The 144,179-nt window shown below is 37.6% G+C and overlaps 2 protein-coding genes across 2 annotated transcripts; one reads left to right on the forward strand and one right to left on the reverse strand.

Moving 5' to 3' along the window:
- Positions 1–35,619: 35,619 nt before the first annotated feature.
- On the reverse strand, positions 35,620–47,821 carry Cpox (coproporphyrinogen oxidase). The gene is made up of 7 exons (XM_026402420.2): positions 47,169–47,821; positions 44,982–45,125; positions 44,602–44,712; positions 43,345–43,486; positions 41,434–41,652; positions 37,507–37,611; positions 35,620–36,893 (listed from the first exon to the last, which is right to left on the reverse strand). Exons 1-7 carry the CDS (start codon positions 47,683–47,685, stop codon positions 36,806–36,808), a joined length of 1,326 nt encoding a protein of 441 aa, XP_026258205.2. The 5' UTR covers positions 47,686–47,821; the 3' UTR covers positions 35,620–36,805.
- A 17,988-nt stretch (positions 47,822–65,809) lies between these two features.
- LOC113192324 (uncharacterized) lies at positions 65,810–105,768 on the forward strand. Its single transcript, XM_077795515.1, has 7 exons — positions 65,810–65,911; positions 66,485–66,628; positions 67,855–67,980; positions 102,663–102,794; positions 103,382–103,525; positions 104,374–104,499; positions 105,555–105,768. The coding sequence occupies exons 1-7, from the start codon at positions 65,810–65,812 to the stop codon at positions 105,750–105,752; spliced, it is 972 nt and encodes a 323-aa protein (XP_077651641.1). The 3' UTR covers positions 105,753–105,768.
- Positions 105,769–144,179: the final 38,411 nt, after the last annotated feature.

A 144,179-nucleotide genomic window follows, 5' to 3' on the forward strand; every position in this document is an offset into this window, starting at 1 on the left:
CCGTTAAAAGTCTCACACGTGAAACTGAATGCAAAGTATCTCTTGTGCACAATACATTATGACAGCTGTAAGTTTGTTAAATCTCCTTATTGTAACTGGTAAATTTAAATTTCAGTCACCTCATTCAAAATGGCTTCCTTTCTCTTATATACATATACACACAAATACACACGCATACCATGTACAAGCATAACCAATAAGCTTACATTGGATTTTGTTACTAATATTCAGACTAAAGTAAGTAGTTCAGCTAAATATGGCTATTTTATATCCAGCTGACAGAATATATAATTCAAGGAGAATACAAAACAAAGAAAAAATAGCAAATAGAAAACACAAAACATAATAACATGTATAAACATGTCAATATTTACAAAAAGAATAAATCGATTAAAATTTCCTACTCAAAGTTTAAAGAAATACCCTGCAACACAATCAGTTTTAACTACCTGTAATCTATTATTCATCCAACATTTTATTGGATTTTAATATTTAAAGACGTAGAAGTTGTTTCTTCCTGGAGTTTACAATTCACATACTTACTTGTCTGTTTAATTAAAGAATGAAGTACTGACTCTCAAGAAGAGCCTAATATATAAAAAGAAAATTAAAGTCAAGTAACTTTCTTTAGTCTTTTCCAATGCTTAGGGGAAAGCCCATACTTTGTCCATATAGAAGTCATTTCATGTAACTGCCATTTCAGTAGGGTTATTTTCTAAATGTTGCATTTCCTTAAAGAAGTGTTCACATTGACATCCCCAACTGAAAATACTATCACTGTTCTTAAAGTTTTTAGACTCAATAGATTATTTAAACACAAGTACACATCTTAAACAGCATTTGGTTTATATTTATTTTGAAACGACAAACTTAAAAAAAATATGCAAAGTAGATAACTTTACAAGAACCTTGCCCCCAGATACAGTGATTTAATGAGATGCCCTCTCCTTTACCCTCAGTTTAGAGCAAAACCAAAACTGACAACTCAGGTAGAGAAGTAGTAAATGAGAAATGAAACTTAGCCTGTGGTTTCATTTTTTAAATAAAAATACAAATTCAAAGGACTTCAAGGTCGATGGAAACTGCTACTTCATTTCTAATGGAAAAGGCACTCATGAAATGCAGACCTGACTCTTGTGCATTAATGAAAACAGTATAAAATCAGAAAAATTAGTAAGGAATTGAAAAAAAGTCAATGCAGAACTCCACAATTTATGCAGTCCTTAGGATTTCAAATCATACTGATTTCATTTCTATAACTAAAACATCAAAAATATGGTAAATAAACTTATGAAAATATTCATATGATAAATAATCAAAGATGGCCAAATTAAAATAACAAAATGCAATTTCTACCTATAAAATTGGAAAAAGAAATTGGACATTAAATACTAAGTCCAACCAATATTGGCACCATAGAGTATGAGAAGGGATTATTTAATGTCATTTAATTAATCTTTCTAAAGAAATTTTTTTAAATCTCTATCAAAAGCAATTCCACTTCTAGAATTTTATACTAGACAATAAGTATGACAATGTGCAAAGATATTTGTATACACATTTTTATTGCAGCGTTGTTTGTAAAAGTAGAAAAGTGAACTTTTCAACAACCTGAACATCCAGAATTGACTAAATAAGATCTGCATATATTCTTACAACTGAATAACTATGCAGCCATTAAAAACACTATAAACTGAAATGGAAAAAATCTTCCTAAAAATTTAAATAAGATTAAGTTTTAAAAGTAGTCTAAAACAGGTGCAGTGCCACACGCCTGTAATTCCAGTGACTCCAGAGACTGAGGCAGGAGGATCGATCTCGAGTTCAAAGCCAGTCTCAGCAGCAGTGAGGCGTTAAGCAACTCAGTGAGACCCAATCTCTAAATAAAATACAAAATAGGGCTGGGATATGGCTTAGTAATTGAGTGCCCCTGAGTTCATCCCTGGTAACTCCCCCCAAAAAAAGAGTATCTACAAGATGATCACATTTATGACTACTTCATTTATATAAGAATGTAAAAATAACTGGAACCCAAAAACATCCTTCATCACTATTTGAAGATAGAGGTGATTTTCATTTTTTCTTTCATTATTTCTTGTATTTTCCAAAAATAACACATTATTTTTATAATAAGAAAAAGAAGCCAAAATTTAGTTCATTTTTTAAAATGCAGTACATAAGATAAAAGTAGTAGCTAAAGTAAATTTGTTGCAAAACAAATTCTGAACAGGTCCTGCTGTTCTTCCTTGTACTATGCTTTTTGTCTGTGAGTATAACCTCAGCATAAGCTTGAGACCTGCCGTAATGATCTTTGGATTCTTTCTAGGAAGGACCTCTTTCACCCTTACAAGTATCTAAATTGCTTAAAAGCAAGCAACAGTTTGAGAACTGCTACGCATTTAAAGTTTTAAAATGGTGATGACCATTCTAGCATTCAAATAGATCTTCATTTCCCCATGCTGTCCCTTAACACATTGCATCCTAAGTATCAAGTCACCTGGTGCCATGTCTATCTACCAGTTAGGAGAACACTGCCCTAACTCTGGAGTAGTGGGAAGGGAGGGGAGCCCTGTCTTCACATTTGAATATCCATATTCTTGTTTGTTCCATATCAGGCACTCTTGATTGTTGAGCTAAACTGAACATACTAGAAACATCACACCATTGGCTAAAATTAAAGTGAAGAATTCTCAACCAGTAAATATTAAAAGTTTATATTTCTATTTCATTGTGTTGAATTTCTTTGGCTTCTGGTAATGTTGTAACTATGAGGGATGGAGAGTGTATTCCAATCCCACATCTTTTAGAACCAATCTTACCACTGTCCTTTAACTTTTTAGATCATTTTAGCCACATTATGATTTTAAAAAGAAATAAATGATGCAGTAACTTTCACTTGATTCCCATTCAGATCCTTCTCTATGTTATATTGATTTTTTTAATTAAATGAAAGATTTTTTCTGAATTTATATCCAAAAAATAGATATAATCACCATGCAGAAGTCAAGGGTGCCTCTGGCTATTACTAGAGTATCAGACATCTTTCTACAAACGCCAGGCCTATATTCCATACTAGGTAATATGTAACTTACATGACTGTGAACTTTTGAGAGGAATATTATGGAGTCAAATAATCTATTGGAAGAAATTGGAAGATGAGCTCCATAATGGCTATGAAAACATTGCAATCAGTATATTGCCTTACTGGAATTTCCTGAAAAGAGCAGAGAAAATTTTATGAATTATATTTGAGAACTATTTTGGTTGAAAGCAATATAACTACATTTTTTAGCTCTATCTCTAGTGCTAAAGCAGAAAATGTTTTAAAAAGGTGATCAGGGCATATCCCTGTGACTCTGTCTTTCTTATAAGTTTCTGTAAGTTTTTCAGCAATTATTAACACAGATGTGTATTACATACAACTAAGTCAGAAATTATATATAATTATACATAAAGAGAGGGAGGGAAAGCATCTACTGAGACACGGTTTTGCTCAGAACATAGGAGAAAATGCTAGCTACAGGCAAGAATTTCTTTCTTCAAAGGTCAACAGCTTTTCTTGGCTTCAACATTTTTGATGACAAAGTACATAAAAATCCACAAATATAGATCTGCAAATGTTTAAAATGCTCTATCAGACCCAAAATTCCAAATATCACAAATATACTATGCAACTTTTTTGGTAGAATCAACAATTTTCTTCTCTTGAACCTATAATCGTGCTGCTCACAACACTGCCCTCTGGAATAGTTAGCAGATTTGAGCCTGGTGGGCAGGGGAGGACAAAGAAAAGGTGGGAAGTAGGAAATAGCATCATCATTGCTGCTAATTTCCTGTTTATTTTAGGGGGGGAAATCTTACCCTGTGTTTTTCACATCTAAAGTTATCTAAATATTTTTAAGGTTTTTTTCTTGTTTGTTTTGTTTTGTTGTTTTGTTTTGTTTTTGAACATTGCTGAGAATCAAATTTAAGGCCCCATACATGCTAGGCAATCACTCTGCCTGATTTATAAGTCTGGTCCTGATTTTTGCATCTAAGAAGACTAGCAAAACCAAGAGGCTTCTTAGGGAGTATTAGAGCAGGCAGGTGGAACCCCAAAGAAAAACGCCTGCGTCTGAGGACATCCAACCCAATGGGGAATTGAGTAAATGTACCTGCTGCACACCCCGTCCCATTCCCTCCACTAAGGGTGATCCTGCCAAGAGTAGCAGCTATGAATGGATCACTACAGCCACTACCTGTCTTCAAGTAAATGAATAACCTCCATATAACTCTAATTTTCTTTTATCTATTTCTGTCATGCCTCTCTGCTTTCCTTTAGGGTCAAAACAGCATTAGCGGTTTTTAACAATTAAATGGCTGTATACGCAAAACACAGAAAACAAGAAACAACAAGAAACCCCTCCTACTGGTAGAAACAACATATTTGAAAATTTCCAATGTTGAGATCCAATTAAATTCAGACATGAATTCAATTAAATTTAATGTGCCAACCTTCAAATGGAAATTTGGTTCTCTGCATTTTAAAATGTGTAGGGCTGGGGATGTGGCTTAAGTGGTAACGCCTGGCATGCGCAGGGCACTGGGTTGGATCCTCAGCACAACATAAAAATAAAAGATGTTGTGTCCACCAAAAACTGAAAAATAAATATTTAAAAAATTCTCTCTCTCTCTCTCTCTCTCTCTCTCTCTCTCTCTCTCTGGAAAAAAAAAAACGTGTAGCAACTGTTTATTCTAAGGCAGGCATGTCACAGTGTGCATGCTAAACAGAATTAAAGGTTCATTTATGTAATTGTTACAGAATACAACACAAACGTTCTCAGAGGAATCATTAAAATGATCTGATCCAACCCACTATTTTTTAAATGGATAAAAAATGAATAATTTATAAGTCAAATCTTGTTGTGTTTTAAAAAAATGAACTAGCATACATATGATGACAAACGTTGTTAGAATGTTGATATGTGATGTTCACACTGGTAAATAGCTACTGCCCTAAGTCCTCAGAGTGCCCCTTCCAGTCATGGTCCTCTACTTTCCTAGGAGCCCTTGGACCTTCAACATTAAGCAGCTAAACAATCACCACATTATAAACAAGAGCCCTTTGGGATTCAGGGTCCTGCACTGAGAGCTATGTCCTTCAGGATTGGTTGGTGCCTACAAGTGCACACAAATTATATAATTTTCTGGGGTCACCCCTGCATGCAGTCAATGACAGAAATTTAGATTTCTAGCTTTAGTGGATACTTGTTTGATCTGGCTCCCTTTCTCACACATTCTTTTTTCTAACAATATTAAAGGATTGTCCAACCCTCCACCAGGAAATCTGTCTCCTTTCTCTCACCTAGCTCATTTATTTTGATAAAAGTTGAACCCACTCTCTGCCCCAAGACAAAGACTTAAATAATTTCAATACCCCCATGCCCAGGGTGAGCATGTGCTAGACCAATCAGGATGTTAGGAATACAAAGCGAAACTTGTAGCCTCCTCTTTAACAACAGGAGATACAGTCTTACAGTTTACATTATTGACTGTAAAGACAACAGCCAAGAAAACGAATCAACAGAAAACATAGAAACCTGGGTGTCTGTTGGCACAGCTGAGCCTGTAAATCAATCAATCCTGGAGTCTTTCTTACACCTATGCCTTCTGCGAACCTTAACTTAAATTTTTTATTTTGTTATTTAGGCCCACTTAATTGAATTTTCTTTTACTTAAACCTCAGGGAGCTAACTCATACACTATTCCTCAGGAAAGTTTTTATGAAGATTGTTTGGTACAATCTCTGTTATGCCACAAAGTTAGAGACCAAAGTAAAATTTATCAAAATATATGGTGAAGAGCACAAATTCAAAGAGAAATTAATAGTTATGGTCCCAGAAAAGAACCACTCAATAAACAAAGTTAAATAGATAGACCTGGATCACTTAACAAGAGGATTTGTGGAGGAATTGTTAAAATGATCTGATTCAACCCACTATTTTCATGTTTTATTCTTATTTACTTCTTTTAAAATTTATTTTAAAATGTATTCAGTGGGTCAATCTTTCTCTGCCCTTGCCCAGAGAACTTGGAAGGTCCATTAGCTTAGTCTTTGGAAAGAGTTTTGAAGTCATAAACCACAATGTCAATTCAGAAAATAAAGATCAACTTCTGTTCTTTCCTTCCCCTCATCATTCACCTACTCACCAGCTGCTTAGGGAAAGGTGGAGTGTGGATAAGGCTGCCAGATTTGGTAAACAGAAATATAGGATGCTTAGATAAATTTGAATTTCAGATGAATAGAAAGTTACTTTTTTTAGCATGAGTATGTCCTAAAGATTGCTTTAGACATACTTATAAGAAAAAAAACATACATTATTTGTCTAAAGTTCAAATGCAACTGAGAATTTTTTATTTCATCTGACAACCCAAGTGAGGGCAGGAAGAAAAGATAAGTGGATTTATAGTCCTTACTTTGTTGAGTGACTTCATGTTCTTTGGGCACAGCAGATGGTAAAGGTGACTCATGTGGGACTCTCGTAAGGATTCTTTGAAAATTCATTGCATCACAGGAGAAGCTTCAACTCTCAAGACTGAGTGATACCTTACAAGCATCACCAGGAGGTCCACCCTTCTTTAGGCTCTTGTCAACCTGTAGGAAGGCTCTACAACCAGTTACCACCTCCTACAATCCACCCATTTTCCATGGGAAACAATAAGCCATCTTTGCTCCCATGTAGCAGTGAGCTGCTGCCTTGATGACCAGGATGCTAAAGAGCCAATTTTTCCATCAATATTTCCCAGTTGGAAATATTTCCCAGTATGTCAAGGACATACTGGAACCACACACTAAAATCTCCAGGTAGTGCCACTGAAGCCCCTATTTGATGGGCTTGGTGTAGGGGATACTAACTCTTCCAAGTGGAAAAGGTTAGGGCCCCGTAGCATAGCTACTAGTCACTCCTGAGGAAATCTCACAAAACCCTTCTCTTTATTTTCTGGAGGAATACAAGAAATATGAAGTGTGTTCTCAGAAATTATGCTGTTTCCATCTACATATTGTAATTTAGCAACCTACTTGGGAGCTTTGCATTTATTTTATCTTGATGCCTAGTTGAAATTTCAGTTTTAACATTCTGTTATATATGTTTCTTTTCTGGGAAACTTCTCACAACTTTTAATATAGCTTGACTAAAGCAAAGCTGGAGGAGGCACTGAACTGCTTTCCTAGGCTGACTGTCTCATGCATGACCTCTCCCCTTGACTATTGACTTAAAATATCTTCTCCATTTTAAAAAAACTGGAAGGAATTTTAGGGGACTAGATTGTTGTATGATTCCTGGGGAAACTACTGTCCTAAAAAAATTCCTGCAGATGATAAAAACATCTTCCCTTTTTTGTATTCTTCTATTTCATTCTACTAAATGTCTCTCACAGAAGAGTTTGGTCTTTGGGCTTCCAAATAGTGTCAAGTCCAAGGTCTTGGGACAGCAATATTGGACCAAGGAAATCAGGGCTGTGGGTTTTATGAGATTTGGCATACACAATAACCACTAGCTATGAGTTTTGGTGAGGAACCTGTAGGAGACCCATTTTCTTGTGTGCGATGGGAGAATTTTGGATTACATAGTTTCAAATGACCCACCTTGAAAATCCTGTGACTTTGATTCTAAGTTTACAAAGGAGTAGGATATGCATGCTGCAATGATCTTAGACATTAGATTAATTTAAGAATTAAAAGAACCCCTATAGAAATGATAGTGACATTAACAAAGGAAAATAAAAATTTTTTGGTAGATTCCTAAGGAAAGTGTTACAGTATTAAATGATCCCCCTTGGAAATAGAGGAGAAAGACCTCTAACTATAGCAAGCCAAGGCATTCCCAGGCAAAGCATAACACAGGGCAATCAGACTTGGTGTTATCTCCGTATAGCTAATCCACTTTCTATATTCCACTTTCTACTAAATTTGAGATCAAAGACCTGTTACAAGTTGGGTGATCCATTAATGGAATCTCAATCAATCCCTTTTTCTCTCTTTCTAAAATTCTTACTTCACACTGAAAATGTCTTTCATGATATTAGGAGATGTATCAAGAGTCCAGGAGGAAAGAACTGGCTTGCCAAAGTTTTGATAATTCAATGGGGACTTTCTAACAGGTAATTATAAGAGAAAGTGCAATGACCTGGGATTGGTAACAATGGAGGTTTTAGCTATATCAAAAGAGAATGAGAACTGGGAGTGGTGGCTCATGCCTGTAACCCCAGCAGATCCGGAGGCTGAGGCAGGAGGATCACTAGTTCAGAGCCAGCCTCAGCAAAAGTGAGAAGCTAAGCAACTCAGTGAGACCTTGTCTCTAAATAAAATACAAAATAGGGCTTGGGTTGTGACTCAGTGGTCAAATGCCCCTGAGTTCAATCCCTGGCACCACCACCCCCGCCCCCCCCCCCAAAAAAAAAGAATGGGAGACAGAGTGAGAGAGAACAATTTCCAGTCCCTTAAAGAAGAGTGTTTACAGTTCCCTGTACATCTCTAGAGAGGGCTGACAGCTTGAAACAACCTCTTAGGGCATCAGGGGAATACCCTTGAAGCCATTACAAGGCATTTTGCAAACCTCTCAGCCCTTGCTAGTTAAGTACTTCCTGAAGCATTTCTCTTCATGTCTCCAGTCTGGTGAAAAGAAAAACCAGAGGTAGAAAATTCTTCTGCCAATGCACATTTCAAATAATGTCGACTTTTTGATGTGGGATAGGTGTGAGTGTAACACTAGTCCAAAATGTTTCCTTAAATATATCCTTCTACCAGAGATGAAGATATAGGGGGGAAAGTGCTAAGAATTTGCTAGTTCTTTTTCTTGTAATTAAATACATGAGAGACTGATTTTTTTTTCCTTTGGATATACTTAGTGTGAATATACTTAACCCATGACCAAACTCCTATATTTAAATCTGAAAGAAATATAGCTCTAAAGCCCTCTCTTACATGCCCAGCATTGTTTCAGAAGGCCATTGGGTCCAAATTGCCACACTCTCACCATAGAGATACTGCAATCTGAAAACCTTAATGGAGTCCTACTCTACCTAGTATTCATTTAAAACTTTCAATTGGATCTATTCTCTTAATTACATTCATCCCCCCAAAATAAGCCAAATGTTTGACAAAGTCTAACCTGGATTAGCAAATACATGGCAAAGTACTTCCACTTATCATTCCTATACTCAACAAATGTGACTAATCAATTTTTCTAATTCCTGAAAATTGTAGAATATGATTGTGAGTCTCTCTATCACCAGATTCTCTGTTGGCAGAAGGAAATTGGCTTCTGTTTCCTCCCTCATTTAGTCCCTTCAGGTTTTCAAACATGTTATTAATATACACTATAAACATTTTGTTAGGCTCTATTACAGTAAATCCTAGCCACATAGTAATACCCCATTCTCCTGTAATTAGCTTTCTACAAACATTACTAATAAACCATGTTTCTCTTTCTTATCTGCTCCTATTAATCTTGTAACATCCCTGTGTTAATTAGTCTTAACTAATTAGCATTTATCCTTTAGTTAAGCCATGCTTCTTACTATAAATGCTTTGAAAAGCAATTTGTCTTCTCATAGGTTTATTGTTTACAGCCTAAGCCAGAGTTCTTTACTTCCTAGTGAGACTGGTATTCAGCTGGGATAGGGAATATATCAAATGGCAGGTATATTCTACTTCCTTGTCTTATGCTTTAAGACTAAGCAAATTAAGCCTGTAAGACCAACATTAGGAAAAAATTGTCTATGCTTAAGAGAGGCATTTTTAATTAATTTAAGATATTCAAAGCAAAACAAAACAAAACTTGCCATATACAATATGTAACATGAGATGAGCTTCAAAGATATTTAGATAATGACATGATGGGAGGGTATCTCAGTCATACTAACACTCCCAAGCCAAACACTACCAGGCACAGTTCTATGCGTCATACAGGTGCTTCCTAAACTTTAGCAATTATCTGGTGGGCAATCAGTCATATCAACCCTGGGTCAATCTGAAACAGGTAGGATTAGGATTGATAGAACATAGCTTGGGTCCAGTTTGACATTTCTTTAATCTTGCAATTTTTTTGCTGAGTATATTGACTTACTCTAATGTATAAACATCATGGTACCTAATCTAAACTCTTTGATTTGAGTGATTTTAAGGAATTGGTATAGACAAAAAATAAACAAATTGGCATAGACAAAAAATAAAAAAAAATAGGAACAGATTCCTATCTGTTCACTTGATTAAAATTCTATTTCTCTAAAAGACAAATGCTTCACTGGAGGGCAGCCAGACCCGCAGCCAGACCCACAGCCAAGGGAAACAGAATCAGAGGAGAAAGAGAAGGGAAGGCCCCATTCTGCTTCTAAAAAGGCATCACACTCCGGGCCTGGTGCACAACACCTGTAATCCCAGTGGCTCAGGAGGCTGAGAAAGGAGGATTGCAAATTTTAGGTCAGCCTCAGCAATTTAGCAAGGCCCTAAGTAACTTAGTGAGAACCTGTCCCCAAATGAAAAATAAAAGGACTGATGATGTGGCTCTTTGGTAAAGTGCCCCAGGGGGTTCAATCCCTGGTAACAAAAATAAATAAAACAAATGCTTCAGCCACAGTTGACTTTTTCTTATCTGTGTACTGAACTAAACCAGTTTCTCTGATATCAAAGTTTCCTGTGCCACTACCTTGATCCACCCTTGTCATGTCCAGAGTTCCTATCTTCAGTCCTTCACTTTATCCAAATTTAGACACTAAATTCTAAAGAATTAGAAGAAGTGCTCAAAGAACATGGTTAGCAGTCAAACTACTCCAAAATGTTATTGGTTTTCTTTCTTTCTAGAGGGTATACATACATGAACAATAACAAAAGTTCAAAAGAACCAAAATTCTTCTCTCTACTCTTATCACGTGACTAACCACCTCCTTTGTAAGTCAGTGCTTATTCACAAAGCTGGTTTAAAAAGTAGCTTAGGTTAGGATGGCATTTATTGATTCCATATTTTGCTTTACTCCTACAAATTAAGAATTATTTTATTGTATACACATCCAAGTATTTAAAAAAACTGTTGTTTAAAATGTAGAAAAACAACAGAGGAAAAAACATTGCAGAGGTTATGAAAACAGTCATTGAAGCAAAGCTTATCTCAGGAAGAAGAGGAAATCACAGTGCAGCCTAAGCAAAAAGATCTTTCTAAAATTGAACTTGTTGACTAAAAGGTGACAGATAAGCAAGACAGTGAACACACCTGCCCTCTTCTACTATTCAAAATACCTGTCCTCACATATAAGTATAGGGAAACTTAAAGGAGAAAAATCACAGTTACTGTATCAGTCTGTTTTTTTTTTCCTTTTTTTTTTTTTTTTTTTGTACCAGGGATTAAACCCAGGGGCACTTAACCATTGAACCACATCCCCAACACTTTTTTAATTTTATTTAGAGACAGGGACTCACCGAGTTGCTTAGGGCATCGATAAGTTGCTGAGGCTAGCTTTGAACTCTCCATTCTCCTGCCTCAGCCTCCAAGGCGCTAGGATTACAGGCCTGCACCACCACACCCGGCTGTATCAGTTTTTTATTCATACCAAAAACGATACACATTGGTGTTTCAAAAGGTTAAATGAAATCTAGAAAGCCAAATAAGAGACCAAGAGAGAAAAGAGAAGGAAGCCAGATGCACTCCTATATTTCTGGAAGAAGGGTTTCAGAAGGGTTTTTTGTTGTTGTTTTTGGAACCTCTTCACAGAGAGGGTTGAGGTTAGCTTGAGCATTGCGTGCCATTCTTGAAGGGTCCTGAGGGATGAGTCATTTGTTTTATCATTTCTCATGAAAGCAAGAGGTGGCAGCCATAACTGGAGAGCAAAGTGTTATTTGCTGACTGATCTCAGTACTGAACTGAGGAAAGCAATCACACGCAAGGTTCAAAACCTCTGTGCTCCCCTGAGAAACCCAGAAGCTTCATAGAAAATAAGTTATTTCCACCCAAAAGGGTAGGTGGCAAATGAAAACACACACAAGAAGAAAAGAAAAAAAAAAAACACCTTTTCTCAAAACTATAAAAACGATAACGAATGGTCAGGGTTTTTCTAGTTCCCACCTTGCTTTAACTGCACATTGCAAGTTACAACAGAATTGCTCCCTGTCCTGTATTTTTAAAAATTCTCTCTTTTTCTAAATGTATCACTCCACTTTGAACTGTCCAAAGAACATTTTATAATTTACTTCTTCTCAAACAGATGCAATTTTATTAGAGTGGCGAAGGCAAATGTCACCTGCCCACCCAAGGGAAACCATATTCCAAAGTGTGGCACTCTGGTGTGCCTTGTACTCAGATCTGGAGAAGGATTAGAAGACCTAGAAGAAACCTCAGAACCAAGTTCTCTGACCTGCTTCTGCTCTCTTGTCTCTTACCCCTTCGTTTCCCTCAAGGTATAGGAAGGGGCTTCTCCTGAAGTTCCCTCATCTGTCTAAACATAAATCATCTAAAAAGGAACTCATTTGTCATGACTCCCCTCTCCAGGAATTTCATCAATGGGAGGCACTGACAGCATCACAAGAGTTGAGGCTGAAGGCACACTGTACTCAGACACTGTCAAACTGTCACCCGTTCTGAAGGTTCTGAGATGGTTTTTATTACCTGAGAGACTTTTTCTCCGTATGAAAAGAAAATCTTTATTCACCATACATTTCCTCCCTTGCATAACTTGTCCCCACCTCCCTGCAGAAGCCCCAATTTCTTACTCCTTTCTTTAGTTCAGGACACTGTTAAAACTTCAACCAGCAGCATTTCTTTCAGTCTCAAGTTTTGTGAGGCTTTCATCAATATGCACATAATTAAAGTGTTTTTTCTCTGTTACTCTGTCCATGTTTGGTTTATTTCACAGACTCAACTGTTGGGCCTTCAGGGATAGAGAGTAATTTTTCACCTTTTTTTTTTCTGAGAATTGAAGAATGAGTGGTGGAAATAATGAGCCCAGGGAGGTAGCAAGTGATAAATTCCCTAAGAGAAATAAAGCATTTATCACTTCTTTCCTGGGGCAGTGGGTAATCATTTTTGAACTAAACTTCAGAGACAGACATTAATGCTGTACCCTGTGGATTTTAGAAGGAAAGAGCAATAGCTTTACTTGAGCATTCACTGAGGTGGGTACAGAGAGATAGATACATTTCCAAATAATATATCTATTTCATCCTTAAAACAACCAGATGGAAATATTGTTATCCCAGTTTTAAAAATGAGATGTTATTCCAGTTTTTGAGACACCAAGACAATGGGAAAGCAGAGCAAAATTGATGGAATCCAGGCAAACTGACCCCTTTCCAGTCTGGAGTCTGGAGGCTTCTAAAGTACATCTAATAACCAAAATGTGTGCATTCCTCCAGTTAATGAAGCATGTTCTCCTATGTCATTTCAACTTATGCCCATTAAAGCACCCAAAGGATGTTGTATCTTCGGCTTATTACTCAGGTGAGAAAGAAAAGGAGTTTTCAAGATCACTCAGCCAGGAAGTGATGGAGCCACAACCAGAACCCATACCCTTGGCTCTTTCTGTTTTCCCCCTACTCTCATGTCTGCTCCCCTTCTTTCCTTATGATCTACGGGAAAGCTGCAAGTACCATAAATTCTCACACCTACCTGCAACCAGAACTGGAACTTTAGCCCATCAACTTTACAGATTTCTTCCCTGTTAAAAGACAAAGGCCCTTAGGAGAGGTAGCTGTTTGACTCTTTAATCAGTCATTTGCACTTCTGTAAAAAAAAAAAAAAAAAAAAAAAAAGGGATCTGAGATGAGAGTTTCTTTGTTGTTTATTACAATAGACTTTAATTTTTAGAGCAGTTTTAGGTTCACAACAAAACTGAGCAAAATCTATGGAGATTTCCTATAGCCCCCTTTCTCCTGCACATGCATGACCTTTGCATCATTATCCCCACCAGAGTGGGGTTGCAATTGATGTGCCTATGTTGACACTTCAATATCACCCAGATTCCATGGTTCATCTTAGGGTTAATTCTGTGCTGTATATTCTATGAGTTTGGACAAATGTATAATGATATGTATCCACCAATATAGTAGCATACAGAGCAGTTTTACTGTCCTAAAAATCCTTTGCACTCTACCTATTCATTGCCCTCACTCTAAAACAACTGATGTTTTTACTGTGAGAAGAGTTATTAATGGGAGATGAAAATGAAAAAATAGAACAACACACACATGCAGACCATGAGAGCATTTAGTACCTAAAGTCTATGGGAAGATGTAGGTGGGGAACCTGAAGACCTAAAGAGAAACTCTAGCAATGTTATGAGTTAAGGGACACACCATTCTCCACCCCACCCATTCCCACATCTTGCTGAAGACTTGTCTCAGAGATTTCAAGGTTTTTATTTTTTTTAACAGCAAAAATCTATGTTGAAGGAAGAGCTTGCATTTATATACATATTAAGTAAGAATATAATGGAAATAAATTTATGTTAAAATAAAGATTCACCTATTTTAATGAGAGTCTCACATGCACTTCAGCATCTGATACAGCTGGTTAGAAAAAAAAAGGAAAAAGAAAAGGTTAAGGAGAAAAAGGAGGAAGGAAGAAGAAGAAAGGAGTAGAAAGAGGAGAAAGAGAAGAAGAAACACATGGAGCTCCCTTATCCCTTATGTTAAAATATATGTCTTGTGCAGTGGTGCACTAGAGTTGGCAGTTACAAGCCAGCAAAAGCCAATTATACACCTTTCTTCCTAATTCTGTGTTCAGTGAAGCCTCACTGCTAGATTGAAATTAGACATTCCAGTCATCATTGTTAGCAGGAAAAAAAAAACATGTAAGATACAAATCAGAAGATAATATGGAAATTTTTCCCTTAATAGTTTTAGATGTGGTATAAATCTTTTAATAAGTTGAAAATATTTTTAAAAGAAAAAATATCTATTACTATGGAAAGCCAAAATCCTCTACCTAAAAAAAAATCATAAATGATGTTACAATAAAAATCTCACAATCGTGAAAAAACATACACATATTAAAAGGACTAATTTTCTTACACTAACAGCTTTAACTAACAAGAAAAAAAATGAGCAATCCAACTATAATGATGATTAAATTACATCAATTGGCAGTTAACAGAAATTAGTGGCCAAAACTATGTGGGGGGAAATGCTCAACTTCATGCAAAACAAATAAATTCAAATTGTTTTTAAAAATCTTTTTAAACTTATAAAATGACAAAATTTTAAAGCAAGCTGCAATTTTGAGGGTTTGTGTGGGGAAGCCCACTCATTTACTGTGGGACATTGTTAAATTAAATTGGACATTCTGTTCAATTCTACTTCTAAAAATTTGTCTTATAAACTCATACTCTGACAAAAACAAGTAGATGTAGATGATCACTGTGGCATTGTTTGTCTATAGTAAGGTATTGCCACATTAAAAATTTACCCAAAACTTAAAAGCATAAAGCCATAAAAAGCCTTATTATCCCATAGAGTTCCCACATCTCAGTAGTTGAACTACATAGTTGTAGTCTATGTCCAGGAAGAGGATGCAGTCATCTGGGGATCCGACTGGAACTAGAAGATCCCCCTCCATTGCCACTCACTAATGGTGCTGCCAAGTTGCAGGAGACCTCAGCTCCTCACCCCACAGACCTCTCGGTATGACTATGAGAGAATCCCCGTGATATGCTAAATGATTTCCATTAAGACAAAGCAAGGAAGAAGCCACCATATTTTTGATGGCCTAGTCCTAGAAGCCATATATTGCCATTTCCACAATTTCTTCTTGTTACAATTCAAGAAGGAAAAGGAATACACAGGGGCCTGGATTCCAGGAGATAAGGCTCATTGGAGGCCTTCTTCTTTTCACTGCCACCACAGTATGGAAGAAAGAAAGGATGAAAAAAGAAAAGGAAGGATGGGGGAAGGAGAAAGCATTGCAATATTCTTTAATAAGTTACAGATTAAATAAATTTTTATACTTCATGTACTGTTATGGGGTCATTAAAAAGGAAAAAAAATATGGATTATGCCTTTATAAAATATGTAAAGCATGTATTTACATATTTATAATAGGTTTTCCTCAGTATTTTTTTGTAAAAATGGACATTTATATGTAGTTACATGTATAAGAGTGAGAAATTTCTGCAAGAATTTAAGATCTGTCAGTGGATAGCAGAACCAGAAGTGAGAGTGGTTAGTGATATATGGCTTTATTTTTTACCTCATACTTTTATATTAGCAATATTTGAAAGAAATGTTACTTTCAAATATACTTGCTATGATTTAAATGTGTTTTCCAAATTTCATGTGTTAGAAACTTGATCCCCAAAGTCACAAGTTGATGATATTTGATAGGTGATCTGGTCATGAGGATTCTGGCCCTGTGAACAGATTGATGGATTAATGAATTCATAGACTAAAATGTTAATAAAGGAATGGCTTTGTTATAAATGTAAGTTCCCTCTGGCACACTTGTTCTGTCTTGTCATGTGATGTTCTGTGCTGCTTCAGAACTCTGTCAGACACCCCCACCAGTAAGAAACCCCTCACTAGATGTAGCCCTTTGGCCTTGGACTTACTCAGCTTTGAGGACTACAATAAAGGTATTTCTTTTCTCTGTTAATTATCTAGTTGCATGAATTCTGTTACAGCAATATAAAATGGACTAAAACAATTCCCTTCCAAAGTTAAAATTTGCTGACCCTGTGAAAACAGAGACTTCACTTTGTTACCCTTCAGGATGAACCGAATTGAAGCTTTGCATTGCAGTAGGCTGAACTGAACTGAGTATATTTCCTGAAATTGTGCAATTGTAATATGAATGGTAAACCCTTATCCTGTGCTTGGCACTGTTCCAAGTTCTTTCCATATATTAATACAGAAATCCTTCATGCCACTTTGGGCTTTGGGACATTGTTAAATTAAATTGGACATTCTGTTCAATTCTACTTCTAAAAAATAACCTTAAGGTCTGGTTGCCAAGTCCATACTCTTCAGTGATCTGCAATATATATGCTCCATGTAGTGACACAGTTGTAAGTACATGATCCTACAAGTGGAGAAGAGCGTAGCTCAAACGCTGCAAGTAGATGAATAAACAGATTCAGGAAGTGGTTTATTGCATAATGCTGAGTGTCTATCCTTATTTCTCTAGTTGTATCATCAAATCAGAGATTGACACTGAAAAAAAAATCAGTGCCACAAAAACCTCCATATTATTAGTATCTCTTAATTCTGAACTCAGTAAAAAAAATCAGATTTAAACTAAACCTTTATAATTTAATAAGCAAAAGGATGAGAACATTAAAAAAATAATAGTCATAAAATATAAGTTCTCTAATCTTTTTTACTTTGTTTCCATAACTATAGGATTTATTTTCACAGAGCAACAGCAATAGATATTTCCAGGTCCTTCATTGAGTGCACAACATGGTTGAGGCTATGGTAGCTGAGCTTGGGGTAAGGGCCTGATTATGATTGAGCCTTGGTAATTCCATGCCTCAGAGTTGAAACCTTGGAGCCAGAGTTCTTCTGGCCAACACTTGGCTCTGTATCATTGAGAACACCTCATTCCTTCACATCCCAGGTTTTTCCATACATGCAATGTGCACAACTCCCTCAAGATTACTTCATATATTGAATATGTTAACTTATAATTTTAGAACACAGCTGGCACAAGGTCGCCCCTCACTTAGTGTTACTATTAGTATTTACTGATGTGAGGGGAAACAGAGTATTTAAATGCAAATTTAAATTTAGAAAGAGATAAATAATGTTGCTAAGTGTCATGGGAGAGTCAGATGAGAGGCACAGATATGAAAAATGCCTGGGTTCAAGGTGGAGTGAGGTCGAGGTCGTTATGGGTGGGAGTGTTTGGGGCCCCTGGGGTAGACTTTCAGGGTGAGAATACTGAGCAGGGCCAGGTTCAAGGTGGAGTGAGGTCGAGGTCGTTATGGGTGGGAGTGTTTGGGGCTCCTGGGGTAGACTTTCAGGGTGAGAATACTGAGCAGGGCCAGGAAATAGGTTATTTTGTCCGCTTTTGATGTGGCTTAGGTTCACATGCTGTCACGAGTATGATGTTTTTGGCTAAGCTAAGGTGGTCTATAATGGGCACCCACCACAAAGAAAAAGAACAACAAGAATGAAAAAGTTGAACAATGGGTGGGATGTTCATACTAACACACAAAGGGTAACTGTTAAAACACACAAAGGGTAACTGTTATTTTCTTCCCAAATAAAACATATATACATATAAAAATGGATATATTAATATTTTGATATATGTCTAACTACCTGTCTCTGAATTGTTATTTTCCAGCCAAATTCCTTCATCAGATGACTCAATTACTTAACAGTATTTTTATGGTGATCAGAGAACATGAAAAGCAACATTCTGATGCATCTGTCTGAACGATGTAAACATACATGCCCATGTGTTTCCCACCGGGAGGGGAGAGATCTAGGTATGAACTTCATTAACTTTCCTTTCACCAGTCTCCACATTCTTTCTACCTTTAAGGTAGTTACAAATCATATGTCCAGTTTTCTACGTATACATATCTCATCACCTGTTTTAATGCCTTGAGTACAGCTTCAACTGATTTCTCTCAGTACCTAATGTCCACACAGCACTTAATAAGTTACAGAATCCTTCTCCATACTCTCAGCAGTTTTTGAGGTACACATTAGACACTCTGTTTTACAGCTGAATTATGAGTAGATGTCCTCAAGATCATACAGCTGTGACTGGCTTGAGACCTGGACTTAGATCATATAATACTATAAGAGCTTTTAGAAATGACCATTTTGCATTTAAAGACTCTAGTTAAGTAGGAACGGGGCACAATATGGATATTTGAATTTCTGCCATTGAAGGGCTTTTTTAATTGTTATTTTATGACTTGCTTCATTTTTATATCATTTTTGTTTTTGTTTTCCTTCTGGGAGAAAAAAGAAAAGTTATATTTTTCCTCACAAGTTTCAGAAGCCTGCCAGGGAGGACAAGTGATTCCCACAATCCTGACTGTGGTCTTGGCTTCCTAGTCTTCAGGGCAGTATGAAATGCAGTGGTAAGTCAAGCTCCTCCAAACGTAGCAAAGACAGACTGGTCCACTGCACCCCAAGTAACTCTTTCCAGGGTTTGTTCTTATCTCTCCCTTATCATAAAAGGGAATTGCTAAAGGGAATTGCTAAAGCCATGATCCCGAGATCCTGTAAAAAGAGAACCCTGTACAGGCTTCATTAGCTCCCAGAAAATGTGGTCTAGGGTAGGAAAGGTAATTCATACTGTAAAACCTTTCAGCAGAAATGGTTCATGATGGGCCTGTAAATAATGTAAGGAACTTTTATAAAGAGCTGGGGGTATGGAGGAAGGGGAGACAGGGCCACTGGACACTGGAGAAGAGCTCAGCTGGAAAAACAAGAGAGCCCAGAAGCTTATTTATAAGCATTCACTGGCCACCAAAAGAGAGAAGAAATCACACAGTCTAGGAAATAGGAGCTCATGGTCTGACAGTCCCTCTAGAATCCTGAGTATCTCCCATATAATGTGTGAGAAAAAAAAAGGAGTAAAGTGAAGTTTAATTGAAGCTTTGTGGGTTAGGGAAAATGGAAAGGGGCATGGAAGGAGGAAAAGAAAGGCAGACGGAGGGTGAAGGCAAACGACTGTCTCTAGTGTTGTGACGATGAATGTTACGTGTCAGCCTGGCTGGGCATGGTGCCCAGATATGTGACCAAACATTCGTTATTCTGGATGTTTCTGTGAGAGTATTTTTGGAAGAGGTTTATATTTAAATCCTAAGGAAGGCTGTTTGGCTTCCATCATGGGGGCAGGCCTCATCTACACAGTGGAAGTTCTAAACATAACAGAAGTCTGACCTCCCCCAAGCAAGAGGAACTTCTGCCAGCGCACTAGAACTGCAGATTTTGGACTCATCAGCCTCCATATTCACATGAGCCAATTCCTTAAAATGCAGGCCTTTCTATGCCTGTGCATACACATCCTGTACACTCAGTTTCACTGGAGAATTGACTACAAAGAGGAGGGACTTGAACCTCATGACCAAATGAACAGGGGCATAGCACCAAGCCAAACTGCAAAAAAAAAAACCTTGAGCATTTGGGTACTGATCTCACTCTGGGCCTCATCTGAATTTTCCACTATTAGCTTTCCTTTGCTAGTTTTTCTTATTTTTAATTGAGTCCATTCTACTATATTTCATGCACTATTCTATGTCACCTTAATTCCTTTTTCTGGGCAATTTAGGAATTTAAGTAAATAAATAGATGCTTATCTAATGAAAACATTACAAAAACCTAGATTTAGACTTTCTGACTAAATAGAAGGACATATGAATTATGCAAATCTAAGAAGAAAATGATGATAAGATGTAGAAGTCCAAGTGTGTTTGAGAGGAAAAATATTTAGAAATAAGGAAGTATTAAGATTAATTTAAGGGATTAAAAAAATTAAACCACAGATTTGTAACCAAGAACCAAACATTCTTCATTAAAAAAAAAAAAAGGAAAATGAGTTTTGTGTAAGTATGCACACCAAAATTTCATGAGCATTATGACCATTCATAAAATATTTTCTGTAGGCATAAAATTAAAGTGTTCATAATGAAGGCAAAATAATGAAGGCTTGGTGCTATGTTGACTTTGTGCATTACTACACTCCTAACTCTAAAATATTTTCCTGAACTAATAAAAACTTAGGTGAAGTTTTGTGCTTGTCCACAAGAGAAGTTTATGGCATTTCTTACTATCTAAAATTATAGCAAAGCACTAAAAATTGAGGAACAAATGGCAGTGAGCTCAGAAAGTCACACCGCAAAAGCCAAGAAAGACCAAGAGGACTCCGCCTACCTGCCCACATAAGATCCTGGCCAGGGCCAAAACCAAACCTTGTGACAACGTTTGGAGGAAAGCCTAAAGATTTCAAGAGGAGGCATTCATCTTGTGACCCGTATTTCTAGAACAGAGTGTCCTTCAATCTTTTTTGCTCACCTGTGTTTGTATGTCACATAAATTGGACTATGAAGCCACAGCACATAATTTGTGAGTGGTAGCCCCAAAAGACGTCCAGACACTTTCTCTAAACCCCAGGTTAAGCTCATTCCTTCTGTTGAACTTCCTCTAATTTGATGGGGACCAAGGCAGGTAGGGAGGGGCTGTGGGTTTTTTACTTTAATTAGATTACTTTTCTTCTTTCATTTCCCTGTTCTGTTGATTGACAAGAAAACTATGTTGAGGTTTTATTATTTTTTTACTATTGATGGCATCTCCTTCAAATTGTCACTAAAATATGATTTGAAGAAAATATAAAGTAGAGCCATTAAAACTTGAAAATGCTTTCAAACTTTCTTTCTGTATGAACACGAATGGGCTCACGTTCCTTTAGGACTTATGAGATGTTGTCAGATTTGAGTCAAAGGACTCTGTGTTTACAAAACATAACCCTAGACACAGTGGTCAAAGTGTTCATGGGTCATTGATTTAAATGCAACCCAAAACTCTCAGGCAAAACCTTCCAAGAGGTCATATATCTCTGACATCATTTAGCACCCTCCTCTGAAATTCCTCCCCCATATACTTCCAAGTAGGCAAAATCTGTGATTCAATAATTTGCATTTTACTTACTCGTATATGTAGAAAAATACTTGGTATAACACATAAATTTCTATAAATCTTTAAGAACTATTAGAACCTGTCAAATAATTCTTTTCTCTGAGCAAATCTGATTTCTTAAAGTTCAAGCTAGTTGGAAAATAATGGGTAATTAATCTTAACAGTGAGTTCAAAAACAGGAAGAGGTCTTTAAAAACACTGATAAAATAATGGCAACTCATGATAAAAACTTGTTCATCCTGATTTAAAAAAAAAAACAACTGATTGAAACATACTTGATTAAAACATGATTAAGATGATGTCTTGAAGACTTAAAAAATTCCATTTCATCTAGTTTTAAATACCTTTATTAACCTAATAAATGCAATTATTTAGAAAAATCAAATAGTAGTAAAGGCTTATAATGAAAAACATTAATTCCTTTCCCATTTCACCCCTCCCTAATCCTGCTCCAAAAGCAACCACTTTTAAATCTTGCTAGACTCTCTTCAATTTACCTCCACATTTTATAAACGTTTAATTTCATATCTGACTGAGGTTATTCATTAGAGGTCTATCTGTCTGTGTCCCTTTACTTGTTTTTCTTTCCCTCATATCTGAAGATTTTCCACAAATATCTGATGGTTCTTTGCCACGCATTGGTACAAAAAGCCCTAAGAAGTTGATTGGAAGCTCTTAGAAAAAGTTAGGTAAGCAAAAGAAAAGCTAGTCATTTTGTGGTAAAAACACCAAAGCCTCCAGAGGTAAATTACTTTCTCTCTGGAGCTATTCATTTTCTGCAGAAAAGAGCCCTTGACTCTCCTGCCCAGGTGGAGGTCAAGTTCCCTTGGAGGAAGAAGGTGGGCCCTGAGTTAGAGGACCCAGTCCATACTTACTTTCAGGAAAACCAGTCTTTTGAGCCCCAGTCTGTTCTCTGAAGTTTTTAGATTACAGAGGGAAGTGTTTATGATATAAAGTTAAGGGGAATGAATCAAGGTACAAAATGATGTATGATTTAACTATATTAAAATATGTGTAATAGAGCTAGAAAGAAATGCACCAAAATGTTGACTGGTCATGTTTATTTCTCAGTAAAGGAATAAAATGCAATTCTCTTTTTTTCTTGACATTTTCATTTTCCAAAATTTTCACAAAGTTATACATGGTAATTTAAATATCAGAGAAAAATACCCAATTTTTTTTTTATTGGTTGTTCAAAACATTACAAAGCTCATGACATATCATCTTCCATACATTTGATTCGAGTGGGTTATGAACTCCCATTTTTTACCCCAAATACAAGTTGCAGAATCACATCGGTTACACATCCACATTTTTACATAATACCATGTTAATGACTATTGTATTCTGCTACCTTTCCTATCCCCTACTATCCCCCCTCCCCTTCCCTCTCATCTTCCCTCTCTACCCCATCTGCTGTTGTTTAATTCTCTCCCTTGTTTTTTTTTCCCTTTCCCCTCACAATCTCTTATATGTAATTTTGTGTAACAATGAGGGTTTCCTTCCATTTCCATACAGTTTCCCTTCTCTCTCCCTTTCTCTCCCCTCACTCATCTCTGTTTAATGTTAATCTTTTCCTCATGCTCTTCTTCCCTGTTCTGATCTTAGTTGCTCTCTTTATATCAAAGAAGACATTTGGCATTTGTTTTTTAAGGATTGGCTAGCTTCACTTAGCATAATCTGCTCTAATGCCATCCATTTCCCTGCAAAATCCATGATTTTGTCGTTTTTTAGTGCTGCATAATACTCCATTGTGTATAAATGCCACAGTTTTTTAATCCATTCATCTGTTGAAGGGCATCTAGGTTGATTCCAAAGTCTACCTATTGTGAATTGTGCTGCTATGATCATTGATGTGGCAGTATCCCTATAGTATGCTCTTTTAAGGTCCTCAGGGAATAGACCGAGAAGGGCAATAGCTGGGTCAAATGGTGGTTCCATTCCCAGCTTTCCTAGGAATCTCCATACTGCTTTCCATATGGCCGCACCAATTTGAAGTCCCACCAGCAATGTACAAGTGTACCCTTTTCCCCACATCCTCGCCAACACTTATTGTTGCTTGACTTCATAATGGCTGCCAATCTTACTGGAGTGAGATGATATCTTAGGGTGGTTTTGCTTTGCATTTCTCTGACTGCTAGAGATGGTGAGCATTTTTTCATGTACTTATTGATTGATTGTATGTCCTCCTCTGAGAAGTGTCTGGTCAGGTCCTTGGCCCATTTGTTGATAGGGTTGTTTGTTATCTTATTGTTTAATTTTTTGAGTTCTTTGTATATTCTGGATATTAGGGCTCTATCTGAAGTGTGAGGAGTAAAAATTTGTTCCCAGGATGTAGGTTCCCTATTTACCTCCCTTATTGTTTCTCTTGCTGAGAAAAAACTTTTTAGTTTAAGTAAGTCCCATTTGTTTATTCTTGTTATTAACTCTTGTGCAATGGGCGTCCTGTTAAGGAATTTGGAGCCCGACCCCACAATATGCAGATCGGAGCCAACTTTTTCTTCTATCAGGTGCAGAGTCTCTGATTTGATATCTAGCTCCTTGATCCATTTTGAATTAACTTTTGTGCATGGCGAGAGAAAGGGGTTCAGCTTCATTTTGTTGCATATAGATTTCCAGTTTTCCCAGCACCATTTGTTGAAGATGCTATCCTTTCTCCATTGCATGCTTTTAGCGCCTTTATTGAATATAAGAAAGTTGTAATTTTGTGGATTGGTCTCTGTGTCCTCTTTTCTGTACCATTGGTCCACCTGCCTGTTTTGGTACCAGTACCATGCTGTTTTTGTTACTATTGCTCTGTAGTACAGTTTGAAATCTGGTATCGCTATACCTCCTGATTCACACTTCCTGCTTAGAATTGCTTTTGCTATTCTGGGTCTTTTGTTTTTCCATATGAATTTCATGATAGCTTTATCTATTTCTACAAGAAAAATACCCAATTTTCAAAAAAAAGAAAAAGAAAAACATGTCAGGATGCCAACAAGAAAATCCACCCAAGTGGATATTATTAGTATCAGAATGAAAAGAGGTTTTTCTATTCTAGCTTAAAAGATTTTAAAGTATTTGATATATATTAATATTTACAAGATATAAGCAGGATGTTTATCATATATAAGCAGAAATAGTTATTGACACATTGGAATGGCCACTTGTTTACCTGAATCCAGCTCAAGAAATAGAATACTGCTAAGAACTTTGAAGTCTTTGGTGAATCCAGCATCTATCCTGCTGCTCATTCACCTGAATTTGGTGTTTGTCGTTGACTTTTCATTAGAATTTTACTACTGTGTGTATCACTGAACAACCTATGGTCTAGTTTTGCATATTTTGAACTATATAAAAATAGAATCAAAGTGTATGCAATATTCTACAGGTTGCTTTATTTTCCCTCAATATTTTGTTTGTGAGACTCAGCCATATTAATTTTCACTCTTCTATACCTTATCATATAGTCTATACAATTCCATTTTGTTAATACACCAGAATTTTGTTTATTCTCTTATGTAGCTAATTTGTATTGTTTTCAAGTTTGCACCATTAAAATGATTTACTTCTTCTTTTCTGGTCTTTATACTTCTAATTCTTTCTCTTGTGTAAATGTCTTGTCTTGGCATCTCAATACAGTGTTAAGTAATAGCAATGATACTGAGTGTGCGTGGCTTGATCCTGACCACTAATTTTTTCTTTTTCCTTTTATTTACTTACTTTGTTGAATGATTTTTTACAAGTTTTTGGTTGAAAATTAGTATTTTCATTCTTTCTTATTTAGCAGTATAAATATTTAAATCTTTAAGAAAAAGCTGCATTAGTTTTGTCCAATAGGTTCAAGTAAGTATTGTTTATATCATCAATATTTAATAGATATTGAAAAATTGGGGCTTCTATTTCCTGTTAGAACCAAAGCTGGACTAATAAAAATAATTGTTTTAATTTACCTGATGCAGGCACTTTTAGCTTTTCCAGTTGCTTATTGATTTTTTGATTTATGAAATTATGACATAAAATAATAAATGTTGTTAGTATACTGAATTTTTTATTGTAGATATTGTTTCATAATTTATAATGCAGTAGATTTTAAGAATGTTTCATAAATAATTGTAAAGGGTATCTCTATTTTCAAGGTGCAAAGTTCAAAATGTATGTAAGTTAGAAATATCTTGTTAATCATATAATTTAAATCCTCTACATCTTCACACATTTTACCCACCTTCTCTGTTAGGGACTTAGAGGTAAAATAATTCATCTTTCACAAGTGTGCTTCAGTATGAAGTGTGTCTTCTTGGTCAGTTTTTAAATTTTTTCCTTGTTAATATTATTATGTCATTTGGTCCATTGATGTTCATAACTTTTTATAATCACACTTTAAATACCCTTACTTTTCTACTTTTATGCTTTTAGAAGTGAATTCCATGAGAGCTGCTAAATCATAACTTCTCCATTTTTAAAATTTGTACTGGCCTGGGACAGCTAGCATTCTTTACTTTCTGAAATATTTTCTTAAGTGTATCTCTTTATTTATTTGAGTTTTGCTTTAGATTTTCATTTAAAATATTTTACTTTAACGGGAGATGATATTTTTATTGATGAGATGATAGTATAATGTTTGCTATAGTTTTATCATGTTTAATGTATTTTCCAAATTTATGATTTAAAGTAGCTCACTTTTGGTTTGATTTATAACTTTATTTCCTTATGTAACATCTTAGTTCTTCATTTTTTTTAGATATTACCTATCTGTTGCTTCTAAATCAATCAGAAAATCACATATTTGCATTTCCTTTCCTGGACTCCAGCCAGAGGGGAAAAGCCAAGTTTTATTGTGATTTGGCTTTCTTTCTTGGTTTATTAAGATATTCTGATTTTGTGCTTCTCCATTTTCATTTCTGGCCTCTAAAATTGTGAAAATCTATAAACTATTTGGACCTACAGTTTTTGAAATTTTTGATCATGCTCTGCCAACTCCATGCCACCCAAACATGCTCACTTATTAGTGTGAGCACTAATAAGTGTACTCAATGCATGTAGTATTGTCCTGATTTATTGTGTATAAAATTAAATTACATGCAAAAAGTAGAACTTTTGAAATGATCAAAATATTTCTTGACCTTTCCTCACTGAAGTATCACATACAGCTTCTGGGGTTCAGACACCCTACACTGGATACTCCATTTGGGATGAATAATTCTTGATTTTTTTTCAGGATCACATATCTGTGAGAGTCAAATTACCATTATTCATTCTCTCAAAATGTATGCAATTTCTAATGATTTCAGGAAAGTCTCAGTTCAGAGACTCCCTAGGAACTCAGACAATAACTCTGCCTTGGATGCTCAATATTATCATTATTTTGTAGACATTGGCAGCTTTAGGATTTCCAGGGAGAAATGAAACAGTGGATCCATTGGAAAGATATAAGCAACATAGTCAAATTAATCATGCTTGATGGAATATGTAATAACTCCTTTAGGTAAGCTCTCCAGAAGTAGCATCGTTCAAGGAAGCACAGATTTCTGATAGTTCTCACATCTTCTCTTCTTTCCTGCTTCCTGCTTTTCTGCCTATTTCTGCTCCTCTCTTTCCTCCTCCTCCTTCTCCCTGTCCTTCTCTTCCTCTTTCCTCTTCTTCCTCATTTCGCTTTCTCCTCCCCTCCACCCCATCAAACACACACAAAAATCAAAGATCATATTTTTTTGAGCAAACCTGCTCCACCTACTGGTTCTTTCAGGAATGTTGTATTTTAAGCACAGTTTAAAAAAAGGAGACACTATCTATACGTTAATGGAAATAATTTTAATACTTAATTTTATTAAGACCTTGATAATTAAGATTCTAGGGGCTGGAATTGTGGCTAAGTTGGTAGAGCATTTGCTAGCATGTCTGAGGCAGGTTCGATCCTCAGCACCACATAAAAACAAATAAATAAAATAAAGGTATTATGTCTGTCCACAATTAAAAATAATAATATTTTTTAAAGAGTCTAAGGTCATTTTTTTTTAAATTTGGAACTTTAGAAATTTGTTTCTGAAGTTATCAAACATATTGGCATAGAAAATACACTATTTTTTAGGTATGTTTTATAATTTTTTTAATTTTATTCTTATTTGGGTGTATTTTATAAAATATATAACATTAATATGACAGTTCAATACAATGTTAATATCTCTTACATTTGCAAATATCCATTGTAATGATTTAACCCGTTTTGCAATCGCACCCAACTCATCCCTTTCTATTTCCTTCTTCTCTGTTCCATTTGTTTGACCAGCTTTCAGACTCCTTCCTGGACTCCTCGCCCTGTCCTTATTTCTCTGCCTCCGTTCAGCCTGTGTCTTCCTTTATTATTACACTGTAGGCCTTCCTCAGGTTACTCACCTTCAACTTTTTAAATTACAACATTTACACAAATGATAAATAAATTTCTTTCTAAACTCTTGAGAGGCTCGCATCTCTGAAGACTGGTAGAGCTGCCTTGCAGGCATTTCAATTTCCTTTCATTTTTGTTGATAGCATCCGACTTGTTCCAGTTACCTATTGCTGTTTTAAAAACCACCATTTAGTGACATAAAACAACAACCATTTTATCATGCTCAAAGACTCTGTGATGCAGGAATTCTGATAGAGCATAACAGGGATGGCTTGTCTCTGCTCCACACACCAGGGCGTCAGCTGAGCAGGCTGTCTGTGCTGTCCCTATCTCCCTCGCCTTACTGAAGTGGGGGGTGGGGGGTGGGCAGCAAGGCAGGGTGTAAAGATGTAAGTCCTTGCTCCTTGATTCCCAGAAGTGCATTACTTTTAAGTACCACCTTTCTGTTGGAGAACATACGAGAACAAGTACACTTCAAAGAATAAATACTTCCAGTAAAAGAAAGTTTGTTTGCATAGTAGACATTAATTTAAATATTCTTTGAAAATATCTACAGAAATGGTTATTTTTAATAGTCAAACTATCTTGTGAACTATAAGAAACTGATACATTGGACTGAATTAGAATACTCTACTCAAGGTTAGGAGAATGTGAATGAAGCTGAAGGCATGGAACAGAGTTAAAAAGGCCTATCTGCCTCACTGAATTGGAAAATGAAAGCAATACCAATCAGAACTGAGCAGAGGTCAATCACCATGAAATCTTTAGATTATGAACTTATTATTCACTTGCTATTAAATAAAAGAGTTACTCAACCTGCATGACTTTGTGAACTTCAGTTTGATACCTCCCCAAGCGTGTTATATGCAAAGGCATCCATTGGGATGGTACTGCAACTCTAAATAACTATAAAGGCCCTGAGTTGCTTTGTGTCAATTTGTTGAAACCCTGATGGCTTAGATTATGCCAAATATTTTGTTCAAACACATTTAGAAATGTGAAATGAGATTAGTAGATGAAAGATACTTGAAAATATTTGTTGAATGACTTTAACATCTAGAACAGAACCAGGTACATTGATGAGAAGATGGAATGCAATTTAATTATCTTGTTCTGCTGGAACATGCTAGTGCATTCCTGGTTTAAAAATCACCCGTAGAAACAGGTCTGTGAGGTTATGCTATACAACCCATGACTTGGTTACCTGAAACCAATGGAATTAATCAAGTCATTTGGAAATATCTAAGCTACACTAATTTAATGTGCTAATTAAAGTTTATTATCAATTTAGAATTTAACATGTGTATCTTTGGGAAGAACTAAAATATTTAAATGTGGGATTTCAAACATGTAATTAACACTTGTGGTAAGAAAATACATCCTTGAAAACAATGTCTAAATGGGCTTTTTAAAATTTTAACTTTTAAAAAAAGTTTATCCTGTTTGATAACTGGGGGCACTTAAACCCTGAGCCACATTGCTAGATCTTTTTGTATTTTATTTAGAGACAGGGTCTCACTGAGTTGCTTAGAGCCTTACTAAATTGCTGAGGTTGGCTTTGAACTCTCGATCCTCCTGCCTCAGCCTTCCCAGCTGCTGGGATTATGGTCATGGGCCACAGCATCTGGCCTAACCCAGCTTTTAAGAGTTGTATACTGGAAACATCTTCCTTCACAGATTAGGAATAAGACAAGCAGCTGAATGGTACTAAGCTGGAGACTATAATGTATTGCAAAAACAGTATTGGAAAACAAAGGGTAACAGATCATTCATAAGGAAAACCGCAACGTTAAGTCTTTTGTAGAGTGTACGTTGAATGCCCATGAATTCAGCCTGTGGTGAGAGCAATCCTGAAGGTAAAATGTGCTGAAGAGGAAGAAGAGACTGTTTTCAAGGAAAGTTTCTAGGAGGAGATTTGAACTGGCCATGGAAGGATAGATAGGGACATGAGATTTCAAGCAGAGATAGCAGTTCACTGAGGAAAGGCCAGAGGGTCATAAATTCAGAGGATGTTCAGAAAAATAGTTCAAGGCCAAAATACTTGGAAGAAATGTTAAAGAAAAGGCTGAAAAAAGGCAAGGGCCAAATGTATTGTTCTAGATATCAGACTGAGTTTGCAACCATTTCTGTAGGAGTGCTTCGGAATATTTCTAGAGGATAGTGATAAGGAGATTTGGAGACATAATTCTGAAGGGAAGGAATGGAGGTCAGAGTGACTAGAGGCAGGTAGGGTACTGCAAAAGCTCAGGTGAGGTAGAATATGAGATCATAGTGGTGGCAATGGGCAAAGGAAATCAAGAGACATTTCAAAGGTGGACTCCACAGGAAATGATTAGAGCAGTGAGGGAGAGGTGTCAAATCTATTTTGTGGTTTCAAGTCTGACATCTAGGTACAGGTGTTGAAGAGGACCACAAATTCCTTGACTCCCTCCCATGGGGAGTTGAGATTAATTCCCTCTGCTTGAATCTGGAACTGACCTTAATAACTCACTCAGTAACTGGAATGTGGAGGAAGTAACAGGATATAACCTGAGGCTAGATTAAAAAAATAAAATCAACTATGCCGCTTTCACCTTGCTCCAGGGAATATGTATCCTGAGCATTCTAGGCACTGTGACCTACAAGTCCAAGGTGGGCCTATTCTGTGAGTCATTCTTCCTAGACACAGACATGAGTTAAAAACCTGGAGATGATTACTGCCTTGATGAATTCTAAGAACACACATGGAAGGATGAAGTCTCAAAGAAGAACCACATTATTTAGCATTCAGATCTGGTTTTCTTTAGCAAACAAAATTTACCTCCAACATTCAGTCGAATAGGTGGTTGATATTGGCTGGATCCCAAAGGTTAATGTTTTAGAGATTTGGTCCTCAATGTGGTGATGCTAAGGTAGTGGAACCTTTAAGATATAGGGTGTGGTGCAAGGTAATCAGGACAGTGGGGGTGTAGCCCTTCGTTCTCACCCGCATCCCACTGGGGCGATAGAATTTGGGTCCCTCTGCATGAAATGGCCTGGCTGTGAAATAACAGTTAAAAGAAGAAAATGGTGGTGGGGGGAAACAGTACACAGGAAGTAATTTTGAAAAGAGAGGACAGGATGGCTCTTTGATCTAAGGGATTGAGCTTCCACACTGGAACTAGGGGGATATCAAAGGTTTTCCATGGAATGTTCTTTGCCAGATAAGGTAGGTTATCCAGTTACCAGTGGGTTACACCAACTCCGGAGCTGAGAGCTGTCACACTAGAAGAGCGGGGTCAGAGATCTCACGCTTTGGGCAGTCTGATACACATGGGAAAGCCAGGATCATTCCCAAGGGGAGACCTAAGTCCCTCATGGCTTAGGTAAAGTAGCTTTACAGGTGGTATCCCACACTTTGTAGGCATTAATGCTGGTCTTGTAGAAGTCAGTTCTCACAAGAGTGGGTTGTTATAAAGCAAGGCTACCACACCCACTTGGCCTCTTCTATAGGTGACCATTTCCTTTCCTACTTCTTTGCTTTATTGTGCCACAGCCAAGAAGTCCTTTACCAGAGGCCCAACTGACGGGCTGGTCAATCTTGGATTTTTAGCCTCCTAAACTGTGAGCTAAACAAATATCTTTTCTTTATAAAATATTCAGCCTCCGATATTTTCTATAGGAACAGAAATAAGACTAATACAATGGGTAAGAAAAGCATAGAGGTGGATAGATAGTAGTGGTTAGATACTTGCTCCAGGGCATTTACATCTCTCCCCAGCCAACCCTTATGACCACTCATAGGAATGTGTTATCTGAGAGTCAGGTGTTCAGGCCATTTAGAAGATAGTGAAGGCATAGATAAATTCCTTAAGTCTTACGATCTGCCCAGATTGAACCAGGAGGATATAGACAACCTAAACAGACCAATAACAATAGAAGAAATAGAAGAAACCATCAAAAGACTACCAACTAAGAAAAGCCCAGGACCGGATGGGTATACAGCAGAGTTTTACAAAACCTTTAAAGAGGAACTAACACCAATACTTTTCAAGCTATTTCAGGAAATAGAAAAAGAGGGAGAACTTCCAAATTCATTCTACGAGGCCAACATCACCCTGATTCCGAAACCAGACAAAGACACTTCAAAGAAAGAAAACTACAGACCAATATCTCTAATGAACCTTGACGCAAAAATCCTCAATAAAATTCTGGCGAACCGGATTCAAATACATATCAAAAAAATTATACACCATGATCAAGTAGGATTCATCCATGGGATGCAAGGCTGGTTCAATATACGGAAATCAATAAATGTTATCCACCACATCAATAGACTAAAAAATAAGAACCATATGATAGTCTCGATAGACGCAGAAAAAGCATTCGACAAAGTACAGCATCCCTTTATGTTCAAAACTCTAGAAAAATTAGGGATAACAGGATCATACCTCAACATTGTAAAAGCAATATATGATAAGCCACAGGCCAGCATCATTCTGAATGGAGAAAAATTGAAGGCATTCCCTCTAAGATCTGGTACAAGACAGGGATGCCCTCTCTCACCACTTCTGTTCAACATAGTCCTCGAAACACTAGCCAGAGCAATTAGACAGACGAAAGAAATTAAAGGGATAAAAATTGGAAAAGAAGAACTTAAATTATCACTATTTGCAGATGATATGATTCTATACCTAGCAGACCCAAAAGGGTCTACAGAGAAGCTATTAGAGCTAATAAATGAATTCAGCAAAGTGGCAGGATATAAGATCAACACGCATAAATCAAAGGCATTCCTGTATATCAGCGACAAATCCTCTGAAACGGAAATGAGGACAACTACTCCATTCACAATATCCCCCAAAAAAATAAAATACTTGGGAATCAACCTAACAAAAGAGGTGAAAGATTTATACAATGAAAATTACAAAACCCTAAAGAAAGACATAGAAGAAGACCTTAGAAGATGGAAAAATATACCCTGCTCATGGATAGGCAGATCCAACATCATCAAAATGGCGATATTACCAAAAGTTCTCTATAAGTTCAATGCAATGCCAATCAAAATCCCAGCTGCATTTCTTGTGGAAATAGATAAAAGAATCATGAAATTCATATGGAATAATAAAAGACCCAGAATAGCAAAAACAATACTAAGCAGGAAGTGTGAATCAGGCGGTATAGCGATACCAGACTTCAAACTATACTACAGAGCAATAGTAACGAAAACAGCATGGTACTGGTACCAAAACAGGCGGGTGGACCAATGGTACAGAATAGAGGACACAGTAACCAATCCACAAAACTACAACTATCTTATATTTGATAAAGGGGCTAAAAGCATGCAATGGAGGAAGGATAGCATCTTCAACAAATGGTGCTGGGAAAACTGGAAATCCATTTGCATCAAAATGAATCTGAATCCCTATCTCTCACCTTGCACAAAAGTTAACTCAAAATGGATCAAGGAGCTTGATATTAAATCAGAGACACAGCATCTGATAGAAGAAAAAGTTGGTTATGATCTACATACTGTGGGAGCAGGCTCCAAATTCCTCAATAGGACACCCATAGCGCAAGAGTTAACAACTAGAATCAACAAATGGGACTTACTCAAACTAAAAAGTTTTTTCTCAGCAAAAGAAACAATAAGAGAGATAAACAGGGAGCCTACATCCTGGGAACAAATCTTCACTCCACACACTTCAGATAGAGCCCTAATAACCAGAATATATAAAGAACTCAAAAAATTAGACAATAAGACAACAAGTAACCCAATCAATAAATGGGCAAAGGACCTGAACAGACACTTCTCAGAAGAGGACATACAATCAATCAATAAGTACATGAAAAAATGCTCACCATCGCTAGCAGTCAGAGAAATGCAAATCAAAACTACCCTAAGATACCATCTCACTCCAGTAAGATTGGCAGCCATTAGGAAGTCAAACAACAATAAGTGCTGGAGAGGATGTGGGGAAAAGGGCACTCTTGTTCATTGCTGGTGGGACTGCAAATTGGTGCAGCCAATTTGGAAAGCAGTATGGAGATTTCTCGGAAAGCTGGGAATGGAACCACCATTTGACCCAGCTATTCCCCTTCTCGGTCTATTCCCTAAAGACCTAATAAGAGCATGCTACAGGGACACTGCTACATCGATGTTCATAGCAGCACAATTCACGATAGCAAGATTGTGGAATCAGCCTAGATGCCCTTCAATAGATGAATGGATTAAAAAATGTGGCATTTATACACAATGGAGTATTACTCTGCATTTAAAAATGACAAAATCATAGAATTTGGAGGGAAATGGATGGCATTAGAGCAGATTATGCTAAGTGAAGCTAGTCAATCTTTAAAAAACAAATACCAAATGACTCCTCTGATATAAGGGGAGGAAACAAGGACAGGGTAGGGACGAAGAGCTTGAGACGAAGATTTTCATTAACAGGGTTGAGAGGTGGGAGGGAAAGGAAACGAGAAGGGGAATCGCATGGAAATGGAAGGCGATCCTCAGGGTTATACAAAATGACATATAAGAGGAAAGGAGGGGTAAGACAAGATAATTCAAATGGAAGAAGTGATTTACAGTAGAAGGGGTAGAGAGAGAAAAGGGGAGGGGAGGGGAGGGGAGGGGGGATAGTAGAGAATAGGACAGACAGCAGAATACATCAGACACTAGAAAGGCAATATGTCAATCAATGGAAGGGTAACTGATGTGATACAGCAATCTGTATACGGGATAAAATTGGGAGTTCATAACTCATTTGAATCAAACTGTGAAATATGATGTATGAGGAACTATGTAATGTTTTGAACGACCAACAATAAAAAAAAATAAAACAAATTAAAAAAAATAAATAAACTAAAAAAAAAAAAAAAAAAAAAGACCCTGTCTCAAAACAAAACAAAAAGGGCTGGGGTTGTGGCTCAGTGTTTAATCGTCTCTGGATTCAATCCCTGGTACCCGCCCTCCCCCAAATAAAATGATATGGAATAAAATAAAATAAATGACTTTCATTTTTTAAAAGGCAAACTGAGGTTTATTTGAACATTTGTGCCTATATGCTTATATGATGTTGTTTTCCCCTGATTACTTTCTTGAAATATTATTCCCATATACAATAAAGTTCCATGATGTTAAGTATAAGTTCAATGAATTTTGATAAATGCATACAGCCTAGAAATCACCATCACCACTAAAACAGGGAACGTTTCTGTCACCTCAACATACTCTTGCACTCCCTTCACAGTCGATTCCCTGTCTCCAGCCTTTGTCAATATGGATCTGCTTTCTGTCATTAACATTATCACTTTCCTAAGTATTCATGTGACGTTATCATACAGTAAGTGCCCTTGTGCCTGTCTTCTTTCTTGTGGCACACTGCTTTTGATGTTCATACAGATTGCTGCATTTAATGATAGCTACTCCTGTCATCACTGAGCAGTGTTTAATGTTTGTACAGGTCACAAATTATCCATTCACCTGCTGATGACCATTTGAGTTGTCTCTAATTTTGGCTCTGATGAAAAGGACTGTTATGAAAATTGAATACAAAATTTATATTTCTCTTGGATAAACACCAAGGAAGAGGACTATGGTTTTAAAACCAAGAAATATTTGTTTTCCTATATCAACTATTCCAACAAAATAAAGAACACAAATATTTCAAAATTAATCTTATGTCACAATAAAATTTATTAGTGAGTCCACTGTAAGACAACTGAAGAGTCTGTACATTTTCTAGTCCTAAAAGAGCCACACACAATCACATACATTCAACATTCCAGGATAATGCTTAATAGTATGTATGAGACACTGTTCCTTACAAACTTCAATATATTATTAATCAAATAATACATTCATTATTACTATAGTTTGTGATTTTTTTTTCTTAAGAGCAAAAATAAGAGTTGTAGAATCTCCAATTTGAAAAACAGGACAATTTCAATCAGACCATTTTATAAAGAAATACATGTACAAAATACCTACATGTCAACATCAGTTATATTTGCTTTACAGAAGGAAAATATTCTTCATTTCATTTTCCAAATGAAAAACATTTTCTAAATTCACATGCTTGGATTGATCTGTAACACATAGAAATGTCTGGAATAGAAAAATTTTAAGTATCAGAATCCAGGGATATCATGTTTGCATTAAAAAATGCAGAGAAGCCTAACATTAACAAATTATGATTCCACAAAAGTCAAAGTTATGACTTAGATGCCCCTTACTTAAATAATAGTAATATCACTATGAGTTAAAAACTATTGATAACCACTGAATTGTAATACATGCAGACACTGAGAAAATTTCAAGTGCTTTTAAATACCTGTCATTATAAAAATGAATATTGTGCAATATTGTGGTCTCTAGAAAAAGATGCATGACAAAGTAAAACTTTAACCTTCAAAGTTTCACTCCAAAGTTACCAAGAAGTCTCAACTTCACTGAATTAATAAAGGTAAAACACATCCCATGACTGACTTCTGTGGTAGAACCTAAAACTTTAATGAAATATATGTAACAAAAATAAAATGAGGAGTTTCCTGGTATGTTATTATACTATTTGTATTCCCTTATCTTAATACTTAGAAACTCCATTTAAATTTTTTAAACTAGACACATAAAATTATTCTAAAAGTATAAATGAGTATTATGTGCATCAACTGACCAACCATCTGCCATGACCTGACAGCATCAAAAATATTTCACCACCTGACAAGATCAGGCCCAGACTGGAGAAGACTGGGGCCAAAGGCACAGGGAGCTCAGGACCACACAGTGGTTAACAGTGCCAGCTGGTGGAGGGGGCACACAGCTGTGTCCTCCGAACCCCAGCACATTTCCGCTTGCATCAATGCACCCAGTCCCTCGGATGGCGCAGAACTTCCAGAATTTCAGCTTCTTTGGAATTCTCCGAAGGTGAATGCATGTACTCCCATCTAAACATGATCAAAGCAGAAGCAAAAAAATTTTGAAAGTAATAATAAGTAACATACAACTCTTAAAATAAGTAAAAAAAAGAAAAAATAATAAAGAATAAAAACTAACAAAAAAAGTGTTGCTTCTCTTCTTTACTGTGCTTAATAATGCCTTGCCACCCACTAACTTTTTAAAAATATCTACAGCTAAAGAAATAGTTTTTTTTTTTTCATTCTTGAGCATATTTGGGCTAATATTAATATCCCAGAGCCTACATGCACTTTCATGTAAACCAAGGTTTCATAAATTGTAGCACCTCAGATGATCTGTGGGCAGATGTTAGCTTAATTCTTACCCAAAACTCTTCCCAGAGGGGGTGGGAAATCAAACAGGAAGGGATAGTCAAACTTATCCCCTCAAATACCTCTTACTTCTCTTTCACCTTTGTCCACAAAGCTCTGTCGTTCATTCTATAAAATCCAATATGATTTACCTTAACTATCTAACCATGATTTTCTTATAACATCAGCAAAGTCAAAACCAGTGAAGTCTTAGGTAAGATACTGTCAGCATTGACTTTCATATTTTAGGAGGGTTAGTCGGTTGGGGAAGACATATGAGTTATCTGCTTACCGGGCAGTTAGAGGTAAAGACATCAAGATGCTTTCAATCCTGGATCCTGGAGTGAAGAGGCCAAACTTTGTGCCCCGATCATACAGCAGATTAAATTCTACATACCTGAGATGAACACATCAAACAACATTAAGTGCCTGCTGAATGATATCTTTCTATTAAGCCTGTAACAAATACTTCAAGTGTGTGCGTGTGTGTGTGTGTGTGTGTGTGTGTGTGTGTGTGTGTGTGTCGGGGCGGGGGCGGGGGGGGGGATTCTCTCTCTGTCAGCTGGAACTGGCACAGAGAATACCAGCTTACAGCCCAAAGAGCTGTCCCCATCTGGCCAGCATAAATAAAAGGGCATTCTACCCCATGAACAATCGGATACACATTCTGCCCCAACACAGAGCAGTTACAAAAAAAGAAGGTTATGTTTCCCATAAATAAATAGAATGAATACAAAGCTGGGAACTTTAAGGCACAACAATTAAGGAAAAAAATGGCATCCCTTCTTAGGATAACACAGCTCCTTATAGTCCTCCCCATGGGCTGATGATTTCATTTCACTGCCTAGAACTCATAAGCACTACTAAGACAGTGTAGAACTTATGTAACTGAAGACCAAGTACAGCTACAGGTAATATTATTAATGATTATAATATTCTAGATGTTCCTCTTTCTTTTTTATTTTATTTTTAAGATATATTTTTAAATTTATAAACAGCAAATGCATAACAATTCTTATATGACATATATAGAGCACAATTGTTTGTATTGGGATAATTAATTATGGTTGAATGTGATAATCATTATTATCCAAAGTACATGTATGAAGACATGAATTGGTGTGAATATACTATGTATACAACCAGAGATATTCCTCTTTCTTAAAAACTAGACACATAAAATTATTCTAAAAGTATAACCACTGAATTGTTATATATTTTCTTAAAGTGGGTAATAACATTTTTAAGTACTGGTATAATTCATTCTTCTGGCAGATTAACAACAACCATAATATAGTGTTTTGAGTCTTAGTGCTGTGTTTTTTTTGTTGTTGTTGTTGTTTTTCAAGAAAAATATCATGGGCATCAACTAAAACTTGGTTCAGTATATTAACTTGTCCAAGGATTCCATTAACTGTCATAGACACAGATATGGATTCCAACTAACTTAAAAATATTTATCCGCCTTTAACATCATGGGATGTCAAAAAGTTTCTTCTCCCCAATTTCAAAAGGATAATTTTTACAACCCAAGGAAGTCAGAATGATCCATAAATGTGAAAATTTAAATAAATAGTCCCTCTTTCAGATCATTTTTCAACTACTTCAGAAACTACTCTGCTGGTCTTAAATTTCCTTAGATATTCTCATTTATCCTACTGGTTATTATCTTTAAGCCCATTCATAGCAAAATATTCTTTAGAACCCACAGTAATTCATTTTTAAAATGATATCATTTTGTGTGAAAACTTGTAAAATTTAAATTATTTTATCCATGCATCCTTTTCTAGTTCTCTCCACTTATCACTGATTGACCTTTACATACTAATGACTATTTTATACCCCCTTATTTCTATTTCAAAGATAATTTAAGTAAATCTTCTTTTTTCTTAAGATCATGGAAAAGAGGGCTGGGGATATGGCTCAAGCGGTAACTTGCTTGCCTGGCATGCGTGGGGTGCTGAGTTTGATCCTCAACACCACATAAAAATAAAATAAAGATGATGTGTCTACCGAAAACTAAAAAATAAATATTTAAAAAAATTGTCTCTCTCTCTCTCTCTTTAAAAAAAAAATAGATCATGGAAAAGAATTTAATCTCTCAGCTACCTTTTTACTCAACGTTCATTCTAAAAACATGATCCCTAATGGAACGCTGATTCCCTAGCGTATATTGATGTACTTGAAGAACTATGTCAAAGGTCCTTATAAGGGGTACCCCAAATGTATTCTCTATGTGATACACATATTCCTTTCTTTGAGTGAATAACACCCCTTCTTCACATCAGCCTCCCTGACTTCCAAAAGATTTCACTTAGATCTGACCTTGATCCTTTCCGTGTATTTATCCTCTCTGAGGTGCCTATAAATTATGAGATTTAATCAACCTTTTTTGATTTAACTAATGCCTATGTTTTACCCTGCTTCCCTTTACCAAAACAAAAATAAGGTGAAAGTCTTTAGTGAGAAAAAAGTGACTATGAGACAAAAGTTCAAAGTCAGAGGAAATAATAGCAGCAACTAAGGACACGAGACTAGAAGAGGGGGCCAAGGGAGAGACTCAAGTCAAAAAGAAACCAGAATGACCACTGAAAAGGAAACTCATATTTGAACAAATGGGGCGGAGGAGGAGTAATCTGTAAAGGAGACAGTGCATTATGAAATATGAGAGACTGAAGACAGCACAAGCATCTATAAGTCTCTCCTATGAGGAAAGAGCTATTCTCTTGCCATCTTAGGGCCCAGAGATAAGGGTGGTAGAAGGAGACTGTCTTGAAGAACACTCACACCACACACTGTAGAAAAGAATCTATTAGTGCTATCCTAATATCCACACTTCTAACACAAAAAACACCAGACATGCAATGATACACATACAATGGAATTTTCAGAATGACCTGCCATCATTCAATGTAAAAAAGAAAAATAAAAAGAACAAAAACCTATTCCTATTTTAAAACTATTCCTCTAAGCAGTTTTAAAAGCTTCATCTGATTACTCCTCACAAAATCTGCCAGCTCTGCAAATGAAATCTTGTACAAAACTAAGATACTTTAGTTTCCACAAAGTTTTAAATTATCCTCTTAGATATGTCTTCCCCATTAAATGACCCTCTATTCAGCAGGTCCATGTTATGTCCCTCTGTGGTCATTATAGTGCCTGACCATAGGAAGCCCACTTCTTTCAAGTGAAAGAAGGAAAGAGTGTCAAAGGTATATTTGAGAAATTTGGCAGGGTGGGGGTGGGGTGTCTGTGATGTCCCCAAACAGATGCATGGTTTAAGAAATTTCTAAAAGGAAAAGTTTAATAAACTTTCATTTTTCCAAGTTGATAAAGCTTTACCTCCTTAGTTATCAAAGCTTCGTGTGCCTGAGACAATTAACATAAATTAGAAAATCTATGTCATGAACTAGTGGTATAGATACATTTAAGAGGATAATGAGAAACTGATGTGGGCTGGCAGGATGGATATTTGGAACTGACCCATTTGGCCACCTAATCAAGCTTTTCAAGCTCAATGCACTCAGCAGGATGAATAAAGTGACTATCATGGCTTACCATTATAAACCTGCTTCAACTTTCTCTCTTTCTTGTACTAGAAAGACGAGTTTTAGAGTCAAGATGATTCAGTGCCACATCTGGTATCTTATATGTACCAGCTGTGTCATCTTGGGCAAAGACAAGAAACTTTCCTTTCTATATTCTGTAAAATATTACACCTATTACACAGATCTGTTGAGAAAACTGGATGAAAAATACCTAAGATAGGTGTTGCCCACATTAGTGTGCAAGGCTCCAAAATTACTAAGTTCTCATTAAGTGTAAGTAATTTCTACAATTATTTATATTAAAATAACTTTTAAGATGAATGAAAAGTATGATTGCAAATTTAAAAATCAGCAAAGAAATGCCCACATCTTGAAATAAGACTGGAGGACATTGCCAGAAGTCTAATAGAAATTAGCTAAATTTTCTTTAGCAAATACTGCATACCTACTGTACGTCTCTAATGGATAGATGAATCAAATAAACTTTATTTATTTTTAGAATACTATTTTACAGTATTTTCAGTTTCATTTGTAACATTTATCTGGTTATAAAATAAAATCAGACTGCATATTAACATCTGCCAAAGACAACCCGACACCCTATCCACTGTAATTAAGGCTTCACCATTTCTTCCAGCTGTACAGAGACAATTTATTCTGCTGTTACTTACCGTCCTCTTCTAAGTTGCTGCCACAGCTTCTCCTGGGGGGTGAATGAGTCATCACAGTGCTTTTTCACAAGGGGGATATAAGAAGGAACCACAGCCTGGGCACAGCTCTGCACAAAGCGAAACACCTCCTCCTTGGATGGAGAGTCAAGATCATCAAAAAAGATACCACCAATGCCCCTGCGCTCTCCACGGTGTGCTATAAAAAAATAATCATCACACCTGAAAAACACAGCAGGATCAAATCAGGGATCAAAGGAGAAAAAAGACAGACATGAAAATCCATGTGAGCCTCTTATTTCAGAGCCCTATCTTCAATTAAGGCCAGCACAGTGTCCTTATTTTCTAACCATGAAAATGAAACTAGGACTTTAGAAAGATACTCTTATCTGTAATCAGGCAACTGAATCATGTCTGAAGAATACAGAACTTCAAGGACTTTAGTAAAAAGAGCAGCAGAGTTCAACATGAATCCTGTCTTGAAATAAGTGCTGCTTTAAAGGAAGCAGGAGGATGGATGTCTTCCAACAATGATGCCAACCAGCGTGTAACCCTGAACTCTAGAGTCAAAGGAAGGAACTGTAAAAAAATCTCAATGATCTCTTTCAGCCATAAGATCTGATGACTTTATAGCATGCACAACTGAGAGGGATTGGCCTTCTATATCTGCCCAAACAAGCTTCCTAAGTCATCTCCTAAATGCTAATAGTTTGCAGAATAGTTTACAACTTGCAATAGTTCTGATGATCTGTGTATAATAATGGTCCCTCAACAGAATAAGCTGTTTCAACAAACAAAAGCTGTTTAAAAGATCACTTTTTATAGCCTCAAAAGATCAAACTCAAAAGAAAACAAAAACAGCAAAAACTGGAACTGATGCACTGGTATAACCAACTCAGTACCTCAGCGGTGTGTTTTCCTTTATATGAATAACATAGTTCTTTTCAAAAGTATATCCTGAGCAAGGGTGTTAAGTCAGCTTTTAACCCAAGTCACCTCAAAATTTCTCTTTATAAGATTACAAAACAAAGAGGTTTACTAAACACTTACACTAAAAATTTCTTGTTAACTAGCCTGGATCCTAGGTTTTTTTTTTTTTTTTTTTTTTTTTTTTTTGGTGGTGCTGGGGATTAAACCCAGGGCCTTGGGCATGGAAGGGAAACTCTCTAGCAACTGAGCTAGATCCCCAGCCCCTGGATATCTTACTAACTAATACTACCTAAAAGTCATCTCAGTAGAAGAAATAAAAAATCATGACAGTACCCCACCAATACTCCTGGAAGGATGCCGAGTTGTGGGAAAGAGTAAAAACAAAATGAAAACCTGTATCTTTTCATTTACATGCATCCATAGCTTATAGTTTTCACCGGCAATGTTAAATCAAGAAGAGAATATTCCAAAGCTTTATCTTTTGTTAAAAAATATTTTAAAGCTAAATGTCAGACTTCTGAATAAGTGATAATTTTCCACAATTACTAGCTATAAAAACAAAACAAAAAGACAAAATCCCCTCTTGGTTTTCTTTTTAAGAATGGCAATTAGCTCTAAACAGAATTGGGTTCTTTATTCTTATTCTAAACAATTTATGCTAAGATTCTATTTGATTATGTAACAAATATTCTGAGTCTCTTCATATCTGTAAGGGTTATATTCTATCTTTCTAAATCATTTGAGATCAAAAAGAGATGCTGCTACACAATATGTATTATAGACATTCAAATATAAATTGCTAAGTAAATAATTTATTTAAAACACTTAAAATTGGGATTCCACTTATTTTAGTAAGCAAAATATGAAAATAGTTAAATCTTCATAACTGAAGAAGGTTTTTAGTGATATAACAGCTGCCTTCAGGACTCACCAAAGGAATGAGACATACTTTTAGGGTCATAAAAGTGCAATATCTGTACCTACCATTTTTTAAATTTGGGGTAGAGATCTGGACCATGCTGGTCACAAGCCTCCTTTAGAGTTCTGTGAAAATGAACAGCATCCTCTTGGTTCAAGTATGTTGGAGTGAGGTCACATCCACCACCAAACCACCACTGCTTGGTACCTACCAGATCAAGACACTGGGTTCAATGTGGACTCTGAGATTCCACACACTACTGACTGCATTAGCAAACTCAATTCATCAGCTTAATTTATTAAGCATAATATAGTGAAAATCAAAAACCATTTTACAGCCGGGCGCTGTGGTGCACATTGGTAATCCTAGGGGCTCGGGAGCCTGAGGCAGGAGAATTGTGAGTTCAAAACCAGCCTCAGCAAAAGCAAGGTGCTTTTGTAAAAGCTCCCCAGGAGATTCTGAAGCTCTCCCTATTAAAAACCACTGTCACCCCTTCCCTTCACCCAGAAATGGACAAAATACTTGCTAAGGTGGCAACTTACCATTTGAGTATAATTGTTTGATGAACTTACTTTGATCTATTGATTATCAATACAAGTTACCAATTGTTTTTTTGTTTCTTTGGTGCTGGAGATTGAATAGGGTCTTGGTGTATTCTAAGCACACTCTATACCACTGAGCTATACTCCCAGTCAGTAAATAAGTTTTAAACATTAAAAGACTGAACCAAATTGAATAGCTTCAAAATGAAAAATTAAGGCAGTAACTTTAAATGCCATCACCTGTAGACACATGAGCAGGAGTGGGCATGGCATTGCACAGATGCTCCAACAAGTTTTAACAGATGGCTCTGCTGATAGTTATAGGCTGGAATTACATGCACCTGAGGCCTGATCAAATGTATCCTATTTTAAACCAACTGATAATGTCATGGTGACGAGCAAAGCTATGCATGGAGAAATATTTTCTCCAAAAGCAAATTCTCAATTTCAACTTAACTTCATATATGAAGTTTTCCTTCAGATATAATGAACTTATATTTGTAAAGAATCCTGTGTACACTTCAAAGTTTGAGTTTGTTAAATCATTTTTTTCTGTGCTGGAGGAAATATGGGGAGGTCAGAATCAATCAATACCATTTTCACTTTCCATATCTAGTGCATAATCCACTGTATCTGCTGAGGAATACGCTTTCATATACTTCCTGGAAACCTAGTTAAGGTTGTACTTATCCTTCCTTGCTTTAGATGTGATGCTTTATTATCTGGTTTAAAATATATATTTTGTGCAATAATACTTTTCACAGTTCCTGATTCACTTACCATCAGCTTCTTCTACTTCAAAGTATCTGTAGTTGAAATGGATAGTGGGAGCATGAGGATTCTTAGGGTGAATAACAGAGCTCACGCCCATAGCAGAAAATGGCAATTTACCTGGAAAATAAAATATGCATTGAGCTGCATTCAATCATCTGGCCTGATACAAATGAACTCTAATGTGATTTCTAAATCAATTTTCAAATGCTGCTTTTCAATTTTTTTTCTAAAATATAATTTTCACAAAGTAACTATGAACATGCTTATCAAGCATATGCCCCCACAGAGCTTTTTCCAAAAACACTATTTATTTTATAAATAAAACTTATGTGGTGGTGGGGGGGTGTTGCAAAACTATGAAACACTGTTAAGATGATCTGATTTACCATCTTTAGTCTTCAAAACTTTTCCTCTGCTTCTCATTTGCTTTGCTGCTTCCTCGGAAAGATTCCCATGAACGACAGAAATGCTCACCCCAGCCTTCTCAAAAACCCGCCCATCTTGAAGTACACAGCTGATGCCGCCACCGCCTGTTTAGAGAAATGGAAAATAGGGAGAGTATAGAAGTCTGCAAATCTGAGACCTTGCATGTAGGTGGTGAGATGAGTAGTTATTTTCCTCCTCTATTTTCCAAATATTCTATAATGGTATATCTATAATTTTTTATCTACAATAAAATTAAATAACTAATTTAGCTTTATGGCATGAGCTGTTGATAATGGTCAAATACTGAATCTCACTCATATCTTTAAAGTAAATATTTCCTCTACATTCTTATGACATCACCTAAAATAAATCACTAGAATATTCTCCCTTCAAATACTGCCCTTCAAAATGGAACTCTTATGATATATGAGGGAAAGCTAAAGTTAAAAAATAATAATGGGTACTTGAATGATGTTCTATTATTACTGAATCTAAAAGCTTTATATTGTTTCAATGTTTTTTTTTTCTCAGTTTACCATGAGTCTTTTGTGTTTACAGATGATTAAAAAACAGTAGATAACAGTAGACTTAAGGAATTCAGAACCTCAAATTGAGCAAGACACACATTAATATTCAGGCATAAGATCCTTACTATTAGTTTTGTATTTTGTTTTTGTTTTCTCAAGACACTGAGGTCACCATAAGGGCACTGTTTCATGAAGGTTCATGTTTGGCTTGTTTTAATTTTAAGAACTTTAGGGCTGGGTCAAAAGATGACCTATACAACCCCTGTACATTCTAAATGAGAAAACTAAAATCTAGAGAGGCAAAAAAGTGTGTTGAAGGTGACACTAGGCATGGTGGCATAGGCCTGTAATCCCAGCAACTTGGGAGGCTGAGGCACAAGGATCACAAGCTCAAGGCCAGTTTCAGCAAATTAGTAGGCCCTAAGCAACTTAGTGAGACCCTGTCTCAAAAATTTAAAAAATCAAAAGAACTGGGGATGTGGCTCAGTGGTAAAGACCATCTGGGTTCAATCCCCATTATGAAAAAATAAACAAAAGCAAGATCACACAGCTGGCCATAGACCAAAACCATTTGTCCAAGTCTTGTTCCTGTTTCAGGCAACATTCTAAACATTTGACATATTTCAACACTTGACATCACTTCACTTAAATTTCATAATATGCATACATAGATTAGGGAAACATACATAATATATATACCTAAGGAAACAGGTACAAAAGAGTTAAATAACTAACCAAAGGTCACATAACTAGTCTAATACTTGAGGCTGTGACCTGGTTCAGTGGCCTTCACTTGAAAACATTACAAGATGGAAAACACTAAGTAACCTGACAGAACCTCACTTAATGTGGCTGTAGCAGTATCACAGCTCAAAATCTAGTGGTAAATAGTTGCTGTTGTATTCCCCCATTTATGAGCAAGATGTGGGGTTTCACTGTATAGGCAACAGCAATGGTCGCCATTATATGACTCCATAAGAACTGGGTTTGATACTTAAGCATGTTGGCATTAAATAGAAATATTTTTCTAGCAGGAAATCCGATAGGTGCATTTGGCAGAGCCACTGACAAACCAAATATTCCTGGTGGAAAAGAAAAAAGAAGCCTGGGGTTGTGGCTCAGTGGTAGAGGGCTCACCAAGCATGCCCGAGGCACTGAGTTCGATCCTCAGCACTACATAAATGTAAAATAAAGATATTGTGTCCACATTTTGGACAAATGAGACCCTCAGATGAAGGAGTTTGACAAGCATTTTGCATGACGGAGTCAAGTTCCTCTATCTCTAAATGACGAAGGACAAAAGTACCTGGAGAAACCGATGAAATTCAGGGAAAACCGATCTTCAGTAACTTTGGACATCCAAACTTGTTGTATGTAAATATCCCTTAAGATTTCCTTAAAAAATGTCATTATGGAATTGAGAACATTTTGAAATACCCAGTACTAAACTGACAATAGATCCGGGTCCACACCGCAAGCAGAGGGTTGATGGCTCTCTCAAGTGGCCCCTCTGGGGCACCCCCTATACCACCATCCCAATCCTGAGGCAGGGTCTTTCAGCAACCTGGAGTCCCGCCTTTTTTCCAAGCCCCGCCTCCCTCTAGGGTCCGAACACCTCACCTTCCTTCCTCTCCCATCGGTCCACAGAGAAGCTAGCGACCCCATCTACCTGTGCCAGTGCCTGGCACACCTGGGCCTGCGTCTCCAGGATCAGCAGCTCCATTTTGGTCTTCATGTCGCCTGGCCTCTTCCGCAACTCGTCCAAGTCAGTCACAGGCGAGGCCATAAAGCAGCTGCAGCGTCGGGCCAGGTCATCCTCCTGTGGCCTCTCCGGCGAGGGACTCCGCGCCCCGGAGCTCTTGGGCACCATCTCGGCCCGGTGCACATGCCCGAAGGCGGCGGTGGCCAGCCCTGCCAACCCTGCTAGCGCTGCGGCCAGACCGGTCCCAGGCCAAGGGCCATCTCTAGCCGAGGGGCCATGCGCAAGTCCACGGCTGTGCACCGTGCCAGCCGTGCCAGGGGGCTGGCAGATGCGTCCGGTTGCGCAGCGCTGGGACCAAGCACGCAGCTCTCCGCAGCCGCCTCGCGCCGCGCGCCAGCAGGGGCCAGCGCTCAGCCTGCCCAGGTACCAGGCCATGCTCCGCGCTGTCGCACTAGGCAGTGCCCACGTCCTGGAGACTGGCCTCTTAGCTGGACGGGTTTCTGAACCGGCGACCAGCACTAATGGTCAGAACCTCTAGCCGAGAAGCTCTACTGCCGGTTTGGGCCCCGGGTGGTGGACGCGGAGCAGGGAATGCTGGGAGCTGTAGTTCGGCTCATATCGCCCCTGCAGTGAGCGCCAGTGCTCGCTGGGGACCCGGAGATAAAGATCCTCCGCGCCTTGAAAGGCTGGTTGGACCAGAAAAGATTTCAGCATGGGGAGGTGCAAGAGAGCTGTGGAAGCAAACAGACAGATAAGAGAGGCTTTCTTGTCACGTACAACCCTGGGTGTGCTGTCAGCCACAGCGAGAAGGCAAAATAGAGATAGGAGACTGAGAACCAACAGGGAAGGAAATATGGCAGAAACACACCCTCACCTCCACCCTGACCGTCCTGCCTTACATATTCCAAAAGAAAAAAGTTTTGAAGAATATAGATCCTACCTCCAGATCTATGGAATGTTTGCAAAAGTGCCCGGGTCCCAGTCCTCCAGCTCCCCTAGAACGTGTGGGGGCGGTGAGGGCGGGGCCTGAGGAACTCCTTGCTTAAGGAGTGGGAAGTTAAAAATATAGTTGAAAGCCCTGGGGCCTAGGGAACTCCTTGCTTAAGGAGTGGGAAGTCAAAAAAGTAGTTGGAAGCCCTTAAGAGAATCCCAGGGAAAGATTTTTCTGTACTCAAGTCCATATCACAGATCTGTACATAAAATCTTGCTTGGCCTTGCTTCTCCAATGTCCACTTAATAATTTTAGAAATAGGAAAAAACAACGTGGATGTTTAACTTAACCAGCATGCAACTCCTGACCTGGGAAGTGTGCCTGATTAAGAAATACCAGGCCTGGCCTGTAATACAGTGGGTCCGAAGGCCAAGACAGCAAGACTGCAAGTTCAAGGCCAGCTGCATCAATTTAGTGAGATCTTGTCCCCAAAAAAGAATTAAAATTTTAAAAGTGCAGGGGAGGCACTGGAGATGTAACTTAGTGGTAAAGCGCCTCTGAGTTGGATCCCCAGTACCAAAGAAAAAGAAAGTCACACCAGGACTGTCACTCTAGTGACTCAGGAGGCTGAAGCAGAAGGATCAGAGCTTTCAGTCAGCTGGGACAACTTAATGATACCATCTCAGAATTGAGAAAGAAGGGGGGGTGGGGGGATGGGGGGTGTAGCTCAGTGATAGAGCACCCTTGGGTTAAATTCCCAGTAACCATAATGAATAAATGAATAATTTTAAAATAATTATCCAACCATTATAGGGTGCTGACTATATTTTTAACATTCAATACTTCCAACAACTCCTATAAACTAGGCAGAGCAAACATCCACACTTTAATCCATACCCCCCTGTTTCCTTTCTCCTTGCCTCACACACTAGTAAAAAATGAAGCTTACATATTGAAATGCAGGAGTTTTGTCCCATAACTATAACCCACTACTGTGAAGTCTAGACACAAAGGTATAAGAAAAATTGTCAACATTTTCAACACTTGTTTTAAGAACGAATTGGTCCCTTAAGTATCCATAATTATTTTAATTTCTAGTAGCAGATAATAGTTTAAGCCAATGGTGGTTATTCTCACTAAATTTTCACTGATGGAAGTTCAGCGGCTTGCACTGGGCTCCTTGTGCACACCAGTGTGTCTTAGCCACAGCAACCTCAGGCAACTTTTGCCCTGAACATAATGCTGCCTGGATTAGCATGCGTCTCCAAGACTAAACAGCTAAGAGTCCATGGAAGGAAATGGCCTGGATTGAGAAGTGCATAAACTTCACCTAAGGATGAAAAAACAGCAGTTTTTAGCCACATGGTAATTTGTCAGGAAGCCATGTTAGAAGGAAAGGAAGCATAAGAACTATCACTTCAGGAGAGGCATTTGCCTTTTCTGGACTCCTATGATGAGTTTGGCAGGGCCTACAGAAGATAAATGCACCTCATTGATGAAAAGAAACCTCTCAGCCATTTGTCTGTCAGAAGCCACTTTGTTATTATTCCGATTCTGCAACTACCCATTAAGTTAGCAAAAGATAAGCAGGAACAGACCATTTCAAACATTTGCTAACTCTCAAATGCTGGTTCTGAACAAGCTGTATATTGCTAAGTCATATTTGTCAATGTGGAATAAAAGGCAGGCGTCCCCTCTCTGAGCAATTTCATGCATCACAGAGCTACTGGGGACGAAAAAAAAGTTCATAGTAATTTGTAAGACATACGGTATAAGGTAGGAGTGTTCATCTGTCAGGTTTTTTTTCCCCAGTGAATGGATACACTGATGGAAACACTCCTTTATAATTTGTTTTCTTCATGACCCAATAGGCAAAACATTCTGACTAATCTTATACAAACTTGGGAGGTATAGGAAATGCACGTCAATTTTAAAACACACAATTCTCAGAATGCTCCTTCCTCTGTCCCCCAAAGTACTATAGGACATAACTGATTTTAAGTCAGATAGCAGAATATAAGTCTTCCTTATAGAGAGAACTGGAGGCCTCCATTCCATCCCTCAGGTAGCTTTACTGCTTTCTAACACAAACATGCCCATACCCACACACATACCCATAATTCCCATTATCTTTACTAAATTGTATTATTTTCACCAATTCCCAAATTTTGAAAGACAGTCTCAAGAAATTTACTACCAAAATGACTCAGTTCTGTTGTTTTCAGATAGTCACAGAAACTCAAGCTAATCAGTAACAAAGTATTGCTAAACATGTGTTTGCCTTGGTATGCTTCTGCCCAACTTAGAAATTCTGTTGGGAGTCATGGGGTTAGTAAGATTAAGAAAGAAGGGGAATGTTTGAGATTTTAATTTTAATTTTTGTCCTAGAATTTATATTTTTTAAACTTTTAGAGTGTCAGAGGCAACTGCTTACATAGGTCACTAAAAGAGCTCTTAAAGCTATAAATAAACTAAATATTCAATATAATTTAATGTGGTTGACTTACTTTTCTTTAATTTTCTAATTAGAGTCTTGCCAAGATATAAATACCACTCAAATATTCCAAGAGAGTTTTATAAAAGGGACAGAATCTTAGTGCCTGCCACTATTGTCCTTTACTTTTTCACTTTAGCTTCTCTCTAACTCTTTTCTTTATAGTAATATGGATGTGATGTCTGGTGTTCTAGCAACCATTTTGTGACCAGGATTATTAAGATCCCATAAAATATATTGTAGATCATTAGAAGCAGTCTGGGCTATGGGGAGGCGGTCAGTGCCTCTCTATGGGTCCTTCTTCCTGCCCAGAAGGGTATAAGCCACCGGAGAAGAAAAGTCAGAAATAATTAGTGAAGAAATAAGAAGCAGAGACAGAATTATAGTTTTGAAGCAGAACACCTGATACGTCCAGCCCACACAGAAGCTGGAGCTAAACAATTAGGAAATGGCTACTGTGGCTTAGTTAAGGGGCTGTATCAAGGCAGGGATAGAATATCAGGGGTGGAGCTTTGCTTCATGGTGTCTTGCAGTCAGCAGGTTGATAGGCATCTTGGCAAGTCACACCCATCTCTGAGAGGCTATGTGGCTGCAGAAAGTCACCCCATCTCCTGTACTATGGGGGACCAGACAGAGCTGAACAGCAATTCACATGTATTTGGGTGATTTTACCCTGTATGATTGTCACAAGAAGTTCCCAAATATCAGATGTTCCTGCTCAAAGTCTACAATGGCAGTGTAGTCCACACATAGCCCACAGATAGCTCTTGACACTGGGCACTGATGATATCCTTGAGAAGATTACTTTTGGATTGTTTATTACAAGAGAAAAAATAGGGTACAGGTATGCTGCTATAGTCCTTCTAATATAGACTGTGTGCTATTTTGATTCAGGCCCAGAGCAATGGAATCTGCTGACCATGTACTGAACCTCTGAAACTGTGAGCCAAAGTAAACACCTCCTCTTCTAGGTTGTTATTGCTATGTACTTGCTAGTTCTTCTTTCTGAATCCCCTATTTGTGTTAACGCTGGATACATAGGCTCAATTCCAGGAATCATGTTTAAAAATTTCTCCCTATAGTGGGCATCTATACTATCATCAGTTCATCACAATTCTCTTTCTCTAGAAATTTCCCTAAAAATCCCCCATTCTCCCTGTCCTCCTCCTCTTCAAGTCCCCAACTGTAAGTAATGTGGGAGAGCTCCATGTTCTTACATTAGCCATATTCCTTCCTCTGAACATTATATATTGGTTCCAGGGTGGGCATCTGAACCAAAAGGTCTAAAAGGAAAAGTTCATCAAGTTTTAGACCAAGAAATAAAGTCCATCTTCTCTTGTCTGTCCACAGTTACCTAAGCAATTATATGAATCAGTTGTTGAATTAAAAAACACCTTTTCTGTCAGAGGGGGAAAAATAATTGCATTAACTTTTCTGTCAACTTTCTGGTTGAACATTCAATTACTTAAAACCTACATCTTTTTCACATGAACTACTGCTTAATAATATTTCCACTTTCCTGGTTATGGGCCAGTGATTTATTTTTAATTATATTTTAATCATATTAGCTTCAGGTAATTTCAGCAGCTAAATTGACACTCAGTTCTGTCATTCAGCATGCTAATTATTCCTGCCAGATTTAGACATTTGCAAATTTGATTAAAATGTAAAACTCTATTCATCCAACTGGTTGTCTTGGAAAAGAGGATATGGTTGAGTACAATGCCTTAGATTACAAGGAATTTGTTGAGTTGTTTCCAATTCAATTAAAAAAAAAAAAAAGCCAAGCCTCCTGTTGCACATTTGTAATCCCAGTGACTGTGGAAGCTGAGAGAGGAGGTTCATAAGCATAAGACCAGCTTCAGAAATTTAGCAAGGCCCTAGGCAATTTAGTGAGATCCTGTCTCAAAATAAAAAATAAAAAGCTGAGGATTGTAGCTCAGTGGTAAATTGCCTCTGGGTTAAATCCCTAATACCCAAAATAACAAAAAAATAAATAAAAAGAAGATTATAATCCAATAAATGGCCTTCTTTGATTCTCAAAATGCAAATTCCCTAACTATATTACTTTGCCACCAAAATACAATAAAATTCTTCAATTGCATTTTGTCATTTCTTTTTTATATTCTTTAAGCATTATTAACAGAGTTTCCTATATCACTTCTAGAAGTCAGTATTTTAACTAAAGAATGATGCTTACATAGACTGGAAGGTGTATCCTGATTCAAATCATGGAGGTACTCTTTTATTCAGTACTATTCTACGTACACCTCCATACTAAATTCTCCCTCCCTACCTCTCTATCTATGTTTCTCTATTAATATTTGAGCTTTGTTTTGTTTGTTTACACTTCTCTTTATAACTTCAGTTGTTTTGCTTTCTGTTCTTGGTTAACATTGCACTATTTGTCCTATAAGTTTATTTCTCTTTCTCTCTCTACTTTTTCATTGGTCAAAAACTCGTCTGGCACAAACCATCCATGGGCTGTGTGTGCATTGTGTTACACACAGTAGCCTCTTGAGGGTCTAAGCCTGGCTCTGCCAACTCCCTGTCAGGGATTGATCACATGATGCGGGTGCGCCTCCTCCTCTAGCTCTGCCTAGGATCCCACACATAACTTGAGGTGGGTGTGACTCACCAAGATGTCCATCAATCTGCTGACCATAAGACATCAAGAAGTAAGACTGCACCCTTAAAACCTGATTCCCCTCTGATGGCTCCACTATAAAATAATGGAAACAGTGGACTTGTGCTCTCTTTTCCAGCTTTTTCCACTGTGGAAGCTGACCCTTAAGGTCGCCTAGCACCCCTCCCTTGATTTGAAAACTACTCTGTGTATTGTGCGGTTTTTCACTGCTTTCTAGCCTAATGTTGCAGCCAGCTCTTTTAAACCCAGTTCATCTCATCTGCACGAGTTGTAGGTGAGACTCATTCCTCTTCTAAACCTCAAAATTCGTTTTGTTCAAATTAGATTTTTAAATATATACTCCGAAATAAGACCAAGATGGCTGAGTGTATGTACCTGCATCTTCCTTCCACAAAACAGGAACAGAAACAAATTTAAAAAGTAACTGCAATTCCACTAGAGTGTTTGAGGGAGAATGCCAAAACGAAGAAGGGGTGCTCCAGAGATGAGTGGAGCAGAGACTCAGGATGACCTCATAAAGGGGGGATAGATCCACAGGTCATCTACTGTCACGTCTTCCCAACTCAGATCAAGCCTGAAGCAAGAGGAAATCTTGGAGCTCTGAATGAGAAGCAGGAAGCCCTCAGCAATACACTCTAATGACAAATAAACCTGAATCATTTGTTGCTGGAGAGGATCGCAACTCTCACAGACCCTGAGCCTAGGTTGAGTAGCTGCTCGGAATTTCACACGATCACATATCCCTGAAGAGTTTGGCCCACCTTGTGCACTCCCTACCCACGCTGCCTGCACAACACCACCATTGGGTCCTGTCGACCCGCTTACCTACAAAGCAGCTCTTTGGATGTACTCACCCACCTTTGACCCTGGGAATGAGTCAGGAAGCCCACTCTGAGTGATTTATCTCACCAAAGCTCTACAAAAGCACCCACAACCTTCACATTCTGAGAGACAACCCTACCTAAGCCACCATTGTGGCCCAGCTTCCATGTGGTACTTAAATAATAACAATTGCCCCTCCTTAGTTGCCAGGATTACCACACAAATTTCTCTCAGGCCTTCCAGGGGACCCAGCCTGCACATGGCCCTGAACACTGATGGATGCCCTACCCCAGCCTTGTACATGGTGCATTGTGCCCAGCGAGGACCACCAGTGGAGAACTGATACCATCTAACCCACAGAAAATGATAAATACCACCGCCATGCACACACAGCACTAGGAGCACCATGTCTAGTATTGCTGGCAAACTTATGCACCTAAGAGATCTGCATAGCATCTAGCAGAGCAATTACATGAATTCCACAATCCTAGGCCCCTGAGATACCCTCTGTCATTGACTACATTGACATTACCTTACTCAATCCACCTGGTACCAAAGCCAATGTAGTCCACCCAATGGACACTCTTGGACTCATTGTGAAGAGAATTTTTTTTTTCTTTTACAAAAGCTACTGTATAATTGGTGAAGACAACAGATTCAACAGATTTGCAAATATCAATAAAAAATATAATGCCCAGCAAAGCTCTCCTTCAGACCAGAAAGGACATTCCAACATTCAAAATTCTGAGACAATTCATTACCACCAAATAGGATTCCAAGAATTACTTTAGGGACACCTATCTACACCAAGGAGCAAAATAGTGGTAACTACCACCATGAAAACAAGTCAAATTATAAAACTCAGTAGCAGAGCATATAGATAAAGGAAAGGGAAATGAAGAAGCAAATCATATCACTATGGAAAATCACCAAACCACAAAAATGAATAATTAGAGGAATAAAGAGACAATAGATAAAACAACAGATAGAAATTAACAAAGTGACAGGACTGAGTTCTTATAGACCAATAATAACCTTGAATGTGAATCCCCCAGTTAAAAGATGTAGACTGGATGAATGGATTAAAAAAAGACCCAACTCTATATGCCTATAGAAAGTCACTTCACTAGTAAAGACCTATATATAGAAACTGAAAGTGAAGGGATGGAAAAGAAGTTCCATCACAAAAGTAAACCAAAGACAAGTGTAAATAGCTATATTATAAAATAGACATTAAGTCAAAAACTATAAAAAGAGTTGAAGAAGTCCACTATAAAATGATAAATGAGTCAATTCAACAGTAAGAGATAACAATTGTGATTAGAAATGGTAAGAATTGAAGAAATTCAAACAACATGCTCTTGAATGATCAAGGCGTCTATGAGAAAATCAGAAGAGAAATTAAAATTTTTTTTGAAACAAGTGAAAATGTAAACACAACGTACAAAAATCTGTGAGACATAGAAAAAGCTGTATTAAGAAGAAAGTCTATAGCAATAAGTTTCTACTTTAAAAAAGAAAAAAAAAGGTACCAAAAGAGAAGACACAGAGACAAAACCACATAAATAAAGTTATCTCATACTAGACAAAGGTGCCAAAAACATTCCCTGGAGAAAAGATAGCCTATTCAATAAATACTTCTGGGAATTTGGGAATCCATGTGTAACAAAATGAAATTAAACCCCTATTTCTCATCCTGCATTTTGAGTTGAGTTTGAAACTCAACTCAAAGTGGATCGAAGACTTAGGCACTAGACCAGAGACCCCCGTGCCTAACAGAAAAGAAAAGAAAAGAAAAGTAGGCCCAAATCTTCACCATGTTGGCTGAGGACCTGGTTCCCTTAACAATACTCCTAAAGCGCAACAAGTAAAATCAAGAATCAATAAATTGGATGGATTCAAACTAAAAAGCTCCTCAGCAAAGGAAACAATCAAGAGAGAGCCTACAGAATGGGAGAAAATCTTTACCATTTGCACTTCAGATACAGCATTCATCTTAAGGATATATAAAGAACTTAAAAAACTTAGCACCAAAAAACCCCACAAAAACCAAATAACTCAATCAATAAATGGACAAAGGAACTGAACAGACATTTCACAGAAGAAGAAATACAAATGATCAAGAAGTATTTGATAAAAATGTTCAACATCTTTAGAAATTACAGAAATGCAAATCAAAGCTACTCTAAGATATCAGCTCATTCCAGCCAGCATGGCAATTATTAAGAATACAAACAACAATAAATGTTGGCAAGGATGTGGGTAAAAAGTTACATTCATACATTGCTGGGGGGACTGAAAATGGGTGCAAACATTATGGAAAGTAGTATGGAGATTCCTCAGAGAACTTGGAATGGAACAACCATTTGACCCAGCTATCCCACTTCTTGGTTTATACCCAAAGGACTTAAAATTAGCATATTACAATGATGCAGCCACATCAATGTTTATAGTAGCTCAATTCACAATAGCTGAACTGTGGAACTAACCTAGGTGCCCTTCAACAGATGAATAGATTAAAAAAATGTGGCATATGTATACAATGGAATATTACTCAGCCTTAAAGAAGAATGAAATTATGGCATTTGCCAATAAATGGATGGAGCTGGGGACTATCACGCTAAGCAAAATAAGCAAGTACCAAAAAAGCAAATGAGAATGTTTTCTCTGATATGCAGATGCTAATTCACAACAGTGAGGGGGCAGGTACTAGGAAAGAATAGAGTTACTCTAGATTAGGTAGAGGGGAGTGAAGGGGTTTGGGGATAGGAAAGATAGTAGAATAAATCAGACATCATTATCCTATGTACATATGTAACTATATGACCTGGGGGGATTCTACATCATGTATAAACAGAAGAATGATAAATTATACTTCATTATATATGATGTATCAAAGTGCGTTCTACTGTCATGTGTTCTCACCAGCGACCCACACTGTCAAGATGAGCTGGGTTCAAAAGAACTGGCTGCAACATTAAGCTAAGAAAACAGTGAGAAAGCACAGGACACAGAAGTAATTTTCATATTGAGGGTAGGATGGCATGCTGGAAGGCATTGGAAAAGAGAGCATGCACCTGGAATCTATTTTTATGGGGGGAGGGGCACACAAAGAAATTTCCATAGAATATTCCATAGAATATTCTTCACCAAATAAGGCAGGGGATAAGGTTTCAAAGGCAGGTTGTCCAATCCCATTGGGTAATGCCCAAGTCCAGAGCTGAAGCAAACTTCTTAGCCCAGGGAAGGTGAAGGCCGCTTGCTTTGCACAGCGTGTGGTGTGCAATGCCAGACAGATACCCCCTTTATTCAAGGCTGAGAGGGGATGCTTAGCTGATGGGCAGACAGCTTCCCACAATGTATAATTAATTAAAACATATTTTTAAAAAGGTATCAAATAAACAGCCTAAAAATACTACTCAAATCAGAAAAAAAAACAAGCAGGAAATTAGTAGAAGAAAACAAATAACAAAAATCAGAGCAGAATAAATAAATAGAGACAAAAATATATATAAACAAATGAAACAGTTGTTTAAAAAGAAAAGAAACAAAATCAACAAAACTTTAGCTGCACGAATAGAGTTGGACCACATAAATAAAATCAGACATGAAAAAGGAGACATTATAATTGATATCACAGAAATAAAAAAGATCATCAGAGACTATTACTAACAACTATATGCCAACAAAATGGAAAATCTAGAACATTTCTGGACACATGTAAAGTACCCAAATTGAACTATAATAACTAAAAAATCTGAGCAGACCATTAATGAATAAGAAGATTGAATCACTAGCTCTCTCTCAATAAAAATAAATTTCAGGCCCGGATGGCTTCACTGCTTAATGTTATCAGAATGTCAAGAACTAACACAAATTTTTCTCAAACTATTCTAAAAAACTGAAAAGGAGTGACCTCTTTTAAACTCATTGTATCAGGTCAGCATTTCCCTGACACCAAAACCAACCAAGGATAAAACAGAAAGAGAAAACTACAGTCCAAAATCCTGATGAAAGTAGATGCAAAAACTGACAACAAAATACTACCAAATCAAATAGGATAGCATGTAATAAAATTAGAAGTATTGGTTAAAAGTAATTTATAGCAGGGATATTTTTGCTTAAGATTGTAACAAACACCAAAATCAGTATCAGCTACTTCACCGAAATAGACAAATATAAACCTAAAATTCACATGGACCCACCAAAGATCTCAAGTAGCCAAAAAAAAAAAAAAAAAAAAAGGTGAACAATTTAAAATTTACAAAACTGAGTGAGAATTATAGGAATCTACAGAAACCAAAACAACATGCCATTTGCATGAAAACCAATCCAGAGATCAATGTCTCAGAACAGAGAAATGAGAAGTGTATCTAGACATTTATAGTTGTACTAGTTCATCTTATACTACCTTAACAAAATACCTGAGGCTGGGTTAGTTACTTTTAAAAAAGAGGTTCATTTAGCTCACAGTTTTAGAGGCTACAAGTCCAAATAGCGTTATGCTAATTCTATTGAAATCCTCCAAGGACTCTTAACATCAGGGGAAAATATAGCCTCATGTCAGAGCACATGCCAGAGAGAAAGTTCACAATGTTAGATAGGAAACTAAAGAGTAATTCTGAGGTTAGGCTGTCTCTCTTATAACAACTTTTATTCATGAGAACTAACCCAGGGTCCCATAAGAACCCCCTTAATTAATTCTGAGGGTACTGTTCCCACCAATAACCCCAAATCAACTTTCACTGGACCCAATCTCTGAAAAGTTCCACCGTTTCTCAGTAGTCACAATGGCAACTGAGTTTCCAATACATAGCTTTGAAAGCCAAAATCATATCCAAACCATCGCAACAGTCAATGGATCTTTAACAAAGGTGAATAAAGTATATATTGGAAAAAAGACTGTTATTCTTTTCAGTAAATGGTACTGAGAAAAGTAGACACACATATGAAGAAGAATGAAACTAAACACTTATCTCCCATCATATATGGAAATCCACTCAAGAGAAATCTAGAGTCACAAATATGAGACCCAAAATAATGAAACCACCAGAGAAAAAGGCAGGGAAAAGACTTTAAGGCTTTGATATAGAACAATATATCGATAAGACCTCAAAATCACAGGCAACGAAACCAGAAGAGACAAATGAGATTATATCAAAGTACAAAGCTTCCTCATGGCAAAGGAAACAGTCAACAGAGTACAGAGACTACCACAGAATGGGAGAATGCAAATTATTCATCTGACAGGGGATTAAAATTCAGAATACAAAAGGAATTCAAAAAACTCGATAGCCAAAAAAAAAAAAAAATCTGATTAAAGCCAAATGATCTGCATAGACATTTCTATAATTAATGTACACAAATGGCCAACGAGTATATGGGAAAAAAGACTCCACATCCCTCATCATGAGAGACTACAAAGAAAAGCCACAAGGAGATAGTGTCTAACCCAAGTTAGAAAGGCTATGATCAAATGGCACAAAATAAAAAGACAAAAAGAAAAAAAAATGTTGGCACAGAAGACAACCCTGTTGGTTGGAATGTAAATTAATAGAGTAATTTTGGAAAACAATATGGAGATTCCCCCAAGAAACTAAAAAATAGGACTACCATATTATCCTACTGTCTCACTACTGATAGATACCCAAAAGAAACTAAATCAGTATATCAAAGAGATATTTCCACTTCTATGGTTATTGCAGCACCATTTAATACAACCAAGATATAGAGTCAACCAAGGTGTTCATTGACAAGTGAATGGATATAGAAAATGTGGCAGATATATACAGTTCAATATTATTCTGTCAGAAAAAAAAGAATTAAATTCTGTCATTTAAAGCAATGTGGATAAAATTGGAGGATATTAAGTAAATAAGGCAGTACAAAAAGATAAATACTACATGCTCTGTTCATATGTGGAAACTAAAAAAGTTGATTTCATAGAAGTAGAACATAAAATACTAACCACTAGAAATCAAGGAATATAGGAAGGGAGAAAAAAAAAAAAGAAAGAGGTCAGGTGACTGGTACAAAATTTCAATCAGAGAGAAGGAATAAGTTCTGGAGTTCTACAGTATGGTAGGGTGAATATAGTTTATAACAATTTATTATATATCATATAAAGAACTACAACACAGGAGTTCAAAGCTTCCCAGAACAAAGAAATGATGTAAGTTTAAGGAGTTGGAAGCTCAGCAATAAAAGAGGAATAAAATCATGGCATTTGCAGGTAAATGGATGGCGTTGGAGAAGATAATGCTAAGTGAAGTTAGCCAATCCCAAAAAACAAATGCTGAATGTTTTCTCTGATATAAGGAGGCTGACTCATAGTGGGGTAGGGAGGGGGAGCATGGGACAAGTAGGTGAATTCTAGATAGGGAAGAAGGGAGGGAGGGAGAGGGAGGGGGCAGGGATTACCAAGGATGGTGGAATGTGATAGACATCATTATCCAAAGTACATGTATAAAGACACGAACTGGGTGTCAACCTTCTTTATATACAACAAAAACATATGAAAAATTGTGCTGTATACGTGTAATAAGAATTGTAATGCAAAAAGAAACAAGTACATGTATAAAGACATGAATTGGCATGAACATACTTTATACAAAGATATGAAAAACTTAGCTCTATATGTGTAATGAGAATTGTAATACATTCCACTGTCGTGTATTTATAAAAATAAACTCAATTTAAAAAAAGAAATGCTAATTACAATGATTTGACCATTACACATTACATACATGGATCCAAATATCACATCACAACAAATGCATAGATAAAATTGTTGTGTCAGTTAAAAATAAAAAATACTTATGAATAGTTAAAAATGCTTAAACAAAGCTGAAAAAGTCTATATTCATAAACTCCAACACACATGAAAGTTTATATTTTTAGGTATTATTTCATATTTTTATGCCTGCATCAGTTTATGTTCTAGATTTTCTTTTGTTCTTTAGATGCTTAGCCATTTACTAATTCACTCACCATGAATGCACATTCATTGCCTGTGTAGTCCTGTTCTATGCCATCTGCTACATGCTGGTGATACTAAGTCATGACACAGTAACTGTCTTCAAGGAGCAATGAACTAGTGAAGACTTTCAGGTCAGCAGGTGGTTAAAAGGTATGGAAAAGCAGGGCATGGTGGTGCACACCTGTAACTCCAGCTTCTTGGGAGGTTGAGGCAGGAGGATCAAGGCCAGCATGGGCAGCTTAATGAAACCTCTCTCAAAATAAAATGTAGCTCAGTGGTTCAATCTCCAGTAACACAAATTAGTTACCTAATTAAGTAGTTTAAAAAATAAAGTATTGAGAAAATTATAACCAAGACCATATAAGTCAGAATATATGTCCAAGATCCCTTCTTAATAAGCAATATACCTCCTACTTCTACTATAAATCTTCCTGATAATGCATTAGAATTTTTTTTGTAGTTTAGAGAATGTACATACCAGTTTTATATTACTTTATTCGAAGTTAACAAGTGCTTTCTTTAATTTTCTAGTAGTAGGTGTAAAAATCATGTGCTGCAGCTTGACAGTTGTAAAATATTTTGGATACTCTTCAACTATGCATCTTCTTAACATCACTGTCTTGCCAGGTTACCAGCACTGACAGGTGACTGATACTGACCCTGTTTAGCTCATGCTCACAACACACACAAAACTTCCTGTCGTGGCTTTGCCTGATGATGTTCCTTTGGGTCTGTGAGGTTCTGTAAACGGTGTTAGTGCTAACAATGTTCTGTATGACTTAACTCACTGGCAAGATCACATTGTTGGACCTCTCAACCACTAGAACAAAATCTTTCAAACTGATAGCTGCAGAATTATAGAGTGTTTTCACACTGATCTTTTGCTAATGCAATTAGCATTGTGTTTTGCATCTGTGAGTTAATAAATTCTTGAATCATAAAAAAAGAATAATATGTTCTGAGGATGTGATGGCCCTTCTACATCTGAAAGCAGAGGTCCATCTGGGAATAGTAGGGGTTGCTAGTGGAGGGCTGAAAGTATAAGCCTGTGGATTTCTGCGGATACTATCTGCCTGTGTCATCAGAATCACTGCTGACATTTCTAGCTTTTAAGACTCACCATTCTGTGGGAAGCCACCTGTGAAACTACTTGAGGGGCCTTTACTAGGCACAAGCCAAGGTTCTTCCTTGGGAACAATCCTAGCTTTCCAGTGTGCATCAAACTGCCCAAGGTATGAGATCTCTGCACTGCCCCTTCCCCCCCACCACCACATGACTCTAGTAGCAGGATAGCTCTCAGAGCTCCAGAGTTGGGCATAACCCGCTGGGAACTGGACAGCCCATCTGATAGGATACCTTATTTGGCAAAGAACATCCCACAGAAAACCTTTGATGTTCCCCCATATAAATAAAGCAAGCGCGGGCTTCAGCTCTCTCTCTTTCCACTGTGGAAGCTCAGTCCCAAAGATCAAAGAGCCTCCTACCCTTGCTTTTCATAATTATTTCCTGTGCACTGTGGGTTTTTTTTTTTTTCACTGTTTTCTCTTTATTAGCTTTTATTCCGCAGCCAGCCAATTCTATCACCTGCACGAGACGTGGGTGGAACCGTTACTTTGAGCTCTCTTTATAAATGTCTTTATTCATTCACTCCTTCATTCATGAACATTTATTAAAGACTCATTCAGTGCCTGGTACCATGTTAAATGTGCCTTCTGTTTTAAAGCCATTTATGTGATTTTCATACTTTCTCCCACAATTTTCAGGAATTTTGAAGTCTGCTTTCTCAAAGTCAAAAGGTGTCTGCCTCTTCCTTTTGCTTCTTCTTTTGTGATAAACAAGCTTACACTTTTAGAGTCCTTTTTTTTCCTTCAAATTGCTCAAGTGAACATTATTTACTGAATTACTTCTATGGGCTGGGCAGCATGTAAGATGCCCTGGGGAATATGAAAATAACTAAGATTTGACCAACCCTTTTCTCAGGAAGTTTATAAAGAAATAAGGAAAATGTGTGGGGGAAAAAAGCCACAATAAAAATAACAAGGATGGCTACACTCAAGATATTTTATTTTTAGAGATAAGAATTTCTTGGTTAAAAAAATAATAAGATCAGAGGAAAGCCTCTGGTTTCTTCCTTAATTGTTAGACATTAAAAGGTGAAGTAACACTGTAAATGCAGTTTTGATAAAGCAAAAACAAATAATAATAATAATAATAAGACTGATAATTTTTAAAATGTCTTTGTATTTCCAAGTAATTTCAGGGGAGAAAGTACATGGATGATAGATAACCAGTCTTATCATATCCCATTTTACCAAGATCAGCTCATTGCATTACCAAAATAATGATATTGTGGATCAAATGGTATTTTAGAAAATATACTTGCGTAATGTTTTCATAGGCTTTTCCTTTATATCTTTTTGAAATGCTGGTATATTTTATAAAGATTATGCATTTACACTTGTAATCAGAAAACAGAATATATTATAAATTTGTATGTGGAGAATCTATAAGGGGATGGCATTGTACTAATTCTCTAGAGAAGGATCTATTAGGTTTCTTTTTCAAAGTAATAAAATGTATATGATTATAAATTTTGAAAAATATGAAAAATAGAAAAAGGAAAAAAAAACACTTGTAAATCTACCACAGTAGCACAACTGCAAATTGAGGGTGATGTGTTCCTTTCCATTCTTTTTCTACATTGGTAAGGTTGTTTCTAAATGGCTAGAGAGAAATATTTCCTAATATCTAACCACAAGAACAAGAACATTTTCTTTGCATGTATTCAGCTTTGCCTTTTGGTCCAGATGGAATGGTAGAATAATGGGGCGATTACATGGAAGGATCTTATGAGTCATTCAGAATTCTAATATCTCCCAGTAAGTAAAATCTGTTCTTCTAGACTCACTATCTTGTAGATTGGTCATATTAACTAATTATCCAGATTTTATTGGCATTTACCACTATTGCTTATGTAGAATTTTAATCTCCTAAAATTTGGAGGAAGGGAACACTGGGTAATGTTTTAGAGGTACTGGAGCAAATCCAGTTAGCCATCTGATCAGTTACCAACTGCTTTCCTCTTCACCTACTCTGCTCTAACCTCCAGAGTTAGACACTGCAGACTGCCCCAGCTCTGGCCTCACCAGGAGGCTGCCAGGGGTCCTGAAGGAGCACAAGGCAGGGCAGGAGATGCTGAAGGACAGGAGATGCCCATTGTTACCTCCCTTACTAAAGGCTCCCCAGCAGTGCCACTTGGGTCCTACAGGATTTTTACTGAATTTGCTTTTTAGGAATGTACTTAAACCTTCCTACTCCAGGTGTGTCCACTAATAGGCAGCATTTGGAAGCATTTTAGAAAGGCAACAGGCCAGGCCCCACCAGATTCTGCAGTTTAACAAAAGCCTCAGGTGATTTATATGCAAACTATGGTTTCAGAAGAACTTCCTTGAAGCCCCCCTCTCTTCCTGAGACTATGACATAAATACACTTGGGGATAAGGGCAGCTTTGGGTCAGGAAATAAAAGTGACACACAGGCTATTTTTATGATCATGGGATCATCCCTTCCCTAGGATGGCTTCATCTTTGTGGCTGAGTCAAACTTGAAACTCTTGGCACCTCCCTTAGGATGCACTCTCCCTCAGGAGGCGCCCTCCTCACCACCTCAGCTGGGGAGACTTTTGGAGATGGCCATTCCTTTATCAGTTCAAGCAGACGTGGTTTAGTTCACACTAGAAATCCACCAGACTTGGGGGGAAATCTTGTGCTTTACTCATAGGTAAAATATGCTTTAATCAACATTAATTCAGCATGTATTACCTACAAGCACCACATTATAGGCTATGAGAATTCAAAAGAAAAAAAAAAGGTAAACAATCCTTGCTCTCAAGGTAGGCAAATGAAAAAGGCTTGTTTGGGGACACTTTGGGGAGATAGTTGGAGGAAGAAGCTAAAAGGTTCCAGTTGGGACCATCTTACCATAATTTAGAAAAACCACTAACTCATCTCATATCTATAGCCTGTGGTGCTTTTTTTTTTTTTTCCTCCAGGTGGAACACCTTTCTTCCCTTTCCATTTCCTTATATTCCTGTCAGTCTTGCAAGGCCAAATTAAAATGCCCGTTTCTCAATGAAATTTGCCCTCATCCCCTCAGCTAACATGATTTTGATTCTCCAGAATGCCATTGCAACCTACCTTCAGAGCAATTAGGTAGAGTGAGTTCTTATGGGGGAGAAGAGGGGCTATAAGTTCCCTTCTAAATAGAGATTTTATTTAAGCACTCTTCTTAGATACACCATGGGATAGACACTGTTGTGCCATGATAGTTTTTGAGGAACGAGAAAAAAAAAATTAAAGCTAATGTATCCATTCTGTTAGTACTTTACTTCAGGAAATATACCATCCTTTTGAAATCATAATCAAAGGGGAGATGGTAAAGAACATTGACTGGGATAGTTAGGAAGATTTAAGTACCACCCTCCCCCTTAAGCATCCTTTTCTCTGAGCAGATTGGTTCTTCCATCCAGAAACCATGTCCTCATTGATGGATTAGTAGCTGTTAATCCCAGCTGGATGAAGTTTCATCTTGATGTAAGATGGGAGCTGGCTACCTTCCGGTCAGTATTTAAGAAATCCTCTACCACAGTGGGTAGCACATCTTCCAGCTGAATTTCCCTAAGGCTGAGATGGAACGCATGAGACTGGCCCCTGTTCCTGAGGAATGTAGATATCTAATTAACCACGTGGCTTCTTACCTGATGCACATCAGCGATATCTATTTATCCATGGTTAGTATTGGATCTTGGGCAACAGTAAGGGAGGTTTTAGTTCTGATCTGAGAGACAATGTATTTACTATCTCCTTCGTAGTGGTCATGGCCTTATTTGTGGTCTGATACTAGGCGAAACAGGAACTTGGTGGCTAGGACGTTGCTGTTGTGTGGGCCAATGATTTGGAACTGTGATTGCAAACTATGGATAAAGAGAATCATAGCTCTTCCATTGGGTTCCCAACAGTATATAGACAGAATAAACAATTCTGCACCTATAAGCTATTTCATAATTAATGTGAATCTGTTAGGATTAATGCAGTAGATGGGCTTTAAAGTTTCATTTATTTATATCAAACTTCAGTCAAGGATCTATGAAGATAACAGAAAAAAGTGCAAGTATGTAGGTTAAGAAATCTGACCTTTTCAAAGGCCATAATGTCAAATATTAGGCCCTAGCACATTAGATACTGGACAGCTGCACTTTGAGATAGCCTGGGTTCAGTGAGGCAGTGACTCACTTGAATGAGTCCCAACTTAGAAATGAGCATCTCTCACCCAGGGTCTCTGCCCCTTCTCTCCTCTCTCCCAGGCCTGCTACTATGTTGACCAGAAGGGAATGCCTCCTTTTGTCATGTTCTTCGAGGAAGAGGCTGAGTTAAAGAGGCAGCAAGCAAAGCATTTCCTAAGATTTTTAAGAAAACGTAACGGCGCTATCTGCCTTCCAGTTATAGAGGTGAAGATAATTTTGCTATTTTATGTTCTATGTAGGCCTTTGCCAAGTCCAGAAAACTAGCTGCTGCCTAACTTGCAAGGTTACTCATGTTCTTTCAGGGCTCCTTAGTAACTGAGCTTGAGGACATGCAGTGCTAACACCTTTGGGGATAAATTTTAGCTACTAAATTTTTCTTTGGCTTTTCTCAATGAATTATACAAAATGTGCTCCCTGGATCTGCTGCACCAGCACTGCCTGAAAATCCTGGGAAGTAGAAATTTCAAGAGGCCCCCTCCAGGGCCAGGGAATAGATTCCCTGTGGGTGGGGTCCAAAGAGCTAAGTCTTAACACCTCTCCAGATGATTCTTTTTTTTTTTTTTTTTATTCATTTTAGTTATTGATGGACCTTTATTTTTTTTTTTATTTATATGTGGTGCTGAGAATCGAACCCAGTGCCTCACACATTTGAGGCAAGCGCTCTACCACTGAGCCACAACTCCAGCCCACTTTTTTTTTTTTTTTTTTAATATTTATTTTTCAGTTCTCGGAGGACACAACATCTTTGTTGGTATGTGGTGCTGAGGATCGAACCTGGGTCGCACGCATGCCAGGCGAGCGCGCTACCGCTGAGCCACATCCCCAGCCCCTCTCCAGATGATTCTAATACTCTCTGGAGTTGGAAAAGCATTACTTTTGTGACTTCTTCCCGGAGCTATTTGCATCCCATATCATGTCAGGAATGTCATTTAGGTACAGGTTCAAGTATTAGATATGACTGTTTCTCCCACATTGTAAAACACTGCCCTTCCCAACCCCTGTTCCTGGAGCAGAGACTGAACTTCTGTTGAGTGTTCTTTTCTTTTTATTCTAAGCCTTTTTGTTGTTGTTATAGTTTTAACTCCAGCTTTATAAAGAAAAGTAAACCACTGCCAGAGAATTCCAAAATTAATGAACTAATGGCATATCTCTGTGTGATGTACCCTTGATACCCTTGCTTTTGTGCCACATGAAAATCACCCCAAGAATCTTGTGAAAATCCTCATACCGGTACTGCACCCCATATCTGTTAAGTCGGTGTCTGCAATTCAGCCAGGCATCAGTATTTAAGATTCTTGGTTGATTCCTTTGTGCTACAAAGTTTGGGAACCATTGGGCTGTGCAACTTCATCATCAACCTCATCATGGAAGTAGATAGAATATCACTGTGCCTGAGGTAGGACATTGACACCCCTGTTCCTTTTTGATAGAGGTCAGATATAAATAACTGGGGAAGTGCCACGCAAGCACTCACATCTGCTGTGCAGAAGGAGAAAATGCTACAAGAGATCCTGGAAGACCTGAAAAAAGTAGTTACTCAGACCCGTGAAACTGAGGTAAGTAGTTAATTGAGCTGATAAACACCATTGCTCTTGTTTGGTTTTGTTGTTGTTTCCATTCTGGACTTTTATGTGCTTCTGGGAAATGGGCCCAGGACAGTGGATCACACAGTGTAGATGTGCTTCTCTCTGAGGAAGTATAGGAATGATTTTGAAGGGTGCTTTGGGGATGGGGGTTATGGATCCTTGAAAGGAAGAAAGAATGTAACTCTAAAGGAGAGGAAAGTCTCAGCAGGAATATTTCCTCTGGGTGATTCAACAGAATTGTGATTCTGTTGCTGATTTGTAAGTCTCCTTGAGTAGAAATACTGAAGCTTACTGAGCACCAGAATCACTTGGAGAGCTTAGTACAACCAAGTGCTGGGTACATCCACAGAGCTTTTGATTTAGTTTGCCTTTGTATGGGTCTATGGTTTGCATTTTTTAACAAGTTCCTAGTAATGATGCTGCTGGCTGGGCCCACAGGTTGAGACTGATTGTCCATGATTGTGACAACAGATGTCAATGGCTGGCTGTTGTGCTACAAACCTCTGTGAAGTTCTGGTTACTGGTGAACTTCCTCTTCACCAACACCCTACCTTCTCAGAAGGTCAAAATGAAGAAAATATTCCCAGCCCTAGTGAGACACTGGGCTTCCCCCAAGGAGTTCTGAAGGACTCTGAATGCCTGGGACTTCTGCTAGACCGTTTCAGTTTAAGGGTCTTTAAAAGTGAGCTCAGGGCAGCTACCCAGTCTGCAAATGATTCAAAGAAATGGGATTGAAAATCATTGCAGTCAGTTTGTTCTTCAAGTGAGCTGTACTTTTGGTATACCCTAACACTCACTGAAAGCTAATGCTTATATGAACCTAGAGGTTTTGAATAGGTCCTTTGATCTGTGCTCTGGGAATTTCAACATGCATATGAACCAAATAGTTCCTTTTAGAAATGTTGATTTAGGTGGTCTGGAGTAGACCTTAAGATTCTGTATTTCTGACATGCTTCCAGGACCCCCTGGTTTATGACCTATAATTTAGGTAGTTTTTCTCATTGCAGACATGGTCCTTAATGTGGTCCTTTCCTGTTTTGTTTCTGTAGCTCAGACCCTTCATAATAGAATTCCTAGAAAAGCAGAAAAGGAACGTGGAATACCTGGAAAGCCAAATATCTTATCAGAAGTTGCTAGAAGAGAAGAAGAAGATAGAAAGCGATTTTGAAGCGTCTGCCGAGACATCAGCATCAGGTAGAAAGACTTAACTTCTTAGGGCAGCACAGCAAGTCTTCCCATTGGAATTTCCATTTGCCCTGAAGATGGCTTTCCACTTTCCTAATTCTCATTGATGTGCGTAAAAATAAACCTATTTTGCATTGTAATAGTGTGTAAGCCATTTAGAGGATTAGTTCCAATTTGGATTGATAAGAACTTTCTGACAAATATTGGGCATATTAGACTTTAAAAAAAAAAGAAAGAAAAAACCCTCCTATTCCCCTCAATGGCCCCCAAACACCCAGATGACAATGTCAAGATTTGGTAAATTCAACCAGTGCAAAATCTCAGTACTGTTCTTCCTCCTTGGAACATAGTTTAAGCTCACCAAGTAGCGGATTTCTTCAAACTAAATGCAAGGTAAAGTTTGAAATCAAGAGTTCTTGGTATAGAAAGGATGAACCTCACTGGAAAGGAGGTACAATGGATGGGCAGCTTCAACCCAGCTCCATTTTTTCATAGCCCAAGGTAGATGTAGGCAACAGCATTGTACACAGGCTATTGACACACTGCAGCTGAGGGTATGTTTCCCACCCCCTACTGTGAGCTAACTAGGCCCTACTTGGGTAATTACTTTCAGGAGCAAAAGATGAGTAGGCAAGCTTGGGTCAGACCTCTCAGGGCCTCATGTGACTAGTACCACCTGGGAAGGAACGGGTGCTCTAGAACATTGTGTCCTGCCTCCAAAACCTTCTGTTCTCATGGCCATGAGTGAGGTTTTTACATCTTTATTGCATCAGTGTAACAATCCATGAATGAGATTAATGGTAATTCATAAAGAAGATTAAGTAAATAGATATAATATCTAGAACAGCCCCTGCCCAGATTACACAGTGTTAGTTTATGTAATAGTGATGCCTCTTCAACTTGAAGAAAGATATACATAAATACTTCCAGGTCAGTTTGCAGTGGTGCATGCCTGTAATCCCAACTACTCAGCAAGCTGAGGCAGGAGGATCACAGGTTTGAGGCCAGCCTCAGCAACTTAGTGAGAGGCTGTCTCAAAGACTAAAAAGGGGCTGTAGCTCAGTGGTAGAACACCCTGGGGTTCAACCCCCAGTATATTAAAAAAAACAAGTAAAAATAGTTTTCTAAATATTCTTTGATTATTTTTCATGTTTTCATTATTGGATTAGCTGTACGTAACAGTGGGGTTCATTCTGACACAATTATACCTGCATGGAATATGATTGGCTCTATTTCTGTCCCCACAGTTTCCTCTTTCCCTCTCTTCCTCCTTCCCCATTTTCTCCTTCCTCTACTCTATTGGTCTTCCTCCTATTTATTTTTAATTGGCATTTTATATGTAATGATGGAATTCCCTGTGGTATTCATGTAGGTATATAGCATAATTCTATCAATTTTATTCGGTATTTCTCCCTCCTCTATCCAACCCCCCCCCACACACACACACACACAATCTCCTTTCTCTACTCCACTGATCTGCACTCTTTTCATGGGGTCTGCCCTTCCACCCCTGATTTTTCCCTCCCTTGCTTGGCTCTAGATCCACTTATGAGAGAAGACACTTGACCCTTGATTTTTTGATTCCAGTTTATTTCACTTAGCATGATGTTCTGCAGTTCCATCCATTTACCAGCAAATGCCATAATTTCATTCTTTATGGCTGAAAACCCCACTGGGTACATACACCACATTGTTTTTATTCATGCTTCTGTTGACAGGCATCTGGTGTCATAACGTGGCTATTGTGAATTGTGCTGCTATAAACATGGATATGCATCTATCATTATAGTATGATGATGTTAGTTCTTTTGGATAAATACCATGGAGTGGGATAACTGGGACATATAGTGGTTCTTACAGTCATTTTAAGGGGGTAGTTTGTCCCTTAAGTATCCAGGATAATTTTAATTAGTAGTAGCAGATAATTTAAGCCACTGGTGGTGGGTCTTACAAGTTTTATTCCTCCAGGCTAGATGCTTTGAAGAAGTTCAAAGCATACCTCTCTTCTTTCCTCTTCTGGTTTCCACCATGGTCTCTGCCTTCCATCTATTATGCAATGCCTGAGAAAGGCACTAATTAGTGTCAGCTGAATTCATCTCCCCAGTGCTTCTCACTGTCCCCAAATAGGTCACTTGTACTGGAGTCAGTACTGGTCAGTAGAGAATAAAAAACATCCCTTGACTAAGCAGTTTCATAAATCACAAAGCCACTAGGAACAAATAAAAAGTTCACGGTAATTTGTAAGACATAAGGCATAAGTTAGGGGTCCTCCTCGTTCAAGTTTTTCCCGAGAGACTGGATACATGATGGAAGCACACTCCTTTATAATTTGTTTTCTGTTTGACCCAACAGCCAAAACATTCTGACTAATCTTATAAAGAAACTTACTAGGTTTAAGAATATTAGTGTCAATTTTCAAACTTCACATGCTCTTCAGAAAGCTTATGAATCCTATCCTTCCTCTGTCCCCCAAAGCCCTCTAGGACATAACAGATTTTAGGTCAGCTGGTGGAATATTAGTCTTCCCTTTAGAGAGAATTAGAGGCCTCCACTTCATCCCTTGGATAGCTTTACTGCTTCCTAACAACACAAACATACCCGAACACATACCCATAATTCTCACTGTCTTTACTAAATTATATTATTTTCACCAATTTACAAAGTTTGAAAAATAGTCTTAAGAAATCTACTACCAAAATGTCTCAGTTCTGTTGTTTTCAGATAGACACAGAAACTCAAGCTAATTAGTAACAAAGTATTGCTAAACATGTGTTTGCCTTGGCATGCTTCTGCCCAACTTAGAAATTCTGTTGAGATCACCGGGGGTAGTAAGATTAGGAAAAAAGGGGAATGCTTGAGATTTTGACTTTATCTTTTGTCCTAAAATTTGTATTTTTAAACTTGTAGAGAGTCAGAGGCAAGTGCTTACATAGATCATTAAAGGAGCTATCTTAAAGCTATATTTAGAGGGCTGGAGATGTGGCTCAGCGGTAGCGTGCTCGCCTGGCATGCGTGCGGCCCGGGTTCGATCCTCAGCACCACATACCAACAAAGATGTTGTGTCCGCCGAGAACTAAAAAATAAATATTAAAAAAATTCTCTCTCTCTCTCTCTCCTCTCACTCTCTCTTTAAAAAAAAAAAGCTATATTTAGAGACTAAATACCCAATGCAATTTAATGTGGTTGACTTGCTTTTCTTTAAGTGAAGTAATTTTCTAATTAGATTCTTGCTGAGATACAGATACCTTTCAAATATTCCAAGAGATACCTTTCAAATATTCCAAGAGATACCTTTCAAATATTCCAAGAGATACCTTTCAAATATTCCAAGAGATACCTTTCAAATATTCCAAGAGATACCTTTCAAATATTCCAAGAGTTTTATAAAAGGTACAAACTTCTAGGGTCTGCAACTATTGTCTATTATCTTTTTTCTTTAGCTTCTAACCCTTCTCTGTAGTAATATGGATGTGATGTCTGGTGTTCCAGCAATCATTTTGTTACCAGAATTATTAAGGTGCCATGAAATATCTTGCAGATCAGTTAGAAGCATCCTGGGCACTGATGATATCCTTAAAGATACAACATCCCTGTGCAACTTACTTTTGGATTGTTTGATACATGAGAAAAAAATAACAAGGTCCAGTTTTGCTGCTAGAATCTTTCTAATACAAACTGTTAGCTATTTTGGTTCAGATGCCCACCCTGGGACCAATATATTATGTCCAGAGGGTGAGGCAATGGATAATGTAAAAACCCAGAGATCTCCCATATTACTTAGAGCTTAGGGTTGGGGACTTAAAGAGGGGAGGATGGGAAGAATGGGGGATTTCTAGAGAAAGGGAATTGTGATGAGGTGATGATAGCAGAGATGCCCACTATAGGGAGAAATTTTTGAACATGATTGCTGGAATTGAGCCTATGTATCCAGAGTTAACACAAATAGGGAATTCAGAAAGAACTAACAAGTACAGAGCAGAAGTTAATGGGGGTTGGGCAGAAGGTAATCAGTTTGATGTACTCAGCTATTGTTGGACAGGTTAAACACATCAGCTGTTCCACTTGCCCAGGTACAGGGCTTCCTAGCCACCCCACCCTTTAGTATAAAGTGTTCTCACCAATCTTCTGATGCCATGTGCCAACTGATAGGGCAGATCACTTGAAGATATTGGGGGCACTTGCATGTGTTCCTTCTCTTAAGCAATCAAGAAACAATAGCTGGTGGGCATCTGTTGAGTAACCCTCATCATACACAATAAGAAACATTCAACCTTGTTCTTGGGCACTGCCTTCATAATCTCTCACGGCACTGGCCACCAATGTCACCCAGAAGGCAAAGCTGCGTATTGAAGACACCAAGTGCTCATTACATCATTACTCTCCTGGAAAATACACGTTTAAGACCTTTTATTTTAGAACCATACCAACATCCTTCTTAACTCTAAATTCAAGACTTGGTTCTCTTTGTTCTTTAACTGTCTACAGTGACCTCTCCCACCATGTCTGTTTAGCTAGGACCCTGCTTCTATAGAAGTGACGATGCTGAATGGATGTAGAAGGAGGAAAAGCACCTTTGATATGCTCTCTTACTGCAGACATGTTGAACTTGAGATGCTAGTTGATTATGTAAATGGAATCGTGGGCCCAGAGAGGGATGTGGGTGGGAAGGACAGGTTTCTGTGTAATACCTACAATGCTAAAGTGATAAGCTCACTGTTAGCATTTTCGCTACTGTGACTTAAAGACCTGACAAAGAAAAATTTTAGGGGAGAAAAAGTTTATTTAGGCATTCATGGTTTCAGAAGTCTCGGTCCATAGATAGTTGGCTTGATTCCTCAGAACCCAAGGAGAGCAGGACATCATGGTGAAAGAGTGGCAGAGGGAAGCAGTTCATATGATGATTAGAAAGCAGAGAAACTCCACTCACTAGATACAAAATATATTCCCTAAAGGAACGCCCCTGTCTCTTCTAACCACACTCTACCTGCCTACAGTCACCACTCATTTAATCCCCACGAGGGGATTAATTAATGAATTGGGTTAAGGCTCTCATAATCCAATCATTTGTCCTCTAAACCTTCTTGCATGGTCTCACATAGGAGCTTTTGGGTGATACCTCACATCCAAACCATAATACTCTCCCAGAATAATTTTTAGAACAAAAGGATGAAAGACTCCAAGTTAGAACATATGGTAATAGTCACACTTAGGGACAAAGGAAACAAGGAGTTTTAGGGTCTGTGGTGCAATGTCACAGATGCTGCGGGGGAATGTAGCATCAAAGAGCATAGTGAGCATTATTCTCTTATCAACAGAGGATCCAAGTGCCAAGTAGAGGATAATCCTGGAAAGTATGAAGTCCCTCGATGGCTTTAAGACAAGAACTTCAGAAAACCTGGTAGGGCAGAAGCCAGACTGAAAGAACACAGGAACACTAGAAGCTCAGGAGGGACGTTACAAGGTTGCTCTCTTACCTGGAATGGTAAGACTTGAGCATGGTTTTGTTGGGTTTTGCTGAAGGGAGTGAGGTAACAGAGGAACTGAAAACCCAAGTATAGACAAGTGCTAGGAGACCTCGTGGCCAGACCTAAGATTTGTTTTTTAATTCTTTCTGTTATCTGATTTCCCCAGTACACTTCATTCAGGGAGCATAAAGTTAAGGTCAAGGGGATTCATGAATATATGTACCTTTAAGGGACCTTGCTCTCTTGCTCCAAATATTTACTCCCACCCTCAACCTTCTCCTCACTAGCACTCGGACAGCTTTGATATCCTATCCCTAGCCATAATTGAAGGGTTAAGAGGACTTTTTAGAGTAACTAACTGTGGTCAAACTGAACCATTCATTTTTCTCTCTACACATTTATTTAGCACCTTGTATAAGATATGTTTACAGTAATCTCATAAAGTAGACAAGACCAGTATTATGGTTTAGATATGAGGTGACCCTAAGAGCTCAAGTGTGGAACAATACAAGAAGGTTCAGAGATGAAATGATTAGGTGATGAGGTATGGCCTATTAATCCACTGATATGGATTAACCGGGTGGTAACTGTAGGAAGGTAGGGTGTGGCTGGAGGAAGTACTTCCATGGGGGGTGTGCCTTTTGGGTTAATATTTTGTCCCTGATAAGTGCAGCTCTCTCTGCTTCCTGGTTGCCATGTTCTGAACTGCTTTCTCCTGCCATGACATCCTGCCGTGATGTTCTGCCTCACCTTGGGCCGAGAGCTTTGGATTTGGCCAACCATGGACTGAACCTATGAAACTATAAGCCATAATAAATGTTTTTCCTCCTTTCGGTTGTTCTTGTCAGGTCTTTTGTCATAGTGATGAAAAAGCTTACTTAATCAGTACGGTTACCATCATGGACAGATTAAGACCCCAAAATTTGGATAGATTTAGGTGTCTTCTGAGTCCAGACCTTGTCTGTAATGCTCTTAACGTTTATACACAACTCTTCATCCAACGCAGAGTTGTAGTGCACTAATCCCATGTTAATAATATTTACCAAATACATGTACCTTACCAGGAACTTCAGAATACACAGAGGAGTCACCAGCCTTTCCCCTACCCTCAGACTCCATTTGAGTCACCAGCTCATCTCTTCAAATAAATTTTTACATAGGCAGTCCTCACTGTGTTTGGTGCTGTCAGACTATAAAATGACCATGCTAGCAAAAGCCTGACAGCATTCTTAGTAATCCAAGCGCAGGGTACAGTGGCCCACACTACTGTAATCCCAGTGGCTCAGGAGGCTGAGGCAGGAGGATTGTGAGTTCAAAGCCAGTCTCAGCAACTCAGAGAGGCACTTAACAAAGACCCTGAGCTTTCATGAGGTGTGGTTTTCCTTTCCAAGTCTGGATCGGCTTCTAAACATTTTATGCTGTTAATGTAGCAAAATATTAAAATAGTTCCTTTAATGTAATTTTTAATCTTTTTTTTTCTTATTCTTTGCATTTCTTTTTTAACCAGCATCACTCTCTGTGGGACATCTTCATCTAGCACAACCAGATTCTTCTCACTGATCAATTGATTTGCCTTCTGTGAGTTTCTATGAAGGTTCATTTTATGCATTACCTGTTTTTGTAATGCATAAAATGAACCATATGATATTTGGTCAAGCATCAGCCCATATATTTCTGTGAGGGTGATTTTTTTTTATTAGTTCATTTTTTGGGTACTAGGGATTAAACCCAGGAGTGCTTTATCACTGAGCTATATCCCCAGCCCTTTTTATTATTTTTATTTTTAAATACACTAGGTTAGGTCCTCACTAAATTGCTGAGGCTGGCCTCAAACTGAGGATCTTCCTGTTTCAGCCTCCTGAATCACTGGGATGACAGGTATTAGCCATGGTGCCTGGCTGTGAGGATGGTTTTTGGATGAAATTACTTAAACCACAACAGTGTCTCCTCTTTGGGTATCCAGCCTTTTCCCCTACCCTACAGACTTTGAACAATCCAGCTTCCAAAATCCTTAAAATAAACCTTTCTCTCATGTGCTCTGTGTGTGTACATGCATACATATATGTATACTATACACACACATGCACACACATGTTACTCTCTGGAAAACGCTGACTGATACAGTTCCAATGGCTGAACTAAATGTCTCCAGAGGTGACAATGTCAACATTCTCCTGGTTGGCTCCTTCTATAATCCCATTTATCTTTGACTAGAATTTTACTTCCATTGTAATCACTGTCCCTTTCTTTGCTTCACTTTCATCTTTGTTGACTGATTCCCTCTTCCATTTTTCTCATTTTCATAAAACATCACATGGGTTTATCACAGGGAGACAATAAACCAACATAGATACACGTGCTGCTCTCTGCATAAAGTGGAGGACAGATGAGCAGGGACCATCATTGGGACTTTGGGGAAAAAAACATGATTAGCCAATGTATATTATGTACAACTGTTATTTATGCAGTGATTTGTCTCCTGAAAAGCCAGCACACTTTGTACTTTACACAATTAACCATAGCTACATAATGGGGTAACTGAAATTTGAACTCTTGTTCAGGAACTGGTGATTTTTTAACTAAACCATGGTAACTAAACTGAAATTTGTACATTTTGAAACCACACAATACAAAGGCTGCCTGCATTTACTTTTTAACTCACTGGCTACATTCATAATTTAATATGTCCCTAACCCAAAAGACTACAAAGCAAAGAAAACAAGGTTCTCAACAGAATTGACAGGATTTCTATGAAAATTCTTTCATTCATTGTAATTCTTGAAATACCTGCCACATCTTTTCTTTCCTTCTTTTCTGTGAATAATTGGCAGTTAGAAAAAATGTCCAAATATAGGAAGTAGTTTGTGGCAGAGACAGCTAGTTTTCCAACTAAATCCATCTTTCCCTTCTTCCCTTCACAACAACACCCTAGGTTGTAATGGGGCATGTATGTTCCTCACTTCTTCTCTTGAAGCTTCCAACCAAATTCTGGCTATAGGGATGTGAACATAACTATCATGTGCCACTTCCACGTGTGGCCTTAAATGATGTGCTCCCAACTGTCTGGGATCCAGATGGTCAGAGTAGGAAGAAGATCAGCTGCTCTGAACCCAGAAAATGGAATCTGTGTTGAGTGCAGATGGCACAGCCGCATGATGTACCCTGGTGGACTGTCTCTGGACACCTTTATCAAAATGAATAAACTTCCACCTTGTTTTATCCACTGTACTTTGGAGACTTTTTGTTATCGACACTTAGCATGAAGGCTGGCTTCAAGTTTGGTGATAAACAATAGCCTAGCGTAGTAACACAGGGGAGTTATACATATTACATTAATAGTTAATGGATTCTCTCACTTTGAATTTTATTTTTAAGAGAATAAGAGGAAAAAAAAATGAGGGCCCCAAGTCTAAAAGAATTCCCTGTTGCAGGAATAAACCGAGTAGGATTTACTGAAGGCAGTAGAAAAATGAAGCCACCATAATTGTGATAAATAAATCCACCTCTTGTAATGTGCAGTTATTGTGCGGTGAGGCTATGAACTTCCTAATAATCAGATGTGGCATGAGTTGTGCTGGGAGGCTGGCTTCTGACATTAAATGAAATCTCCAAGACCAGCTGAGGTCTAACGACAGAGACGATTATCTGGCAATATATATGTAATTTTTTGTGCCAAAATAAATTTAAGGTAGTAGTCACCATTTCAGTCATTGACGTAAAACCAACATCCTGCCTGCTATAACTATTGAAATGTGTGTCATGAAATTTAGGTCTTTTGTAAGGAACAAATGAAAAAAGTTCTAATCCCTTAACCATGACAATTGTGTAACACTCATGTGTTACACTAGAGGGCACTCGCCTACAAATTCTCAAACCACTGTGTGGCACACACACCTTGGGATCTTATTTTTAAAAGTCTATCTCCAGTGCATAAATCTGCATTTTAATGAGAGGATAGGTAAGAACTTTGTTAAGAGGATGGTGCCAGGGTTTGGAATTTGGCAATAATTTAACTTTCCTCAATCTTGAAAAAAAAGTTGAAAATAATTATGTGTTTTAGGGTAGTTGGGGTGAACAAGTTAGCTGAAAATACAATGTAGTATCTGTTAATATTATTTTAAATATTATTTTTAATAAAGATGTTCACTGATTTAGTTGCAGGGAACCTAAGAAATATTCTTGAGAAACGGAATTATTTGAAGAATAAAATAGAAGATTGTTCTAATACTGTCTGGCTAGATCTCTCCTTCTGACCCTGAGCTAGAATGATTATGGAATGGCAGAAACCGAAAGTGCAGAATGGAGAGTGGAGCAAGATGGAGCTGGTCCTTCTGTGCTCTGCCAAAGGGTGTGTACTTGATTTGGAAGCCTGTGGCTCTCTATCAAAAGGTATTGAGGCAGCAGATGGTATCATCAGATTTATATTCAAGATCACTCTGCAAGCAAAGTGGGGGATGCAATGTAAGAGGTAAGGCTGAAGACAATGACTAGGGAAGCTTGGGTAGATGTAATATAGCTTCTTTTCCAACCAAAAAAAAAAAAAAAGGAATCCAGAAAAAATATTATTCACATCAGTGACTCTAACAATAACAACTGTTAGATTAACTAATCCTTTTTTTTGGGGGGGAAGTCAAAAAGAATAGAGCTTGTCATAAAACATCCTGCTTCATGCCTACTCCATTTATTACTGAGTGATACCCAGCAGGCATCCTACTAGGAGGCTTTGAGGCAGGAGTTCCTGTGAGAGAACTTCTGTGAACTATGCAGTCACCAAGGGAACAAGGGACTGCTCTTCACAGCAACAAAGACTGAGATGCATTCTGTTTTTTGCCTGAGGGACCTGTGGATATTGGGATAGATTTCTAGGAACTGTGGCAGCTTTGAAGTGTCTGACTTAAGAGATATTGAAGTAAACTCTAGTTCTGCTTATGACCAGGGCCAGAATGGGTGGGGCAGCCAAAGGGGTGGGAAAGGGCCAGAATTGGAGAGGAAAGCTAGGTTTACCTCTCCTTGGCTCTTCCTAGAAGTCAACTACACTGTTCTGCTACCGCCAGATCAGCAGTACCAGGGAAAGCAACTATCTGAGTCTTATCTGTAAGATCTGAGAAATAACTGATTCCACAAGAAAGGAATTTGTTCCTTGCCGCAGTCTGGCTGGGCACGATTCAGGAGCCACTTGTCAAAAGAAACGAACTTTATTTTTAGAACCACACAGGCCAAACAAAACAGCTCCTCAGGAAAAACCCTCAGAGGCCAACTGCCACCACCAGCTTCCCACAAGCCTCTCCCCCAAAACCACAAGCCTCTCCACCTCCCACAATCCTCCTGCTCTTGAGGTCAATTGGCTGGGTCACGTGGGTGGAGCCAAAAAAGTCCCCCAATGAGCAGCTCCGTGGTCTGAAAGGGCAGGGAAACAGCCCAAGGAGCATCACCGCAGAGGAGCCAATCAGCTAGATGTTGCTGGGGCCACTGTGAGCCAATCATCAGCTGGCAGTCTGAAAGTTTGCTGGGGCCCCTTTGGCTGTGGCTCTCAACAGTTCCTAGGGGCTCTTTCACCAGAAGCAGTTCCCACTTGTATACTCATACAAAATTTAAATAGATAAAATAGCTCTTCCCTCTGTTCTTAAAATTGAAGACTGATAGAATATTATTTTAGACTATCTCAAGCCAAAAAGCCAAGGCAAGTTCAAATGTGAGGGGTGAAAGGTTTGACTTGGATCTGGAAAGGGCTGTCAATATGAAGGAATACAGACTATGCAACTTTGAAGTCTTTGACCTGTAATCTGTCCAATGTAGCAAGGTTGCTTATCTGTCAAAGATAGATTTTAATTACAAACCTACTTTGAAGTAGAAACCATCAGCCCTACCAGCCATTAGTCATCTTAATCCTTGGAATTATTATCCAACATCTAATAAAGGTCTACACAAGTTAAACACAAAGTCACTTTTTCCTCTGAACACTCTGTATATTAATGACCCCCACAGACTGTTTAGCCTTGACTGAATACAACATTAGGATTGTGGAAAAAGGGAATGATGTAGATTAGGAGCCAAAGTTATCTTGAGCTATCTTTAGATCCTTTTCATAGCCAATTACTATCAACCTCTGTTATCTAACCTAACATCCTCATGATCTCTAGATGAAAAATTTGGAATGTATGCTAAACTTGACACACCTCTAGTCTCCACCAACTCAAAGACTAAGAATTCAATAAAGATAACATCTGAATCCTATTAGAAGGGATTTCCTCTCTTTGCTCTAGTTTACCTACCTGATGATTTTACCTATGTACTTTGTAAACACATTGATTCATGACTTTATTTTGTTCTGTGACTATAAATGTTTATGTGAATTGGGTGCAGATGCATGTCTATAATCCCAGTGTCTTGGCCAGCCTCAGCAACTTAGTGAGACCCTATCTCAAAATACACAATTGAAAAAGGGCTGGGGATATAGATCAGAACCGAAGTACTTACTCCTGGGTTCAATCCCCAGTATTAAAAAAAAAAAATCCATGTAACCTCTTCCATGGTCCAACATGTCATTCAGGGTAACTGGAATCTGTGTTCCCAGACCATGATCACTCATTTGGCTTAGAATAAAATATTTTCTTTTAAAGCAGAGATACTATTTTACATCAATAATATCATTTTGCAGATAAATAATTAGACAACAACATGGCAATTTCTTAATGATTCATAAGAGGAACAGTGCCCAATTCCAACCTTTCTCACTTTCCTTCTGCTTAAAAGTAAATTCAAAATTTATCTGCTCCAGGAGACAGATGTCCATGGAACAACTCTATTCATCACTGTAGCAATTTCTGTTCTTAATTTCTCTCACTGAACCTCTCTGTTCCTCACCTGTAAGATAGAAATAAAGAGAAACACCTCTCAGTATTTTCTTACGAATAAATAAAACATGGTAACTCTTCAGCACAATGCCTGGAACATAACAATTCTTTCAAAGTCAGTTTCTTCTCTGGCATAAAACAAGTTCAAATTAATAAGAATTTTAAAGAGCTCAGAGTTTCTCTCTCTCTCTCTCTCTCTCTCTCTCTCTCTCTCTCTCTCACACACACTCTCTCTCTCTCTCTCTCTCTCTCTCTCAAAATATGCTCTAATTTCTAGACCCTAATGTTACTTTATTTATTCATTTCCCCATTTTCTTCATTCTGGAATAACTATGGCCAACTGTCATCAATTGGATGTTAATTTATTATATTCAGAATTAAAGTGGGAGAGGCAAGATAGCAGAGGACAGGCATCCTGCACTCACCCGCTTCTCCACAAGATGGAATCAAAACAACTGGAGATCAGCTATTCATAGAGGTGTTTGTGGGAAAATGCTGGATTTCAAACGTGAACAGAAAAACATAAGGGGGAAATCAATACACAGAGACATAGAATAGTGAAACAGATGGTGCCCTAGGGCTGATCATGTGGTGGTGTGGCAGAGAGTGTGGGTATGGGTGAAAGAAAGAGGCAGAGGCCAAAGAGCACAGTCAGAACAGGACTCAACAAGATGCAAAAGTACAGTCTGAGCAGAGAGGGGACTTAGGTCTGCAGGGCATACCAGCAACAGGGAAGTTCCTCCCCAGGTCAAATCACAGCATGTGCCACAGTGCAGTAATGGGGAGCCATCCTGAGAAAGTCTTGTCTGAGCCTTCTGCTCTGAGAGTCAAAGTTCCCTGCATTTATCTGTCTCTGAGAATCTACAACAAATAAGGATACACTGAACCAGTGGGCCTCCAACTTGAGAGCTAGTTTGGCTCTGGGGGAGAGGTCTAAAAACCACTGACAACTCTATAAAGTGGGAAAACAGACTGTTTTACCTGAGGGAATGAAAGTCACTTTCTCTTAACCAGCAAACTGGTAAACCAGTTGCAAAAGGGGAACAAGTTGAGGGCAACTGGGGGTGGGAGCTAAGTCTTGGAACACCAGAGTCATGGAGGATAAAGTGCACTTGGGACCCACACTGTGGGCACTTCAGTGCAGATATTTGTGATCCCATAGCACTTCCCTGCCCCTCCAGCAGGCATCACAAGAGGCACACAGAACCTGATACACTGCAGTGACCTGTGTCAGCTCTGTCCTAAGAATGCACAGAGCAAGGAACACTGGAGTAAATTTCTGCTGGGGGAAACTACACAGCTCATATACTGGCAAGCAGGGCAGCTGATAGGTATCACAACTGGCCCCAGTCACAAACTACTCCCACTGGTCAACTGGGCAGCAACACAAAGGAAAGAAGAAAAGGGTGGAAAACCCTGTCTCTCTCCATAGGGCACATAGCCTAAGCGATCAAAGAAAGATCTGTTGAGAATAGTTTGCAAACATCCCCTCTTGCCCACACAATTTATCTGTTTTGGCAGAGAGAAAAATTTTTTAAAAAAATTAAGGCATTTGGGGTTGTGCCTGTTTGGTGTGACCATGTGTGTATGTTTGTGTGTGTGTACTTTTTCTTTCCTCTCTTCTTGTGTTTTTTTTTCTTTTAACATTTAATTTTCAATTTTCTTCCATTTTTTTCTTTTCTTTCCCCTTTTTAAAATCTTTAATTGGATCTTCTCATTTTTCCTTTCTTTATTTTGATTTTTTAAAATTTTTACTTATTAATTTTTTACTTTATATTTTAACTCCTTGCTTTTCCATTGATACTGGTGTTATGGTTGTTGTTTATATCTGATTATTACAATATTTTCATAAAGATTTTTATGTTGTGGTTGTTACTGATGTTTATTTTCTTATTTGTGCTGGTTACTGAGCCCAGTACTATAAGCACATTGGTAGGTACTTTGCTGCTGAGCTACACACAGACCCACCAAAGAGAAATTACACCTCGATTAGGCCATAACCTAGTCCCAATTAAACCTTAAAGAATAGGGGCGATAAAATGCCCTAGCCAATGAACTGGCCTCAAGTAGACTTGACTAGGGGTACATGAAGTACCACTTCTGATCATTCATCTCCCTAAGAACAACAAAGAGAAAAAACACAATCGTGGACACCACATCTATAGGAAACCTCAGCATAGATTATTCTCATATTTTTACACACTTAATGTTGCTGACAGGACCAGAAGAGTGACCGCAGAGAGTGCACCTCATATTCTTTACTGTCTACAACAGTAATTCTGAAATTCCAGAGGGTTCCACTCTTGAGAGACTTGCAGAGAAAGTGGGTCACTTAATCTCTGACACACCGGTGTACTCTGTCAAAACCCACTAATCACAGCCAGATAAGCCCCAGAGAAACCATACTAAAGAATCCATCTGGAATTAAACTCAATAAGCCACACAGTAAGCCAATTCTACATAGTAAGCCAATTTACGAGGGCATATAATTGTGAGAAGGCTGCTGCCTAAAAAGATCCTCACATAAAAGTAGAAGAAATTCCCAACCCAATAGATGTGTAAATCTCAATATAGACAAATAAGAAGCATGAAAAACAAGGCAACAAAAATTAACAACATCTAGAATCTGATTCCAAAGATATAGAAGTAGAATAAAAGTCAAAGAATTGACAAGAATAATTTTAAAAGTGGTCAGTTAATTCAAAGAGATTATAACAAATAATCAGCTGAATGAGTTAAAGGATAAATGAGCAATTTAAGAAAGAAGTAGATATTCTGAAAAAGAACCAAACAGAGTTCTTGGAAGTAAAAAGCTCAATAAGTCAAATAAAAACACTTCATGGAAACCCTCACTAGTAGACTGGATCAGGCAGAAGAAAGAAAATCAGGGTGTGAAGACAAGACTAATAAATTATCACATTCAGATAATAATAAAAAATAATTTAAAAAGCATATGACATATGGGGCACTGTTAAAAGACCAAACATATATAATTGTAAAGATGAGGAACTTGAGCTAAAGAAAACCTATTCAGTGGTGTAACAGAAAACATTTCCTAAGTTGTGAAACTATGATTATGCAGATACATAGGCATTTAGAACTCCAAAGAAAAATGGCAAGAAGAGAACCTCTCATGATTTAGACATGAAATGTCTCCCACAAGCTCATGTAAGAGACAATATAAAAAAAATTAGAGGTGAAATGATTGGGATTAAACTCAATAAGTCACAAATAAGCCAATTTCTGAGAGCATATCATCCCTTAACCTAATGTATTAATCCACTTTAATGGATTAATTGGATGGAAACTATAATCTGGTAAGCTGTGGCTAGAGGAGATAGGTCACTGGGGGCATGCTTTGGGGGTATATATTTTGTCCCTGGTGAGCCAAGCTTAGTCTCTCTCTGCTTTCTGATTGTCATATCCTGATCTGCTTTCTTTCATTATACCCTTCACTTTGATGTTCTGCCTCATCTTGAGCACAGAGCAATGGAGTTGGCCCTTGATGGACTGAGACCTCTCAAACTGTGAGCACCAAATAAACATTTCCTCCTCTCGTCAGAACTGCTCTTGTCAGGTCTTTTGGTCATAGCACTGAAAAAGCTGACTAAAATGCTCTCCGTGTCACATTAACAAGAACCTCTCCAAGCCATCAAATCTCTAAGATGAGTACATGAGAAAGAAACCTAGAGATCAGCCCAAACAATTAGAAGAACAACAAAAGTGACAGGAACTAGTAAGTAAAAGTAAGTAAGTAGATAAAAATACAATGAAGTACAGCTAAAAAGAGAAATTAAAATGAAATAGAAATTAAAATGAAATATTTAGAAAATGATTCATTCAAAAGAAGGAACAAAGGGCCCAAGACAGGTGGTAGAAACAGAAAAAAATAGCAAACTGCCTTTCCTAATCATCTCAGATAGAAGGGAGTTGATCCTTTTTGTGAGCACTCCAATTCTTAGTTATTTTGTGTTATACCTTGCATGATAGTTATTTATTCATTATTTTTTTCTTTCTGTTAGATCAATGTTCACTGAAGATGAAGACCATTGGAAGAAGAGATGAGAACTATACAAACCTTCAAGTTCACTAGAGATTCAGTTTTTGTCATCTGGACATAATCTTTGTTTACCTTTAAACCTTAGAAAATGAGCCTACTCTTGTCTGAGAGTAGGTTTGGACAATTTTACAACTTCTTGTCACATTTCAAATTAACATATTGTTCCCATGGCCAATTGTTCTAATCATTTCCACATAGTGCCAACTGATGGAGAGGTCACCACAAAGTACATCTAAAGAGATGACAAAGAAGTTTCATGTCAACAAGTGAAACTTCAATAATCCTCAGCATTGAAAGGTGCCACACTTGCCTTGATATCAACCAGGGGTACAGTGGGGAAGTCCCAATGCCCCTGGTGTGTGTGATGTTCCCAATTTGGAGTTTAATGATATCAATGTTTATGTTAACCACAATTCCCTAGACTTTCCAGAAAAAAAATCTAATAGACACATTTTTAGTTATTAGATATATGCTCAAATTTGGGGTTCGGAACATGATCATCATATTTATGATAATACTAATATCAAAATTCCTAAAAACACCCTTATTCAAGCCTCTTCAGTTATTATTGTTCCCATAATCATCTTGAAAATAATGAGATAATACAAAGGAACTTGTGATCCTCTTGACTCAGCTTCCCAAACCACTGGGATTACAGGTATGTGTCACCACACACACCTGTAATTAAGATAGCCCAGATGCGACTTTAATCTTAAGGTTTGGTTAGTAGTGAAGATCCATTTTCTATGGCTGCTTCAGTCTGGCAAGGAACGATTACTCTGCCAAGTCAGGGGTCAAAAGTCTTATCCTGACTGATCTAAGAGATAGACACTGATAGTTGTGGAGATGGGTTGGAATTCTTGTGTTGCCATCATTTTATCAGGGAGTTGTTTTACTCTGGAAGATACAAAGTTGATGATTCTGAAGTTCCCCATGGCTACCAGGATAGTCACAGGAGAAGACATGTCTCCAAAGAAGGTTCTGAGAAATTACCAGAAAGAAGTGGGGATTTGACCCAGGACGAACAGGGTTCTTTTGGTACCAGGGATTGAACCCACGGGCACTTAACCACTGAGCCACCTCCCCAGCCCTTGTTAATGTTTTATTTTGAAAAAAGATCTCGCTAAGTTGCTTAGGGTCTCACTAAGTTGCTGAGGCTGGCGGTGAACTTGCATTCCTTCTGCCTCAGCCTCCCAAGCCACTGGGATTTACAGGTATACACCACCTTGCCCAGCTCCAGCAGGATTCTGAGCATACATGATACACAGAAAACAATTTCAGCACTTGCCAGTCAAAGATAAATAGAGGTTTAGTTAAGAAAAAAGTAAATACATTTTAAGGGAGAATGGGGGCAATCTCACAAGAGATGACTTTGGAATAAAGCAAGGAACATACACACTCAAGAGAGAATGCTATCCATATCCAGAGGGAGAGAGTCCACATTCAGATACTTTAATCAGTGTCTAGTCCCATTACACTTTTAAAAAGTTTCTCATGGAAACAGTAACTCTGTTAATGTTTATCAGACAATTTCTGGTCAAAGAAGTACCAAGGAGCTATTTGGAAAAAATTTCATTGGAATATTTAAAGCAAGTACTTTTCCGTGAGGTTTAATTTTCTCTTGGGAGTTTGATCAAGGGCATTTTCAAAAAATTTTAAGTCCTTAGCAACATGTAACTGAATATTAAAATCTGAAATCATCTGAATTTTGTACTTATCTCCAAAATCATGGAAAGTATATATGCAAGTATGAAAAATAGAAAAATGTCACCAACAGAAGAGAGATTATAGAAAACAACATCAATATTAGATTTTTTTTCTTTTAAACTATAGGTCTCATACTTTTTGAACTCCTTTTTTACTTAGAGTCAATAATACAGTTTGAAAATCTTTTTTATGTATATATAAGTTTAATTGAGATATAATTCACATGCTATACCATTCATTTAAAATATAAAAAGTTACATGACTCTTATTATTTTCACAATTGTGCAACTATCATTACTATTAATTTAGATAGAACATTTTTATTATCCTCAATTACAATTGCTCTTCACATCTTTCAATCCCCTCACATATCAGCAACCACCATTCTATTTTCTGTAGATTTGATCATGCTACACATTTAACATAAGTGGAATTACATAAATGATCTTTTCTAATGGGCTTCTTTCAATTAGCAAAATATTCTGAATGTTCACTCAGTTATACCATGTATTTGTATTACATTCTTTTTTTGTTTCTGAATAATATTACATTGTATGGATATACCACATTTTTAATTCATTCCTTACTTGTTAGATATTGCATAGTTCACATTTTTCACTATTATGACTAATGCTATTATGAATGTTCATGTTTAATTTTCATTTCTCTTGGGTGCATATATTAAGATAGAATTGCTAATTATATGGTAACTCTATATTTAATCTTTGAGGAACTACTAGCACATTTTCCAAAGAGCTACACCACTCTACATTTATATCAGAAGAGTCTGAGCATGCCAATGTTTCCACAACTTGACAACACTCATTACTGTCTTTTTTATTATGGGCATCTTAGTGAGTGCAAACTGATGTCTCATGTACAGAACTTAGTTTTTCATTGTTTCTTAGTTTCATACTTATTCAATTTCCAATAAACCTACTCCAGAGATGAAGAGGAAATTAAGCTGATTTTTAACAGCATTTTCTATAAGGAGGTCAAAAGTTGGGTTGCAAGGGTACAAAAGCATGAAGAAGTGACTATGGCAAATATCCTAATGCTGTGGGGTCTATAAAGAGCTAATATGAAATCTTACAAACTTTTATGTCAATTAATTTGAACATGTATATGAAATTGACAATATCCCAAATCAGAACCTTCCAAATCTGATCAAAAAAGTAGAAAATACAAATAATTTAATAACTAGCCAGTAATTTAAACACTTCACAATATTCTCCAAGTCTAGTAGGCTTTGGAAATTAATGTTACCAAATATTTAAGAAATAACTCCAGTCTCATACAAACTCATTCTTGTGGTATAGAAAGGAGAAAATACATCCCAATTCATTTTGTGAGATGACTTAACATAGAGACTAAAACCTTAAAAGGACATGATTAGAGAAGAAAATTTCAAGAGACTTGCTCTAATCAACCCAGGCAAAAATTCTAGGCAAAACAGTGCATCTATATGTGTAAAGCATGGCCCAGTCTGAAGAAGTTGTGTTTTGTTGAAAATGCAAGTTTCCTTTAAATTCAAAAGTCAATCAATGTAAATTAGCACAGTATCAGAATGAAGGAGAAAAACATAACAGAAACCAAACAGGTGAAAGAAGGGGCTTTTGATCAACTTCAACATTCATTCATGAAGAAAATAAATTCTTTGGTACAGACACACTGAGAAATAGTTTAGCTGTTCTTTCATGTGACCCAGCAATTGCATGGGGGAACACTTATACCAGGGAAATGAAAGTTTATTTTTACATAAAAACCTATACATGAATATCCATAGCCTTTTTACTCATATTAACTAAAAACAGAGAACCACCCATATGTCCTTGAATAAACGGTTAAAACGATGTGTGGTATAGTCATACTATCAAATACTACTCAGCAATAAAAAGCAATGCACTATACATGAAACCAATTGAATGGCCTCAAGAGAATTATGCTGAACAATAAAAATCCAATCTCCAAAGGTTACACTTTGTGTGATTGCATGCATATAAAATTGTAGAAATGTAGAAAAGGTTAATGTGACTAGGGGTTAGGAACAATGGTGGGGTAGCAAAGGGAGGATAGAAGGAAAGAAGCTGTGCTTATGAAAAGGCAACATGAAGGATCCTTGCAGTGATGGAACTGTTCTGTATCTTAATTACATTTGTGGGTACAGGAACCTACACATGAGATAAAATTTTGTAGAATTACACACACCTACACACAAATGGACACAAGTAAAACTAAATAAATCTGAATAAGATTGGTGGGTTATAATGTCAAGGCTTTGGTTATGACATTGTACTATCATTTTGTAACATGTTACCATTGTAGAGAACTAAATAAAGGAATTACAGAATCACTGTGTACTATTTCTTACAATTACATAAAATTAAAAGTGTGATTAAATAAATCTAGCATATCAGGAATTGATGAGAACTGCCAAACTTGATTTAAAAATTGTTCTAAAATCACAATATCTTATTTCGTGGGAAAATAGTAAATATTTTTCTTCAATATCAAGAAAAAGACAATCTTGCTTTCTCCAATTTTAAGCAAAACTCTTAATAGAGGTTCTAGTTCATCCAATAAGTCAAGAACATAAATTAATAAGAATAGGAAAAGAAGAATTAAAACTTTTATTATTCATAACCTTAAGATTGTATATGTAAAAATTCCAAAATATCTGCAAAATTTTAAAGTTGATAAGTGTATTAGCAATTACACTGGATTCAAAGTCAATATACAAAAATCAATTATATGCCAGTATTAAAAAAAAACAGGCAAAATGTAAATTATGCCATTCAAAATGCACTCAAATACAAGTCAACATTTAGGGATATCTAATAAGATGTGTAAGTCCTCTACATAGAAAAAAAACATGATTAAGAAAAATTAACAATATTGGGTAAATAAAAGAATACAACATGAATGAATTTTCAAAAAATAAGTATTGTAAAGATGTCAACTTCCAGATTTGATCTATGGAGCCAATGCAATCCCAATTAAAACCTTACAAAGTTATTTTTGTTGTTGTTATTGAAATAGACAAGAAGCTTACATACTTTATATTTGGGCAAGGATACAGATCACTGTTTAAAGAAAACAGGAGAATTTGCTCTACTGAGCATTAAGACTTATTACAAAGCTACACAATGTAAAAATACCACAAAACATAGACATACAGATTACTGAAACAGACAAGAAAATGCAGAGATAGACGCTGCAGAGGTGTCACAGAATTATGACACGAGTGGAGCTGCAGAGCAATGAGTAAAACATGATCTTTTCAGTAAGCAATGCTGGTCAACCTATCAGTTTTCTGAAAAGGGGGTCCTATATTTAATAGCCAATCTTTATTAACTGCTTTGTATGTGAAAGTTTGTTTCTAAGCATTTGTCTGTGTAACTGTTGTTAACAAATAACCACAAAATCAATGGCTTAAAATAACACAAATTTGTTGCCTTAAAGTTAGGTCAGAAGGACAATACAGGTCTCATGGGGCTGAAATTAAAGCATTAGGAGAGCTGTATTCCTTTCTGGAGATTTTTGGAGAGAATGCATTTGGTTGCCATTTCCAACTTCTTGAGGCCATGCCCATTTCCACCAGTGTTCCACGTTTGCTCATGACCCCACTCTGCATCTGCAAAGCCAGAACTTATTGCATCTCTCTATTACTGTCTACTCATGTCTCTCTCTTAAGGCAGCATGGAATGGTCCTCAAATTTGAGGACAGATTTGATTAAATTAGATCCACTCAGATAATCTAACATCCTCATCTTGAGGTCTCATCTCCATGCCATGGAAGGTAGCATGCTCATGGTAGGATATACACATCTTTGAGGGGCCATCATTCTGCCCACCATCAACAATTATAGATTCTTAGGCAAAAAATAAAGAACAGTTTCTACCTCTCACTGTACACAAAAATCAATTCTAGATAGATCGTGACTCTAAATGTGGGAATAAAAATAGAGGTTTTGTTTTGTTTTGTTTTGGTATCAGGGATTGAACCCAGGGGTGCTTAACCACTGAGCTGCATCCCCAGCCCTTTTTATTTTTTATTTTGAGACAGGATCTCACTAAGTTGCTTAGAGTGTTGCTAAATTACTGAGGCTGTCCTTGAACTAGAGATCCTTCTGCCTCAGGCTCCCACACTGCTAGAAGAAAGTAAAGTTTTAAAAGAAATATAAAAGAATGTCTTCACAATATTTGCAAAGTAAAATTCTTCATACCCAGAACACAGAATAATTAAACATTGAGAAATGTTATAAAATATTTCAGATTTTTTTTAATCTAGTAGCTCTAGATTAAAACTTGGAACTTCTTTTCATCAAAGAATCCTATTAAAAAGTGGAATGCAAGCCACAGAGGGACAATAGGTATAAGGAGCTTATATCATATAATGAAGAACTATGTACAAGTCCAGGTTGCCCTAAAAGCAAAACTCGAGAAAAGGTAGTAGCTACAGGAGCCTCTGGGATTCCAGAACATGTTACCCTTCACAGTAAAACAAGTTAACAGCAACCAAAATAGGAAAAGGGGGTCCTATATTTAATAGCCAATCTTTATTAACTGCTTTGTATGTGAAAGTTTGTTTCTAAGCATTTGTCTGTGTATCAACTCAGTTAACACTTAAAGTGGGCCCCCAAAATAAGAATACTTGTGATCCTATGGAAGAGGAAGAAGAGTTAAAAAATAATTAATCTCCTAATTAGATATGGTTGACGAACACAGGGATTTCCATCTGTTTTCTTTACTGCTAATGTTCCCAGGGTCTAGAAAAGTGCCTTGAATTGTACAAATTGGCAAAGACAGGATTAAAACACAGACTGCCACTGCTGAAGCCTGTGTTCTTCACCATGGCACTACACATGGCTCACATCACTCAGGCATTTAAAATCTACTATTCAGGTCCAATCTACAAAAGTGAAGATAATAAAATGTATAAGAAAATAAAAACTAATCATAAAATTTCATCCACTAATCTAGATTTCCTAGAGGAAAGGGGAAAGGGAGAAAACAAGAACAAAAATACTCCTTTTCCCCACTTGGTTTATTTAAGATCATATTTCTGTGTGACACCTTGCCAATGAAACTCACGTGTATCACCCTCCTCCCAACACCCAGACTTAGTTCCTTTCTGACCTTCTCCCAACTGAAGGACATGCTGGTGTTGGTTGTTAGTTCAGTAGCTCTGTTTCCAGCCACTGGATCAAATTAAGTTGAAATCAGAACCAAACATATATTCCTCCAAGAAGCAGACAGGTGGGGCTTTCCACACTAAATACTAGGCATGTTTTCTCCAGCAGTGCCAATGTTCCAAAAATTCAGAGATACTGACCAAGAAATGGACTGTCCAGACTATGAATAATTATAGAAGTTCTTTGTTGCTGATGTTGTTTGTTGCTGGTAGTTGTGGTGATGATGATGCATGTGCGCACATGTGTGCATATTTGTTTGTGTGTGTGTGTGTGTGTGTGTGTGTGTAGACATTAAATGCACTTGTGAGAGCTCACAGTGTTCCTTTTCTTGGGAGATGGCTGAATTGCTTCGTGGTGGGCAAGGAAATTTTTTAAAAATATTTTTTATTGCAAACTGCATTTAAGTGGACCACTAAATTAACATTTATCATTTGTCACTAATATATAAGTCACTATAATGGTTGCTTTACATACAAGTGTTTGAGACTTTTGACTATATCTCCAGGAAAACACTGCAGTCTAAATATGAATACACTCCTATAACTGGTTCATCTTATTTGCTATGAAACATATTTATGATTATATATATCTATCTAGTGTAATATAAAATTATATGCCTGCCACTTTACTAAGTCTATTTAAAGTGGATGGTTTATATTTTCCAAAGAATGCAATAATGATATATTCAGTGATCTTTAATTCAGTCACAAAACTGTATTCATTTTGAAAGCTCTAATTTTATATACTCTTATGAGGATTATATGTAGTAAAGTTCCAACAAGTAGTTAACAATTTAGAAAAAATAGTTATATCTGGAATACTGAAATGAAAAAAATTCAAATTTCTAATACTGTATATAGAACTATTTGCAATTTATCAAATTTTATATTTTATTATATATATATGTATTTAGTATAGAAGAATCTACAAGTTTTTGTTGTTGTTGTTGTTAGTTTTGCAGTTCTGGGAATCAAAACTAGGACCTCATGCATGGTAGGTGAACATTCTGCCTAAGCTATCTATCACCAGATCTAATTGTGTTTTTAATGTTTGTATCTTTATAGGTCTTTTCATGTTCTTCCATTAAATAAATCAAGGAAAGAAAATATTTCCTGGAATGGGGCAAATGACACATTACAAAGAACCTGGGCTTTTTGAGTCAAATTCAGATGAGTTCAAATACTGATAGTACCTCTAATTAGTTGGGTGATCGTGGGAAAGTGATTTGACCTCTCATAATTTTTTCACTTTCATTTAAAAAAGAATAATAACATCTGCCTTACAAGGTTATTGGGAAGGATTTTTATGTATTGATTTCTTCAATTTTAAGCATTTCTGAACTCTAGAACACAAATATTGAAATAAATAAAACTTTCCACCCAATTATGATATAGATTATCAATATCTTGAAAATGTGACGCCAGAAATGATACATAAATATGACAAAATATTAGACAAAAAGGTCCTCAAGTGCTTGTTCATCTCTATTACCATTTAGTATATATCACCTACTTCAGGGAAGCCCTAGCCAAGTGTATGTTGGGTGGCTGAACCTGACAATCTGAGTCATTGCATGGCTACAACAGTACTGGTATGTCCTAGGATATAGTTCTAAATAGTTGATTGAAAGCTGAATTCAGACATGAAGCTTCAGAAGAGCTCACCATGACACCATGATGTCCTCTGCCATGACAAAAGGGAACTCTGCTTAGATGTGAAGAGACCAAAGAAATTGCTGATGCCATCACCCACCAGCTGTCAAGAAACTGATAAAAAAATGGAGTGAAATCAGCAAGCCTATGACCATCTATTCCAGGGTGTGGGGCACAGGTGTGTGAAAGGGTACTGCAGATGCATAAATGCCCAAGGAGGCAACCTGTTTACAGATGAGAATTCTGTTCTGGCTGTTTAGATGCTACTAATCTAAAACTAACCAACATGTGTTTCACAGCCTACACTTAAAGGTAAAAGGGGAATTTTTCAAAAACAGGCATTTCTCATTGATCACATCAGCAGGCTAAAGGCTGACAAGGGCCACAAGAAGCTCCTGACTGACCAGGCTGAAGTCCACAAGTGAGAGATAAAGGAAGCACAGAGAGCCATGAAGAGTGGCCCAAGGTCTAGAAGGAAAAGATCATCAAGTTTTAGATCAAAAAAATAAAGTACCCCTCTCTCGTCTGCACATAGTTGCCTAAGAAATTATATGAATCATTCGATTTAAAAACACCTTTTGTTAGAGGGGAAAAAATAATTGCATTTGCTTTTCTGTCAACTTGCTGGGTTGGATGTTCAAATAATTTAAAATCTACATATTTTTCACATGAACTACTGCTTAATAAGATCTCCACCTTCCTGGTTATGGGCTAGTGATTTACTAAATTGAAATATAGGATTCTATATTCACTTGTAATTGCACTTAATCATATTAACTTCAGTTGATTTAGCCAGCTGTTTTCTGTTGATAACTGATTCTGTCATTCATCATGCAAATTAGTCCCTCCAGATTTATGAAATTAGCAAATTTAATTAAAATGTAAAACTCTATTTATCCAAATCATTGTCTTAGAAAAGAGGATATGGTTGAGTACAATGCCTTTTAATCTGTTGCCAGGAATTTTGCTGACTTGTTTTCAATCCAATAAATGACCTTCTTTGATTCTTAAATGATACACCAGATAAAACTAGAAAATATTTACACATTTCATTAAACAGCTAAAAATCACACATTCTTTTCATCAACACTTGGATCTATCTCCATGATAGATCATATGATAAGAAGTCTCAACAAATTAGAAAAAAAGAAATCATATCATGGATCTTCTCCAAACACCATGGAGTGAAATTAGAAATCAACAAGAGAAACTTTAGAGATGCATGAAAATTAAACAAGCTTTTGAATTTTCAATGGATCAATGATCACATTAAAATGAATGTTAAAATCTTTCTTGAAACAAATGAAAATGGAAATACAACATAACAAAAGTTTTTGGATACAATTTTTAAAAAGTCTTATAGGGAAAGTTTATAGCAGTAAGCACCTACTCGAACAAATAGAAAGATAAATAAATAATTTACTAACTTAAAGATACAACTCAAGGAACCAGAAAAGAAAGAGAAAATTAAACTCAAAGTGTGTAGGAGACAAATAACAAAACTTAGAGTAGGAATGAATGAACAAATAGAGAACAACAACATCAAAAAATGCAAAAGATCAATGAAACAAAGACAGGGTTGTTTGAAAAGAGAAGCAAAAAGAACAAACCTTTAGTCACACTCACCAATAAATTAAAAGATGAGCAGAATAAATAAAATCAGGCATGAGAAAGGAGACATTATACCTGACTACAGAAGTCCAAAAGTATCATCAGGGACTATCATTAACATTTATATGCAAAAAATAAAATAAAATTTTAATTTTAATTTTAAAAAAATGTGTAAATTTCTGAACACATAAAATCTACTTCACTTAAACATGAAGACAAAGAAATGCTTCAATATTATGAGGCAGCCAGCGTTTCTCCGGGGTAATTCTTCCTGTATAGGAGGGGATAAACCACCTGAGAAAATCGAGTCTGAAATAATTAGTGAAGAAATAAAAAATAGAGTTAAAGAATGGGTTTTAAAAGCAGAATGCTTTATAGGATCTTCCAGTCCTGGTAGGAGCTGGAAGAGAACAACTAGAAAATGGCTCTGGTGGTTTTATTTAAGGGAGTACATCAAAAGCAGGGATAAGGTTTCAGGGTGGAGTCTTGCTTCATGGTGTCTTGCAGTCAACAGGTTGACTGGCATCTTTGCAGGCTACACCCGTCACTGAGAGGCTATGTGGCTGTAGCAGGTCACCCCATCTCCCATGCTGTGTGGGACCTGGCAGAGCTGAATAGTATTCTCATGTATCTGGGTGATCTTACCAGCAGGATTGCTGCTGGAAGTTCCCAAATAACAGATTTTTCTATTCATCGGGCTTCCATGGCGATTTGGTCCACATATAGTCCATGGATGGCTCTCAGCACTTAAAGGATTTGATACAAGACACAGGTATTTTGGATAAGCCTTCAAAGTCACTGCTCTCTGCTTCCAGGCTGTCATGAACTAAGCAGCTTATCTCTACCCCTGTCCTTCCACCACAATGTTCTGCCTGCTTTGGGCCCAGAGGAAAGGAGCTGGCTGTCCATGAACTGAGACCACTGAAACTGACTAGAAAGAGAGAGAACATTCTACCCATGACTCCAGGGCAGTTAGATAATCACACATGTTTTTCTGCAAAGAGCTGAGGAAATCAAACTCTAATAAATGCCTGCTATAGAAGTTTGCAGACATTGGTAAAAAGGAAGAATAACTGGTGTGCTGAAGTTAAAAATATCTACTGTGGGTTTATACTTTAAGAAAGTGCAACAACAGAAATATTTATGGTAGCTTGACAGGAAGAATAAAAATATTAGTGATTTTTCTTATTGCAAAACAAAAAAAAAAGACTTCAAAGTCACAAGCAACAAAACCAAAACCAACAATGAGATTATATTAAAGTAAAAAGCTCTGCAAGGCAAAGAAATGGTCACCAAAGCGAAGAGACAATGGCAGATAAGAAGAAAAATTTACAAACTATTCATTTGACAAGGGATAACACCCAGATTATAAAAAGAAACTCAAAAATCTAAACAGCAAAAACAAAAATCAGATTTAAAAATGAGCATAGGTTCTTATTAGATATTTTTATAAAGAAGATATACAAATGACCAACAAGTATAAAAAAGCAATTTCAACATCACTAACCTTCAGAGAAATGAAAATCAAAGCCAAAATGAGACAATACCCCACTCCAGTTAGAATGGCTATAATCAAAAAGACATAAAACAGAGAGACAAATATCAAAAAGATGAACATGTTGATGAGAAATGGAAAAAGAGAAACTCCTATACACTGTTGGTGAGAATATGAATTAATTGAAAACATTTCGCAAAACATTATGGATGACCCTTCAAGAAGTGAAATGAGAACTACCATTTTATCTAGCTATCCCAGTGTTGTGTGAAGCCAAAGGAAATAAAAGCAGTCTATCAGAGTCATACTTCTGTTCCTATTAAAAATGGGATATTAGAGACATATTTCTATTCCTATAATTATTCTAGCACTATTCAATATAACCAAAATATGGAGTTTATCAAGGTATTCATCAATAGATGAATGGATATAGAAAATGTGGTACATTATAAAATATAAATCACCAATAAAAAATTCTGTAATTTGCTATAATATAACTAGATGACATGATGTTAAATAAATGAGGTAGTAAAGAAGGACAAATCCACATGCTTTAATTCATATGTGGAAATAAAATAGTTTATTTCATAGGAGTATAGAATACTAATCACTAGAGACTGGGGAGTGTAGGAAGGAAGGAGATAGAAAAGGTCAGATAACTAGTACCAAAATACAGTTAGATAGAAAGGATAAGTTCTAGTGTTCTACAATATAGAGAAGTGAGTATAGTTTATAACAATTGATCATATATTTTGTAAAGAATTAGAAGATAGGAGTTCAAAGCTTCCCAGGGTAAAGAGATGATTAATGTTTAAGGTGATGAAAATGCTGACTATAATGATTTGATCATTGCACATTATACACATATGTTGTATTATTGGACTATAACCCTGTTGCAGGGCCTGACTCTGGACCTACATGGAGGAATGCTTATCTTGCTCATTGTGCAGCAGGGAAGTCCTAACATAGAACGCCATGTTTTGGGAGAAAGTGCTGTCAGAACATTGGCAAGCGCAATTTCCTTGCTCTTTTGACAAGAAGTTATTCCCTGCAAGGTCGAGCTATGTGGCAATTCTTGAACTCTTGGTGTCCGGACTCCTGTAAGATGATACGTTGTGTATCATCTCTGGCCTATATCATATATCATGACTATTATGTGTAAATTGGCACGTACTCACTATAAAAGCTATTTCTGCTGTGCAATAAAGCAGACACCGTTCTCTGAAACCATCTCTGGAGCAGTTTCCCCACGCCCTCAAACTCCCCAATCTATGCTGGAAGGGCAAGTCCCTCTGCAGAACCCATAAATAGGTACAAGTTTCTGTGTCAATTCAAAATTTAAAAATAATACTTTTTTTACCATTCATAAAAATGTTTAAACATAACTTAAAAAAAGTCTATATTTAAGCCCTAACACACAAGAAAGTCTTTGCTTTCTAATATTCATTTGTATTTTCATGTCCCCATTTCTGGATTCTTATGCTTCTCTGCCACATCCCGTGTGGGCTATGAAATTTGGGTTTCCCTTTCATGGAGTGGGCTGGCTAAGAAATACAGCAAAAAAAATCACATGACACAGAAAATTGTTTTAAAGAGTGGGGCCAGAGGATGGATCTTAGACCTTAAGGGTCAATCTCCCACAATGGAAAGAGAGCAAGAGCCCATTTTTTTTTTTTTAATATGGAGGAACTTCAAAGGCTTTCACAGAATGTTCTTATCCAAGGTAGGAGGTGAGCTATCCAGTTCCCAGTGAATCACACCCAACTCTGGAGCTAAAACATCAGTCTTCCTTCCCAAAGGAAGACTGAGGTCACATGCATTGCACATTCCATTAAGTGGGAGGAGCCACAAAATAGCCTGTGATGCCAAATCAAAATCTCCAAGGCCCAGAGAAGATGCTCAAATAGCTCAGGGGTGGCTCCCCGCACGCATTAATTTATCAACTTTACTCGTTTGTTCTTTAAATGTACAATCATAGTGAATGTACATTCATTGCCAACCTATGTTGTCCTGCTCTTTGTCACCTGCAACACACTGGTGATACTAAGTCATGACACAGCAACCAACGTCTTCAAGGGGCAATGAACTAGTGGAGAGGACCTATGGAAAAGCAGGCAGTTAAAGGGTGTGGAAAGAATTACTATAACCAAGACTATAAAAGTCAGAAAATATGTTCTGAGGGAGTGAGGGCCCTGCTAGTCTGGAAGCAGAGGTCAGTCTGGGGAGAGTGGTAGCTGCTAGTGGAGGGATAAGTATGTCATGACACATGGATTTCTTCAGATACTGTTTCTGTCATCAGAATCACTGCTGACATTTCTACTTTTAAGGCTTACCATTCCATTCAGTTCTCTTAATAACTGTCTTCACCGATTAGCTCTTTCATTCATGAACATTTATTAAAAATTCACTCAATGCCCAGTACTGTGTTAAATGTGGTTCCCATTTGGAAGACATTTAACATGCAAATGCTTGCTTTCTCCCATAATTTTCAGGAATTTTTGAAATCTGCTTTCCTAAGAATCACAAGGTATCTTGCTCTTCCCATTGCTTCCACTTCTATGATCAAAAGCTCTGAACTGTTAGGATTCTGTTTACTTTCAAATTTTATAGATCAATATAACTTACTGAAAGACTTCTATGAGCAGGACAGCATATAAAATGCTCTGGGAGACACAAAGATGACTAAGATTTGACCATTTTCCTCATCAAGATTATAAAGGAGTAAGGAAAATGTGTGCACAAAGAAAATAATAATGAAAAAGTAATGCTGTACTAAGGAGATTTTATTTTGAAAGATAAGAATTTCCAGGTAAAATAAGGTGCAGAAGAGAGCCATTTGTTTCTTCCTCGTTAGAGAGGTGAGAGGGTAAAGTAACACTGTAAAGACAGAAAGTTTGGATTAAGAACAATAAACAAAAAAATTATGAGGAGTCACATAACTTTTTGAAAAGTTTGTATTTCCAGCACATTCCAGAGGAGAGATTGTAAGAATTTTAAAAAACCAGTCTGATCATATTCTATATTTCAAAGGCCAAGTCATCAGGTTTCCACAATGTAATCATATTCTGGATCCTAGTACATTTTTAAATATGTACATATTAGAACCAAAGTGTTTGCCATCAGCTTTCACTTTCTAATTATGTATTTCTGTAATACTATAATGTTTTATAATGCTTATGCCTTACATTTATAATTACAAAAAGTAATACAAAACAAATTTGTATGTAGAGCTTCTATTATGGATTGGCATTGAGCTACTTTTCTAGATAGGGACCTGCTAGGTTCCTTTTTGAAAGTGATAAAATTTATATGGTTATTAAAATGTATTATGATTATTAAAAAGTTCAAAATATATGAAAAATTTTAAAAAGGGAAAAACCACGAATATGTCTCTCATCCTACCACAACTGCTGTTGATGGTGATATGTTCCTTTCCACTCATTTTCTGCATATTGGTGAGGTAGTTTTTAAATAGGTAGAGAGAAATGTTTCCTAATATCTAATCACAAGAACAGAAATATTTTGTCTGCATGTATTCAGCCCTGCGTTTTGGTCCAGATGGAATGGTAGAATAATGGGGTGATTACATTTCCATGGATCCTATGGATCTTATGGATCATTCAGAAATAATCAAACTCTCCTAATATCTCCCAGTAAGTAAAATCTACATCTTCTAGACTCACTATCTTATAAATTGGTCATATTAACTAATTATCCAGACTTTATTGGCACTTACCCCTATTGCTTGTATAGAAGTTTAATCTCCTGAAATGTACCTCAAATTTGGAGGAAGGGAAGATTGGGTAATGCTTTAGAAGCAAATCCAGTTAGCCATCTGATCAGTTACCAACTGCTTTCCTCTTCACCTGCTCTGCTCTAACCTCCAGAGTTAGACACTGCAGACTGCCCCAGCTCTGGCCTCACCAGGAGGCTGCCAGGGGTCCTGAAGCTTGGGAGCACAAGGCAGGGCAGGAGATGCTGAAGGACAGGAGATGTCCATTGTTACCTCCCTTACTAAAGGCTCCCCAGCAGTGCCACTTGGGTCCTACAGGATTTTTACTGAATTTGCTTTTTAGGAATGTACTTAAACCTTCCTACTCCAGGTGTGTCCACTAATAGGCAGCATTTGGAAGCATTTTAGAAAGGCAACAGGCCAGGCCCCACCAGATTCTGCAGTTTAACAAAAGCCTCAGGTGATTTATATGCAAACTATGGTTTCAGAAGAACTTCCTTGAAGCCCCCCTCTCTTCCTGAGACTATGACATAAATACACTTGGGGATAAGGGCAGCTTTGGGTCAGGAAATAAAAGTGACACACAGGCTATTTTTATGATCACGGGATCATCCCTTCCCTAGGATGGCCTCATCTTTGTGGCTGAGTCAAACTTGAAATTCTTGGCACCTCCCTTAGGATGCACTCTCCCTCGGGAGGTGCCCTCCTCACCACCTCAGCTGGGGAGACTTTTGGAGATGGCCATTCCTTTATCAGTTCAAGCAGTTTAGTTCACACTAGAAATCCACCAGACTTGGGGGAAATCTTGTGCTTTACTCATAGGTAAAATATGCTTTTATTTAATCAGCACGGATTCAGCACTTTTTACCTACAAAGCACCCCATTACTAGCTATGGGAATCTGTGCCCCTGCTTGCCCCCCACCCCCCGAAGGATGGTGGGGTGGGGGGTTGGGGGTTGGTGGAACAATCCCTGCTCTCAAGGCAAGCAAATGAAGAAGACATGTTTTGGGACACATTTGGGAGACAGTTAAAGGAAGAAGCCAAACGGTTCCAAGTGCGGCATAATTTAGAGAAACCACTAACTCATCTCGTTTCTATAGCTTGCCTGTGCCTGTTCTTCAGGTGGAACACCTTTCTTCCCTTTCCATTTCTCTATATTCTTGTCAGCCTTGCAAGGCCAAATTAAAATGCCAGTTTCTCGATGAAATTTGCTGTCATCCCCTCAGTTAATGATTTTGATTCTTCAGAGTGGCATCTTATCTTTAGAGCAATGTGTATAGAGCACTTATGAAGGAAAAGGGTGGTCCCTTATAATTAAGCCAGTCTTCTTAGTTTTACCACTGGATTTGCCATGCTATGCCATGATAGTTTTTGAGAAAGGAAAAAAAAATTAAAGCTACTGAAATCATTCTATTAAGACTTCACTACCCAGTTTATCATGCTTCTCAAGTCTTACGGAGAAGATGAGAAAGACCTCTGAATACTGACTGGGTTACAAAGGTTTAAGTTACTCCCCCTCCCCCATCAACTGTATTTTTAACTTTTCCCTAGTTAGATTGGTTCTTTCATCCAAAAACAATGTCCCCATTTTGGTAGATTAGTAGCTGTTAATCTCAGCTGAATGGAATTTCATCTTGTTGTTAGAAGGGGGCTGGCTACATCCCTGTCAGTATTTAAGAAGTCCTCTCCCTTAGCTGGTAACGCAATTTATGGCTGAGCAGCAACAAGAGGAGGAGAACGAGGGACCGATCTCTGAAGAATGCGTAGCTCCTATCAACCAACTAGCAGCTCGCCAGCTCCAAATGGGTGATGCATATTTATTCATGGTTAGTATGGGCTCTTGATAAACTGTGTTTTAATTCTGATCTGGTGATACTTTATTTGCTATCTCTTTAGTAGTGCTTATGGCCAAGTTTATACTAGATAAAACAGCAACTCAGTGGCTAGGATACTGATGCTCTGTGGCCCAATGATGTAGACATTGTGATTGCAAATCATGGACTATGATTAGGAAAACTGTAGCTCATCCTATGAGCAGGGTGAACAACTTTATACCTATGTGCAATTTTATAATGTAAAATGTAACGAAATAGATTGGCTTTAGAGTTTCACTTTATGTAGGACTTCTTGTCATGGGGTGTACACAATTAATGGATAAACATACTAGCATATATAACCTGACCTTAAAAAAGCCATAACATCCAAAGACCAGACACAAGTATATTGGAATCTGCATGGATTCTCTGAGATGGCTCTGGCTGTCTCCCTGAACCCAGGCTTTCTGTAAGTCAAAGGACAAAAATAGCTCTCAAGAATGACTAACAGAAGTCTCTTTCTAGACAACTATTGAAACAACAAAGTGAGTTTGTGTGATTCCTATTTTAAAGATCAGCTTCTCTCACCCCCCCCCCAGGCCACCTGTTACAGAGAAGAGATGGAAATGCCTGGTTTTGTCATATTCTTTGAGGATCAGGCTGAGGTGAAGAGGTTCCAAGCAAAGCGGTTCATAAGGTATCTAAGAAAACGTCAGGGTACCATCTGCCTTCCAAAAATTGAGGTGAATATAATTTTCTATAATCTAAATTGGACCTCTGCCAAATCTAGAAAAAAAACTAATTGCTACTTATTAGATTGCTCATGTTCTTCCATGAGCTCCTTAGCAACTGACCTGAGGGCAAGCATGTGCCAACATCTTAGCCACTAAATGCTTATTTGGCTTTTCTCAATGATTTACACAAAGTGTGCTCCCTGGATCTGCGGAACCAGGAATACCTGGAAATTCTTAGAAGTGAAAATTCATGAGCTCCACCTCAGGGCTAAAGAATAGATTCCCTGTGGGTATGTCCCAAGAAGCTATCTTAACAGCTCTCCAGGTGATCCTAATGCTTGCTATAGTTGGAGGAACACTAGTCTTGTGACTTCTTCCTAGAACATGTTATCAATATATTATGTCAGTAATGTCATTCAGGTATGGCTGTTTCTGATGTGACTTTTTTGTTTTGTTGGAGCAGACACTCCAAATAGTCCTCTATTGGGTATTCCATTCTTATCCAAGGGTTTGTTTTCTTTAAACTGGACTTTTAAAAGAAAAGCAAATGCCTGCTAATAACAGAATTGAACTCACCACAGAATTCCAAAGTTAATGGATCAATGACATACTGCTGTTTGCCCTTGGTATCCTTGCTTTGTAGGAAGGAAAAGGAATCACCTGGAAATCTTTTGAAAACACTGATGCCAGTGCTGTAAGCCGTATCTGTTAAGTCTGTGTGTCAGCAGTTGAGCCATGTATCTGTATTTAAGATTCTCAGCTGATTTCCTTGTGCTACGAAGTTTGGAAATCATTGGACTGTGAAAACCTCATCACCTTTGCAGGAAGTAGAATATAACATTGTTTTTCTCCAACAGAAGCCTGAAATTGGTAACTGGGGAAATGCCATAGTAGCCCTAACATCAGCTCTGCAGATGGAAAACGTAATAACCAAGAACTTGGAAGACCTGAACACCTTAGCCACTAATGCTAATGATGCTGGTGTAAGTGGTTAACTCTACTAACAAGCACCTTTTATTTTCTACCCATTTTGTATTTTTATTTGCTTCTGGGAAGTGGGCCCAGGACAGTGGGTCACACAATGTAGTTGTGCTTCTAAGAAAGTATGGGAATGATTTCAAGGGGTATGTTGGGTATGGGGGGTTATGGATCCTTTCCTTACCAGAGAGGAAAGTATCAGCAGGAATATTTCCTCTGGGTGATTCAACAGAATTGTGATTCTGTTGCTGATTTGTAAGTCTCCTTGAGCAGAAATACTGAAGCTTATTGAGCATCAGAATCTCTTGGAGAGATTACTACAACTAAGTGCTGGGTATACCCTCAGAGATTTTGATTTACTTCACCTTTGTATGGGTCTATGATTTGCATTTTTAACAAGTTCCTAGGTAATGATGCTGCTGGCTGGGCCCACAGGTTAAGACTGATTGTTCATGATTGTGACAGCAGACGTCAATGGCTGTCTGTTGTGCTACAGACTTCTGTGAAGTTCTGGTTATTGGTGAACACTTTACCTTAATGGCAACTTCTCTTCACCAACTCCCTACCATCTCAGAAGGTCAAAGTGATGAAAATATTCCCAGCCCTAGTGAGACACTGGGCTCCCCCAAGGAGTTCTGAAGGACTCTGAATGCCTGGGCCTTCTGCTAGACCATTTCTAAGTCTTTGAAAGTGGGTTCTGGGCAGCTACTCAGTCTGCAAATGATTCAAAGAAACGGGTTTGGAAACCATTGCAGTCAGTTTGTTCTTCATATAAGCTATACTTTGGTATACCCTAACACTCACTGAAAGCTAATGCTTATATGCACCTGTACGTTTTTTAATAGGTCCTTTGATCTCTGCTCTGGGAATTTCAACATGCATATGAACCAGATAGTTTCTTTTTGAAATGAAGATGTTGGTTTAGGAGGTCTGGGGTAGACCATAAGATTTTGTATTTCTGACATGCTTTCTGGACTGCTGGGTTTTGACCTACCATTTGTGGTAGTTCTCCTTGCAGACATGGTCCTCAATGTGGGCTCTTCCTGTTTTATTTCTGCAGCTCTTAAAGTTCCTGAAGGATTTCCTAATTAAACAGAAAAGGAATACAGCTTACCTGGAACGCCAAATTTCTTATGAGCATCAATCAGAAGAAAGGAGGAGGCAGGAAATGTCTGAAATGACTTCAAAAGGTGAAGAGACTTCTGAGAGCAGCACAGCAAGTCTTCCCACTGCAGGGTCTCAAACATCTATTTTATAGTCTTGATCACTTCCACTTGCCTGAAGATGGCGTTCCTTTCCATTTTCTAATTCTCAATGCTGTGTATGAAAATAAACCTGTCTTGCATTATAAGGTGTAAAAGAGCTTACTACAGAAAATTAGTTCCACCAATTTGTCTTGGTGAGAGCTTCTTGAACATTTGGGTGCATTAGACTTTAAAAACAAACAAACACAAACCCTCCTATTCTCCTCAATGGCTCCCAAACACTCAGATGAAAGCCAGATCTTGACTTATTTTGTACTGGCTGAATTTACCAATCCCGAAAAACCAAAGGCTGAATGTTTTCTTTAATATTCGGATGCTAAATCACAATAAGGCCACCGTGGGAGAGGGGGGTGTACAGAAGAATAGCATTACCTTAGATTAGATAGAGGGAAGGGAAGGAAGGGGAGAGGATGTGAGAATAGGAAAGATAGCAGAATGAAAGTCATTACTTTATGTATATATGTGACCACATGACCAATGATTCTACAACATGTACACTCAGAAAAATGAGATTGATATACATAGATGAAATATACTGTCATGTATGGCTAATTAAAACAAATGAAAGTAAAAGAAAAAAAAATTAAATCCCAATAATGTCCTTCCTCTTTGGAACGTATTTTAAGCTCCAAGTAACGGGTTTCTTCAAATTAAATGCAAGGTAAAGTTTGAAATCAAGAGTTCTTGGTATAGAAAGGATGAACCTCACTGGAAAGGAGGTACAATGGATGGGCAGCTTCAACCCAGCTCCATTTTCATAGCCCAAGGTAGATGTAGGCAACAGCATTGTACACAGGCTATTAACATTCTGCAGCTGAGGGTATGTTTCCCATCCCCTACTGTGAGCCAACCCAGGAGCTACTTGGGTAATTACTTTCAGGAGCAAAAGATGAGTAGGCAAGCTTGGGTCAGACCTCTCAGGGCCTCGTGTGACTAGTACCACCTGGGAAGGAACGGGTGCTCTAGAACATTGTGTCCTGCCTCCAAAACCTACTGTTCTCATGGCCATGAGTGAGGTTTTTACCTCTTTATTGCATCAGTGTAACAATCCATAAATGAGATTAATGGTACTTCATAAAGAAGATTAAGTAAATATATCTAGAACAGCTCCTGCCCAGATTACACAGTGTTAGTTTTATAATAGTGATGCCTCTTCAACTTGAAACAAACACTTCCAGTAAGAAAATGGGTGTCAGGCAGAGGCTCAGGCCCATTAAATAGATTTGTGATCCATCAAGTGATTTCATCAAGAAGATGAAATACACGGTTGAGATAGTAGACATGTTTATTCAGAGGCAGCAACAGACGCTAGCCAGCTCCCAACTCCAATTTCAATCCCCAGCCAGTTCTATTATTCACACCCCGTCCCCCCAGGCTTTTCCATAGGGCTTTTTTATATGCAAGCCAGGTAAAGAAGACACATTGCCAACTGGTTCTATCAGTGGGTGCACGTGCACAAAAGCACAAAAGTAAATGTTTATGAGTGCATAGGCTGAATCAGTGTTTATCAGCAGGGCTATACACTAGAAACATAGTCTGCCAAAAGCCTCAGCTAGGGATCATAACAGCCTATATTTTTTCCTGCCTTACAGAAGATCACTAAAATTGAGAAATAATAAAACATTTAATTCCCATGGACAGAATTTTGAGAACAAGTTGTCATAAGGATTCTGATAGACATGGGGGGAGGGGCGGAATTTAAGTTAACAAATGGGCTGAATAGTCAAATAAAGCTAGTCAAGTGAGCAGTCGAAGTAGTGATAGAAATTGTTAGTCAAGGGAATAAAGAAATAGTATTTAAAATATTTTTTTTAAAGTGGGCCCATGGTTAAACTTTGGAGCACTGAAAATGTAAAAATTTCCCATAAAAGGAATCACTTAAGAGTAAAAACTGGTAGGTAAATAGCAGCTTTCTCATTAAAACTACCTACCTATGGAAAAAAATTGGAAAAGCATTCTTTTTTAAATGCTTTTTAAATTTTTTTAATTTATATATGACAGCGGAATGCATTACACTTCTTATTACATATATAAGCACAATTTTTCATATTTCTGGTTTTATTCATAGTATATTCACACCAATTCATGTCTTCATACATGTACTTGGGATAGTAATGATCATTACATTCCACCATCATTAGTTACCCCATGCCCCCTCCCTTCCTCTCCAACCCCTCTTCCCTATCTAGAGTTCCTCTGTTCCTCCCATGCTCCCCCTCCCTACCCCACTATGAATCAGCCTCCTTATATCAGAGAAAACATTTGGCATTTGTTTTTTGGGGATTGGCTAACTTCACTTAGCATATTTTCTCTAACTCCATCCATTTACCTACAAATGCCATGATTTTATTCCCTTTTATTGCTGAGTAATATTCCATTGTGTATATATGCCACATTTTTATTCATTCATCTATTAAAGGGCATCTAGGTTCGTTCCACAGTTTAGCTATTGTGAATTGTGCTGCTATAAATATTGATGTGGCTGTGTCCCTGTAGTATGCATGGAAAAGCATTTTCAATGTGGAGGGTAAAAACTAACAGGAAAAGGGAAAAATAATTTATTCAAACATGATGATTAAGAAACTTTACAATCTACAGGAGAAACTCATTATTTAATAGGAACATATAAGACTTACCATCCTCCTGCCTCGGACTCCCAAGTTGCTGCAATTACAGGCAGGCATCACTTCTCCCAGCTATACAGACATTCTCATTAAATTCTGGAGTAAGGAAAGATTGGTTTATCCTCAATACTAAGGATTTTTCTGAAAGTTCTGAATCAGGGTTTCAATATAAACACTGTTTCCCTCTTGACTTAGATGATTTATTGTCATGGTGGTGGTGGTGGTGGTCCTGTGCATTGTGGTCTGTGCATTGTGAAGTGTTTAGCAGCCTTTACCTAATGATGATACAGTCCCCTTGTGATAAAAAAAGGTTTCCAGATGTTGCCAAAAGTCTTTTGAAAGGCAAAATCACTATCTAGATAATGAAATAACAAGCTAAAAGAAAGGGTATATTTATAAAAGATGGACATATTTAAAATAACTAAAACTAAGAAACTTTTATAACTTACAAGAAAGTTCAGTAATGTTGCTGATTATAGGATAAATATCCACACATTAGCCTTTTTATATAGCATCAATAAACATTTCTTTTAATGGAAACATTTCTAAAAATATATCTGGTTCAAAGTAGCTAGTAATACCTTTAGGAAAAGGATGGTAGCTGAGTTAGCTCCTCTAGTGGTAATACCAAATTAGCACATCAAATTGAATAGTTGTTCACTTATCAAACTATCTTCTCAAAAGCTTAGGAAATCAAGTGACAAACCAAAATGTCTACATTAGTATAACAAAATACAAAGAAGTATTATAGAAGGAAGGAAGGAAAATGTTGTGTACATCATCCCTCTCCTAACTCGAAGCAACCCATCATAGAAAGATCTGCTTCCTGTGTGTGGGAAGGAAAAAATAAGTATAAGCCTTAGACTTGAACTCTATTGCCAGGCCTTCCATGGTAGAACCAAGTGGCAGACAAAGCTCTAGTGACCTGCTTCCAGGTCACTACCTATACATAGTCTGAGCAGCAGAAGAACTACATTAAACCAAGACCTGGAGATGGCAGAGCAGAGAGCAATACTTTACCCACTGGGGATCAGGGCATTAAAGAGCATTAAAACTAGTACAGAGCTTTATCTTGAAGCATCAGGTCTCCCACAGTAAGACCAAGAACCCAGTAGAAACTTGAGGCCCAGATCTCACTGACAAAGCCTCTTGACTGGTTCCAATATCAGGCAATACTTGTGGGCACCAGTGCAACGGACTCAAGTTTCAGTCTGATTCATTTCCAGCCTAGGAGTGGGCCCAGGGCATACCTCCAAAGAATATTCAGGTCTCTGAAGCTGTGAGACCAGCTTGGTGGGACATTGGTAATTACAGGACTGACATAGGAACCTGGGGCTGGTCCATCTACAGTGACTCTACCCACAACCAGGAAAAATCATTCAGTGCCTGACCACAGACCAGTAACTGTGAATGAGGCATCTGGGCTTACCTGGCCCAAGGGAAAGGTTTATGAGGATATACTTCTCTTTGTTCATTTTATTGTTTGTATATGTACGTCAATAAAAAATCTATATGCAATATTAAACTGAAGTATTTATGAATACAATTATTAATATCTTCAATTGGAAATAGTCAATAGATTAATAAATTATAAAGATTTGACTCTCTCTATATATAATAAAACAAAGATGAAACAAATATTGTGAAGTATTCCTAATAAAAATTGAGTTAGTGATATACAACTGTTTACACACACAATTATGTTCAATATTGTCATAATAAGCTGTTAACAAAAATTCACACTTTGTTTCTTATATCTTAGTCATTTACATTTTAGTTTTGTTTACAGGTTTTTAGTTTTACATAATGGTAGGATTTTTTGTTACCTATTTGTACATGCACACAATATACTAAGATTCTCCAGTCCCGCTTTACTTTTCCTTTATCTTTCCTAGCTTCCACATATAAAATACATGACCCTTGACCTCTGAATTTGGCTTATTTCATTTAACATAATGTTCTCAAGTTCCATCCTTTTTCTTCCAAATGATACTATTTCATTTTTCTTTATGGCTCCATTGTGTATATATACCACATGTTCTTTATCCATTCATCTACTGATGGACACCTAGGCTGTTTCCATAGTTTGGCTATTTTGAATTGTGCTGCTTGTAAACATGGGTATGCATATGTCACTATAGTATGATGACTTTAATTTTTTAGGAAAAATACTAAATAGTTGTATAGCTGAGTCATATGGTTGTTCCATGCCTAGTATTTTGAGGAAATGCTATACTGATTTCCCTAGTGGCTATATTAACTTGCAATCCCACTAACAGTATAAAAGTGTGTCTTTTTCTCCACATCCTCCCCAGCACTTATTATTATTTGTACTCTTAATAACTGCCATTCTGACTGGTGTGAAATGAAATCTCACTGTAGTTTTGATTCGCATTTCCCTAATTGCTAATGATGATGAACACTTTTTCATATATTTGTTGGTCATTTGTACTTCTTAGAGAAGTGTTTGTTGAAGCCATTTTGCCCATTTATTAATTGGATTATTTATCTTTTGGGTCCTTTATATATTCTAGATATTAATCCTCTGTCGGAAAAGTAGCTAGCAAATATCTCCTCCCATTCTGTAAGTTGTCTCTTTACATTCTTAATTGTTTCCTTTGCTGTGCAGAAGCTTTTTAATTTGATGCCATTCCATTTATTAACTCTTGGCATTATTATCGAGCTTTAGGGGTCCTATTGAGAAAGTCATTGCCTATGCCTATATGCTGGAGTTTCAACCCTACATTTTCTTCTAGAAGTTGAAGAGTTTCTATCTAATTCCTAGGTCTTTGGTCCATTTTGAGTTGATTTTTGAGCAGGGTGAGACATAAGGGTCTAGTTTAATTTTTCTACATATAGATCACCAAATCCATACTTTGTTCCTATATATCTTCTGGTTATTTATATTTTAACTTTGTTTACAGGATTTTGACTTGAATAAATTTTAGTATTTAGATTTATCAATCTTTTTCCTTGTGATTTTTTATATTATAGAAAAATCAGTCTTTTTGAAAAATTAGATATTCACCTGTATTTTTCCTCTTCTTATGACCTTATTTTTATACATATTTTTCTTAACCTATTTGGAGTTTATATTGCAGATGATATAATAAATGTGTCTAAATGACTTTTTTTCCTTTAATTACTAACCAAATTACTCAGTACTACTTCTTATGCCATCTCTCCAATATTCACTGGTGTAGGCATTATAGTTTTGATATGAGGTATCCCCCCAAAGCTCCTGGGTTTCTGCAGGAATACTCACAGGTAAAGTGATTGAATCATGTGAGCTGTGACCTAATCAAACCATTGTAATTTAAATAGAATGGGTGGTACCAGTAGGTGGGTGGGGCATGACCCCTTCCCCTGCCCCTCTCTGTATGCTTTCTGACCTCTCCATGAGCTGATTTTCTTTCCTCTACAAGTCCTTTCCCTTGGGCCCACAGCAATGGAGTTTATTGTATGTGAACCTCTGAAACTTTGAGTCTCAAATAAACTTTCCCTCCTCTAAGTTGTTCTTATCAGATATTTTGGTCAATGCAAAAGCTGACTAAAATACAAGAACCTCTCAAAATATATAATAGCACAAATATTTTAGGAGTTTATTTCTTGTTTAAATATGATGCATTGAGCAACTTTCTAGGTATCTTCCACAGAGTTATTCGGTTATTCCCCAAAATCTATGCCATATTTTATGTTTAGTATGTGATTTGTAAGTTCTCTGTGGTAGGTGGGACCCATAATAGCCACAGGGTTTTGTAATAAGCACGGAAGAACCCTATTTGTGCAGGAGGTTTTTGTGAGCATAGCCTAGAAGTGATACCAATCACTCTACTTAAGTACATTGTTTTACACTTCAAAAGAAACTGGGAAATGTATTCTAACTTTGCCAGGAATAAACAGAACCACAATGTTTTTGAATAAATTAGCCAATTTGTTCAGACTTCTTTTCACTCTTAATTTTTTACATTTATCTTTGTTTTATTTTTGTTATTGTGTGAGTGTGTGTATGTGTGTGTGTTTTGTTTTTTGAGGGATAAGTTCCTTTCAGGGAAGTGTACAAATATTTAATGTTCATCTTCACAAGTATATATATATATATATATATATATATATATATATACACACACATATATATACATATATATTATATACATAATTACATGTAAACAATAGTGAAATTAACAAACACAATTTTTTCAGTATCCCTGTGCTCTTCCAATTAATACCCTCCAAAAGCATAACCATCATTCTGATTTCTACCACGTAGACATTTTTGTCTCTTTTTTGAAATTTGTGTAAATGCACTTATACAAAGCATAGTCTCTTGGATCTGCCTTATTCAACATCATGTTTGCTTTTGTGCAGACCTGTAGGGTTTTATTCCCCATTCTTGATTAACATATCTTATTGTATGAAAGCATCGTAATGTATTTACTCAGTCTGCTTTTGACCAACATTTGGGTTATTTCTAATCTTGAACTTCTGCAGATAAAGCTGCTATGGACATTCTTGTTCTCTTTCTGTCTTTCTTTTTCCTTTAGTGGACATATGTCCTCATTTCCATTGGATATATTCTCAAGTGAAATTTCTGGGAGATGGAGTTTAGCTATGTTTAGCTTAAGTACTGTAAAACACTTTCCTAAGATCGTTGTACTAATTTATACTTCCATCAGCAATTTAAAAGCTTCTCAGTTTCTTGCTAACAGTTGGTATTTTCAGTCACTTTTGGGTAAGTTTTAATTTGGCTATAATTTTAAACACAACAGTTGCAAGATTTACCTGGGCATCCAGGAAGAGATCTGCACTTACAGCTAAAACTGTATGTATAGACTGGCCTGGTACTCACAGGTAGGACATGATTTCCTGTTGGACAGGAAAATCTCACAAAATACTAACATCAGACAAGGTTGTCCTGAGACCATAATAAAGTGAGAAAAGCCAAGACAACTTCATAATTTTACTTACACAGAGACCAAAATGAACTTACTGTGCAATCCACAAAATGCCAAATATCTTCTCTCCTGGCCAAAGTGAGTAACCTTCTGTTATAGTTAAAGCTAAAGGGGGTTTCATAAACTGACTTCCAGACCACTCACATATAATCAAATCAAGCCTTTATTGAAGCACACTAGTGGCAGCTGACCAGAACATAAAGCTGTTCCCCTGATTAGCCCCGAACAATTGCAAGGGCACTCCTTATAAGCCTGAAAACCGCCAAAGGGATGTTCGGGGTGAAAGGTTAATAAAATAGGTACTTGTCACTCCATTTTTCTGTATGTTGAAATCCTGAGAACTGTTTGCTAATCTTGTTCCCTGCATGTGCTGTCCCCAACTGCCAAACTGCAGAATGCACTCCCTCACTCGGTTGCAGGCAAACTGCCCACTCGCCCTGACCCGTCAATGAACTTCCCTCCCTGCCCTCTCCAAGGAAAGTATATAAGCTCTGCTTAAGCTGTTCTCAGGGCTCTCTCTCTTTGCTCTATTCAAGTGAGCTCTGAGCCCCAGCATGCTGGTCCCCAAATAAACCCTTTGCCGTTGCATGAGACAGTCTCTTGGTGGTCTCTTCCTCCGACGTTTCGCCGGTCCCTTACCGGGGGGTCTAGCCAATGCAAGCAAGCCAGGTTACAGAAGCAGGACAGTGCAGTCAAGCGGTGGGAAGCCTAACCAATCACAGTTAGCCCAGTCACCCCAGTTACAGAAACAGAGCCCCATTACCCTAGTTACAGAAATAATGCCCCATTAGGTAGTTCCGTGTTCTTAAAGGTTTCTATAGCAAAAGGAAAAGAACATCTTGCTCCAGTCATGACCCTTCTACTTAGCATGGTTGTTTTACAGGATGCAGTCATAAAACAAAATGGAGTCACATTTGCTTCTACTATCACACTTCAATTCTTTGCCAATTAAAATTTGTCCTTACTTGTAGTGAGCTCTCTATTTGGATAAAATATGATTTTAAAAAACTTAACAGATTAATCATCAGGGAAATGCAAATGAAAACCCCAAGGAGACATCAACTCACCTCTGTTAGTGTGGCTATTAGACACAAATAGACAAAAGATAAATACTGGCAAGGATGCAAAGAAGAGGGAACTTTTATACAGTGTTGAAAGGAAATAAAATTAGAACAGCAATTATGGAAAACTATAAGGTTGTTAAAAAAAAAAACCCTGAAAATAGAATGATAGAATGACCATATGATCCTTTGATCCCAATACAGGCTATATAACCAAAGAAATGATATCAGTTTATCACAAAGATAGATGTATTTGCCCATATTTATTATAGTACTATTTACAATAGCCAAGATGTGGAATAAATTGAATTGTCATCAATGGATGAATGGACTTTTAAAAAGAGGTATATAGGGTGGGGATGTGGCTCAAGCAGTAGCACACTTGCCTGGCATGTGTGTGGGCCCAGGTTCGATCCTCAGCACCACATACAAACAAAGATGTTGTGTCTGCCAAAAAAAAACTAAAATAATAAATAAATATTTAAAAAATTCTCTCTCTCTCTCTCTAAAAAAAATTAACTACAATTAAAAAAATAAAAAGAGATATATATACCCAATACAATATTATTCAGCCACAAAAAAAATAAAGAAATCTTACATTTGTGGCAACATGAATGGAACTGGAAGACGATTATGTCATGTGAAATAAACCAGTCACAGAAAGACAAATAGCATATGTGGAAGGTGAAAAACTGCCCACATAGAAATAGAGCCCAGAAAAGAGATTGTTAGATGTTAAGAAGGGGAAGGAGAGGGGAGATATGATGTGTGTCAAAATGCATTTCGAGAGAAGGAAGTAGTGCTAATGTTTTATAGCACGGTAGAGGAACTATAGTCTACAAAAATTAATTATACAGTTCAAAATTACTAGAGGAGAAGAGTTTGAAGGCTCCTAACACATAAAACTGATAATATCTGAAGAGACAGAAATGCTAATTACCCTGATTTGATCATTACACATCTTATACCTGAATCAAATTATAGTATATCCTATGAAATAAGTACAAATATTACATGTAAATTAAAAATTAAGAATTTTAGGTAAAGATGTAAGTTTCAAAAAAAATTACTCAGTTACATTATGCCTATACTTGCTAACAATGTCCAATCTTGAGAAAAGTCCCATTTTCTTAAACTCTCCCTAAATTCATATAATAAAAGATCAAACGTTTCAACAAGTTTTTCTAATATCCTCTCCATTGAGGGCTTGCAGTTCCCATGATAAGCCCTCTTCCTTTGTGCAATAAATAAAAGACCTGACTCATTCAGTTATGTGTTTTCCTGACAGTCTTTGAATGACCCTGAGTGCAGATACTAATGAAGTAAAATTCATGGAAGAGTAGAAAATACCTACACAGCTTAAAACTGCTTCTTAAAAAAAGTTAGCAAATAAAATTTTGACTTACTAAGAAATACAAGGTGAAGTCAGATATAAACAATATTATAAAGGGAAAAAAGGAGCATAACTACACATACAAAATAAATGTTTTTTTTTAAACTTAAGATGTTAATTATGAACAATTTTATTGCCATTAAAATATTTAAAATAGTGAACTAAACAACTTATAAAATGATAATAGCACTAAACAATATACAAAATACTAAAACTGATTCAAGGAAAATGGGAAATCTGGATCTACTGTGCTGATCAACATTAGAATGCTTAAATTGTTGACTGAAAAATGTTTTTCTTCTGTTTATTTCTTCAAGAAGAAAGAAAGTTGGGGGAAGAGGAGGAAAAGAAAAAGAGAAGGAAGGCAGGAAGGAAGGAAGGGGCAATCAAGCATAAGTATTAAACAGTTTTAGGAAATTTTCATGTAACAGATAAACTCTATCTTATACATGTTAACTTAAGACTGCAAAACAATAGGAAAATCTATCAATCATATTTTATAAGATTATGTTATCAGGGGCTGGGGTTGTGGCTCAGTGGTAGAGTGCTCGCCTAGCATTCACGAGGCACTGGGTTCGATCCTCAGCACCACATAAATGTAAAATAAAGATATTGTGTCCACTTAAACCTGAAAAATAAATATTAAAAAATATTATATTATGGAAAAAACACCAAAAAAGGCATAAAAAATTATAAAGCAATTTCACAATACAAAAATTAAACATAAAATTTAACACAAAAAGAAATGTAGCAGTATATTAAAACCAGTTCATTTTGCTAAATAAGCTATATCTAAGAATCGAAGCCATAGTGTGATATATAACATTCTGAAATTTTTGGAGAGATGATTTATAGGTAGTTATTTGATAATCAACACCCATTGGTGATTTTAAAAGTTCTTGAGAAATTAGAAACAGGAAGTCAAACCTGATAAATGATATTTATCAAGAACCTTTACCACATGTGGTGAAACCTTATAACTCTTCTCATTGAAGTCTGATATAAGGCAGGGGTTCCTGCCATGACTGTTTGTTTACTTGTGTCTTGTTAATGTAATAAAATTAAAAATAAAGTTTGTAATAGTTTTGTGTCTGTCAGCTGCTTAGTACTGAATATTCCTACTTTTTCTCCCCAAAATTATTCTAACTAAATAAAGAAAGAAATACCCACAAAAGTATATTTTAGGAAATTAAAAGACAGAAAAATATCCTTTGCAAACTGGAATAACAGATGCATCAAAAACAACAGGTGTCAACAGTACTGGGACAGGAAGTTACAAGAGTAGCATGAATGTGGTAAAACAAAACAAAACAAAACAAAAAAACATGTACTCTATTGTCGAAGTGACAGATGTGTAAATATTCACTGTCAAATAAACAGGTACCCATGATGACTATATTTATTTTATGAATTTATTGTAGTGGTTCCTATCATAATATGAACCATACTTGGTCTATTCTAGTGTTTTCTTTAAAGAAAAAGAAAAGTAAAGCCTGACAAGGCAATATCTATATTTCATTTATGTTTCTTTTCTTTTATTCAGAATAAAGTTTTACTTTTGATGAAATCTGTGAACTTATAACTGGCAAATAAACACATTTATACATATTAGTGGGACAAAGACACATTTTGTTGCTGTGTTACATTGTTTTTATTGTGCATGCATAGCATGAATTTTAAGCATATACAGCCTACAGTTAAACACTAAGAATAAGGTTCTGCATTAGCCTTCCGAGTTTTCCAAAACAATACACTGCAGATTGGGTGGTTTAAACAACAGGAATTGATTTCTCACTGTTCTGGAAGCTGGAAGTTCAAGAACCAGTTGTTAACAGCAGGTTTGGTTCCTTTGAGGCCTCTCTCCTGGGCTCACAGGTGGCTGCCTTCTCACCACGACCCCATGAGGACCCTTCTTTCTGGGCACATATTTCTAGCATCTCTCCTTGCACCCACCTACTTCCTTTTTTAAATATCTTTATTTTATTTTCATTTATTTTTTTTAATGTGGTGCTGAGGATCGAACCCAGTGCCTCACACATGCTAGCCAAGCTCTCTACCTCTGAGCCACAACTCCAGCCTCCACCTACTTCCTCTTTAAAATGTTTTTCCTCTTATTCACTTCCCTTCACTTTTCCCATGTGCTTGCTCTCTGTGACTTGCTGTGCTTTCTGCGTGTCCATTTCCCCTTCTGCTTCCTGTGGTTTCATTTTTATTTGTGCAATCTCTCTCTTTCCTAAATTTCCCCCTGTTTACTAGTAGCCATTTCTCATCCCCTGACCCTCATGTCCTGTTGATTGACCCATCCTCTTCCCCCGACTTTTTTTTTAGTTCACCTCTGCCCTGATATCTTGTATTTATTATTTGTTGTCTTCTTTCCTAGCTGCAATTATGTCATTAATGTATTTTCTCCTTTATGTTAAAATATTGTGTTGCAATTATCCTCCCTGCTTTGGAGCAATATTTTTCTAGTGAGTGTTAGTCTGCAGGGAAGTAACATGTTTTTTTTTTTTTTTTTTTGAACTGGGGGTTGAACTTAGGCTTTGTGAGTGCGAGGCAGACGCTTTGCCACTGAGCTACATCCCAGCCCAGTAGAATGTATTTTGGTATATTATATATACACGGAGTATAATTTCCTGTTCTTGTGGTTGTACATGATGTGGAATTACACTTGTCATGTATTCATATATGAACATAAGAAAGTTATGTCCAATTCATTCTACTGTCTTTCCTATTCCCATCTCCCCTGTCTTCCCTTCATCCCCCTTTGTCTAATCCAAGAACTTCTATTCTTCCCTCCTTCCTCCCTTATTATGTATTAGCAACCACATATCAGAGAGAACGTTTGGCCTTTGGTTTTCTGGGATTGGTTTATTTCACTTAGCATGATAGTCTCCAGTTCCATTCATTTACTGGCAAATACCATAATTTCATTCTTCTTTATGGCTGAATAATATTCCCTGTGTATATGTATCACATTTTCTTTATTCATTCATCTCTTGAAGGGCACCTAAGTTGGTTCTATAGCTTAGCTGTTTGAATTGAGCTGCTATAAACATTGATGTGGCCATGTTACTATAGTATGCTGATTTTAAGTCCTCTGGGTATATACTGAGAAGTGGGATAACTAGGTCAAATGGTGTTTCCATGGAAAATTATATTAAATATGCTTGAGTCCTTGGGTTGGATCCTCTGTACTGCACAAACAAAATTATATAAGCAAATATGCTGTGGGACAGAGCTGAGCCTCATTAAGAGGAAAATCATCACACTGAGATTTATTAGGAGGGCAACATTAGACACTGAAGATGCTTCAGGATCCTGCTATTATCAAATACTGTTAAGTCACAGCATGAAGGTTTACTAGAGCTAATAGACATTATTTGTAGCCCCCATCCAGCATGGGCTACTGAACCAGGGTCACTCAAGTGAATTTGGGCTGGCACAAACGAATCACACAGACACAGAAAATACCTTTTTCTTGGGCAGCTCAGGATGGCTTCTCCATCTCAGATGTAAGCTCCAACAAGGGGGTCAAGAGAAAAACACAGGAGGCTAGTGAGAGAGGGAGAGGGCATGTCCTAAAGCCTATTTATTGAGGGAAGCCATTTGAAATAGAGCATTCCATCCAAAAGAGGTAAGGTGTAGTATTACAAGAAACAGGTGGTGTAACTCAGCCCATCTGCTGAAGCCCAATCCCAGAGCTGCACCTCTCTAGCCAAGCAGAGGTTAAGTCCACATGCATAGCAGCGGGTGCATGCCCATTCAGTACCTCCTTACTCAAGACTTAAAGATGTGTGCTTAGCTCCTGTTCAAGGCAGCCTCCGACAATTATTATTACCATTATCATTGTGTTTATTTTAATCCTACAAAATACAAGAGCAGTTTTGCTTTTGCAAACAATTCCCTTGAGTCTCCAGTTAATTCCTAGCAATGTAATGTTTCTAGTCAAAAATACCTTTCTTAAAAACACTGTGGAGAGATAGTTTCTTAAACATCACACAAAAAAATTTTTTTAGATTTTATAACTCTTCTGTCATTGTAAATCAGCTCAGTTAAACACACACTCATTTAGTATCTTCTATTCGTCTCGGACTAAACCTAGATGTTGGGAATACAAAATTGAATAGGCTTTGACTTCAAGATATGTGCAATCTAGTAGCAAACATACATATATGCAAAGAAGTAGATTCAGTTTGCTAAATGCAACAATAAAAGCCTGTATGCAACAGAGGAACACAGGCAGAGTATCCAATTGTGCTGGGATCCTGAAGGGTGCAATGCAAACAAAAAACACTTCAGAATGTAATTTATAGATTTCTATGGATGACTCAGAGGTCAATAGTATGGGAAGGAGGAATGGAACATTTAGCCTTAGTCTGTGGTGTAGAGCTAGATCCTGAAGAGCCTTTTATGGTGCATTAACATGCTTGAGTCTTGTTCTTCAAGAGGTGCAACAAGGGTTAAGTTAAACATGGATTGATATGATCAGGTTTGTAGTTTAGAAAGTTGACATGTGTGTAGTAGCTCAGCAACTGATGGACTGGAGTTGGAGATCCAGCATAAATATTAGAGTTCAAATGGAATGATTCAATGAAGAAATTGTGAAAATGTGCAATCAATACTGGCGAGGGAGTGGAAAGGAAAAGGCAGATTTTTTTTTAACTATTTTTTAAAAATATTTTTAGTGTAGTTATACATAATAGTGGGGCTCATTTTGACATATTCAAAAATGTATTCAACATCATTTTCTCCATTGGAAAAGACAAATTTAAAAAATACTGTTGTTGTTGTTTTGGTACCAGGGATTGAACCCAAGGACACTTAACCACTGAGCCACATCCTAAGCCCAAAAGATACTTTCTTGGTCTAATCAGTAGGATCTTGTGATTTATCAGATATAAAGAATGAGTAAAAGGTAATTTTTTTCTCCTTTGTTTAAAAGACTTTTTCGGTTTTACAGTTTTTAGTTTTTATTCAACTTTTTTTAATCATTTGCATTCCTTTGTTTAAAAAAATCAAGAAAAATTAGGTCAAATGTGCCAGAAACTCATTGGCTGCTTCAGGTAGTGCCTTATAGGAGGCAATACTTCAATGCATTTATGTACTATGCACCCCAGGGCCACTTGTTTTTATCAATTCACCAAGAAGTGATCAGAGTCCAGTAGGCTGCTTTGTCAGGCTAGTCAGACTCTTGAAGTGATCTAAAAACTAGAATTCTACTTTATTCATTTACAGTGAATATTGAATTCAATTCCAGAATTTAGCCAATCTCTTTACATGAATCTCCCTTTTTTTCCTGTTTGAAAAGCAAATTAACTTCAGTAAAAACTGAGAATAATACTTCCAAATTCCTCAAAAGAAGATGTTTATCTTCTGGATCCAGGAAAAAAAAATGCCTCAATCGAAGAATTCTTGGACATTTCAAAAGAGTAAGTTATGTGTAAAATTCTTTCAAGACCTTTCACACACTTTGCTTATTATTATGAATAGCTAAAAATGTTTAAAAAATAAAAAACAATAATTCAGAAGTATTTACAAAGAACTGAATTCCATTGCAAATAACTCAAACTCCTGTAAATACCAGCGGACATTCAGTTTGTATTAAAGCAACATAACATTTGAACCTCCTAGCAAGATGAATAGCACCAGAAAAAATCATGCATGGAAATTGCCACTTCAAGGATGTGGATTTCTAAACTTTTTGTTTCTTAAAATTTCACTGATAAAATTTGTATAAAGAATATTTTTTCATGTATAAACATGACTCACTGTTGGTAGCAGACAAGGCCACAAACACATACTTATACCGTGGCAACAGCTACAAACAAGACCGCCTGCTTAATTTCATCTTGCCCTTGTCACATTTCTGGATCCATCAACCTTCTGAATCTATGAGTGAAGTTTTCTGGATCCTGCTCTTATATGACCATAATGAATTCCTTAGAGCAAATGATATCTGTGTTATTTTTAAGCTTTAATTTTACTTTTTTTGTAATTAAAATATTCACTAAATAAAATAAAACATCTCTTAGGGTCTACTACTCTGTTTAGAAGTTAAAATACAATTGCTTAATATTATGAGTTATACTCAGATACAATTGACTCTTCAACTACTAAACAAGGGACATAATAATCAATGTCAAGGATTCAATGGCAACTTTTTATAGCAGAGAAAATTGAATAAGAACTCATCCTCTTAAAGCACTAGGGAATGAAATGGAGCAAAGTATGTTTCATGCATTTATGAATATGTCAAAGTGAACCCCACTCCTATGTGTAACTCTAATGCACTAATTAAAACACTTTAAAAACTCACCCTCTTTTCATTCTTCTTAAAGTGTTTCAAATTTTAAAATTGTTTTAGAAATTTGAATTTCCATTGTCATGTTTTCTTAGCTGTCTTTTATTATTTTAATAAATCACAGTTGATATTGAATTTTCTCTCCCTTTGTCTCTTATGACTTTCTCCCATCACCTGCATCTTGAATTTTGGCAATTAGGATGTTGTTAAATGTAATGTAGATTGATGGTATTTAAACATCTGGCTCACAAGTTCATTAAAATTATTTTATAAAAATATGTGTCTCCATCACACATCATAAAATCTATTTAAATTTTTCATCATAACTTTAGTTATAAAGGACAATTTTCAAACCTAAAAACTGACTTTATTTTTTAAAAATTGAATTATTCCTTTAAAGATATCCAGTGATATTTAGATGTATAATGATTTGGTATCAATTTTCATTAATATAAAAATACATAAACTAGAATCCCATATTACCCAGGGCAGAGTATGTACAAAATTATCTTTTGTTCCTGTCATAATTTATATGAAACTTCATGAAGTTGGGAGTCCCTGATACCCTGAAGGTAAAAGAAGAATTGTTCCCATTCCTTCTTGCAGGAACTTACTTGTACAGTTGGAATAGTGTCTATATCAATAAAAAGTATAGTGGAGGCATCTGCATCAAAGCTAAAGAGCACGGGTAGGATCTGAAAAAGGCTTGCTGGCAGCTTGCATCATGGTTACCACTGAAATCCAGAGAATGACCGTATCATGTTCTCCAGGAATGCAGCCCAAACATGTTATTGTCCCTTGAGCAAAGTTTATCACTGGGCTTGTTCCCTCCTGGAACTTTCACTATCTGGATCAAAGGAAGTTTTTCAAAAACTTGTTTGGTGGCGATTATTGATACCAGGTTGACCATCATCCTGTCACACAACCTATGTTAACCCTTCTCAACATTGATCTGTGCTAAAAGGATTCACCTAATTATTTTTTTTCTCTCTTTTTGGGGGCTATGGGGGAGTAGGGTCTCATGAAGTTGTTGAGGCCACCCTCTAAATTGCTATCCTTCTGCCTCAGCTTCCCAAGTCACTGGGATTACAGGTGTGCACTACTACTCCTGACCAAAATATCAAAATTTTATTTTATTTATTTATTAACATTATTTTTTTAAGTTGTAGTTGGACACAAATGGACATAATCCCAGCCCCAAAATATCAAAATTTTAAATAAAGAGAGGATCTAGGAGCTCGGGCTGTGGCTCAGCAGTAGAGCATTTACCTAGCACATGCAAGGCCCTGGGTTCAATCCTCAGCACCACATAAAAATAAATAAATAAAAGAAAGGTACTGTTTCCAACTACAACTAAAAATAAATAAATATTTAAAAATAAATAAATAAGAGAGGATCTAACCTTGTATTTACTTGATTTGGTTTCACTTGCTCACATTCCTCTAGACTGAGAAAATAAAAAATATCACAATAGCCTCTATAGCTAAAAACAGGTTTTTCCAAAGTTCATAAATATAGAACTGGGTGACTATACTATGCTACATCCTCATCCTCATCCTGTTCTCTTACAGGAAAGCAAGAAAACTACTGAAAACAAACAAATAAACACCACAGAACCTTTAGAGGCTTCCTTTGGTCAAGGACAGGTTACCTGAAAAAGAAAAATAACTGCAATGGTTCATCTCAAATGTGCTTCAACTTGTAAGATAATAATGATTTTAAACACACACACACACACACACACACACACACACATATCTTAATGGTCACCTCTGAAAGAGCTAACTTCCTCTGAAAAAATACCAAGAATTTAACCTGCCATTTCTATATAAAGCTAACTTAAAGCAAGAAAGTAGTTAATAGAAGTTTTTCTGTATAGAAATATCCTAGATAATAAACAATGAGGAAATAATATAGTGTGAAATCTTCCCATTTTGCCAATTCTTAAAAAAAAATAACTTACACAATTATTACCAATGGCTGCTATTAACACAAAAGAAAGCTAATTGGGCATTTTGTGCTTCTTGGTGACAGGACACAGCACTGTTTATGGAATATTTGTGGCGGGGGCGGCGGCGGGGGCGGGGGGGGGGGAGACTGAAACTACATCAGTTCAGGCCTCTGGATTTAACTGCCATTTCTTGGTAGTACAGGAAAGAACAAGAACACAACAGGAGCACCATCAACTAAATTCAAAGTATGGGAAACTTTACAGGACAAATGTCTCAGATTCTTCAACAAATAAATTATGGAATAAGAAGTGAGAGTGGGAATAGGCCTTTGCTTTGATAGTGATTAAAATCATTATTTAAAGAAGATAATATGAGATAATCTGGAAAAATTAATCATTGGCAGAATGTCTGATGATATTAAGAAATTATGATCAATGATTTTTCCAAATGTTATAATTATATCATGATTATGTATAAAGTAAGAATTTTTAGCCTTTAGAGCTTTAGACTATAAATCATGCATGAAATGATGGAGGAAGAAGTAAAGGTTAAAGGGTTTCTTAAAAGTGGGTGATGGGTCTTTGGAGGTTTGTCAAATTATTCTGTATACTTTCCAATAATATATACAGAGAGAAAGAGGGTTGCTTTTCAAGGGCAAGTTTATTTTCCTAACGTCCGGTTCATGGCAGAGGTAGGCCAATTTACTCCAGCCTTCAGACACTGATACTTGTACTCTACATTGTTTGCCTGGGTCTCCTTGCCTCTTTCCGAGAGCTCACAGTAATAGTTATCACATTTTCCCCATCATTATTACAGAGATGTCAGGATTTAGAAAACGGGTCACCAGGCACCTCTGTGGTGCTACAGTTAATACTGGGCCCAAGATGCCTGGGGTTGTTGTTTTCCTTAAGTGAAACATAGTGCAGATGGCCACGGGTCAATGGACTCCTGAACTACTTCAGAATGTGCTCTTCTGTTTAATTTTTCTAAAGGACAGACCGCTTCCCAAAGAAGGCCTGAAAAACAGCGGCAGCCCGGATGTTCCTCATGTCTCCACCTGTTAGCTTCAAAAGGCTCCAATGTGTTAACATCAAGTTGGCTTCCTGTGGAACTCCTGCAGCTGCCGTTATCTTTTGGCTTTATCCAGCTCCATCTTGTGGCTCACAGTTTTCATTTAATTTGGGATTAATTGATGGGAATTACAGCAAAGCACAAAACAAACAAACAAGCCAACAATTTTAAATAGATATTGGTTATCTTACCATCCCAAAGTCTCTTGGTCATTTTGCCATCTCTCTCTTCAGGGTTCGCTAAGTATTACTGGGTCCAATGCAGTCTCTGTCCCAAAATTCCCCCAACATCTCAGCATTTGGATTTCAGTCATTGAGTTAGAAGAGGGAAAAATCTATTATTTGTTTAATATGTGAACTACTAAACTCTTCTTTGTTTGAACCAGCCTCAGAGGGCCCATACCCATTCTCATCTTTTCCTAAACAGAGGTACCACTGTCTCCTGATAGGAAATCTGCCTTCCTTCTAAGCCAACAAGCTCAAACTATTGTTCAGTTCCCAGGAAAACAAGCTTTAAGGTAATGCTATTTTCTTTCTTTCTTTCTTTCCCTTACACAATAGTTCTGCTTAAACTAGAGTAGGTTCTGCAACTTGACCTTGAGGTCAATGAGTGGGAGTCAACACATCCAGAATAAATATACCCACAATCTAACTAGTTCATCATGGCTTACTTGGTGTTTTTTAGAATGTCTGTTGACTTAAAATAATTTGCTGTAACTGATTGTTACTCTCTGTTGAGGTAAGATGACTTACTATAAAGCTGAAATTATAAGTGTATGTGGAAGGGCACTTGAGTGTGCTATTTCCTTATAAGCATAAAATGATAGTAGAAGTGGGATTCATTTTAAAATCCATTTTCAAGTATGGGGTAATAACGCTGATGGCTGATACACCCTGAGTGCCCACCCTTCCGAGTGCTTCGTGTTAATGTGCCTGATTTCCTTAAGTCATACTAAGAATTTTTTACGTTTAAGACCCAGAATAACACTGAAAGAGGAACTACTATTAGCCCGACTACAATGAGTGACGTGTGGTAATGAATTTATTATAAGAATCTTCGACAATTTGAATTGGAAACCAAGGCAGTTAATTTCTTGGTCCTTTGTTCTCCCCAGCTACATATAGTCCTTTGTTTTGTCCATGTCTGTGTTTCAGACTGTTTTCCTCCTTGCCAATTCTCTCTTTTGCAGGTTCTCTGCTTCAATAATTCCTGGTCAACTGTGTCCTCTGGACTTGATATGTCCTTCATTCTAACAACCAGCAAAACCTGACCATATTCTTTGAATCCTAATTCTAACGTACTATGAGAACAACTTGAATTTGCCTAGAAAGTCAGGAGTCCACCACTGGAGCAGACATCTGTGGCTATCAGAGGGCAAGGTCACTCATCATAAATGTGGTTGCACAGGTTCACAGGATATTTTTTAGATAAGCATATGTGTTGCCAGAAAATCCACATCTATTGTAAGACTGACAGGTGTGCTGTGTTCAATTTATTGATGTCCTTCACATATGAAGATCTGTTTGGATTAAGGTCACAGGGAATACTGGTAACTAGACACCCTTCACTCTACTCTTCCAATACAAAACTTGTTGGTGTTCTTCTGTAGTCTGACAAACAGAGAATTTGTTTACTCAAGAAAAAGACCTGTATTTGTTTCCCAGGGCTACCACAACAAACAAGAACAAATTGGGTAGTTCAGGACAACAGAAATTTGTTTTCCTACTGTTTTAGAGGCCAAAGATCCATATTCAAGGTATTCACAGGTTGGTTCTTCCTGGTCGCTCTAGGGAGAAACTGTATCACACCTGTCTTAGTTTCTGGTGGTGGCTGGTGTTCTTTGTCTTTCCTTCACGTGCTAAAGCTGAACCCAGTTTCACATTGCCTTCTATGTTCCCTCTTCCGTCTCTTATAAGGACACTTCATTGAACTTAATTCAGTGTGGTCTCATCTCAATCTTTGTTGTAATTGTACCTGCAAAGCCCCTTATTCCAAATAATGTCATACTGTAAAGTTCCAGGTATACCTCAGAATTTTGAACTTTGGGGACCATAGTCAATCTATGAGGACTCTTTTTCAACTTTAACACCTAAGACTCTTGTGGCCCTACTTGTCTCCTCTAATCTACTTGTTTTTTTGCTTTTGTCAAACATTTCCTATACAACAGGAACTGTTGTAAGCATTATGCAACTAACACTTTTTTTTTTTACATTAGGGATTGAACCCTGGGGCACTTTGCCTCTAAGCTACATCCCCAAACCTTTTTATGTTTTCTTTTTTTTTTTTTTTTTTTGAGACAGTCTCACTAAGTTGTTGAGAGCCTCACTATGTTGCTCAGGCTGGCCTCGAAGTTGTGACCCTCCTGCCTCAGTTTCTTTAAATGCTGAGATTATAGGCGTGCACCAACATGCCCAGCTATACAACTAATATTTAACATTTGTTATGAATTGGCATTATTTTTCTTCTGGGTCATCTGTCCCTTAGCAACTGGTACAGTTTTCTGAGAGTGGTGACCTTAATAGCAAATGTTCTGACACCCAGCTGCAGCTGCCTGACACCGACAGTCTGTATTGTCTCTTAGTTGAAATAAAACCTTCTAGAAAGAGCTGAAGGAAGAGATTCAGGAAACTGAAGCTAAGATTTAAGGTTCCTGGTGCAAGTATCTTCTTGGAAATTGAGCAGTAGGAGAACTCTCTAAGAGGGAGGGAAAGGTAAGTACCTAAAACAGCCACTGTGGCAGGCAGGAAGCACTGCTGGCTGTTTGCACAGGGAAGTCCCCGGCCTTCAGGAAGCGGGAGAGGTCTTGATCCTGTGCCCATCAGATCTCTTAGATAATCACCTCTTTCTCTTCTCCACTCGGACCTAATAAGAGAGCTCCTCTAGTTGAGGGACTTGGAGAGACTAAATTTTTTTTAATGTTTGCTTTTGCTTTGTTTTAAAATAACTTGAAGATCTATAGCCTAGTTAGCTATGCACTAAGTAAGAATGCAGCAAATACACTTTTATTTCCTTCCTAGTGAAGTAACCAGTGTAAAACCTTTTGTAAGATTTAGAGCTCCTGATTTACTTGGAAGGAACTTTTACCAGCCCTCTGGAGTTGATGCTGGTCCTTCATTACATTTCTGTTCTCAGGAAGCGTGGATGAGCTAAAGCCACACTCTGTGACCACACCATAATATCTTATGGTACTTATGGTTCCTAGGAAGGATCAGCGCCAACAAACCACAAAGGTAGTCATCACAGAAGGGTGACAGGATAAAGATAGCCTTCAACAGAATCAAAGTACTTAGAGGTGAAAAAATATTGGCTTCATGTGAAGAACTGAAAACAGGAGTAAATTATGATGCCTTCTGTCCCAGATATGGGGAAGAGCATGCTTTTCTTAATATTCCATATAAATACTTTATGTAATTCCACTCACACAAATCAGCACAATCCATTAGCTCCCAATCAGAATGAATTAATCCATACCTGAATTTTTACTTGTCTTTTGAATAAAAAAAACCATAATGTTTAAATTCTTCAAATAATAATATCAAAGCAAGGAAAATTACATTCAAATAAACATTTCCAATAATTTTTTATGGTGTTAGAAGTGAAATTTTGTTGAAATTTATCAAGCATTTCTTAATGGTGCATGGTTTTATTCTTTTTTATTTTTTTCTTTTTGGGTATTGGGGATTGGACCCAGAGATGCTTTGCCACTGAGTTACATCCCCAACTCTGTTTTGTTTTATTTTTGTTTTGTTTTGTAATTTTGAGATAGGATATCACTAAGTTGCTTAAGGCTTTTCTAAGTTGCTGAGGCTGGCCTCCAACTTTCAATCCTTCTGTCTCAACCTCCAGAGTCTCTGGTATTACAGGTATGCACCACATACCTGGTAGCCGCATGATTTTGTTCTAAAGTTCTAAGATATAATCAGTTACTTGGTAGTAAATACACCTCATCATTTTATATAAACAGCAATTTGGCTTTGAAAACTATCAGAAGATCTAATCCTGATAATCTTCAAATGTTAATTGTTAATTTTTCAACTTCTAATTTTCTCTCTCTTTTTGTTTCTTCTGTATCAGGGATTGAACCCGGGGACACTTAACCACTGAGTCAATCCCCAGCCCTTTTTAATATTGTATTTAGAGACAGGATTTCTTTAGGTTCCTTAGAACCTCACTAAGTTGCTGAGGTTGGTTTTGAACTTGCAATCCTCCTGCCTCAGGCTTCTGAGCTTCTGGGATTACAGGTATGCATCACCACATCCAGCCTAATTCTCTTACTTATTTTAAAATATACAAAATGGTTTTAAGAAAAAAGACAAAATATTAACACATTTCTGTAGTAGTTAACTTAATTGGAAACCCAGCAGAAATAAACTATTTCATGATAGACTACAGCCTTGTTCGTTGTAATTATTCCTGGTGCCAAAAGAAAGAATTTGCCTCCACTCTTTGCTATCAACTGCCCTATTTGCCTACCCCCCATCTTTCCAGTGGCCTGCAGTTCCGGCTGAAAAAGAGAGAAAGAAGAAATAGAGATTTGCAGTTTAGGGCTGGTTGATTCCCTAGACCTCTCAGAAGCATATTTTCTTAAAAGATGTTCATTTCCTTCCTTCCTTCCTCAGAGAACTTGAACTTGTTAATGATACCCTCCCTTGGGTCAGGGGAATAAAAGTAGAAAAGGACTGCAGAAAACCAAAGTCCTGATGGGAATTCATCTCTGCAATGACTTTTAGCAAGTCCTATTACTTTGCAGGACCAGAGTTCTCACATATAAAGTAGAAGGGAGGGTGGTCAGCTGGTCATCCCATGATCAAGAAGCACCTCCTGAGAAAACCCAAGGCACTTTTACAGATATAAAACAAAAAGCCAGTAAATTTGCTTTTTATCTGTTAAAAAAATTGTGTTTTAACCTAATATGAAGGGCTATCATGTAGTCCAATGTCAGCCAAATAGTAGACCAACAGAAGAATTTTATTTTCCTCTAGTGGAGTAATTAGTGTAGTGGTCTGAACTGTTCATTTTTTGCCTGTTTGATTTTTGACATGACATTCTGAAGCATTTTTAAGCCTGTAATACAATTTTTTTATTGCCATTTATCTCACAAGGAAAAAATAAAACAAAATTCTTCAATTATTTATTTTTTAAATGAATTTTTATATTTCAAGGTCTCTGCTCCAAAGTGAACTAAATTGAGAAGGTTTATTTATGTCTTGGTATATTTAACATTCTGATGTGACTCTGAAAGCATAATAGAGCACATAACATGTACTCTTAGAGCAGTGTCTTAGGACAATGGTTTGGCAAAAACTTGTGTTATGATATGAACCTGAGATTTGAGGCTGGAGATAGGGGGCTTGCCCCTAATTCACTGGATGACAATAGGTAAATCACCTGACCTCTGAAATTTCAGCTTCATTGTATATAGTCATTGGAATTGCATTCTAAGTGTGACCTGAACACTGTAGTGAATACAAGAGAAGCTAGTAATTTTTTAATGACTGGTATATTGCTGTAATAAATGCTTCTGTATTTTCCCATTAGGTGGTTGATGCTTATTCCTGCTAGAGATAAAAGTCTTACATGCATTTCAAATTCTTACTGCTCTAGTGTCATAGGAATTTCCCCAAACTGAGTGTTTAATTTTATATCATCAGTACATACTAAGCACCCTAATGTGTACTATGAAAAATATGCCATAAGAATAGGATGTCTATTAAAAAGCTATAGACATCAAAATAGCATGGGCCCAGCATAAAAGCAGAAACACAGAACATTGGAACATGGTAAATCACCTACAAATGGATTATCTTCAAAATATTTAATTCTAGAAGCTCTCCTCTAGGGAAATAAATAATACTAATTGAACTTTTCCAAAATCATGTGTATATCATGGATATTTGGCACTCAAATATTTATGTCAAATCAAGGCAGAGACTGGAAAAATAAAGATGTATGCCAACTCGGAGTTACCAGTGACATTAAAATTTATGCACTACTTCTAGTAACATATAAAAAGACTAAACCAATGGCTTCATGCATGCTATGTAACTCCTATTGAGTTACATCACTAGATCTTTCTATTTTATTTTGAGATAGGGTCTTGCTAAATTGTCCAGAATGGCCTCAAATTTGTGATTCTCCTTTTTGTTTTCCAGTCTACATATTTGGGAAATGTGTATTTTCTACCTACTGATCCTAGCAAGTTTAAATTTACCATGTCTAATGTCAGTTTCAGAGCCTACAGTCTCCATTGCATTCTACTTTGGTCGGAAGAAGGGAATAACATTATTTAAATTGGCATGTATTTATTTATTTATTTATTTATTTATTTATTTATTCATTTTTGGTACTAAGAATTGAACTCAGGGGCATTCAATCACTGAGCAACATCCCCAACCCTATTTTGTATTTTATTTAGAGATAGGGTCTCGCTGAGTTGCTTAGTACCTTGCTTTTGCTGAGGTTGGCTGTGAACTTGGTATCCTCCTACCTCAACTTCCAGAGCCTCTAGGATTACAGGTGTGTGCCACCATGCTTGGCCCCAGCCCTTCTTTTGTATTTTATTTCTGTTTTAGAGACAGTGTTTTCCTAAGTTGCTTACAGCCTCATTAAATTCCTGAAGCTAGTTCTGAACTTTCAGCCTCCTAATCCACTGAGATTATAGGCATGCACCAGCATGCCCAGCTAAATTGGCTTTATAAATGTAGAATGATGAGGAAGACAATGGCTTTGTATGCAGACTTGGATTTGAATCCCAGCTCTGCTATTAATTATTCTGAGGCTAACTTCTTAGTTACTTCATTTGTCAAATGGGACTAATGTCACTTACTTTTAGGGTGATAATTGACGTGATGAATGTAAAGTACTTAGCACAGTAGCTGGAATGTTAATGAAGCTCATTCACTAGAGTAACTACCATAATTATTAATTATGTTATATTATCATAGATCCAAATACACATAAGCCTTTTTTCTCAGACCATGTCAACCTGAGAAAACCAATTAAGTGTATGAGCTACAGTTAAAGAATTACTTCAGCATCCCTCCTGTTTCCTGGGACACCCAGGCTCGCCACTACTAGGCTTTGCAACATTCCAGAACTCAGGGGCTGCCCTCTCACCTCTTCCTTGGATATGTGTGCATGTCCATGAAGTTGTTCGTGAAGGGTATCTCCCCTGATAGTCCACCTCTAGCATTGATAACTTCTCTCACACAGTGCCACCTCATCCCAAGCATACGGGATGCTTTTTCCCAACTACTTAACTTTTCCCAAAGGATGGTCTTGTTTCTTGAGGGAATATAACTCAGCCAGACTGACCTGTGGTTATAAAGTTAAACTTCCAAGGGCTGGGGATATAGCTCATTGGTAGAGTGCTCACCTTGAATGTACAAGCCCTGGGTTCAATCCCCAGCACCACACACACACACAAAAGTTAAGCTTACCAAGCTATTTGCTAGGAACTTCCATATCCCCCTGTTTCAATTGTGTTCCAAACATTTTTGAGATTTTTCCCAGTGTATTTTGGTTATATTTGGCTATGAATCACTCAGCTTCCTCCAAGGACACTACTGTAATTCTGTGTATTTGTGTTTTCTTCTTAGATACAGGCTTAAAAATGTTTCTTTCTTAAAAAGAAAAAGGAAGAAGAAGAAGAAGAAGAAGAAAGAAAACACAGGATAGGAAAAAGGACGTGAGGGGTTTATACAACTATTTCTGGAACTTTTGCTGCCTAGCTATTTAGTTAGAGAAAGAAGTCTAGAGTGTGTTCTTAAGATAGAGGTACCTCACCATGTTTGTATGCTGATGGAAAAAATCTAGCAGGGGGGTTCAGAAGCTAATGGAGGAGGAGAGGGAGAAGGAAACAGGCAGATGTGGTGGGAGAATATGGACATTCTCTTCTGATTGCTTCTATTTTTTTCCTGTCAATTTTTTTGCTTTATGTATTAGATTTTTGGGGGTTTTTTTATTTTTATTTTTTATTTTTTTAGTTGTTGATGGGCTTTTATTTGTTTGTGTGCAGGGCTGAAAATCAAACCCAGTGCATCACATGTGCTGGGCAAGTGCTCTACCACTGAGCTGCAACTCCAGCCCCCTGAATTAGGTTTTTACCAGGAAAGCAGAACCACTGAGTGATATAGACTAAAGAATTTATTATAAAGGGGCTGAGGTTGTAGCTCAATGGTGGAGCACTTGCCCAGCACGTGTGAGGCATTGGGTTTGATCCTTAGCACCACATATAAATAAATAAAATAAAGGTATTGTGTTAATGGGGACAAAATGTTTCTTTCTATTCTAATGAGGGTTGTTGAAGATTTGTTTATTGAGAGCCTGAGCTTCACTTTTGCCAGAAAAGAAGTTAAAGTTTTGTTTTTATAAATATAAAACAAAATCTAGGACGTCCATTATCTAACATGATCAGAGTTCTGAGGGTTGAGAGAGGAAGTGCCTGAATGTGAGGGAGTGGAGTGGTGGAAAAGAGTCCATACATAGCGATGCTGCCAAGTTCTCACATAAGGAATAACATGGGTCACCTTGGGAAATGAACGTTTTGACAGTGACCATGATGTAGGAATGATCAGAAGTCCATATTCAAATTGCCAATGACTTTCAAGATTCCTTCAGAATCCTGAGATAAAATTAGATTTTCTACTAAGTAAAAATTGAATTTTCCTTTACATTTCATGAATGTTTGTAGGGAAAACAGATTGATTTGAATTGGAAAACTATGATGTTTACATTTCTTTCATTTCGAGAGCATGCAGAAAATCATGTTGACTACTCTCCCATCTCAGCTGCATGCAACTGGGAGCAAAGATCACCAGGTCTGTTATTGAGAAATAGTATTACCCTATCTCACCTTGAGAAGCTTTCTCAACAAAGGGTTGTCTGGAAAGCAAAGACAGATTTATATAAAATGGATTTTTTTTCTTTGGAATTTACATGATTGGACTCATTCATCTAGATTAAATTAAATGCTGTCTAATTCAGCAAATTATAATTCTAACCAAACTACAAGAGGTAACTTAAGTATGATGCAGAAAACAAAAGCTTGGGAGACAGAAAAATAGGCCTTGACACCTTGGACAAGTTGTTTACTCCTTCTCAGGCTTGGTATTTTCATCTGGAAAATAATGACATTAAACATATTTTTTCCTAGGGCGATGTGAACAAGAAAGTAAATACAAACTCAAAGACCTGTGACCTTCAGGAAATGCTCATTTTATCTTCTATTATAACCACAGTTAACTTCTTTTGATCTCCCTACTTTTAAATAAATCTTGTTGCTATATAACACCCAGAAAAGTACACCATTAGCATAGAATTGGATGAATTATCACAAAAATGTTCATATTATTTAAACCACCGTGGAATCAAGAAATAGAACATAGGCATGGCAGGAAAGCTCCTCCTGTGTCCTGTTAGTTGCAGAGCAGGCTGAACAAATGTTACCTGCAGGGTGGGCTGAACACTCGGCCCTCAGCAATCTGGTTCCTTATCACTTGTTTGCCTCAAGTCTGAACACTCAACCCCACTCAAGGCAGAACACTCGACCCCCACCTGTCTGGTGCAACAGAAACCCCCACTGGCCTCTGCCTGGTCTGCCTGAGGGCAGAAGATGACACCCTTAGCAACTACTGTATGACCTAATCGTTGTACGCCAAAAAGGCAGCTTGCAGACCCAGAGACCCCATTAGATTTTGGCTATAAAAACTCTCTCCAGGCTGAGGGTGTAGCTCTGTGGTAGAGTGCTCACCTAGCACGTGCAAGGCCCTGGGTTGGATCCTCAGCACCACCTATAAATAAGTAAAATAAGGGCATTGTGTCCAACTACACCTAAAATATAAATATTAAAAAAATAAAAAAACTTTATCCTGCCACCCCCCCCCCCAACTCTCTCTCACTCTCCTCTCTTTCTTTCTCCCTCTCTCTCACTTTGCGCGCTCTCTCTCTCTCTCTTTGCTCTCCTCTTTCTCTTTTTCTTCTCTACCCCCCCCCACTCTCTCTCTTTTTCTTTTCCTTCCCTGCCAATCAGACACCACCACATTAAGATCTCTTGGTCACTCCCAGTGTCATGGTCACTTTCCTTTCATCCGGTGCCGAAACCTGGGAAGAGGGTGAAAAGCTACTTTTAGGTCCCTCTTCCTTCGGAAGTGCCACTCACCGGAGGACCTGAACCCATTTTCTCAACCACCAGAACTCCATCCACCACCGGCCTTCGATTGGTGAGTTTCCCCTTCCTGGAGTCCTAAACCCAAAAGTGGTCTCAGGAGGATTTGAAGGCTGATCATCCAGCAAACCTCTTCGCCCATCTGCAGGGAGGAAAACACTCCCCCACAGCCTTCGAGGACACGGTGGTCATCAGGGACTCCCTCCTCCGGCATCCAAAATTCTTTCTCTTCCCCTTCCCCTGGCATAGACTTTATATTTCAAGGGACTGTGTAACCTCCGGGAAAACATAACGAAGAACTAACTATTGATGGTCCAGCAGCCTCTGTGGTGCCCCAGAGGGAGAATCACACCCCACCCAGACCTTCATGGTTGTGGTGGCCCTCATAAAGTCTTCTCACGTTTAGGACTTAGACGCTGGAGGTACGCTTACCCTCCCCTTCCACTCTCCTTTCTCTAGCCCTGGGAGTCACTGGCCCCTCCAGGAGGGGTCCCCAAAAACCTTGGCTAAGTAAGGTCTCCCATGGTTCCAACTCTGTCCAGGATGAGAGCCTCCACTGTCAGAAATTGGTGACAATCAAATCTCTACAGCTTGAATCTGCCACTGGGCACTGTCTGATTTTGGCTCTAGTGGGGATGCCCCTTTTGCCAATAAATCAGCTCCTTCACCCTCTCCTTATACTACATTTGTGACATGGGTAATGCATCCCCTCTGCCAGTGGACTTTCCCTTACAATGTCTTTTAGACAACCTCAAGACCCTGTCCTTGACACCGAACATCAAACCCAAAAAATTGATCAAATAGAGCACCCAGGATTGGCCCACTTATCCCCTAAACAGTCAAAGCAAATAGCCCCCTTTGGGGTCTTTATATCCCTCAATTCTAAGTGATCTTTACAACTACTGTGAGCATTCAAAAAATGGATAAAAATCCGCTATATTCAAGCTTTCTTCTTGCTCTGATCCAATCCCTCTCTCTGCACCTCTTGCATACCTCTACAAATTCTTCTGCCTTGTAAGCCAACCTTCCCAACCAGGGATCCACAACATTCTTCTCCTTCGAACTTATCCACTACTTTTGACCCTGCTGATGAACCTCCACCCTATCACCCATTTTGAATAGGTCCTCACCCTCAACCTTCTGCCCCAGCCCCTCCACGTCACTCCTGATTCAACAACTTCTTTTCTCCCCTCCAACTTCTAGGTCCAAAAACCTACACCACCGCCCTTCCTCAGACTGTTGCCCCCTTGGGTGAGGTAGCAGGTACTGAAGGTATCCCTCCACCCACTCACTCCTCTCTTCTCCTGACACTGCCCACACCTGGTCCCACCAGGCCCTCTTACCACTAACCCAAAGCTCAAACAGGCTGAGGAGGGCCCTTAGATCCCTATTCAAGATCTGATGAAAATGACTTTTAAAGTTGCTTTGTCATCACTGAAAACAGGTTACTAAGAATTCAAAGTCTCTTACAGGCTTTTGGGGATATTTGCTCCCATCCTCCCCTCTGCTCTACCTGTTCTACTGCTCAAGTTTTTCTTGCTAGGGAAAATCCCAAACCCCTTTCCCATTGTTCTTTTAGATCTCCTTCCTCATTCTCAGTTCCACTGGAGCTGCTCTCAGCCCCATCTTCCCGTCTTTCCACTCCCTGCCCAGGCCTACAGAAAACTCTTAACTGACCTTCTCCAGAAATCTTCACCATGGCTGATTTTAGGACTGTCAGCAAAAGAGTCTCTACAAAAAGTTCAATGTAGATAAACTTCCTCTTTTCATATTGCCCTATTTTACTTGGCCAATGGCTGGGAAAAAATCAGCACCCCAAATGCAAGACACCCCCTTACTAGTTTTTCACAAAAATATGTAAACAAGGCCTCTATCTTTGAGCTGAGGCTTCACAGATATGTCTATATTTCTAAGATAAGAGAATTTACAAGTTGGGCTCCATGGTAATAGCTGGCAGGGGGAGGAAAGAAAGGGAAGAAGAAGCTCTCCCCTCTTCGGGTGTTGTCCTTGAAGGGTTAACTTGCCCAAAACCATGGAAAAAAAAAAACAAACCTGCTTTTATGTGAACTTCTGCAGACTGTAAACTTCTAAGCCCCTCTCCTTACATGCTGGATATAAAATTCTGAAACTACCTGAACTTGGGGTTCAGGGGATTAATTGATTACAACAGAATCTGTGCCCTCTGAACCTGTCTGCAGCCAAATAAAACTGTTTCCTTCTATCTTAAGTGCTTTGAATTGTCTGTCCCTACAATAGTATAATTCTATATACTTAAACATTATTTATGTTTTCATGAAATGGTAAACAGATGTGATTAACTGTATACTGTAAATAACAAAATATTTCTTATTAAAATGGAATAATTTATCTAAAATCAGAAATTTACAAGGATTGTTTCAAAATGTGAATAAAGAAGGAGTTAACGGATGAGAAAGAGAAATTAGAAGGCTCTAGGCATGGGAACCATATTTAATAGAAGGAGAAAAATATTTCTGGATAAGGGAGTCTATGTGATTAAGTAAATAAGTGGGTTTAATAAGTGATAAAGAAGGTCTGTGTAAGTTGGCTATATATGCAGGTTTTTTGAGCAAGTAATCTTGAAGGAATTAAGGATTATACAGCTGTGGTTAAACAACAACTGTTATTTTACAATATTGTAATATGTTATTTCTTTAAGAGCTAAACTTAATTAATATAAAAACATCAATGTAATTATGGTACTATTACTCATCTTCTTTAAATGTGTTCATATTTTCCAGGTATATAAGTCTTTAAGATAGAAGCTTTAAAAGATAGTTATATCAAGCTGATGTTCTCCAAAAAAGGTTGCACAATAATTTTAGTCTTATAGGAATAACATATTGGATATTTATTTATATCATTAAATGTTCTATAACTGGACCTGTTATCAATAATTAATATAAAGTTCTAAACACTGCGGTACAATTTAAATGTAATATCATATTGTGTTAGCTAATATTTATGTGACCTCAAACAACAATATATGTAACTTTATAAAATGATATTTAAGAAACAAATATCAGCCTCAGAACTAGAATACTTTACCTAAGATTTATAAAGAACCCCATCTTACCCCATAAGGCTCTGCCTCCCATTTTACTACATGTCAGAATGACTCCAAAGTAGGCCAGACTTCAGTTAAAGCCCAGTACTCTTAATTTAAGACTGGTGAGACTGGCTTGCTGGATGTTTAGATCAAGGCTTAAAATTAAAGTTAAATTAGAATGGCCAAGTAAACCAATATTTGGCTCTTACCCTCTGAGTCAGTCTGAATCCAAGGAACAGGGAACTTCTCTATAAAGAGCTTTGCAACTCTGGGCCACATAACCTCTTGATCAGGGACATTAATGAGACCACTGGAGAATGAAAAGCCAATCAGTGAACTTGCTATGACTAGGAGGGTCATTGGAGACAGGAAACTTCCCTAATGCTTCCAAGGGAAGCCACATGGTCAAGCAAGACCTGGGCCCATCCTAGCACAAATGGCACTAGCAGAACTAAGAAGCTGCTCTCATGTTCCCCCATGAGTAACCCCTATGGGAACTCAGCTGACTCTTAACAATATTTAGAAACAACGTCAATTTTGACCAGTCTGATCTTAAACACCTAGCAAAAACAGTTAAACCAAAACACAGTCATTCCTGGGGGTAATGAAGAACAAGAACAACTAGAAAATAGGAAACAGTAACTAGGCCAACAGTCTCCATGGGAAATGTTCAGTCAAGTATGGCCTTGCAGGACCCCTATTAGTCCTCTTTATGTTTCTCCTAATAGGACCATGTCTATTAAATTGCCTACAGAAGTCCCTGCAAGATCAGATACACAAATTCACCAATTCACCAGTTGGTCAATTAACTATTTCTTCAAGACTACCAGCCCCTGGTGTCCAAGATGAAGACCTATGACTCATGACCAACTCCTCCAGCTCCAGAGACTCTGCCCCCATTTAAAACCCTCCCAGACCCCTCTTCCAGTTTTTACAACCCCTCTTTTACTTCCTAGGAATGAGAACTACTCTCTAACAGGTCCACTCCGCTTGTTCTGTGTGCTCTATAGCATCTCCACAAGGAAGCATCAAACCTAAACTCCCCATGCATCAGATGAGGAGCCACCAGCCAGGCAAAGACTGGCAGATAGACTTCACCCACATGCCTAGGAACAAAAATCTTTGCTATCTACTTACTTTGGTTGATACTTTTCTAGATTGGATAGAAGCCTTCCCTACCTCCAGGGAAACTGCTAACACCATGGCCTCCATCCTCATTGAGCAGACCATTTCCAGGTTTGGATTTCCCACCTCCATCCCGTCAGACAATGGTCAAACCTTCACTTCTCAGGTTGTTCAACCAGTCTCCAAAGGCCTCAACATCACTTGAAGGCTCCACATCCCCTACTGACCACAATCCTCTGGTAAGGTTGAGAGGCCTAACAGCATTCTCAAGGATCATCTCACTAAACTTGCTATTAAACTCAGGATCTCCTGGCCCAATCTCCTGCCATTGACCCTCACCCGAATTCGGGCAGCCCCTAGAGCTCACTCAGGCCCCTTTGAGCAACTCCATGGGTGTCCTTTCTTAATCAAACAGAGCTTTCCAATCACTCCCCCTCTCCTTGTGTCCTACCTGCCTTACCTCACACTTCTACACAAACTCCTAAGGGAACACGCAGAGCAGTGCCTTCCTGTGTCATCCATTGCCTCACTCCCAGCACAACCACAAACTGCATTGGACCTTCTTCAACTGGGTGATGCAGTTTTACTTCAGGAACTGCATCCTCAATCATTGGAACCTCTCTGGACGGGACTCCCATACAGACATACTTACTACCCCAATGGTGGCCCTGGTACCATGTCTCCCGCCTTAAAAAAGCACCTGTTCCAAATGTCCAGTCCTGGACTTCCACCACGCTGGGGTCCACCAAACTCAAGATTTCTTGTCAACCCTCTTCTTCTTTTACACTAATCATTAATCTCTCTCAAGCTTCTATCCCAACCCACAGATGGTGCCTCTACATCCAAGCGACATGGCACCAGGATGGCACCACCCACTCTCAGTTTATGGGTCAAGGTGTTTGCCCTTTTACTGGCTGCAATTGGACAGTCACCCTTAACATTGCTGAATTCAACCAAGCAGCCTCTGATATTTCCTAGAGTCCCTACGATAGGACCAAAGGCTGACACCAAGGATCTCCTCTGCTCAGAAATGGTTTGATGCTGTTGACAATTTATGGCTTCAAGGAATCTTTATGGACTTTGCCCCTTCTGAGATAACTGTCTATAGCCACTGCATGTTATCTCTAGCCGCCCTGGTATTCCCTAGCCTGTCCCTGGAACATTCCCTAGCTCTCCCAGGTAGTACCCACGCCGCCTGCCCCCTCTCAGCAGGAAGTAGCCAGATGGAATTATTCCATCCCCATGCCACTTAGAAAAACAAAATGGGAGAAATGTTAGTTGCAGAGCAGGCTGAATAAATGTTAGCTGCAGGGTGGGCTGAACATTAGACTCTCACCCGTCTGGTTCCTTATGGCTTGTTTGCCTCAAGTCTGAACATTTAACCCCACTCAAGGATGAACACTGGACCCCCACCTGTCTGGTACAAAAGAAACCCTCATCTGGGCCCTGCCCAGTCTGCAGAAGATGACACCCTTAGCAACTACTTATGATCCAATCATTGTATGCCAACAAGGCAGCTTGCAGACCCAAAGACCCCATTAGATTTTGGCTATAAAAACTCTCTCCTGCTGCCTCCCCCACTCTCTCCCACTCTCCTTCTCTTTCTCTCTTTCTCCCTCTCTCTTACTTTGCTCTCTCTCTCTCTCTCTCTCTCTCTCTCTCTCTCTCTCTCTCTCTCTCTTTTCTCTTCCTTCCCTGTTAATCAGACACCGTTTGCAATAAAGATCTCTTGGTTGTGTGTCGTGGTTACTTTCCTTTCATGTCCCCTCCTAATAATTTCCTTCTCTCTTCCTTCCCCTACTGTAAACATTCTCCTGCCATCTAATCATCATTTAGTTCTGCCTGATTTTTAAATATAGTACATATTGAATCATAGAGTATGTATCATTTTGTACTTGGCTTCTTTCATAGGTAAAGAAATTCTTTATATATAAACTTTCCTACTCTGTTGCTTGCCTATTGACTACATTAAAGATTTTTTTAGTAGAATTTACCATTGTGCTGTGAAATTCATTCTGACTTTGCATTAAGCTGAGTTTGTTCAAGTTCATTGCTGAAGAGATTTTCCACTGTCTAAATGTGTCATATTATATTAATCCTTTCTTATGCTGATAAACACTGTGTTGTTTCCAAATTGAGGCTATTATGACAAGTACTATGACAATTCATATGCATATGTAAGCATTCCTCTTGGAAGTACAGATAAGAGTCAAATTGTTCTATGTAAATATGCAGTTTTTGCCTTCAAAGAGTTTTCCAAAGTGCCAATTTTTTTTTCTCTCAAAGCAGAGCTGGAGTTCCACATCTGCATATTTTCTGCTGACAGTTTTAACTTTTTAAATATTCACCATTTGTTGGAAAAGAATTTTTCTCATTGTGGCTTGATTTACATTTCCCTAATAATTAGTGACGTTCAATGCCTTTGCACACATTTGTAGATCATTTGATGAAGAGCTTGTTCAAATGTCTTTTGAGCATTTTTTTTTTGCATTGGATTTTCTTTGTTTATTTTTTTATTTTTTAAATTTTTTTTTAGTTTTGATGGACACAGCACCTTTATTTTATTTATTTATTTTTATGTGGTGCTGAGGATCAAACTCAGTGCCTCCTGCATGTGGGGCAAGTGCTCTGCCACTGAGCCAAAATCCCCGCCATTTGCTTATTTTTTTTTACAAGAAATTCTTTTTTTTTTAATTGTTGGTCATTCAAAACATTACATCTTTCTTGATATATCATGTTTCACAATTTGATTCAGAAGGGTTATGAACTTCCATTTTTACCCCGTATACAGATTGCTGAATCACATCGGTTACATCAATTACATTTCCATTGATTTACACATTGCCATTCTAGTGTCTGATGAATTCTGCTCTCTATCCTATCCTCTACTATCCCCCCTCCCCTCCCCTTCCCTCCCCTCTTCTCTCTCGACCACCTCTACTGTAAAACATTTATTCCACTTGTATTCTTCTTCCCTTACCCCTCACTTCCTCTTGTATGTAATTTTATATAACCCTGAGGAACACCTTCCCTTTCCCTGCAATTTCCCTTCTCTCTCCCTTTCCCTCCCCCCCTCTCATCCCTATTTAATGTTAATCTTCTTCTCCTGCTCTTCGTCCCTACTCTGTCCTTAGTTACTCCCCTTATATCAAAGAAGTCATTTGGCATTTATTTTTTAAGCATTGGCTAGTTTCACTTAGCATAATCTGCTCTAATGCCATCCATTTCCCTCCAAATTCTATGATTTTGTCGTTTCTTAATGCAGAGTAATACTCCATTGTATATAAATGCCAGATTTTTTTTTTATCCATTCATCTATTGAAGGGCATCTAGGTTGGTTCCACAATCTTGCTATCGTGAATTGTGCTGCTATGAACATTGATGTAGCAGTGTCCCTGTAGCATGCTCTTATTAGGTCTTTAGGGAATAGACCGAGAAGGGGAATAGCTGGGTCAAATGGTGGTTCCATTCCCAGCTTTCCAAGAAATCTCCATACTGCTTTCCAAATTGGCTGCACCATTTTGCAGTCCCACCAACAATGAACAAGTGTACCCTTTTCCCCGCATCCTCTCCAGCACTTGTTGTTGTTGGACTTCCTAATGGCTGCCAATCTTTCTGGAGTGAGATGGTATCTTAGGGTAGTTTTGATTTGCATTTCTCTGACTGCTAGCGATGGTGAGCATTTTTTCATGTACTTATTGATTGATTGTATGTCCTCCTCTGAGAAGTGTCTGTTCAGATCCTTGGCCCATTTGTTGATTGGGTTATTTGTTATCTTATTGTCTAATTTTTTGAGTTCTTTGTATACTCTGGATATTAGGGCTCTATCTGAAGTGTGTGGAGTAAAGATTTTTTCCCAGGATGTAGGCTCCCTGTTTATCTCTCTTATTGTTTCTTTTTCTGAGAAAAAACTTTTTAGTTTGAGTAAGTCCCATTTGTTGATTCTAGTTGTTAACTCTTGCCCTATGGGTGTCCTATTGAGGAATTTGGAGCCCAACCCCACAATATGTAGATCATAGCCAACTTTTTCTTCTATCAGACACTGTGTCTCTGATTTAATATCAAGCTCCTTGATCCATTTTGAGTTAACTTTTGTGCATGGTGAGAGAAAGGGATTCAGTTTCATTTTGATGCAAATGGATTTCCAGTTTTCCCAGCACCATTTGTTGAAAATGCTATCCTTCCTCCATTGCATGCTTTTAGCCCCTTTATCAAATATAAGATAGTTGTAATTTTGTGGATTGGTTACTGTGTCCTCTATTCTGTACCATTGGTCCACCCGCCTGTTCTGGTACCAGTACCACGCTGTTTTTGTCACTATTGCTCTGTAGTATAATTTGAAGTCTGGTATCGCTATACTGCCTGAATCGCTCTTCCTGTTTAGCATGGTTTTTGCTATTCTGGGTCTTTTATTATTCCATATGAATTTCATGATTATTTTATCTATTTCTACAAGAAATGCTGTTGGGATTTTGATTGGCATTGCATTGAACTTGTAGAGAACTTTTGGTAATATCGCCATTTTGATGATGTTGGTTCTGCCTATCCATGAGCAGGGTGTATTTTTCCATCTTCTAAGGTCTTCTTCTATATCTTTCTTTAGGGTTCTGTAGTTTTCATTGTATAAATCTTTCACCTCTTTTGTTAGGTTGATTCCCAAGTATTTTATTTTTTTGGAGGATATTGTGAATGGAGTAGTTGTCCTC

This window comes from Urocitellus parryii, chromosome 2 (assembly GCF_045843805.1).
Source record: "Urocitellus parryii isolate mUroPar1 chromosome 2, mUroPar1.hap1, whole genome shotgun sequence".
Classification (NCBI taxonomy): Eukaryota; Metazoa; Chordata; class Mammalia; order Rodentia; family Sciuridae; genus Urocitellus; species Urocitellus parryii.

Excerpts from the sequence above, each read along its gene's own strand:
- Cpox (XM_026402420.2), bottom strand. The coding sequence starts at position 47,685 with ATGGCCTGGTACCTGGGCAGGCTGAGCGCTGGCCCCTGCTGGCGCGCG. Across the intron at positions 45,126-47,168 it reads CCGATGGGAGAGGAAGGAAG|GCGGTGGCGGCATCAGCTGT; the intron begins GTGAGGTGTTCG and ends TTCTCTAAACAG. Across the intron at positions 44,713-44,981 it reads AGTTTTGAAGACTAAAGATG|GTAAATTGCCATTTTCTGCT; the intron begins GTAAATCAGATC and ends TTTATTTTCCAG.
- LOC113192324 (XM_077795515.1), top strand. The coding sequence starts at position 65,810 with ATGGAACGCATGAGACTGGCCCCTGTTCCTGAGGAATGTAGATATCTA. Across the intron at positions 65,912-66,484 it reads GCGATATCTATTTATCCATG|GCCTGCTACTATGTTGACCA; the intron begins GTTAGTATTGGA and ends CCTCTCTCCCAG. Across the intron at positions 104,500-105,554 it reads CTAATGCTAATGATGCTGGT|CTCTTAAAGTTCCTGAAGGA; the intron begins GTAAGTGGTTAA and ends TTATTTCTGCAG.